General features: G+C 39.1%; 10 protein-coding genes and 1 pseudogene across 20 annotated transcripts; 5 read left to right on the forward strand and 6 right to left on the reverse strand.

Annotated features, from left to right (window-relative positions):
* Positions 1–12,768: 12,768 nt before the first annotated feature.
* On the reverse strand, positions 12,769–13,337 carry LOC115629835 (annotated as a pseudogene).
* Positions 13,338–19,672: 6,335 nt separating this feature from the next.
* On the forward strand, positions 19,673–20,824 carry LOC115629834. Its single transcript, XM_030526411.1, has one exon. The coding sequence runs from the start codon at positions 19,673–19,675 to the stop codon at positions 20,810–20,812; it is 1,140 nt and encodes a 379-aa protein (XP_030382271.1). The 3' UTR covers positions 20,813–20,824.
* Positions 20,825–22,111: 1,287 nt separating this feature from the next.
* On the forward strand, positions 22,112–24,121 carry LOC115629795 (serine/threonine-protein phosphatase 6 catalytic subunit). Of its 2 annotated transcripts, XM_030526354.1 has the most exons (5): positions 22,112–22,128; positions 22,211–22,402; positions 22,506–22,793; positions 22,866–23,020; positions 23,078–23,381. In XM_030526354.1, exons 2-5 carry the CDS (start codon positions 22,238–22,240, stop codon positions 23,379–23,381), a joined length of 912 nt encoding a protein of 303 aa, XP_030382214.1. In that variant the 5' UTR covers positions 22,112–22,128; positions 22,211–22,237. The 2 variants fall into 2 exon arrangements, with proteins under 2 accessions (XP_030382214.1, XP_030382215.1); XM_030526355.1 differs by lacking the exon at positions 22,112–22,128 and having other exon boundaries at positions 22,238–22,402; positions 23,078–24,121.
* Positions 24,122–25,452: 1,331 nt separating this feature from the next.
* On the reverse strand, positions 25,453–31,733 carry LOC115629790 (transmembrane GTPase Marf). Of its 4 annotated transcripts, none has more exons than XM_030526346.1 (9): positions 31,483–31,733; positions 30,326–31,029; positions 29,970–30,259; positions 29,572–29,910; positions 29,353–29,367; positions 27,592–28,521; positions 26,486–26,662; positions 26,191–26,387; positions 25,453–26,119 (listed from the first exon to the last, which is right to left on the reverse strand). In XM_030526346.1, the coding sequence occupies exons 2-9, from the start codon at positions 30,639–30,641 to the stop codon at positions 25,918–25,920; spliced, it is 2,466 nt and encodes an 821-aa protein (XP_030382206.1). In that variant the 5' UTR covers positions 30,642–31,029; positions 31,483–31,733; the 3' UTR covers positions 25,453–25,917. The 4 variants fall into 4 exon arrangements, with proteins under 4 accessions (XP_030382206.1, XP_030382209.1, XP_030382205.1 ...); XM_030526349.1 differs by having other exon boundaries at positions 30,326–30,410; positions 31,441–31,733; XM_030526345.1 differs by having other exon boundaries at positions 31,441–31,733.
* A 1,163-nt stretch (positions 31,734–32,896) lies between these two features.
* On the reverse strand, positions 32,897–44,411 carry LOC115629792 (probable citrate synthase, mitochondrial). The gene is made up of 3 exons (XM_030526351.1): positions 44,174–44,411; positions 33,793–34,770; positions 32,897–33,654 (listed from the first exon to the last, which is right to left on the reverse strand). The coding sequence occupies exons 1-3, from the start codon at positions 44,216–44,218 to the stop codon at positions 33,283–33,285; spliced, it is 1,395 nt and encodes a 464-aa protein (XP_030382211.1). The 5' UTR covers positions 44,219–44,411; the 3' UTR covers positions 32,897–33,282.
* A 1,228-nt stretch (positions 44,412–45,639) lies between these two features.
* LOC115629817 (NADH dehydrogenase [ubiquinone] 1 alpha subcomplex subunit 13) lies at positions 45,640–46,560 on the forward strand. 4 transcript variants are annotated; one of them, XM_030526385.1, is made up of 4 exons: positions 45,640–45,752; positions 45,819–45,929; positions 45,995–46,215; positions 46,276–46,560. In XM_030526385.1, exons 2-4 carry the CDS (start codon positions 45,824–45,826, stop codon positions 46,411–46,413), a joined length of 465 nt encoding a protein of 154 aa, XP_030382245.1. In that variant the 5' UTR covers positions 45,640–45,752; positions 45,819–45,823; the 3' UTR covers positions 46,414–46,560. The 4 variants fall into 4 exon arrangements, with proteins under 4 accessions (XP_030382245.1, XP_030382246.1, XP_030382248.1 ...); XM_030526386.1 differs by having other exon boundaries at positions 45,643–45,752; positions 45,816–45,929; XM_030526388.1 differs by having other exon boundaries at positions 45,738–45,756.
* A 590-nt stretch (positions 46,561–47,150) lies between these two features.
* On the reverse strand, positions 47,151–49,552 carry LOC115629791 (zinc finger protein 771). Its single transcript, XM_030526350.1, has 2 exons — positions 49,476–49,552; positions 47,151–49,420 (listed from the first exon to the last, which is right to left on the reverse strand). The coding sequence occupies exon 2, from the start codon at positions 49,191–49,193 to the stop codon at positions 48,090–48,092; it is 1,104 nt and encodes a 367-aa protein (XP_030382210.1). The 5' UTR covers positions 49,194–49,420; positions 49,476–49,552; the 3' UTR covers positions 47,151–48,089.
* Positions 49,553–51,033: 1,481 nt separating this feature from the next.
* On the forward strand, positions 51,034–51,913 carry LOC115629826. Of its 2 annotated transcripts, XM_030526401.1 has the most exons (4): positions 51,042–51,141; positions 51,193–51,254; positions 51,336–51,453; positions 51,508–51,913. In XM_030526401.1, exons 1-4 carry the CDS (start codon positions 51,107–51,109, stop codon positions 51,581–51,583), a joined length of 291 nt encoding a protein of 96 aa, XP_030382261.1. In that variant the 5' UTR covers positions 51,042–51,106; the 3' UTR covers positions 51,584–51,913. The 2 variants fall into 2 exon arrangements, with proteins under 2 accessions (XP_030382262.1, XP_030382261.1); XM_030526402.1 differs by lacking the exon at positions 51,508–51,913 and having other exon boundaries at positions 51,034–51,141; positions 51,302–51,429.
* Positions 51,914–52,230: 317 nt separating this feature from the next.
* Positions 52,231–56,940, reverse strand: LOC115629801 (tripartite motif-containing protein 45). Its single transcript, XM_030526363.1, has 8 exons — positions 56,034–56,940; positions 55,069–55,462; positions 54,780–55,010; positions 53,813–54,368; positions 53,609–53,757; positions 53,425–53,554; positions 53,215–53,360; positions 52,231–53,149 (listed from the first exon to the last, which is right to left on the reverse strand). Exons 1-8 carry the CDS (start codon positions 56,855–56,857, stop codon positions 52,808–52,810), a joined length of 2,772 nt encoding a protein of 923 aa, XP_030382223.1. The 5' UTR covers positions 56,858–56,940; the 3' UTR covers positions 52,231–52,807.
* Positions 56,941–62,643: 5,703 nt separating this feature from the next.
* Positions 62,644–96,564, reverse strand: LOC115629802 (putative uncharacterized protein DDB_G0282133). 2 transcript variants are annotated; one of them, XM_030526364.1, is made up of 3 exons: positions 96,400–96,564; positions 76,771–77,172; positions 62,644–66,189 (listed from the first exon to the last, which is right to left on the reverse strand). In XM_030526364.1, exons 1-3 carry the CDS (start codon positions 96,524–96,526, stop codon positions 64,028–64,030), a joined length of 2,691 nt encoding a protein of 896 aa, XP_030382224.1. In that variant the 5' UTR covers positions 96,527–96,564; the 3' UTR covers positions 62,644–64,027. The 2 variants fall into 2 exon arrangements, with proteins under 2 accessions (XP_030382224.1, XP_030382225.1); XM_030526365.1 differs by lacking the exon at positions 96,400–96,564 and adding an exon at positions 77,284–77,354.
* Positions 96,565–118,151: 21,587 nt separating this feature from the next.
* LOC115629807 lies at positions 118,152–119,872 on the forward strand. Of its 2 annotated transcripts, none has more exons than XM_030526374.1 (3): positions 118,152–118,865; positions 118,916–119,251; positions 119,328–119,872. In XM_030526374.1, exons 1-3 carry the CDS (start codon positions 118,338–118,340, stop codon positions 119,736–119,738), a joined length of 1,275 nt encoding a protein of 424 aa, XP_030382234.1. In that variant the 5' UTR covers positions 118,152–118,337; the 3' UTR covers positions 119,739–119,872. The 2 variants fall into 2 exon arrangements, with proteins under 2 accessions (XP_030382234.1, XP_030382235.1); XM_030526375.1 differs by having other exon boundaries at positions 118,153–118,865; positions 118,940–119,251.
* Positions 119,873–127,690: the final 7,818 nt, after the last annotated feature.

The following is a 127,690-nucleotide window of genomic DNA, read 5'->3' on the forward strand; positions in this document are numbered from 1 at the left end:
ATTTTTTGCGACGATAATCTTACATCGATATTTAAATGAATGCACACCTCTAGATCAAATATTGTATCGCCGATTGTGGGGGGGCATGTGTGTGAGATTTCCTTTGCACACAAACTGGCGACGCTGACGCACAAAAGTATCCAGTAAAAATCTCAATTACTATTGTAATTGTAAAAAGCAATAATTTGGCTGAACACAACAAAGAGAGGAGGACGACGCCGATTCCAATGCCGATGCCATTGTCATCGAACTGCAGCAACAATATTCAAAGAAACATCAATGCCAGCAACAATAATATTGCCAGCATACATATATACATACATACATAAATACATATATACATACATACATCGTACTCGTACTGCAACCAATTCAAACGCATGGAATATCATTCCCACCACGTTGCCTTGTCATTCTTCTGCACTCTTTGTTATTGTTTCTGTTGGCTTGTGTTTCTGACAAACAGGTGGGTAGACCGACTCCACTCCACACCCACCTGTCTGCCTGCCCTCCTGCCTGCCTGCCTACCTGATTTGTTGGAAGCCACAGACTCATGAGAGTCGCGACAAGGCCAATGGCATGCCAAAGGCTGTGTGCAAAGGAGCAACGCCAATACAATCAAACATATAGGTCTATCACACAATGCCGTTGACTGTTTCTGACTCTTGGCTGCTGTTGTTGCCGCTGCTGCTTCTTCTCCTCTTCGCAGTTGTTGTGGCTGCTTGTTATTGAAATTTCTCGAGCGTATGTCGCTGATTGGGTTTCAGCTTGCTGCTTGCTGCCTCTATAAAGCTGATGGTGTCTGCTATACAGGCGACCGACCCACCGACCGACCGACCACCAGTGACGATGAAAATGGAGCTGAAACTGAAGCTGAGAATGACGTCGGCCAGATGAGTACTGAGCCTTGACCGTGAACAATTGTACGGCATTTGCATGGCACGTAATGCAGAAAAGGAGCAGCCACAACAAACAGGTTTCTACGGCGGGATTGTCGCCTAGAAGATGACACTTCTGATAAAGTGCTGCCTAATTTCGTTGCAAATCAACTTATCCGCTTAATGGTCGCTTAAATGACAAAAACACGATACGAACTTTATAATTAAGTTCATAACTAGTCTCAGAAGTAGGTTATGGGTATAAGGGTTGAATTATTTGTCGCTAAATTATCGCTCATGTGATAGCAATATGATGCCCACTCTTTTGACTTATCCTTAATGCCTTAATTGTCGCTTAATTGAGATCTGATTGACCAACTTTATGAGCAATATATCTGTTTTGTGGTAGCTCGAATGATTCAAATAATACTTTATAATTAGTTCTAGAAGTAACTTATATGCAGGGGTTGACTTATTTATCGCACACTATGCTTAATGGTCGCTTAATTTAGTTCTAATTGAGTCACAGAAGAATGGAGTAATTAAAATTAATTATATAATATTTATATATTTATTTGAAATATTACATATTATAAGACATAGCCACTGAATTTTTTGATACGATAGTTTCTTAAATAAATGGATTGAAGATAAATATAATTTTCCAAATAAGTAACTTGTGTTGGAGAAAACGCTGAATGGCAGTCAATTCTTTAAAGTTTCTGTTTCACAACTTCAAAAAAGGATTAATCTGGTAGCTCTTTATCTTACGCAATAATTTTGAAGTTAAAGATCTTGCAGCTTACCATGTGGGTTGACAAAAGACAACATCTGAATTAAATTTGAAATCTAAATATATGTATATATGTATATATGTATATATGTGTATGTGCTCGAGAAAGTTATTTGGAGATACACATATTTCAAATAGCGAAAGTGAAATTTAAGCCAACCAGTTGATGGCTAAAGTGTTGCCTGGCTTCTAGTCCGCATAACCTCAGAGTATAATCATAAAATCCAAGTAACAACTGCAAGGCACCTGCTCCCTTATCGCCTCCACATTCCTCACACTCCGTCGACACTCTAGCATCACGGCTCAGCGCTCTAATACACCTTTTCATATATCAAGCTCAACTAGCCAGGAGGAGGCCAACGAGCAGCTCTAGCTCCAGCTCGAGCTACAGCTCTCTGTGTGTATTTACGACGATAAACTTGACGGTGGGGAGTCGGTACTTCAATGCGCCGCAAAAGGCTACAAAATTCAATTTACTATGCGCGCTTTATGACCCGACCCAGCCCGGCACATGCTCAACGTTTGCTCAACGAATCAGACTTTATGGCTAAAAGCCTACACCTAGTCACCCCTACAATCCGGCTAACTCCCTATCCCCCCCTTCCTCTTCCATCAAACTAGTTTTTCTAAGTGGAAGTGTGGCGATTTCCATGGATTCCACACACACACGAAGACAAACACACACGCATCCAACGCCTCTGTCGCACACTCTGAAGGCCAAAGCACCGAAAAAAGTCATTACAAGTGCTTGCTTATTAAGTTCCATGGCTCATTAAGCGCCAACAATAAACGCTGCCGAAATACCAACAACATAAACAACAACACCAGCAACAGCAACAATGGCCAAACAACAAAATCCTGGGCACGTACATGCGGCAGGCCCCCATGAGCCGACGACGACGTCGACGTCGGCGCCAAATTAAAAGAGCAACAAGACAAGCTGCCTAATCCAAGCCGCATTATCTAATTGTCAGTCTTAACAAAAGATTACTGTACTAATTTCTCGCATAACCTGTGTGCGTAGGCCACGCCAGGGGAGCCTGTCTGCGCCGCCCCCCTTGCCCCAACTCGTCTGCCGCTCTCTTCATGTGGATATGCGTGGGTGTGTGTGTGTATGGCTGACTGACAAACAGACTAAGCTAGCGGCCAGTCGCCTGGCTTGCACCGCTGGCCATTGGCAATCAGCGAAATTGTAAAACCATAAACAACAACAACGGCAACAACAAAAGCAGCAAACGACGCAAACGACGCAACCGACCAACGTTAGAAGCCAACACCAGTGAGTTGTGTGCGCCGGCAGCGTTGGGAGTAGCGAAGAGTGGGTCAGCGATGAGTAAAGCACCCAGCGAAGGACGATCCGGGTAAAGGGTAAGGGTTGCAGTTTAAAACGGATGCTTTGCGCACATGTTGGTGTTGTGGTCACACAAAATGGCTGCGGCCAGCATACGGCCAATGTACGTAAAAACATTCGCCATGGATGGACGCAAGTCGTGATTCATGCAAGAACTCTCGGAATTTGTAATCAACAGGCATTTTTTACCAGACACTTACTACAACTCCCAAAAACTGGCATTATAGTCGTCGTGAAATTCAATTCCGTTTTGTAAAAAAAAAAAAAAATCATTTTTCTAAAGTATCAACAGCTGCCAAATAACACAATAACTCGCACGAAACACCTAATGAGGAATTACGTTATTTATGATTTTCAGAACAATCCAATTTTCCAACTTCCAAATTAGTATTCTTCTGCAATTATATAGACTAACAAAGCTCTCATTAGCTACGGCCTGGCTTCGATGTTCTAACAACATTCGTTTTCGAGCAGTAATTTTCCTGAACATGACCCTCTATTCAAATCAGGCAGTAAAACGATTTAATTTATGACTAAAGACTATTTTTGCTTATATTGCTTAACATTTGTATCAACAGCAATTTTGTTCAGATTGGTCGTGAAATCCATTTTCCATTTCCATATTTTTCCAAAGTAACAGCAGTAACAGCAAGATACATTTCTGTCAATAAGAATTACGTTAGACATGATTTTTTATAACAATTCAATTTTCCAACTTCCAATTAATTGTTCTCAACATTCTTTCCTCATATTTTTCCTCATATGTATTGCTTAACAGAATTTCTTGTGATTTCGTTTTTGTGATTGCGTATCACGTTCATCTCTAACTTGTTCATACAAAGTTGTCCATGTGTGCATTGGGTGAGCTTTTGAGTCTGATTGTTAATTGGGTTAAGGTTATGTGGCTGCCCAGTGCGCTTAGTCAACATTTTCGCTCGCTTCACTTTCGCTTTTTCCCCACAAATAAAGCATTAATTTCTCAATTAGGTTTCCCCTTACAGCATGCTCGTACATAACGGATTGCTTTGATTAGTGATGGTGTTTTGTTTCCTTTATTCTGCCAACTTATTTCTCTAATAAAGGCGTGCAGGTTGCGGCTTTCTCGACATCCACCTTTACTGCTTTGAGCTTTCAAATTTTATTTTGAATACATTCTTAGTTCTCGTAAATAATATATAATTATTTTCAATTGATTTTTAATTTGATTTACTGTCTCTTTGGTTTTTTTTATTTTAATTTTTTTTTGTGACTTTAATTCGCAACTTATGCTATTTCACTAATCGACTTTTGTCAATGGGTTCAATTACACTTTAATTATTCCAGATTTTCGCTTTGCTCATCGTTCTGAGCAATTTAAATTCTTCGTTCAACCTGTTCACACAGACGCTTTTTCTTTCGCTCTGCTTCCTTACATCTCTTTGCGACAATTACTTGAACTCTTGATTTCTACCCTTTGGTCATCCGGCTTCTCACATCTGTCAGTCGTCTAGTCGGCTTAGTCTAGCCTAGTCCAGTCCAGTCCAGTGCAGTCCACTCTATTCAGTGATTCAACCTGTCCATCCACACTATACCCCAATCGGCCGTGCCTGACAGCCGATTACCAATTAAGCTTCGCCTAACGCCCAATTAAGCCTCCACTCGGCGCCATCATCAATGCAATTATTGACAACAAAGCGAAGCAGCACTGCGCTAAAGGCCTATCAACAGCAGCAACAATAGCAACAACAACAACAACAACAACAACACCACCACAAAGGGCGGCAATGGCAACAACAATAAGAAGAACCGCTGAGCAAGTGCCTGCAAATATGTGCGAGTTAACTTTTGAAGTCATTCAGCTGGATCTGCGCCCCCAGCTCCCACACAATGGGACAGGACACTCACTAATACACACATACACACAAACACACAGAAACACACACACGCACACACACACATACGTATATTCAGTGATGGCGCCGCTGGGCACCTGACAAGGTGCGACAATTTTGCAGCTGTTGGGCGGGAAGTGAAAAATTGGTCACTGATTAAATTCAACACGTTGTGGGATTAACTAACTTGTATTTTATTTGAGCCAGCACACCCACACACACACCCACACACACACATATCGCAAGGAGGCGCGAGCAGGGGATGAAGGGGAAGGGGAAGGGGAAGAACAGACCACCAATTACTTTTGCCCGCTGCCAACCCTCGAGCATTTAAACAAAACACTTCGCGACGTCGCGCGTCGGCCCAACTTCCATTTTTTGTTTTCCGCATTTTCTGTTTTCACATTATTTCTTTTAGAACAACCAGCAACAACAACAACTGGTTCCAGTTCTAAACTCCGCGATGACGAGGGAGGCGACGACTCTGTTGCCTCATTAGCGACAACATAAAAAAGCAACGAGCAGCCGTCGGCGACGTGTGGAGTGTGGAGTGAAGAGTGTGGGAAGTCTTGCGTACGCTTTTCTCTACTCTTCTCAGCTCAGCTCAGCTCAGCCCAGCTCTTCAGCGGAGTTGTGTTCTTTTTTAAGTTTTCTCCCCGGGCGGGAATGGAGCATAAAACCCATAACGGTACTACTTGAGGCGACTTTTTGCACTCATTTCGCGAACGCAAACAAACAAGCCGTTCACACACACACACACACACACACACACACAGCTACGGAACATTGGCGAGCGTGATGAGCCACCCGACAAGGCCAGGCTAACGGCTAGTCTCTTTAAAATATTTGTGCGTAAATAAATTTTCATATCTAGTATACGTGTTTATGTGCGAGTATGATATGCGTATTTGCTTGAGTTTATCTTTTGTTTAATTTTTCTCCTTTTTCCCCTTCGTACGCCTACATTTGTTCAGTGTTTTTCATTATCCAAAGCCTCCCGCTCTCATTTATTCCATTCGGCTTATGTTTTCGTTGTTTGTTGTGGCACGTACTTCCTCAGTTTCGTCAGTCCGGTGTCTGTTTGTTTTATTCAATTTGTGTTTTCGTTTCTCTACTTGCGTATATTGATTCTTTTCTCACTTTATATACACTTATAAGTACCTTTACCGCCTCTCCATTGCATTTTCTCTTTCATTCCCTCTAGCTCTATTTTGTCTTTCTCTATCTTCATCTATGATTTTCTTTTCATAACTAAAGTTTTTATTACTGGAAATCTAAAACTGTTTACCTCTTCTTCAAAGTGCTTTAGCTTTCTATTCTTTTACTGTTGTACACACCCTTTTACTTACTATTATCCCTCTCAATCTCTTCTTCTCGTCTTAGTTCTTATTCTCCATATTTTACTTGGTCTATCCTGCTCCATTCAAATCATCTATTTCTTCCTTTTCGTTCTCTCAATTGTTCGTATTTCGTTTTCTTTCTATTATCTCTCTCTATCTCTTTTTCTTCTTTTGCCATTTGCATTCTTTTTACTCTCAGTATTTTATCTGGTCTATCCTGCTCCATTTAAATGCCTCCTTAGTCTCATCTATTTCTTCGCTCTCTCAATTTTTCGCAACGTGTATCTTCGGTGCTCTTCTTCGCTCTCCTTCTTCAGGCGATCCCTTCAATAATTTTACTAATTTCGTTTTCCTAAACCCATAAGTATATTTTCCCATATTTGGCACCTCATTTTGCCATTTGCCATTTTTCCTACGCAGTTACTACGCAGATGCCCATCTCATGCCCAATAGTACTCCACTTATCTCATTATCTAAGGCTGCTCCGCTCTCAAGCCCACAATATCAAGGACTTTTCTATCTCCCACTTGTGCCGCACTTACTTCCTTGGACCTTTGCTCTAACCACAGCCCGATTTCTGGCCATTAACTTTGTCGGGTGGATCGGAACCAAAACAGACAGCCGATGTCCCTACAGAGGGGGTGTAGGGCGTAGGGGGTAGGGTCTAGGGAGGATGGTGGCAGCACACGAAAATACAGTTAGCTTTAAGCATTTCCCGTATTTTACTGTCATGCCAGTCCACTGTCCATTGCTGTGCGTGCGAATGTATTTGTGTATGTGTGTGTGTTTGTGTGTAACTATACCAACTCAGATGTGTGGAGGAGGGACCGGTGGTAAGGATTTGCTGCCTGTCTGTCTGTCTGTCTGTCTGTCTGTCTGCCTGCCTGCCGGTGCTTTGGGGTTTTCTACTTGGTCGTTGTAAATTACTTGATTCGTTGTTAGAATTTAATTAACATTTTGCTAAGTTTTACTTTAGTCTTTTAGCAACTCTGTGTCTAGATCTGTGTGTGTGTGTATATGTAGGAGTAAGGAGGTGTGTGTTTTTCTGTGTCTCTCTATTTATGTGTGCGTGTGACTGTGGCTGAGTATGTGTTTAAGCAGGACCGTTTCTGGGCAGAAGTGTGCGCCCGGGGCAAACAAAAACTGCTCACTGTGGAAGTCCGCTAATTTATAATAACAAAATTGGCCACGTCAGGATGATGGTCGAACGGTAATATTTAATGAGAATGCAAGAAAGATAGAACGTTAGTGTCGCCTGCACTCGATAATGGAATTCATGCTGGAGTAGTTACAAAGATATATATATATTATATACTTTAATAGTATAAGCCCTTTCAAAGTCAGGGCTCTTTTTTTATCTAATTCAAATACTTGTACTTCAAGACAAGTGAGAAGCAGTTTTGTAAATATGTTTTGGATGTGCTGGGGCTTTATTCTGATATGCAAACATCTATGAATTTTATCTATACTCTATAAAAAGAATGTCTCTAAGATTTCTTTTTAGGCTTCCCTAAGAAATAGTTATCCCTCGGTCATCTCCTACAAGAGACTATGTAGGACTTGCAATCAAATTTTCTCCCACCGAGTTGGACATTTTCCTCTTCTGCTTTTTACTAATTAGCTTTTAAGTTGAATTAAGTTATCTACTCTATGTATTTTTTTTTTAGTATATTAGTTCTATAAATTGCAAATGAAATTCCCCCAACATATTGGAAGTATTTACATATATTTTTCTTATTTTTTAAACTGAAGTTATAACATAATATCTAACTATCTTTATTGTTATACTACAATATATTATAATATAATATCAAATATATTATAGTACCCCGAACCGACAGCACACTGTTGCATTGACGTACCCATCAGAAGTGAGCGCCCGGAACAGACGCTCCCCTGGCCACTGCCTTGGCTTGCCGCTGTGTGTTTGCTTGTATCTGTGCAGGTGGGCCTTTCCGAGCCTGCTTCGGGGAATTCATTTTACATGCATGCTCTGGCACAACCTCCAAAGTACAAATTAGCTCGAAAAGCCTACAAAGCATTTATTTACGCTCTGGCAAAAAAAAAATGTGTTCAAATTGAAATTGAAGTCAAAAAGCAACACAAATTCGGAGAAAATAACAGCTTCATAGTGGTAGACACTGAGAAATATGATCATGTTGGGATTCTTCCGTTTTGTACTTGCGGTCGTTTTATAAGAGGCTTGCGCCTATTATACAATGCACAAATTATAATATGTCCCTATAATTATGTACATGTGTTGATTCCTCTGCCAACGTACTAGCATCTGTGTACAGTATACATATGTCCTAATATGGGAGTCGGCCATTGCATTTCATGCGGCTTGGCTTTGTCTGTATAGTATATAAGTAGTATAGTAAATACTTTGGGGAACTCACAGGACTTACTAGGAATAAGAATTTTATTTTTTTGTTTCCCCCCAGTATAAACGACAACAGGATATTATAAAAAGCTTGACCTCATTATATGGATAAATATGTAAATAATTAGTTTTGATATTAGGATAACAAACTTTTAAAATACAGTGGAGTGTCGGTTACATTTAAGTCCTTACATTTAATATTTCTATATTTTGAAAACTTGTTTAACAATAATATTAACATAAAGCCGATTAGCTGTTAAATTAAGTATAGAACGTCATCTTTTAAGTACGTTTTTATCACCTGCACTCGAAAGTTCAAAGGTATACTGGAGTCTAATCGTTAACTGTATGTAACAGGCGGAACGAAGCGCGGACAGACCCCATTTTATAGGTATATGATTGCCTTGACGAAGGTAATAGATATAGACATATTTTGCATTTTTACAAGCTTTGTATCACAATTGGTACACAACAAAGTGCACTTTAGTTGAAAGGCTGTACGACTTTAGCATTAAATTAACAATTTAAATTTGTTAATAATTTCTTCTCTTTTTCTTCATCACACCTAGGCATAGAGCTATATAGTCCATACTGCGCACACAAATCAAGGGCTTACAGTTCGTATTATTAGAATCGTAATGTGAGAACTATAAGGCATGGCCTCGTCCTCAGTTGTTGCCTCTTTCGTTATTCAAGATCATAACTTTTATGTTAAAGTCTTGAGCTTCATTTTACTTCATGTTAAGTGCAATTGAAGAAATCAGAATGAAACTTTTGGTGATGTTCCATTACTTGAAATTGCAATTAAAATTGAAGACAGAGTTAGTTAGTACGGATTGAAGATTAAACCACAATTTTCTGTTGAGTGTAAGAATGCAAAATAATAAAAAAAAAAGAACTTTGAATGGCTTCTACTGACAACTACAACTGACTTATCAAGCAATGTTCATTTCAAAGTGAAGATAATTGCGCGTGTAGACAAAATGGGTTTTCAAATATTTATGTGTGTGTGTGTGTTAAAACAGTTTTACAATTTACACAGGCACACTCCCACACACACACAGACAAACACCCACACGCTTGTTCCTAGAAATGTGGAATGTTACTCAGGTTGTTGGAGCATATTAGATTTTGCCTTTCCAAATTAGAATTTTTCAGTTGCTGCCATTGTGCTTGGAGCTTGATAAAGTAACAAAGAAAGAAAAAAAAAGAAAAAAAAAGGATGAAACAATAATAAAATATGGCAGTTGTACTCGTACTGCCAAAAGAATATTAAATAAACCGAACCAATAACAAAAGAGCAACAATAATAATGTCAGCAAAATAATAATCATTTACACACACAAAACCGTGCAAATAAAATTAAATTAAACAAACATAAATAAATACACACACGCACACACACACACTACACACATACTCGTACATAGTTAAAAAACACGCATAATCAAATAAAATGCACAACAAAATTGCGGAACATTGAGAAATGCACAGCAATAACGGACAGAAAAAACAGCAATAAAGTTAAAAGCACAACAGCAACAACAACAAAAACTACCAAAAACGTATAAAATAAACTGCAATAAAACATTCCACGTACACAAACACAACACTGTTTGAACTGTTCCTGCCCACCACCCCCCCTCCCACCATCTAACCACAGTTTGCCTGCCTATGGTGCCAATAAAACCGAACCGAACCGAACCGAACCAAATCAAATCATATATAAAACTGAATGGTTGGCGAGCACAATGAGAATCGCCTTGATGCGTGGGTCAGGGGCACAATGGCAGCAAGGATAGCTGCGGGGGGTGGGGTGTGGTGTTCTCGTGGTCTGGTGGCATGATAATAGGCAACAAACTAATGAGTTAATTGAACAGCGCACGCTGAGAGCAGCTGCGCAAATAATGAATGGCCAATGCGAATGTGAATACGAATGTGAATGTGAATGCGAATGTGATTCTGAATTCGATTCTGAATGCGACTCCGATTGCGAATGAGAATACTCGTAAGAATGGCGGCGCTCGCCATGCCACAGCCATCACAGCAGCTCTTTTTTTCTCCCAATGGCATGCATGTATTTGTGTAGGTTAGCCCATACATACATACATACATACATACATACATACATACATACATATGTAGACGAGCTGAGCGACAGGTGGCAGGTGGCAGACGCTGCAACGAAACGGAAACAATATTAACGGGTGTTTTTTCACGAGGCATCTATACAGAACTTTAAGTTTAAACAAAACACGAACAAATAAAGAAATTGTGGAAAATTTGACAATTTTATGGCCATAAATATGGAAAATTGTGAAGAACTCTGCAAGCATGGAGATTCGATTTTTCAACACATTTTCAAACAATTAGGAATAGTGTGTTCCATATTGGCTTTTAGAGCTGAACTAGTTAGAGAATTTTGATTTTTATTTGTATTATTACAATTAAAGGCAACTTCGTTATACGCACTAGGAATTATAAAATATTTCTAACAATAAAAATTTAGTACAGAGGTACAAGCGAATATGCTTATTTGTTCTGAATATAAGAGTCTTTTGAAAAGCTGAATATTTTTGTAACTATTTACACTTGTGTTCAATGAAATAGTGGCGCCGCTTTCAAAACTCTTTTCGAGACACTTCCAGTCATTCAAATCGGGCAACTGATACCTTTTTAGAAATCCTAGAATGTAAGCAATATAAACTCGAAGAAATCTCTTTCATGTTTTTCACGTTGTTAGAAAATGTTATAGAGATATGTAGTAGTGCCTCTTTTAAATTTGAATAATTCCAACCAAACTTAAACTAACTTCATTATACATGTTTATTATGGCATACGTATTTCTAAGAATCGAAAAGGCACTGTTATTTATTGCAAAATATAAATGTGTACAGCTTCTAACAACTAGCGCCAATTCTGTGCAAAAACTATACATACGTATGTATGTATGTATGTATGTATATTTTGTCATTAACGAAACATTACTTATTGATTATTTTATTAATATTCTATATAGCCAGCGTTCAGGCAAAACATAACTTAAGCTCAAATGTTAACTAAAGAGAAAATACTTAACTAAATGGCCTTCTAATAGATAGATTATGGCTTTCTTATTTGCATAACTAATCTTTGTGCACTTCGTATGTCCATTTAATTTTATATACATAAGAACACAATTATATATAGTATGTATACCCTATACGAAGGGCTGTCTGCGTCAATAAATACAATTATGCGCCCGTTTAGGAATTTGTGCTTCTGTTTTTTTTACAATCGTGCCATTAAAATGTTCACTCAATGCGGCACAACACGTACGAATCTGAAGCGTTTTGCATTTGCATAGCTTTAAATATGTACATATGTAATACATACATACATACATACATACATACATACATACATACATACATACATATGCATGTATTTGCGTTCAAACAACGGTTAGAACGGCAACAATGCCATCGACTAAATGGCGTGACGCGGCAACGTTTTACATTTAACATAATAAATATTTACATTTTGCAGCCCAAATAAATAAACTTGATTTGGGCGTCACATACAAGAACGGCAAAGCCCCAAAGCACAAACTCCATTACCCACACGCCCACAAACATATATACATACAAGTATATATGTACACACTTGAATGCAATTGTACATTCATTCATACTTGACAATCTAAGCTCCAACAAATTCATTTGCACAGAGCAGCCCAAAATTTTCAAATTAGGCAAAAGTGCTAGAGATGTGTCGCTGCGGTTAGAACTAATCGGTAGAAACGATAGCTCTTTATTTTAAATGGGGATACATGTGGAACTCCCTAACTTGTGTCTCCCTGTGGATGACTTCCTCGTAGTCCTAGAAATATATATGTAGACACTTCTTTTCAAATTTCTTGCAATCATCTTTCGACGCATTCATTTTTCCTGCCCACCTCGATAATGCGTTAATGCAGAAATTAAAAATTCCTTGCATATTTTACAATAGCAAAAGGGGAGGGCGTAATTAGCCAAATCAGTGTTGCGAAACGTTCAAACATTGGGGCTCCTGACAGCATTACATTTTTTTTATTCGATGAAAAAACTGGAATTGCATATATGCAAATTTATAAATTAGCATGTATTTAAAAAAAAATTGTTGCTGGTTTGAAAACCCCACATTTTCAGCACAACAAATAACACTCCCATTTTTCAAAATTAAATATTAAAACGTTTCAATTACACTATATGTAGGCCCCTTAAGTGTGAGAGATCGTTTAAATTTCTAGATGACTTAGTTTCCACCTGCTCCGTCCAGCTATCATTTCCTACTAGATAGCTAGCTTGTTGCTAGCCCATCAAGCCTGGCAAGACACACAACTGGGCCTCCACATTGCCGAAGCTCAGCTTAATAATTCCATCAACCGCATCGCTATAGGTGAGGACCGCCATCTTTCCCACTTGCTGCCCATTGACGGATACGTCCCCATTCCGGCTCTCGTTCACCAAGTAGATGCAAATGGCCGAACAAGTTACATTTGCGTGCAGCTTGTCTACGGACTGCGGAATTAGTCGGCATTACATAGTAGTTCGGATTTTTGTCGCCGGATTTCGCCGCCAACTTACCGCATCCGTCAGGCAGCAGTCCAAGTGCTTGTCATTGACATCGCTCCCAATGCGAAAGACTTTTTACCTGTGAAGCACTTCAGTCGGACGTACTTCGAAAATGATCCAAGCCATGGTGGCAGTGCGTTGAACAGAAGGCCAAAGGAATAAAGTGGGGAGAAGAATTTCAAATTTGCTTACAACTCACAAATTTACTTCCAAGCGACTGGACTATACATTTTCTGGCTCGAGAAATGCTTGAATGTAAGCATTTCTCGTATGTATGTGAGTAATAAGGCAGATATTTCATAGCTTTTCTGGCAATGAAATAAAGCTCAGTCGACTGGGTTGAAATCATAGAAATTGTTGTTTCCTTATTGTCAAGTGTTGAGGAACTTCATTTCAACATTGTTTTCGTTCTAATGAAGTACATATTTGTGGTTATTACATGTGCCTAGCTATAAATACTATAAATACTATATCCACACCAAGTTGAATCAAACTTGAATTAATTGTAACTCAATAACATCACGATCTACAAGTATGTTTGATGAGTCCTTGCAGATTTTAAGCTATAAGCTGGCAGACTTTCTGGTGCTAGAGACAATTTCGATTTCCATGAACTAGCATTTTAACTGAAATTGGGAAATGGTGTAGTCACAGTTTGTTAATATATGTAGCTTCTATTCTATAGCGATTAAAATAAACCCAACTGAATTTATTTTAGAAAGTCCAATTGACCGCAAACAGCAATCGATGACAATTGACTATTCGATTCCAACATTTCCGCTAACTAAACCAATTGAAGATGCTCAAGGTTAAATCGCTTACGCCCTTATATATAAATAATGCTTTGCCTAAAGCCCCTGAAGACATCTTGGGGATGATTGCCCTTTAAATTATCCTATGCCTTTTAAGAACTACGCAGAACTATGTACAACACACAGAAGAACAGACAGCCAGATGGAGCGGTAGAATTGAAAAACCTACACACGGAACAGAAAGAAATATACAGAAATGTTGATCAATTTTCAGGATGCCAGGCATTCTTGATCTATAAATGAATTAGACGTATCCACAGATCTAGTCTGCTTGTGTTAAATCACTGCTGTATTTAAAGCAGCTAGAACTGCGGGCTGAAACCCCCTCTATGTGCCAAACTAGTACCCTAGAAAGGGGACAACAGGAGAGGCAGTAATACATTATATTCAAATAGACCAGACATATCCAGAGGCCAAATTTGGTTTTCCTAACTCTTATAACTTTCGAGATGTACGCGTTCATACCATCAGACTGGAGAGCAGGGAAACAGATAGAGATAGATAGAGCATTAGACATGGGATGGGATGGGGTGGGAGTGGGAGTAGAGCGTCAATTTACCGCCCCAGTAGCTACAGTAACTAGTTCCTTAATTTAAAGTAAATAGTTAAGTGGAAACACATACTACATACATAGTTCGGAAAATTGAAAACCAAGGGGTCGGAAAGGAGGGAGATGGAGAGAAACGCACACACGCGGACCCATAACGCTACATTAATTGATAATTGTTTTGTGCTCAAAAGAAATTAAACAAGTACGAACGCAACTCAGGCGCCCACACACACACAAACACACACACACACACACATACACATAGACATGGATGCACGCGTCATTACGCTGGCAATGTAAAACAACAACGACGAGAACGACAGCGACGACGACGACGACTACATCGACATTCAGCCAAGCATTCACCTCTAACCACAATCACAATCACACACATATACACCCATACCCATACCCACGAGCACACACGCACCCACACACTCATCCACTCACACACACACACACACACACACACATACATTTATACATAAATAGATGCCAAGCAGTGCGTCCGCCCTCTTTGCCACTCTATTTGTACGCTCATTTGCTACCGCTACTATTTACTCTTCTTTTTTTCTATTTTTTGGATACTTTTTTTCATTAACTTTTTGCTCTGCTTGTTTTGAACATGTTGTACACCGTACGCCCCATCTCCCAACCTCCGCGCACATTCCTAACTTAATTGAACGATTAGTTTTTGTACGTGGCCACGCCCCATACCCCCCACAACCCCTCTCCCAGCGTTCCTTCGTCCCTACCTTCCCCCGTCCCTCCATGCGTCCATAAGGCACCTGCCCGCCACGTCACTATTTAATTTTATCTCTGTTTCTATTTTCGTTTTCGTTAGTTACAAACTACAGCGATTTTCCACCGACGCTGGCGTCAATGTTGACGTCGACGTCGACGTCGGCATTGGCATTGCTATTTCCTTTCTTTTAAGCTCGCTTTTCGACTCGTTTGCTCGCTTCGAAGCGGCAACAACAACTAAAAGTCAAATGGCAGAGCCGTAAACAGTCAAAAGGCCACACACACCAACAACAACAACAAGTATTAGTAATGACGTCCAAAAAAGCAAAAACAAAAGAGCTGCTGGCTGTGTGGAAAGGGGCGTAATACTTCGAACGGGGCGTGGGCGAGTACGTATAGTTAAAAGCGCACAATAAATAAACAAAACAAGGCACAAAGGCATAAAACGACACACACACACACACACATACAGGAGGGAGTAGCGGTACTGCCACGCCCATGCCACGCCAGCCCACGTGGCCAAACAAAATGAAACGCCCATAAAGGACAAACAGCACACGCTCTGCCAAAGCGCACTCCTCCTCCTCCCCCTCCTGCAAGATGGCAGATGCCGGTGAGGGGGGAGGGGAGTGGAGGAGGCGTCAATTTGAAGTGTGTGACAGCGAGAAGGGAGGAGCGGGGAGCAGGCGGCGGCTAGTCAACAACCAGCATTAAACAGCATCAACATATAATTTGAAGCAACACCGTCATCGCTATCGTCGCATCTTCGCCCCCCCCCCCCCTCCCTCCTTCCCGCACTCCCTCTCGTTCTCCGTCTCTCCCTCTCTCTCTCTCTCTCTCTCTTGCCGCTCTACTCTCAGTAACAACAGAAAACAACAGCACATTCGAGACTGAGAAGGACATCGCCACTGCCTTTCCCAGCCGCGTGGTAACTGTTGATAATGATGATGAAGATGCTGCCGCAAAGCAAACACTAAGGCACAGTGACACACACTATGGGGCACAGTGGTTCAACAGCACGAATCGTGGCGCTCAATAAAAATTTAAAAAAAAGCAAGACAACTCTCCAGTAATGGGTATTCGTTTAACTATCCTTGAGAAGGGCTATTCTGTGCTTCTCTAAGGAAGCAGGTGGCGGATTGATTCGTGAAATCGGAGCCAGGCATGTTCAAAAACGTGCTCGGAAATCAGGCCTATCTAGGCATTTGAGGAATTGCCCACTCTGTTGTAAAAAAGAATTATTAATCAAAATCTTGCTGACTTAACCCAACTAGATTTCATTTTACATTTCTACAAAAACACTTTGAAAACATGAGCATCTCGCGTTCCCAAATTCAAATTTGACGAAATCGATTTAATAAAAAGTTCCCTATTTCACAAATTGCGTGAATTTATGGAAACAATTCCAGCTCCCATGTTGTACAAGTAAAATTCCACCATACCTAAGCACACTGGAGTGAAATGATTTCGAAACAATTTTTTGTATACAACCGACACGTATGCCAAATCGATGCCCAAGACGCAAACGGAAGCAGGCCTGATTATGTTTCTTTTTTTTCGCCGCACTTCGTGAAACTAGAAATTCTACATAAACAATAGACCCTCATAATTAAATCATCTAAATGCAAATCTACCTTTTAAGCTGCGACAGCTAAATTTAAACTTAATTTTTTTAGAAATACTGTACAAGTATAGGCTTAAAATGTAAGTATGTTAAGTATTCTTCTCGAAGATGAGCACGATTAGTTGAAACGAAAAATGGTAGCAATCTAAATCCTAACTTCATAACGAAGAAATGACCAATGGTTGATCAAGTTTAGGATCCAAGATTACGACAGAGGCTGATAATGGTGGGTAGATTGTTCACAAAAGCAGAAAGCAAATAAAGCTTGAATAAAAAGAACCATCAAGCAGCCATAACGAGTTGTCAAAAATATATTAAGATGTGCATTCGAAATATTAATTTGTATTCCAATCTTAGCTCAATATATTTATGTATATTTTTGCAATAACAAGCATTTAAGCGACATCTCAAATTTCTTAAAAACTTGGCTTGAGCTACAATTGAATTTTAAAAATAATTCACTTTAGTGCGCTCTTCCCGGTGTTTCTCAGGGGGGAGGCTCTTAAGAAAAATCTTTGAAAAAATAAAATTTTAAAATTCCTGCTGCATTTAGGATATCTGCTTTCAAAGGATGTGCCCTTTCCCTCTGCTGCTGGCTGAGGTCAAGCCAAAAGCCTCTTGGATGGAGTCGTGTTCCATTCTGCTGGATTTCATGCCACGGTTCCCCTGTTCCACATGTGCCATCGCTGTCGTGCCAGTCCCAATTCCCGTCGCCGTTTACGCACACGCGCGTGCCGTGGCTTCTCAGGAATGAGGACAGGATTGTGGAATGGCAGGAAGGCAGGAACAGCAGACAACGACAGACTGTGTTAATGTTGTCGCATGTGTGTTACTACTGTATGTGAGTGTGTGTGTGTGTGTGCGAGTAAGTGTGTGTATACAAACACACGCGGTAATTAATTTTATTTAATTTTCGACGACAATAAAAGCGACAACAACACAACAACAGCAACAACAAGGGCTGCCAAAGGCATCAGCATCAGCATCTAGGAAAGGTGGATGGAAGGGGGCGGAGGGGGGGCGACATGCCAAAGCCAAGTACAGAATGAAGGGAAACTAAAGCCAAAGTGCGCGTCAGTGTCACAGGAAAAAACAAGTTAACAAAACGACAACAATACAGCTGCGGCGGCAGCAACAAAAACAAAAAAGGCCAAAAACCAAAAAAGAAGATGGACGGAGGAAAAAGGCATGAGAAAGTGCGAGGAAGAAAAGTAGGCAGCTAAATGGCCGCGGTCAGTGGCAGGACAATGCAAGAGTGAACAGAAAAAAGTAAAAAGAGAATGACAAGGAATGGAAAGGCGAGTGAATGGTGGTCACATAATTATCAACCACATCACAGACAGACAAGGATGCAGACGCAGACGCTTTTGATAATCAGCACACGCATTCGAGCGCCAAAAGGAGCCACAGAAGGAGCTGGCGGGGCTGGCGGAAGAGCAATGGAGCTGTCATAAAGCCGCATAGAGTGGCAAAATTGGCGAAACGAAACGAAACGAAGTAAAAATAAAACAGTACGGTCATGAAATGAGCAAAAAAAAAAAAAGAAAAAAAAACAAGTTTAACTTAATTGTCAACATTGTGAGGCAGCGAACGGCGAACAGCGAGAATCGAGCATCGCGAGCGGAAGCGAAGCAGACAGTAAAAAGACGCATGAAAGTGGCGAAAAGAAGTTGGAAGCGACAACGGAAGCATAAAGTAACAGTACTAATGATGGAGCGCAAGAGACCATCAAAGCCAGACCCATGCCCAGAATTCACGGCAGGAACAAAACAAAAAGCTGAGAGTGCCAAATAAAATATATGTACAAGTATGTATATGTAATAAATAAATACATATGTACATTCATACACATATAAATATATATTTATGTACATATTACATTAAATCTTCAGTTCTCTTCAATCTAGTTCAAATCAATCTGAAATGCAGGAAAGAGAAAAAATGTAGTGCACCCACTGGATATAACCATGAGTATTACGTGGCTTCTTTACAAACGCGTTCATAGAGCCATGGACCTGACAAGTCTATCCTGTAAAAACTTTCGACTTTACATTTACAAAAAGCTTACCAAATCCGACACTATTGCGAAGGTGGGAAAACGAGAGTCTAATCTGCAACAGTTTGTCCTGACTGAGTGACTGGTGATTGGTGATCAACGCACAGCCCAAACGATTAAAGCTTGGAAGCTGAAATTTTTGAAAATTCGTGCTCCATAGGGGGGAAAACAGACTCCAAAGTTTGTATAAAAATTCTGTATTAGATTGTTTACTGTAAAAAATTCAAAAAAAAAAAACTGCATACTTGCGTTTTGAAATTTTTCTGGCCTGAACTATGGGGGATTTCTTGTAAACAAATTTTTGGGGCACACGCTCCAAAGTTTGTTTGAAAAATCTTCATTTTTCACAGATCTTTTTAAATTTGACTCGAGCATTGAATTAATTGCTTATTGCTGGTGTTTTCTTAAGTCACACACTCGTGAAATGTCATTTAAATACCTACGATAACAATACTGGGGGCGCGTTTCTTGAATTGGCATCCCCAAAGCTGTCGCTTAATAGCCGCTTAGCAACACTGGTCAGGCCAATAACCCGTTTTGCAACTCTCTTTTCTCTTGGAAAATCTGCTGAGTAAGTATGGTCATAAAACTTCTGTTCATAGAACATCTTCTTTCTAAACACATTTTCAACAGATTTTTGCTTTTTTACTGTCCTTTGCATTGACCGGACTAGAAATGTTCGCACTATTTGAGCGCCATCCATTATTGGCGGCGTTCACAATTGGGGTCTGCACGGTGCTCGCCTCAGAAATAATTTGGAGCGCCTTCCATCATGTGCGCAACCGTAAGCGGCGCGCTGATGAAGATGTGGTTGAGGACGACGACAAGTTCGAGGAGAACGATACGAATGCGGCTGCGCATGCGCTGAACTTTGAGTTTACGAATATGATTGACAACAATTTTGTTGCTGCGGCCGAAGACAAAGCAGATATTGAGAATGAAGATGAGAACGAGGCACAGGTTGAAGGTATTGTTGAAATTGGAGAAGCAAACAAATTCGAGATCGAGAATGTGGCCAGTTTCAAGATCGAAGATTTGTTTGAAGATGAGGACGACGACATGATTGAGTTTGAAAATGCAATCCCATTCAATATAGAGGACGAGTTTCGGGACAAAATAAAGCTCGACATAATCAAGATTGAAGACGAGTTCGGGGCTAAAGACGCTGACAAAATCAAGATCGAAGATGTGGAGGAGGACCAGTTCACGATTGAGGATGTTGGGGCGGACTATTCAGATAGTGATGATATGGTTGCCGGCGAGGCTGATGCCAATGCTGACGATTCCGTCGACGAATCACTGTCGCCTATTGGAGACCCCAACTCGATACTCCCCATACGCAGCATGAAATACATTACGATGCTATTGGATCTGGCCGTATATAGCATCGACATTACCATGTGTTCGATCTCGTCTCTGTTGCTGATGGAGGCCCTCAAGCGGGCGGTGGACCGTGGGGTGATTGTTCGCATCATCAGCAGCCACAACATGATTAATATCGTTAAAGCAAAGGCTTGGTATCCCGTTAACGTTCGCATACCCTTTCGCGGTCCGCTCTTGACATTCAAAACGAAGCACACATTCTGTATCGTTGATGGGGTGAAGCGCGTGGAGGAAATTATGGCCGCAAGCGGCTACCAATTGAAGTGGAAACCTTTTCGCAGCGTCTTCATTGTCGGCACCTTCAATTGGACCCGGGCCTGCAACTGCTCCATTACCTATGACAAGGTTCTAATAACGCCCCTCTATGACGAATACGAGCGCATGTGGAAGAATTGTAAGATGATTCGCAATTTATATAATAAAAGTAAATAATGGAAACGTGTACATATGTAGCAGCTATTGCTCCAATTCTTTTTAACGATTGCTCGGCTCAAGCCGACAATGGAACTTAATTGTGCACCACCTTGCTCTGGCTCTGGCCGTAGCCCCTTCTCTGAGCCACAGCAGTGGGTGCGAAGGTACAGTCGCAACTTGGCGCTTTAGCTGTCATATTTAAGCTGTCTAACTTTTCCAGAAGAAGTCGGGGAGGCGTTTACAGCAGCTGTCATGCAGTCTTAACCCTTTAAATGCTGCGCGTCCAACACAAGTCTGATAAATACAATTTTATGCCACACCATGCCACTTAAAACAAATAACTTGCAACGAATAAAAATAAAAAAATAAATATAAAAAAATAGCAGAAAAAAGGAGAGCAGAAAAGGAAGAAAAAAAACTGCGTGCACGCGCGCTCTTCACTAATGAGACTCTAAACAACACCCAACACAGTACACCCCCCCCCCCCTCCCTTCCTTTCCCACTCTTCACAGGCCACTTGTCGTCGCAGCGAGACACATGCCAACACGTTTTCAGGACCCACCGGCATACCAGCTTCCCCCCACCCCCTTGTCCTCTTTTAGCCACACCCTGTCCCAAAATGTGTAGTCACAGTGAAGGTGAAGGGGTAGTGGAGGGCTGGCTAAAAGGCATTGCTAGAGCTCAACAAGCGCGTCTGCTGTCGCGCATAACGGTAATAAAATTTAAAAGTGTGATTATTTCCATGCATAAAACACACACAAACGTACAAAAACAAACCAAACCAAACAGAACCAAATGCTCAAAAACGTTCAACAATAACAAAAGCTAGACGTGCACAAAGGCTTAAGGACTAAAGACAAACGCCCCAGCCAGAGTGTGCGCTTGATAATGGCCTGTTGTTCCTGTTGTTGTTGTTCTTGTTCTTGTTCTTGTTCTCATTGTAGTTAGCTGCCCTTTATCGCCTAGTTGTTGTTGTGGTTGCTGCTGTTGTCGTTGATGATGATGACAGTTTAGTTGGCCAAACAAAAGGTAATTGCAACATATTTAATATGGCATCAAAAGGCATCTAACACATTTTTGGCATTTCAAATGCCAATCTCGGTCTTACAAATTTGTGAGTGAGGCGCGCTTTTGGCCAAACGCAGGCGCCTCACTCATAGTTTGTAGACTGGAAGGCAGTGCGTGGGCGGTAAATTTAAATTGAAATCAACTTGCGCTCGGTGCTGCCACCTAGTCATTTTAAGTAAGCGAAATGGGCGCTCGCTATCGATAGCTTCCTTCCTTTTCTCACACTGCTAATATTTCACAGCAAACACGCTCTTCACGTTATCGAAGTGAGTTTTCGTTTATAAATACTGAACATCACGTTCAATATAACAATACACATACATTTAATTATTTATATTTACAACAAAGAAAGGAGTTTGAAAGCCAAACACTACAATGGGGGATGTTGATAAGTGGATTGAGATTGTGATGGAGTGCAAATATTTGCCAGAAAACGAATTGAAAAAACTCTGTGATATGGTCTGTGACATACTATTGGAGGAAACAAACATACAGCCAGTGAGCACGCCCGTCACCGTCTGTGGCGACATACACGGGCAGGTAAGCACCATTGCCTAATAACCCTCCTCTACATACACATGTGCATGTATGTATGTATGTACATTTATCTCAATATACATGTGAACGTGTCTGTTTTTTGCAGTTCTACGATCTGGAGCAACTGTTCCGAACTGGTGGTCAGGTGCCTGACACCAATTACATATTCATGGGCGACTTTGTGGATCGCGGCTACTACAGTCTGGAGACATTCACCCGTCTGCTGACCCTAAAGGCTCGCTACCCAAATCGAATCACGCTGCTGCGCGGCAACCACGAGTCTAGACAAATAACAAAGGTCTACGGCTTCTTCGATGAGTGCTTCAGCAAGTATGGCAATGCGAATGGTTGGAAATACTGCTGTAAAGTTTTCGATCTGCTGACAATTGCTGCAGTAAGAGCCTTGCACTTTCATATAGCTATATATATATATGTATGTATATACATACTACCTTGCTCCTAATAGATCATTGATGAGGAGGTGCTATGCGTGCACGGCGGCCTCAGCCCTGAGATTATTACTTTAGATCAAATACGCACAATCGAACGCAATGGCGAGATACCCTACAAGGGTGCCTTCTGTGATCTAGTCTGGTCCGATCCCGAGGATATGGAATACTGGTGAGCGAAGAAATAAAACAAATGTTTGACAACGTACATTAAAACAATATATTGCAGGGGACAGAGTCCACGTGGAGCTGGCTGGCTATTCGGCCATAATGTGACCAAAGATTTTATGACCATCAATAATCTGGATCTGATATGTCGTGCCCACCAGCTGGTTAACGAAGGCATGAAATACATGTTCGATGGCAAACTGGTGACGGTTTGGTCAGCGCCCAACTATTGCTATCGGTGCGGAAATGTGGCGGCTATACTCAGCTTCGACACTGCGAAACAAAGGCAGACTAAAACGTTTCTGGCTGTGCCCGATTCGGAGCGCGTTATACCCAAACAGAATACGACACCGTATTTTCTGTAATTTGCCATCCAACTCCATCCATCGTTCAGATCAGCCAGCCAGCCAACCAGCCAGCGAGCCAGGCAGGCAGCACGTTAGCTAGCCAGCCAGTAAGCCAGCAAACACGTTAAGTTTGTAGTATTCTTCAGGTATTTGGTAGGTTTTGGATTTGGCTGCCTGTGCCTGTACTGCGCCGAGAAACCAATTGGAACTCATACTGAAGAGCCCCAATCGACTGAGCAACAACCGTTCCAACCAAGCCATCACCCTCCTCAATAGATGCTTACACTTTAAACAACATTTATGCGAGGCTCAAGAGGGCAATCCTCAAACTTAAGTATTCCAAGCTATGAGGACTCACAATGCTCAGGAGCTTCGCCTATAAATGTAAACACACACACAGATTGTTAAACTTTAACTTACAGTCCGACAGACAGACAGAGACAGATACATATCTATAAATAAGCTTCTTTTGTAATTTGCTCAAAAAAAAACAAGAAAAAAGATTTGTTCAACTTTGTTGTTTGTGCTCGGTAAAAAAATGAAGAAACGAACCTTGTATTTACTATAGACATTATTACTATTATGCATGCCTTAATTATTCAATATCAGTACTATTATTTATTTGTGAGAATCGATGAGATGATAGTTTGTACATTTTGTAATTAAATCAATGATGTGTGGCACAAAACGAAACAAAGTTTCCCGATCAAACAAACAGAAACTAAAAACAATAATAATAAGAAACGACATCTGTAAAATGTTATTTGTTATTCATTTAGTTTTATTGCGTGTAGCTTGTACCTGTTGGCGCTTTACTTATTGTTTAGTATCTGTGCTGCATTTAATCAAAGAAACAAATCTGCATTTGTCCACAACCGCCTATACCTTGCAAATATATTATATACTTATGTATGTGTATGTATATAGTACGTTTATTCGGCAGAGAGTAATGCCTTCTCGCTTGCACTCGCACATCCATATGTGGCTGTCATAAGCGTTAATTATTCTTTTCTGTTTAATTTAATTTACAAAGATAGCAAATGCGTCATGCTTTGGAAATTGCCCCTAAAATGATAACAACTGTTATAATAATGCGTAGGGTGAAGGATGAAGTATTTATTACTGAATGATACATTTTTCCGACTCGAAGGAAGCATCTTAATTATATTATAATAGATGCGATGAAATCATAGTGTAAATAGTTTTGAACTATAGAATGCTCAAGCTTAAAGCTTTTGATTTGAGGGAATCTTCTCAGACTCGAAGTATTTTACATAATTTTTTTGAAATCGTTTTCGTGGTCTTCATGTCCGTCATTGCAAAACCTTAGGCAACTCCCCATACCTGTATCCAGCCGGAAAATTTGTAATATCCGTTGTTTTGAAGGACGTATTAGTTTTATTGTCCAATTTGTTTCAAATCGGATCACCAAATCAAATGCTAACCCAAGAAGCATTGAAAGGTCTCCATCTTTGTTGCCATGCTGCCAAATATCGAAATGCAGCGATAAGCAGCGCTCTTTCAGCTTGTGAGTCATGACCCAATCATTTAGATAGGAAAAAAACAATTCGCCAAATTCCGAGATAAAATTGAAACCAAATGGAACTTCCCGGAGTATCAAACGTTACAATCTTCGCTTAAATACTTTTTATTTTACAATTTTCTTTCAATTAGTCGTTACACATTTTACGCTTCCAGTATTCACTCGTAAATACACGTCTAACCTCGCCATGCGACAATCATTGTTGAAACTTTTATTTGGTACAACGAATCGATATAACTGCCAGACTCTTCTGCCTTAACATTTCTTCAATATATTACAAATATCCTATCGCGGGAATAAAAAGTAATAATATATCGTGTTTATTGCTAAACGAAAACAACATAACGGGATTTTTTTGTGGGGGGAGGTTGTGTGCATTAATTTTAAAAATAATATTTTGTATACGTATTATTATTAATTTCATGGCACCCGGCCATTTAAAAAAAACGCAACAATTTTTCAAAAAAAAATCAATAGTCATAACATTTTATATATGTATGTATATATGTGTGTAGAAAACAACAACAACAAGAAAGGAAAACAAAATGTTTAACAATTATTTAATGCAAATTAAAAGTTGGTAAAAATTGCACGTATTGTGAAAAGAATTTGTCAAATTTGTAAATCTAATTTAGGAAATAAATACGGAAATAATCATATGTAAAGTCTATCAAAAAAATTGAAAATTTGTGTTACCACAGCAAAAATGATTTCGTATTATTTCGCTTGTTGTTGTTGTCATTGACGTCATGCCCTTAAGGTGTTTTTTGTTTTGTTTTTGTTTTCTTGTTGTTGGCTTGTTTGGTTTCTCATTTCATTTCAATCAGGTTACAGCTTTGTGGTAGTCGTGTTCGCTGCCGCCTTTAACCTCCTCCCCGGTGTAGCTTTCTTCGTGCTTGAGCCTGAGCTTCATTCTCTTCTCTTCAGTTCCATTCATTCGTCGTGTCATTTAAACTATACACCTTAATTAAAGCTTCCTAGTTCTCTTCCTAATCATTGCTCCAGCTCCGACTACTGAGGCGCTATGTAATTATGCTCAAAGATGTCCAGTTCGTTCTGAATATAGTTGGCCTTGTTGCGGAGGAGCTTCAGTTGCTTCTGATTGGACTCGAGCACCATCAGCTGGGCCGCGATTGTCTTCAGTTCCTCGTTCATGTCGGTGGTCGCGGTGTCCACTGTGCGGCACAGGCGGGCGAAAGTGCTGGAGAGCTCCCTGTGAATGAACGACGGTTCAAATATGGGAAAGTCTATCCAAATTTTAGTATGGGGAAGGTCTCTACTTACTGCTGCACCTGGTGGCTGCAGTTGGCCGACGTAAGATCGACAATCATCTTCAGTTTCTTGGTGGCATGATGCACATACTGCCGCTTGAAGGTGCGCTCCTTGGCCGAATTGGTCCACGAGAGACGCTCGTACAGATAGATACAGCCGTAGAGGGCCCCAATGCCGACCAGTACCCGCCAACCAATGGTTTTCAGCATCTGCAAGTGTTTGGTTTTCAGCACATAGCGATTCAATAGCACCTACTTGAGTAAGGATCAGAGACAGCGTCGCGTGTCAGCGATCTTCGACTACTTACAATGCCTGCAACGACTAGACCTCCCACCGTTCCCTGCGAGCCAATCGAGGACATCGCGAATCGGGAAATCAGCGACAAGTGCTCGGGAGTGATGCCTGCAACCACCGGTGTGGACAGCAAACAAACAGGAGTCGCCTCATTATTCACAGGCGTCGATGCGGGCGTAACGCTCTGTTGCTGCAAAGGGAAATAGTATTGGAAGAATAAGTATGTCTTGCACATCGATGGAAGTATACATATATAGAGATGGCCAAAGGGCCGGGACAATAAAGATACGCAGCCTCCTTCTTCTACAAAATTCCGCTGTAAAGTGAACTATGAAGGTATTAGTTTCCAAGTAAGAAATGCGCCATTGATTGATCCAAGGAACATATATTCGTATTTCATAGATATTTCATTTCCTCCTCCATGCGTTATATATTTTATTGAATTGGTTCACTATTTCTGTAGATAACCCCTAAGTCTATAATGCTTAAGTGCTATCTAAACCATCCTCCCATATGAATATATAGGTCTTATAAACAATAAATAAACATTTTTCTAGGATATTTCAATAAGCAAATCAGCTTCACTAAATGTGAGTTCAGCACCGATTGTTCCTATGGCAAGCAATATAACAGACTGGGATAATAAATGGTTTTAAATAAACTTGATCTGCATATAGATAAGACGAGTCTTTGTGGCCAATTTGGCGCCTATTACTGGTTACGCTTCAAAAGAGTTAAGGGATCATACAGACGGACAAATGGGTGTAATTCACGATACATGCTATTATATTTGTAGGAGAATATACTAAAGTTGACCAAAATAAACATGGATGGTCCTCTGATGTGAGCAGAAAATTGAGAACAAAAAACATCTGTAGTTTATACTTCTTACGCTGACCAGCAAATTAATAATGCAAACAGAATACCTATAAAGTGTGTCCTAAATATTTGACTTTGAGCCATTGGGGGAATAGTTTAGGAGATCTTTAAGCCCTAAAGCTATGTTTTAATTCAGGTGCAGATCCTAGCTCTTCTTGATGGAAAATTAAAATATTATAATGACATTTTTTAATGCTAAAAGGAAACTTAATCTCATTTAGAGCTGGATGTGCTACTCACCCCAATACTGCTCTGGCGATTGAGCAAAGCGGCCGGCGCATGCTTTTTGCTGCGCTCGCGCACTTTGCCCGTGAACCGCTGAATCATGGCCGCAATGCCCCAACTGAACTTGAACTCCAGGTCCTCCTGGAAGTCGGCACACAAGTTCTGACAGTTCAGGGAGTAGAGCATTTCGAAGGGTTGGGTGCGAACGGCCAGTTTTGTGCTGCTCGCGAGCAACTGTTCGTTGGGAACCAACGCATGCATGCGATCGGTCATCTCGTTCTGGGCCGATTCAACGTTCATAGCCAGGGCCATGGAGAGGCGGGCACGCAAATTGCTGCCGAGACCGCTCTCGACATGGGCGTTCAATTCCTTTTTGTAGATGTTGAGCACCAGACGTTCGGGATGGAAGGGCATGTTGAACTCATCGATAAGCACGCCCAGACGCCATATTTCCTCGTTGAGGGCCTTGGAGACCTTCTCCTCAACCTCCTCGACCATGTTGTGTATCTTCATTTTCATTTCACGGGTCACCTGCATCATTTGGGTCTCAGTGCCTTGGATGCGTTCAGTGAGCAAATTCTTTTGATCCTGCTTTAGATTGCGAAAGATGGTGATGCGCTCATAGATGTTGTCTAGCATGGAGCGCATGTCGCCGGAAACGCTCTTACCACGCGAGCTGTGCTGTTGGAACTTGGTCTTAACGGCGCTCTGTGAGATGCATTCCTCAAACTTGCGCTCGAAGTCCTGAAACTCGAAGTATCGTATTTGGAAGCCGTCGGCTATAGCCCCCAAATGCGGTGGATTTCCCTTAGCCTCCTCTAGGCGAGCCTGTAGGGTCTCGCGTGCCGAAACGAAGAATACACGCTCCGCAGCCTCCTTCTCATTGCTCACCTTTAGCTCCTTGGTGAGGAAATCGATGCAGCGCTCAGTGTGTTGTGATTTTACCTGCGAGTGTCCCAATGTCAGTGTGAGAGTGAGAGGGATTTCCGATTAAGTAGGGATAATAAATTAGGCAAAAAATGCAATTGTTTTAGCATTTCTATTGGGTATTGCATGGTAACAATAAAGCTCGATGGAAAGGCCAAATCAAAAGGGATTAAAACAGAGCTGGGACAACATAAAAATGCTCGGTGGTTTGGCAACTGTTGTGGGTTTCTATTTCATAGCCTTGCAGCTGCAATTCATACGTTTTCAATCGGGGTCATTAATATATTTCTACTATTTTGTTATTTTGAATTTATAAAATCTGTTTTCTCTGTGCCCTTTTCTCGCAATACTATACGAGGCAGCTAATTAAAGCTGAAAGGCTGAAGCATCTGTTGCTAGCCCTTAGAGCTTAACACTTTCTAAAACGAGAAAGTAAACTCTTCCAATGGTTTTCTGCATTTGACAGCCCTTCAGCAACAGGAGAAATAGTAATACCTTGTTCTTAAATAAGGCTTTGCGATTCATTTTAAATTATTATCTTTGAAGTGTTTGCAGATTTAGCCAATAATTCGAAACAATTTCATATAATCTCAGATAGTTACTTATGAGCACTACTTTCCATGGAAATCATTTGAGTATAATCGAACTTGAATACGTAGGGCCACCCTCTATAAAGTTCTAGATTTAGTTTCTTCAATATACAAGTATAGTATGTGTTATGAATATTATTGTAGAGAGTAGCTCATTAAATTCTATGCAGCTAATAGCCACCAAGCTAAGTTGCAAGGATATGAATGGTTCGGCATGCCGAAGTTTTTGGACTATTTGGCGTTGTTTTCTGGATTTTACCTTTGCCAGCAGCTCCTGGCGTTGTAGGGAGAATTGTTGAAAGTTGTCGAGCAACGATTAAACAAAGTTGTGAAATATACAGAGATAATTATACACAGGCACATACACGCGCGCACAAATATTGACTAACCGCCTTACGTTAGGTTGTAATAAAATGACGCAATTAGCGCTCTATGGGGAGACACAGGGCGGATAGAGGAATGTTATTGTACTACTTACCGACTCTTGAAACTCTGGCTCATTGGCCGATGCATCCCAGCGATTGTTCAGTATGAAAATGTTGGGCTTGGACAGCTTTTGGGACACAGTGTGAAAGAATTGCTTCTCAGCGCGCGTCATGGTGGACTCCGCATTGAGAACCAGCACAAAGACATCCGCATTCAAGCAATGATTGTCAATCCAATCATCCAGATTGGCGGACACATCGACACCCGGAGAGTCCACAAAGACGACATCGTCACGTAGCAGGCTGCAACGCTCGCGTGGCCAAAATATGCGCACCAGACTGCTCTCTGACAGCTTCTCCTGACACAATGCATTGGCCAGCTGCTTGATGTTCTACAGGAGGCAAGATATAGATATAGTAGTCGATCTGATTGCTTAATTGGTTTGCTTACCACAACGTTGAGCTTCTCATCGGAGCCCTCCTTCATCAAATATGCCTCACCGCCGTCGTTGCCCTCCACTTGGCAGAAACAATTGGTCGTATGGCCAATGCCACTGGGTAGGATTTTCTCACGCAACATCGCGTTGATCACCGAACTCTTGCCATTGGAGGTGCGTCCAAAAAAGGCCACCTTCATGTGATCCCGCTGCAGGACTTCGCGTATGGCCGCCACCTTATACACATAGCTCTCGAAGAGCTCACGCTCTGCCTTGTCCACAATTTCGGCATCGGAATGCAGGGCTGCGAGAAATGCAATTTCAATCAGTTAAGAGATAAATACTTGTATGGAATGGGAGCGACACTCACCATTTATGAACTGCGTCGTCTCGTGGACATATTCCTCGATCTCGCCGTAAATATCGTTGATCTTCTTTTTGGCCCGCACGAATACCTGCAGTGGCGATTTTTCGTTTTGTTGGTACATGCGGTTTTCAGTTAGCAATGCATTCGAATTGTAGTTGGTCGATGACGACGATGACGGCGTTAACGATGTGGCCGATGATTGCGTTTGGAGCGACAAATTGTGGCGCGCATCGTCAACGGTGTCCGTGTTATTGTCGTTGTTGCCGCCGCCGGCGTTGCCCGTAACCAGCGATATGGTGCGATTCAAATAGGCCGCCATTACGATTGCAAGCGCAGGTTGGATTCGTTATTGGTTTTTGTTATTGTCGTTGTTATTGAAGAGAAGAGAATTTTGATACAAAACAAAAAGTATGCAGCTAAAAGACAACGCAAGTTGTTTTTGAATTTGTTGCTAGCAATTGCATTTGCAGCACTGCCTTTTTGCTGATGGTATTATTATTGTTGTTGTGGTGGCTGTTGTTGTTGATGTTGTTCTGGTAGCTGTTGTTATAGTTGTGCTTTAAACCAAAAGGAACTATCAAATTATAAAGCTTGAAGGTGGTGCGCACTGGTTAGGGATTTAGGATTTGTTGAATTTTGGTTTATTGCTTGGTTTTTCTTGTTCAATTGCTTTGCCGAATAGAGTCTCAAAAATCAATGGCACAAAACTGAAAAGAAACGCAACACAACGAAATAAAAGATGACTTTAAAGGCGAAGTAAAATTAAATCATAATACCAATATTGTTAAACAAATTGTTACACACACTCGTCACCCATACACACACACACACACACTCTTGCAATCGACCGACATACTACATACTGAAATAAACTGCGCCGTTGCAGTCACACAAATACAAGCAGACAAGTCGGCCTGAATGAAAATATTATTTAGCAAATACCGAAAATTTTATAACAAATATCCTACATGTGTGTATGTATGTATTTGCGTGTGTGTTAATCGCAATCACACTCTGGGAATCTTTTATTGATAATATTCGCGTAGCCCCGCCTCACCCCCCACCGTTACAATAACAATATACATATGTATATACATACATATGTGTGTTAAACTAACCTGATTATTGCTTTCGCTCATTGTCCACTGTTTGTTTTATACCTTTTTCTGTGTGTGTTTGTGTTTTTATATTTCGTCTTCGTGCCAAGGCAGCAGAAAACACACACGGCGGATGCTGCTTCTGCTGTTAATTGTTTAACTGCTTATGAAACGCGTTCTAAATGCCAATCGCATGCACATCACCAACACCGGCTACCCAATAAATTGTCCTATTCTAAAACGTTCCGTTTAAATCTAATTTATTTTGACTATAAATGATGTAACAACGCGTTTAGAAAACTACTCGTCGTCTCCTCAGCATTGCAAACACAAACACAGGCAATGAAGCGGCTCGGCGATGCCACCTGGCATGCGCGCGTAATGTTGTGTAATCTTTTACCGCTAATATATTTGCAGTCCTGAGTCCCAAGCAACAATTACCTGTTAATCAGGTAAATTTATGCGATTTATACTTACTTGCAGTACTTGTCATCAGTTTGGAGCTATAAAAAACATGTACCTAGTTGAGTCTGACCAATGTGGCAACTTTAAATCGGCTGGCAACCATGTGTTCAGCTCTTTGACACTTGACAGATCAATCTGGCAAGCAGTGCACTGCTTGTTACTTAGTGCTACCCATCAAATATGAATGCGCTTTTAAATTCAAATACTTGACAGTTTTATTTGCTTTTCAATACACTTGCATTTAATCTTGCTTATAGAACATATATTTTGTATCAATGTTACGCTGCAGCCAAATTCAAACGAATCGCCGCTGATATTTGTCGTAGTCACATCGTAGCGTGGAGTGGGTGGGGTGTGGGCGGAGGACATACAAAAAACTAGTCTGTGTATTTTTATTGTTCTCTTTTTTTATTAATTTTTTTAAAGGTTTTTCGTTACACTTGTTTTGTATTGTAGTTTTTGTTTTTATCTTTACTTGTTTGCAATAAATTATATAAAATAACACAATATGTTTCCATTGTTTAAAGTAAAAAGAAAAAATTATAAAGGTAAACTAAACATAAAATGTAATCAAGTTACTATTTAGGCGGGGTGTTGTTTAGGATTTTGGTTAGTGTCGGCCTTTCAACGCACTCTCAACATAATTTTGGCTTAATGTGTAGTTAAGTAACAAAACAATATAGCAATTAGAGGTGGCAGTTGAGGAAAAAATGCTGTCGAACATAAAGATATAGAAATAGGCGCAAACAGTTTTTTGCATTTCACAAATTGAAATTTTCAACTGCTACATATACATATATATATTCTCATAGTGTATATATACATATATATATATAGGCTCTTATACAATTAATTAAGTGATTTTGTTAATTATTTCCTTCATTCGTTAATTACGTTTTATTTTACTACTAAAAATAAGTTTTCCCTTATTTCAACTTATTGTTTTGCTGTTGCAGTTGTTGGTTGTTTCTTGTTTGTTGCTGTTGTTGTTAATTATTGTGTGTTCTTTCCCTTTTTGGTTGTTCTACTCAATCAACGTCCCATCAACTCTCAACTCCAAACGTCCAACTTCAAAACTCCAAACTCCCTCTCAACTCTCAATATCATAAATAAAGTCATTTATTCGTATTTCATTTATCAAACATCTCCTCTTTCCTTCCTTCTTTCTTCCTCCTCCTCTGTTCACGATGTCGTCGTCATTTTCCTCATTTATTAAGTGCTACTGCTACATTGTTGCTTGTGGTTTTGCTTTGCTACATTTTTGTTGAACTTCCCTTTCACGCGCCCCCTCCCCTCTACTTCCACTTCCACATGCTCATGAAACCAGCGTCCTCGCACTGACTCCATCCATCCATCCATCCATCCATCGAACCATCCAGCCAGCCATAGAAGTCCCGCTTACTTCTGCACCATCTTCATGAGCATGTCGGTGGACAGGGACTTGGGACGCTCGATGGGCAGACCCAGGGCACGATCCCAGACAAGCGATGCCAAAACACCGAGCGCACGCGACACACCGAAGAGCACCGTGTAGTAATTCATCTCCTTCATTCCATAGTACTGGAGGAGCACACCAGAGTGGGCATCTACATTGGGCCAGGGGTTCTTCACCTTGCCGGTCTCAGTTAGAATTGGTGGCACCACCTTGTAGATCTTGGATACCAGCTGGAAGAGCTCGTCATCGGGCAGATGCTTGAGGGCGAACTCACGTTGGCAGGTGTAGCGTGGATCGGTCTTGCGAAGCACAGCATGACCATAGCCGGGCACCACCTAGATTGAGAGAATGGAGAAGATGAAAATATGCAAGTCGTTAGCAATACTGTTCTGAGCTTGTTTGTGAAAAAGAAGTTCTCATTGTTGGCAATTGAATTAAGTTAAATTAAATAAGAGAATCAAATTGTTGCTTACCTGTCCGGACTTCAGAGTCTTCCAGATGTAGTCCTTCAGCTGCTCCTCCGATGGGTTGTTGCCGGCCTCCTTCTGCAGTTTGCGCAGCCAGACCAACACCTCCTGATTGGCCAGACCGTGCAAAGGACCAGCCAAGCCATTCATACCGGCGGCAAACGAGAGGTAGGGATCGCTCAAGGCAGAGCCCACCAAATGCACGGTGTGGGCGGACACGTTGCCACCCTCGTGATCACTGTGGATGGTCAGATAGAGACGCATCAGCTCGGTGAACTGTGCATTGTCGTATCCCAGCATCTTGACGAAGTTGGCCGACCAATCCAGACTCGAGTCAATGGCACGCGATCCCTTGCCACCGCGGTAGGTATTGCAGTAGATGGTGGCCGCGACCACTGGCAGCTTGGCAATCAGATCCATGCTGTCCTCATAGACATACTCCCAGTATTTGGACTTGTGGACACCATCCGAGTACGCCTTTGCGAACTTGCTGTCGTGATTGAGAGCGGTGATTGCGGCAGCGAATTGGGACATGGGATGGAGGGTGGTGGGCATGTTGTTCAGCATTGTAACCACATGCTGGGGCAGGGCGGCGCGCTCAGCCCACTCGCGGGATAGCTGCTGGACTTGGGACTTGGTGGGGACCTCGCCGGTCAGAAGCAACCAGAAGAGGCCCTCGGGCAGTGGCTCGGCACCGCCATCGGCAGCGGGCAGCACCTTCTGGCATTCGGGAATGGAGAGGCCGCGGAAACGGATACCCTCATCAGCATCCAGCACAGAGGTCTCCGTGACGAGAGCCTTAATGCCACGCATGCCACCATACATCATGTCGATGGTGGTCTCACCCATTTTGGTGGATCCATGCTGTTTCCTAAAGTTCTTCACGCGCTCCTGCTCCTGAGGCACCTTGGCGGCCAGGACGTCGCGCAGGCTGCGACCATCGGCGGCAATCAGGCGTACATAGGAGCCAACATTGGGCAGTTTCTACAAAGACAACCAAATTGAAAGATATTGAATGCAAGCTTGTTGGAATTCATCAAATTCTTTTGAATCGTCTTTAGTTTCTCAAGATCTACACAAACAATGGCCCTTAATAATAATAATAAGAAGCAGAAGAAATTGAAATGAAGAGAGATGTTTCGAGATTCACTTTTATTTTCCACGGTTCCACACTTTCATAATCTCTGAATAAAATTTGTTGTAATTAAATGCAATGATTAGTTTTCGCAAAATTCGCAAAACTATTCGCCCAATTCCACTCATAAATGAAACAGTTTCTGAACATCAGGAACAGCTTTTTAGGAGTTCCTTTTAGGCAGTCTCTACTGCCAAACAACCACGGCTAATCTACTGATTGGCGGCCTTGTCTCACAACCACCTGCTCTATTTTTGGCTTTACTCGCATTTAGTATTGTTGCCATAACCGGCCTGCCAAATTCATCAATGAACTGTTTTGAGGCTCGTTCGAGTGGTTGGAGAACTCGAACCGAACCGGTTTGCACATAAATCGATATGCCAAGTCGCCGAAAAATATAAGTTAGTTAACCAAACAGAAAAACACTTGCAATTCAATTTAGAAACAACATCGCACCACGTTGCCTGCTCCAATATGCAGAAATCCAACGGCGCCACAAGTTCAGTTGGTTAATTGAATTTGCTGACCCACTAACAAGCCAACAGAAACAACAACAACAACAACAGCGGCCTCCACCACTGAGCAGAAATGACTGTACTGTCAATCAAATCAACGTCATACATAGTCCATGCCCGACGTTCCCCCCAACGGTTTATGTTTCTTATAGAGATAGGAAAGCTTCGCATATGACGAACTTGCACTAAAAATGCGATCTCATAATTGGATCAGATACGTCAGAACGAAATATTTACGTATTGTATCAAAAAAGAGCGGCTGTTGTATTAGGAAGTAATCTAAAATAAATAATTCTGGAATAGAATAGGGCATCTGAATTCCATTAAGAATCAATAAGCTGTCAAACAGTGAAGAGCTAGGTACGTACCTTGAAAACCTGGAGATAAAATGTATGTATGTGGTAGCTTTTTTTATCACATAAACCTTAACTCTGTAATGCATACTTGGAAGACGGAAAGCCGTAGTTACTATTAATTAATTTCCAAATCTGCAGCCATCAAATATTTCTATGTAATATTAAGTAGTATTTACTAGAATGACCATAAATTAACATACACACATATCTAAATGTGTACATATGTATGTATGTATATGTATACGGTGCCCGCCTCTATATACATACTTTACAGTATGTTATCAGCAGATGGATTGACTGCGTTGTTGTTACTGCTGCTACCGCCGTCTGGTCAGCTGCGTGCAATGTCAGGCCTTAGTGCCCCACAGACATACACATATGTACGTAGTTACATATACATATATGTATGTACATATATGTATGCACATATCAATGAACGTAATTTTACGCGTTTTGCGCTTTGAAGTACAGCTCAATGACAATGGCAGCCGTGAGTCGAAAGTCGCTGATAGCAGCGACAGTCCGATAGTAGCTCTGCCGCCGGCGCTACAGAGCCTTCACCTTGGCTTTGTCCACTGCTTCCTGCAGTTCAGGCTGTGCATGTCTGTGTTTGTGTGTTTGGGTTCGAACGTTTAGCGATTAACATTGACACGAATAACAGAGCTCAGATTACGCAAGGGAGAGGGCAGGGCTTCAGATAGAGAGTGGGCGTGAAATGTTCCGCGAACAACACGCAAGACGGCCGCGGCGTATTTAATTGTTCTGACATGGCATGGTCATAAAGTTGGCCAACCGTCTGAGGGTTAACATTGTTTTTCTTTCTCTAATTCTGAGCGATGAATGTTGCAAAAATATTTCCTGAATTGCTTGCTTGGGATTGCACGAAAAAAATTTGTTAACCATTTATTTATTTAAAAAAATAAGTGATTAAAATCAAAAACATACACATCAAATTCTCAGCACGACTGTTTAGCAATTTACATTGGGTAGTTAAGTACATAATGTAAACATTAGTACTGCCATTGGTAATATGTATGTATGTATCTGCATATGTACATATGTATATCATATGGCTCTTCAATATTTCTGTTGAACAATTCTCCAACAGACACTGACTAAGCTAATGGACATTCATAAAAGAGCAAAAGCAAAAAGTGGCACAAGTGAAAGAAATAACTAAAGTAGAAAATTGTGTATAAATGTATGTTCATATGTATGCACTGTGCGCATAAATTTGCACAAAATGCACATAAATAATCATTAGCAACAACTAAGAATGGGGCATAAGCGAAAAAAAAGTCTACACGTATTTACAACTACAACAACAAGACCAACTGTCCTTTTGTTGCCGCCGTCGTCTTTTCTTTGCTACTTTTTCTTCATCTACTCTGTAATATGAGTCGATAACCGCAAACATACAAACGACGTTTTGTCAATAACAACAATAACAACAACAGACGCAAACAGCAGGTGCACAAACCGCAACGGTAACTGTAGCAGGTGTCGACCGATCTTCCTCCTCCTCACCGCCCCATTTTAACAGACTACTGTTAATTAAGCTATCACTGCTTGGTTTGCGTCTTGGCTAATCATGTGCAAAATTTTGTACACAAATACAAATAACGAAAGACTTTGGCAAGAGCTTCGTCACATTTACGTAATGTATGGAAACGACGACACCAAGAGAGAGGCACGCACATTGCAACAACAACAATATCTGCTTGCTCTTATCTTATATATTGTGCCCCACTAACTACATACATATGTATGTACTTGTATGTATGTACATAATTGAAAATGTACATAAATACGTTTTGTATTTTTTATGTACTTTTATATGATCATGCGAATAAAATAATCACATTAATTGCGGTCTGTCTATATTTATATATTGTAATTGTTGTTGTTGTTGTTGTTATATTTGAAAGTGTGAAGCTCTTCAGTGTTTCTCAAGGTCCCCAAAAACTAAACTAATTAGACAGAGCATTCAACTGTCTCGCTCGCACTATCTCACGCGCTACTACTTATATAGACTGCGCATTTGGATTTTCTGCTTGTTGTCGTATTTTTTTCACTGAATATTCAAGGAAGCGTGTGTGCTTCATGCATAGGTCAAAAACATTCCACACATCCATTCACATTAACATATGTATTTATGTCTGATATGTACATATTCGTGTACATACATATATAGTACATATGTTCATATATTTGTATTGATCTATTGATGGAGTCTACAAGCTCGCTGATGTCAGAATATGAATTGTTGCGACCATATAGATAGACTTATTTATGTAACAATTTGTATTTTAAGTTCACAAGTTTTAACGGATGTTTCCAATATTGTTATTGAAAATATATATCTCTCTTGAATACCGTATAAGCAAGCCTGTTCACGATGACTTATTCGGTTTTATTTGTGAGACAAAATTGAAACAACTTTTGAAACCGAAGATCACAATCCGTTCCGAATTGAATGCATTTTGATTCCACCTAAGCTGCTCGAATTTAAAAACGGCTACAGAACAGTCCTATCTAAATCTCTACTGAATGACTTTATGGACTAGAATGTTTTTAGATCAAGTTTCCACCACTCCAAAGTATAGTCTGTTTTCAAAGAGTTGCTAGTATAGACATGCATCAATAATGATAGCTAAAGTGAACTTTTCATTTCTTATCAATTATCGCACAGAAAAGAAAACAATGAGTCCAGTGCTTGGCAACAGTCCCGATATCCCATACATACTAAGTATATATACGAGTACCATACAAATGTTTTCAATTATCAACCAGTCTACTCCACACGTGTTGAAAAAAGCGATGTTAAAACATCAGCCATTAATTCTCAAATGGTTAGCCTCTCCATATACTTAATAAGTCTGTTTTAACTCGAAATCCATTGTCAATTGCCAGTTGGCAATTGCATGACAGCAAAATTACAGACACTGCCATAAACTAGACGTTTTTACAACTGCAATGCATTAATAAAATATTTTATTTTTTTAAAGCAAATATAGTAAACACTCAAGCTCAAGCACAAATGCGAAATAAAGTCACAATGCGAGTGCGATTCCAAGTGCAGGCAACCTTAGACAGTTATATATATTTACTTTTTAATCGTTGCCAACACGCAGCCACAGCTTTTTGAAAAACTTCAGCAATAACGGAGCCTCGTCTGTATCTAAATGACACCAAAACATGTACAGCAATAATAAAAAAAAAACAGCAATTTGAAAACGCGTTTCGTGAGATGCCACAGCTAGGAAATGAATCGTACAAATGACCCGCCACAGTTACAAAAGCAACAGCAACAAGGTGAACGAGAATTGAGGCTCGTGGCTGGAAAGATATTTTATTTACCTTAGGAATTTCTTCAGAACATTACAAGATCCAGTTAAGCTTTACATCATTTAGAATACGATCCGAAAACAGTTCTACTGGTATATTTAAAATGCAATCGAATCAATCGAGTCAAAAACTGCATAAACGGTCAAATCTTTTCAGACTTTCATATGTAAGTTGGAAATTGGAAGTGAGTCCCTGAACCGCATAAAGCTTTGGAGAGTTTTAAGCACAGCTAATGTATATTGTCACACCTTAAATATAAATTATTTGAAAAACTGTGACACATCATCAACAGATGTATAATGAACTCACTGCAATAAACTACACTGCAATACAAAATGTATAACTGGAAGCACTTTGAAAATTGTATAATTTGGCAAATCTTTTAAGAAAATTTAATCAATTTTAATGTCGTACATTGAGATCAATAGTAATAGTAATAATGCAATATGTATGTATGTAGTAATATGTATCTTTTGTTGTTCGAAATCGGCCACAATATTAAACAGTTGTCAGCTGGGTTTTATTGTCTTAACATCCAATTTATCTAACTAAGCCTTTGTGCTTAATTCTAACTTGTATTTTTTGATGCATTGGAATAACATTAACATTGCAGCGCCAGCTTCGACTTCACTGTTAATTTTTATCTCACAACTCTCGCATTTTAGCTTAGTTTTGTAATCTCTCTTGTCGTTCTCTGCTGCCATTTGTCATTTGTCGCTTTCTTGTTGTTGTTGCTGTTACTACTGCTGATACGGACTTTTGCTTTGCGTGATGTTCTCAATTGTAACGTTAATTTTCTATTATTAAAAAACTTTCGTAATTGCTAAATAAGCCGTTGGCTACCAGACTAATGCACACACACACACACTCACACATACATTCATACGTAAAGATTAGGTGTGCGTGTGTGTATGTAATTAGCTTTCAATCTACACAACTATTTGCCGCGCTTTGTTCATTTTTTTTTTTTCAAGTTCACTTTTTGACATAAAAATGTACATTCTCTGTTGCTGTTTTTATATGCAATTTTTTTAAAAGTTCAATAAATGCCTTTAATTAACAGTTGCTTTGCATTTTTCTCTTTCATTGTAATAATAATGTTGTTCTGTTGGGGGCTTTTTTTCTTGATATAAAACAAATGCGCTGTTGGCCAAATGTAAACAGTCCTGTTGTCTGTGCCTGCATCTTGGCGTCATCAGTAATGCCAAAAGTATTTCAAGTGGCTGGCTGCTGTTGTCAAGCGTTGACAAGTTAAAGAGAACTACAGTAAGTGGAAATGCCGACGAAAAGGGGAGAAACACTGAAACAATATCTAATCCCAAGCTTACTCAGCAAAAGTCCACAGTCTACCGCCGCCATTTCTCTCATTCCCCTGTTCGCATCAGTGTTACAAACAAAATGGAATGTTAATTAACATCTGAATGCGTGCACTCATTGATGTTGACAGTGATTTCTGTTTGCATTTGCCAAATTCCAAATGTTAACAACCGAAGAGAGGTAAATCGTACTTAACAATCAATAAAATAAAAGAAGAAGAGAGCAAACGTCTTTCAGTGCGCGTGATCAGGGAACAATTTGTTTATCTGTTAGAAAAGATACGTTATTTGAATAGCTTTTACGTCAATGCTGACAAAGCTGCCGAATTCCGTGGCAAGGTTCGGAATCCCCCAAATGTGTTTGTACACATATACATACATATGTATTTCTGTATGTACATATGTACATACATACATATCTTTGAAGAGAGTGCATATTACGAGGCAATACTTGGAAGCGATACTACTGCAAAATGAGTTAAAGATTATAGCTTAGAGTGGGCACAATAAATATAATGAATGCAAGGGAGACATCTAACAATAATTGATTTTAAGGTAAAAGTTTTAGCAAATTGCAGCCATTACTCCCAATTTTAGAGAAACCTAAATTAGTAACTCTACTCTTTCTACTTTTCGTTTCATCGCACACAGAAAAACTACAGCTTGAACGGAGCTGCTAATTAGTTTGTTATTCGCATTTATTGCCAATCGTGGTGTCCCAATTGGCGACAAATCTGGGACATTTCTTTATGAATTTGTTTCGATTTTATGCCAACAGAAGGCGTTTTTGTAGTATACGTTTATTCAGATGTATGTAGCTAGAGTTCTGCTTTTACGATGTAATTAACACCTTCTACTACTCTACCTCTCCCTCCCCCTTTATAGGCAATGCATGCGCTCCCTGTTGATCATGTGTTTCAACGATTTAACAGAACGCGCTCGGTTTGTTATCAGCAATGGCTCTGGAAAATGTGTTGACGACATTGTTGGTTTCAGCATTTTTAAATGTGTGTATGTGTTTGTGTATGTGTGTGAGTGTGCGCGCGCGTTATGTCAACTTTTCTGGCGTCGTTGTCTTAAACAAATTAGTACGTGCTGCCTTAATGCTTTTGCCTAAAATCACATGATGTGCTGCAGCGATAAGAAAAAAGCGTGCTGTGCGAAAAAAAAGGAAAAGTTTGTCTTGATACGTTTTAGCTTTCACTCTGTCTCTCTCTCACACAATCTCTTTCTTGTTGCGTCTATCATTTTTGGTCTTATCAAAACTTATCAGCTCGACCTTAAAATCGCTACGAAATTTTTCATTACCAAGCATGTGTCGGTGTTGTTGTTGTTGTTGTCATTATTGTTTTAGCTATCAGGTGGCTTGGCTTCTTTGTGTTTGAATGTGGTCTATGATGGGATTTTTAAATAACAACCATAAAAATGGCAACTGACTCCAAAGTGGCGAGCACTTGAGCTTTGCACTTTTCAACGCATGCGCTCAGCGATTAGCAGGCAAATGAGTGGAATGTGTCGGGCAGGCGGCCGGACGAAGGCGATTTAGCGTGTTGGCCATAAATTCTATGGTGGGAATCGACAACAACAGCAAAACAAAAATGTAGCAAATTTTTCACTTATGTAACGCTCAATTGTAGTTTGTTTGTGTGTGTCTTGCCCAAAAAACAAAATCAACTGCTGTTAGCTGTCAAAGGCCTGTTAACGCTTCCTCTGTCTCTGCCGCTCTCCTCTGCTTCTGTCTTTTCACACACACGGAAAAAAGGCGCCCCATTATGTTCTGCCTGATGTTACGTAAGCATCAGATATCGTGACGTATTAGCGGACTGATGATAAAATATTTCGCGTTTACCAGCAAATTACGTCAAAGGTTGTTGCTTTTGTTTTCTCTCTTCCTCTCACTCTTTTGAGAGTCGTTAGTTAGCAGTGTTTAAATTGTTGTTGTTCTTGCATGAATATTTTTAGTTGGCATTTTGACTGGCCCATAAAACTTTCAGCAAAAACTCTGCTTTGGCGAAAAACTAGAAAACAACCGAATGATTACATCCTAATATAGTATATACACATTTATTTTTAGAATTAAAGATTTAAAAAAAAAACGCAAAAAACATACAAAAACAAAATGTAGCAACAACAGAAACAACCCCCAAAGCCGCCCCACACGTCAGAGCGTGTTTTGGCGCGCAGCCAAAAAGCAGCAACAACAGTGACAAATGTGTAACAGTCAAAAACAAAATATTGGCAACAGCTAGCTAGCAAAAGAATTATTCAATTATTATGCACAGAGAAAAATATGTACATGTTACACATAGTTTTTGTTTTTTACGCTAAGTAAAAACACACACGTAAGCCGGCGGTCATGCATACAAAACACACCCTAAAAAAGAACACACATCCATCTATCCACACACACACACACACACAGCAAAGCTTTCAAAAGGAGGCTCGTCCTGCTTTGCCGTTGTTGTAGTCGTTATGGTTGCTGCTGTGACTGCGAGTGCGAATGTGGATACAGAGGTAGCCCAGCATTATTGATTTTTCAATTGAAAACTTTTGTCGTGCAGATTTTAACCGTTACATAAGCACCCCCACTCTCACTCTCTCATGCACACATACATATGTATATTCACTTGCATACAGAGATACATTCACTTATACGTGGCAAATATTTTGTAATAAGTAAGACGTTTTTCGCCTTCTTTAAGGTCATTCGACGGACGGCAGATGAGATGGCACCTCACACACATATTCACATATAAACACTTTTTGTTTTTGGCAACGCTAACCACCCACTCACTCTCAATGGCCAAAGAAAAATAACAACACTAATAACACGTGACACGATTTGGAAATGGAACAAGTGTCGAAAGGCAAAAAGGAGCGCGAGAGAGCAAGAGCACGAAAAATATTTTGCTACCTGCACTGCTGCCGGCGGTCTTCTCTGTTACGAACAGAGTGCCAGCTTCATTACTGTTGTAAATATTACAAGAACCTTGGTTATGGAAATTTCCTAAACATTAAAAAACACGTGCTATTAAAAAACTGCCGAAATACCAGTTAGTTCATTAAACCTTTTTCTCTCATTCTGTTCGCCTCCTCTGAGTTGTTCATGCTGCTACTGCTGCAGTGGTGATCTGCTTCTGAAACTGTTGGTTGGGGCGTTTATTTTTAAAAATTTGCTTGGCCAAAATAGCATCGCAAAAATTTGCTGCGATTATGTAATGTACATTGGTTTGGTTAGCCGGAAAATTGGCACGTAGCACTATTAGATAAAAGGATTACAGCAAAGTGCGGCAAAAAAAAAAAAGAATTGAATCAAAAATACCGTTCACTTATCAGTTAGCAATGCGTAATGAAATAAAGTCGGTACATACATACATACATACTCATAATCATGTATGTATGTGTATATGTAGAATGAAATGTGCTGAGTATGTTTTAATCGCAAAGCACATGCTTGTCATAATTCGGGTGTGGGTTTTTAGCCCTGCCTTACCCACACTCTTTTACACTCATATACATATATACATACATCTATACAAATACGCACAGTTAAGACGACACGTTTGGGCAACGTGTTAAGTTTGCAAGCTAAGCTTAAGTCGTACCGCCACGCTGTGCCCTTACATTCAAACCAATAATCGTAGTGAGTGAAATTTTGGGCGCCTTTTTTTATTTTGTTGCTAAGGCGACCTAAACTGTTTGAATGCTAAAACTCACCTGTGCCTCGACCAATTTACGTGCGGAAATGCGATAGATCGACATGGTTTATGTTAAATTATTGTTATGGAAAAGATATTTCACACTATGAACACACACACGCACAGAAAAAAATTGGTTTCCCCCCTCTGAAGTGAAGAAGAATTTGGAAATGTTCTTTTTTCTTAGTAGAGTAGCGTTGATGAGCGAAAAACAAAATTTTCCTCTCCTACAGCACTTCTTTCACGACAGCAGCTGCGCGGCAACTGAATGGCTTGCAATACGAGTACGTTGGATTCAGCCTCTGGCTGGGCCAGGCCAGGCAACATCGTAAAAAGAGAAAAGGTATCGCATTAATGGCCGCAGCTGGTTTATTCTCACCGAGCAGGTGACGTCATAATGCCATGTAAGAATGAGTGCGATAAATTAACCTGCTCTGGCTGATTTTGATTTTCAATCAAAAAATGAAGTCGAACTCTTGTTTATAGATGCTCCATAAAAATGATGCAGTGTGACCAAACCTACTTCGCAAAATACGCTTAAACTATTTAAAATTTGAAAAAAAAGTCAACCCAAAAGGTTGATTTATTTGCGGAAAATAGTTCGGATACCTTACTAGATATCCCGGCCAATTTGCCAAATCAGTTGTAGGAAAACAGCTGTATTGTGAATTAACACCAACGCGTATTATGACGTCATATGAAGAGAATGCCATAAGTTGTAGCTTCTCTGTACCATTCCAAGCCAGACAGCGGCAAAGCAGAAGGGGGGACTATATTATTTGTTGGTGGAGCAGCATTGCGCGTTCAAGTGCTGCCAATATGGCTCAAATATTTGGGTTAGCGGATGCGATCTTTGTGATCCAAAGATTTGTCTTCGTTATCTAGCATTTATGAAAATATATGCATGTTTGTTATTTTCATGTATACATAAATAAATTCAACATGGCTTATGGATGTTGCTTAAAATGGGAGTGAACAGAAATGAGGGACGATATGTTGTATAGCAGCGACCTTTTTAATGCGCACACGTCCATGGCAACAGTTTTTTTAAAAGCACCTTCCCACAAAATTTGCGATTTATACTTTCCCATTGTATGTACAACATTTATAATTGGTTGATAAAATAATCTCACCGGCTCCACTGATATTTGTTCTTTTGTTGACTGTTGCTGTGGTTCGACAGCTGCGGCCGTCTCTGGAGACTTTTTGGAACGCAAATGCTGGAAAAAGAATGGCGGTGTCTTGCCTTTGGTGCAGTACTTTTTTATGTTTGAGCACAAAAAATTTATTTGGTATTGCTTATTAGTGCGCAAAAGACGCGAAAAGGACATTTTCAAAAATGTACAACTCACAAAAAAATTAAAATCAAAAACGAACGCCGGAAAAATTCACTTGTGCGAGCAAAAGACAGAACGGAAAGAGGCGGAACTACAAGTGACAGCTGGGATACTGCTTTGCACTGCTTTAATGCGACAGAAGCAAGTGGGCAGTCAAAGTATTTCCAGTCGGTTGGCCGGCCTTTGTGTGTTATGCAAAACGCGTCGTAAATTTTTTGACAGACAAATTTATCTATTTTCGACGACGATTTTCAGCTGAGCGTATGTAAATAACATTAAGTTCAGGTGGGGCAGCATTCCCTATTGATATCACATTTGTTTCAGCAGCCAAAATGGCAACGGCCTTGCCTCATGTGCCCCCAAAGCAGGACATGCCACCACCAGGTGGCTATAAGAAGATTCCCTATCTGCGTGTGCCGCCCAAGAGTTACTTTACCGGTGAGTGGGTGTGCGCCAGCATTTTTGTGTAATCCACATTCGAGACTAATGAAGGTAATCTGCAGGCTTCCAAATGATCGCCGGCTACGTAGTCGTCACCACTGTCGGCCTAGGCATCTACTACCTGACGGCCAAGAAGGTCAAGCGGGACGAGATCGAAATGCGCTCGGCCCAGAATGTCATCTTTCCGATACTCATTGCTGAGCGCGATCGTGAGTTCCTGCGCCAATTGCGTCGCAATCGTGACGAGGAAGCTGAGCTCATGAAGAACGTGCCCGGATGGGAGGTGAGAATTTCACGTGAACTCTCAATAATTACGTGGAATCAATTTTTGATTTCGCCTTAGGTTGGCACCTGGTACGGCGAGCCCGTCTTCAAAACCCTGCCGGAGGACACGCTGGTCACGCCTATTTTCAAGGAGTTCTACGCCCATACCGATTGGAAATCTTACGCCAAGCGCGCACACTTGAAGCTCTGGTCATAAGCCTCCGGGTCCATAGACCAAACATCTTATACGCTATCTAGATAATACACATTGTGAGCCTTTTTTTGTTTTTTGTTTATAGATTCGATTGATTATTGAATTACATAAAATGCAACACGCATTGGCCGAGAAGGAAAACAACTTCAATTTATGTTTACTTTAATTATCAGGCACATGAATTTGGTTTTATTCTGCTATCTATTGCTGTAAAGAGAGCTTTACGAAAAATTGAGATAGTACTTGCATGATACTCAAGGGAAGCATCGAGTTTAATATTAAACGTTCGTTGCCTTCGTTCTAAAAATGAAATGTTAATCTACTTAAAATCGAAATTCCTATCATGGCATCAAGATACTGAGAGTTTAAGCGGAATCGGCCGTCTATACACGTATATAGAAACTTGCCTTACCCCAAAATGAGTTTTGTTTTTCAAGAAATTCCATCTCTCTACATCTCTTTGTATTAATTGTTGTTGTTTTTTTATAATGAACTTTAATTTTCAAATATTTTTCATTTTAAAAGCTACTTATATATTAATATATATGTTCAAACTGTTTTTTTGAATATGTCGTATTCAATTTTTGTCTTAAGAAATACTAATATAATGCAAAGTTGAAACTTGTAACTGATTGCTCCGATGTCAGTTACCAACATTTTCCAAACATATAGTATGTTAAAAACTGAACCGTCATTGTTACAAAATTTCACGACCCACCAATATGAATGAAAGACAAAAATTGTTGAGCCTGGAGGGCATTACATTTTGGCTTTTATTTTAATTTTAACATCATTTTAATTCCGAGCTTAATTAACCTCATCATTATTGTGATAGAAATTATGGTTATGTGTTATATTTATTACATCGCTATTAGTTAATATACATTGACCGCCCTGCCATCAATTGACATTTGTATACACTACAAATGTTTCTCTATCCTATCACTTCTTCTCTCCTTCTCCTACCACAATGATCATCGTTCGTAACAAAATTCCTAACATATTCCTACAGCGCAGGGATTTCAAAAAAAAAAGAAAGAATAATAGCAGCAAGAGCAGTTTTCATAATTTTTTATACGTACAATGTATAGATCTCCTTCGGTGTACAATGTGTTTGAATATAAAGATTTTTCTAAGCATTGCTTCGTCGCAATGTTTAATATTTCCAAAATTATCTGTCGTAGAATTGGAATTGTCGTTTTCTTTTTTTTGTAAGCGTCTTGCGAATTGTTCTACAAGGTATTACGTGAGTGCGATACATTTGTGTGAGGGTGTTTGTGTGGACGTCTGTCTGTTCGTGTGTATTGTTACTTCCATTCTATAGCTTTCCTTTTATACATAAATGTTTGTTGGCGTGTGTGTGTGTGTGGTGTGAACATTAAGTGTTCATTTAGAGATTAATAAAAAAAAGGGGCTTAGTGGTTTTCTTGGTGTTCATAAACATCCTCCTCCACAACTTCGACCTCATCACTCTGCTCCTCCTTGATGACAACGCAACGAAACGGCATCGTTTGCAACGTCAGGAATTCGTTAGAAGCATCTGGTGCGCTGGCCTGTTCGTCTTCCTCCAGGTGCTCCACCAAGTCCTCGTCATAGCACTCGACGTAGGACTCTTCGGCCAGTTCCCGCCTCTCGTATTTCTTTCGTCGCCGCCAGTTGCCGTCACGTTGCAGTCGCCTCTACTTCATGTCACGACGACGCTTGATACTGCCATCGCAGGTGGGGAGATGGCGCTGTAGAAATCCCTCAAAGACGAATTTGCGGCCGCAGCGTTCGCAGCTGAACTCGCGCTTCTCCTCAATCTGCTGCTTGTGGCGGCGCAGAGCCTCTGCATTCGAATACTTGTCGCGACAGGCGTCGCAGGCATAGCGGCGCTTTACTTGGCCGACGTCAAAAACGACAGTAAAGTTCTGGGAGCAGAAGGAGCAGTTGAACTCTTTAACTACGACCTTCTTGCCGCCGTGCTGTGCGGCCAAAGCTTCTGCCTCGGCCTCGAGCTTGTCCTGGTGCTTGTGCGCGTCCATATGGGCGTTGTACTTGCTCTCGTCAACAAACTTGCGGTAGCAGCGGGTGCAACGGAAGGGCTGTTCCCCAGTGTGGCGCATCATGTGCTCCTTAAGGTAGGCGACTGAGTTGAATACCTTGCTACACACCTTACATTTTCGATCCTCGGTGGGCACTTCGCTGCGTTGGCGCATGCAAGCGCGCATATGGAGCTTGAGGGAGCCAGCGGCACTGTAGCAATTGCCGCAGTTGGGGCAATAGAAGGTCTTGCTGCGGGACTGGGCATCGTGTTCGGGGCTGTTGTCGAGGTTGTGCTCATATGTGGTCGAATTCACATCATCCTCGTCCACTTCGCCTTCGACGGCTATTATTTCGTCGTCATCTTGCTCGATTTCCTCCTCATCCACCACCTCCTCATCCTCGTCGTCCTGCAAACTGGGTACAATATGCAATATTGTGTGTGTGCCATCGCCCTGCTCAATGGTCTCGACTTCTTCGACGGTGCTGTTCTCGACCAGCTGCTGCAGTGTAACCGGATGCCCGTTCTCATCAATAATAACCTCTTGCGAGTTGACCAGCGCTTCGTGCTCGCGATCGGTTAGTGTAACCACAGCAGTCTCGGTATCATCGTCCTCAGTGGTGTAAGTGTAGCTATATTGTGTCTCGCCACCACCGTCGACCTCTTCCGGATCGTGTTGTATGATAACGGGCACAATCTCTTCCTTGACGACGGCAGGGCTCGAGCTCGATACCGTGTACTTAATGCGTTTGGAATTCATTGCACTTTACTCGGTTTGCCACAATTATGCTTAACTGTTGGAATAGGCGCGCGCGCGACCAAAACTTTACACAGATTTTTCTTCTCCGAATTCTTTGTCGTTTTTTGCTTGCCAGTGGCGTGGCGTCAGCGCCTCCTCCAAACAGCACTGTACGTGTGCGTGTGTCAGTCGTCTGTCTGTGTTAGTGCAGTTTTTTCTTAAATTCGGTTAAACTGATTGCGCTTTTACTATAAACATAAAGACTTGAAGAATAATATTATTGGCGCATTTGAATATTCTTACAATAGTCAACACTCTTTCATCGGCTTCTTTGCCACCAAGTTAGGATTTTTTCCTCTTCAATACGTGCTTCTTCTTCTCTTCTGACTTTAAGAGTTGCCACGTGCGAGGAAACGTTCAATGGCGCTGCCACTCCATTTTATTGTGAATGGCGAGCCACAATATCTCCTGTTATAATAAGGAGGTGCCGAACTTTAATATGGCGCTCTCACAAGAGATATTAATGTGACGTCGATAAGAGTTAAATTGCTTTTTATTTAGTATGAGCTGAAAATAAATTTTTTTATTGTTTCCAGAATAATAAAATTTACTTACTGTAAATTTGGTATAAATAAAATTGTATATTACAATCAAATTATTTACATGAAGTAAACAGTTTAAAAATACACTACTTTTCATATCACAACTGTCGGATAACTAAATTTCGGTCGAAAATGAACAAAGTAATATGTACTACTCGTAAGAAATAAACCCAAATTGTTATAAATTATGCCATTTTAATTGAAATTGCAATCCATCTCATAGTAAAAGAATAGAAATTAAGTTGGTATGACGTATATATTCAGAGAGAGTTAAACATTTTTGCCAAAGTAATTGCGTCACATTTTATTATGCAAAATGATGACTCAAATTTTATACATTTTGTAGTGTTGAAAAATGCCGGAATGGAAATGTCGCCACTGTGGGATAGAAATGCCGCGCTCTGATGCTAGCAAAGCGAAGCCGCCAAACGCCAATTACATGATGAATTTATTTACATATGTTGGCCGAGACCAAAATTACTTTCCAATAAAAATAAATTGTTGTATCTTCTTAATTTAAAAATTCATTTCCTTCCGTTCATATGTATATATATGAAGTTTGCGTTCTGGGACGTTATTCAAAATATGTATTAAATGTGTATGTACTACAATACACATTAATAAAAATTAATGAATACATACATTAATATAGAAATTATAAAGGGTGTGGGGCAATTTTTGGCAACAGCAGATCTTCCAAAGACATGGCAAAGATAATAATTTGAATTTACCACTAGTATGAGCATTATATATATAGTTTCGGTATATGATGTATGTAAACATCTAATTGTGATTGCATTTCAATAAAACAGTAGTAACCGCCTTATCAAACACACTAAATCCTAATTAAAATATAGTAACAGCGCGGGCAACTAGAAGCTGATATTTTTCAGCACTGGCTAAGGTTAGTCGTGGCAACTTCCTTTAAAAATGCGGCTGCCGTAGTTATGCATCAATATAATTTTTGTAATATTTTGCAGCACTGCAAAATGCAATGAAAAGTTAAAATATATGTACTATACGAAAATAATCAAGAAATAAAACAATGGAGTACAAGATGTCAGAATAAATTACCACAGAATATAAACTATCTGTCTTGGCATGTTCGAAACGCATTAAGCCTAAATTATTTCCATTTCAAACGGACGCGCCAATTTAAATAGGGACGAGCTGCAATTCAGCGCCTGATTTATTCCCAATTATCGATAACATGCAGATATTAATCGATTATTGAACTTCACTGTTTCTCATCGTCTATCATCCAACCATCTGTGAGCAGACGTCACATCTGCTAAGCCAATAAAGAAGATACACAGTGATTTAACACTAATAATGGAAACGCAATTGGATAAGGTGTTGACCGAATGGTGAGTAGGGGCAGAGTCATGGTCTGCACCTCCACTAAATGTTTCTTCCAGTCTAGTACAGCAGGACACGGTGGGAGCACTAGTTGCCAATCCTCAGGGCCTGTGCTTGGGCGGTGAGTGCAAGGCCGCTTTGTAGAAAATGCAGATTCATTTACAACAGAGATACTCTTTGTTTGTTTTTATCGGCTCCTCAGCAAAAGGCATCATCAACCCCAATGTATCCGGAATAGGCATGGCAATATCTGAGCAAGTTGCTAAGTTGGAGCCGGAGAATAATGCACCTGCGACCATTTGCCTGTACAGTGGTAATAAGTAAGTAGAAAGTTACAGAGCTTAAGGCAATAAGTGTAATAATTTAATCATCAGGCGATGCATCATTCAGAAGGATGGTGAGATAACGGGCATTATTTACAAGCATGCTACCGAGTCATCCAATAATTAATAGTGGTGGTAGGAGAGGAGCAGGAGTCACAGTCGTAGCCACAAGTCTTCCATTTGAGCTCGTTGCACTGCTGTGGACAGACACCATCTCCATGCTGGCTGTTAAAATTGCGCTGCTTTTAGCGCTATCTGTGTATTGTTACAGTTTATTTGTTTTCAATTTGCTTTTTCTCTCTGTTCATTTTTTTTGTATTTGTTAGGATCGTAAGAACAAACAATATTATTATACGCCATGTACTACAGTTAAGCCTATATACATACACTTATATTATTAAGCCTAAAAGTGATCAAACAAGATGAATTATAATAGCATAGAAAAAACACAAAACAATGAGTCTTCTGAAACATGAATGTGTGAGTGAGATGGAGATATTTCATAATCCGAATGCATTATCTATAAACCCAGTCAACTAAGTGGCAACAAAGGTCTTCTGAACTTATTTTTCTGTATTTTTGCAGCTCCGTTGCCTTCCTGGCTAATCAATTTTGGTTGCCGTGCATAGGATATTGAAATTGAAGTCAGTTATAGGCATGTTCAGTGTTGAATGTTTTTCCATTATCTCTAACTTTGAATTTTTTTCTTTGTTGTCAGACGGTACCGAAGCAATATTATATTTACTTAAGTGCAAAAGTATTGCTCTATTTATTTATAAGTTTATTTATAAATTTCTTTATTGAGAAAGTGCACATTTTCTCATTTCTCTGCTAGTTTGGTAGCACTAGTAGTACATTCTTTGACAACAATTTAATATTAATTTTGTGATTTGAAGGTGTTTTTTCGACCCCTTGATTTCACCTCTACAATAGATGTTCTATATCTACATATTCTGAAAACTTATGATCATATTTGGGGCAATATATGTATGTATAAGTATTATATTAAATGTTTCCTCTACAAGTCAATCAAGTTACTTTATTAATTGTTGTAAAGAGCATTAGAACGTGACATGACCGAAAAGTACATATGTATATATTTTCTACATACATATGTACATAGTCTTATTCATGAAACGAACTACGTTTGAATCTGTTAGTAAAGCTAGGTCGCTCGAAATAGCACCGATTTATTGTTGTTATTGATTTATTATTTGACTACGAGGTTACAATACGTAACCCCCAAGCACCGCAGCTTCTCATGCAGTTGCAAGTTCAATTTCCAAAATCTAAGGTTTTATACATATAGTATTTTAAAATGGACTCATTAAATGGATGTGGGCAGCTTTGTTCATGTATTCAGCAACTTATTTGCGACATTGCACTCTGAGTTTTCCAGAACATTGCCGCAGCAGGACCAGTGCCGACGACCCGGATGTCCTGCATGTCCATGTCCACAACCGCTGTAGCCCGGCATGCGGCCCTCGCAAGAGCATTTGACGATTTTGTTCCCTTTACCCGAGCAGAAGGCACAGCAGTGATAAATTCCGCTATGGGGCCTTACCTGGCGTGCCTGAAATGTGAAAGGACTGCCCTTGATGGGCTTCTCGTTGATGGTTACGGTCAATATAAGGGTTCCTTGAGCGTCAGGCGTGAACGATATGCTATATGTGCCATCGCGATGGTCAGAAACCTGCAAAATGTTGAGGGCTTAACTTCACAACCGATCATTAATCTTGTATACACGTGTACCCCTACCTCAATGGGTAAAAATTTTGTACTCGCATCCTTGTACTTAATCATGCATTGAATCTGAAGGCCACCATGGCATAGGGAGACGCCATCTCCGTCCCGCGAGAGCATCAGTAGGTCCACCTTCTTGTGAAGTCGTAGCTGCGAGAAGCCTGTGAAAAGCAAAAAGTTTAAGTAATGTGAAGTATCGTCACAAAATAAAAAGGCGCTACAAACCCTCCCATTGCAATGTGCAGAGTGACGGTTCGACTGTCTGCATCGTGATAATGCCGTAAAGGGGTATATCGTTCTGATCCTTTGTAGATGGCGCCCGTATTTTTGACAAGAAGTGTAGCGAATCTGAGATCTGTAATGGCTTGGTCAGAATCTAAGTCCTTCCCAGCTAATCTTGGATACAAACCTTGGAATCGACTGGCGTTTTAAATTGCTGGCAATACTCGAAACGCTTCAGCAATATGCTTAGGAAACTCAGTATCTCAACATCTGCGCCTATATCGCATAGCTCCTGACTAAAGCGCACGGCATCCAGGGCCTCCTGTGTGCGTTTCTCTGGAAAGAGCTACAGTTAAACCTCTGAAGCGAATAGAGCGTTCTCCTGACTTGCCCAAATCTATCTGCTGCTCCAGTATCATCTCTACCTTGGATTCTCTAGCACGCTGCACCTGCGCCAACAATGTTCGCCGGTGGGCATCAACCGCATCAAAGTATTTCTGCATATAGGTCTCCACCTGCCCTTGGATCTCGTCACATCGCCGATTGACGCTCCTGGCTATCTCGTTGAGCCGCTCAATAGAATGCTCCGCGTAGTTGCATAGTGGACGCGTCTGCTCGGCCGCATCCCGCAACATCTTGCCGTGCTGACCAATAGCTTTGGCGACCGTCTCGTGCTTATGACCCTTGTGGAGCAGTACCAGACAGTCCGGACAGGCCAGCTGGCGGCATGTGATGCAGAAGGACTTCAAAATACTCTGGTGCAGACCGCACTTCAGCACCATCTTGCTGTTGTCGCCCAGCCCCAGCTGCTGTTGCTTCTGCTTGCGTGCCCGACGCAGCTCCATGATGTTCTTCATCCGGTGGCTGGCCGTGCTCCGCTGCCGCTCGTGTGCCTCTTTGCACAACGTGCACAGATTTAGCGTGCAGGTGATGCAGTGGTAAATAGCCTGGAATTATTACAAGTATATATTAATCAGTCAGTCTTAACATTTGATTGGAGAGTTGGAGGTAAAAGAGAGGAAGGCCCTATCTGATCCCAAACTCATGACATCTACTCTCTACTTAATTAACATGACGGACAAAGCTGTTCCAAACCCTAACACGTTTGAGAAGCCCATAAAGGGGTATTCTATTCGTCATAAGTTTCGGACAGAATCTTTTAATCTATCTCAAACGTTAAAGCTGTTATTGGATTAGGTAGCTAGAAAAGCCCTTTCCATTAGCGTTAGCACAACTCATCTTGACTCTTTGAAATGGTATAGGGGTGGTCTAAAAAAGGTTTTGATGCAAGGCTAACGTCTTTGCAAAAGGGTTACGAGTTCGGCAAATACGGGTATTCATTTGGGGATGGCACCTACGCTGGTTTCCTCGCTGCATAGGGAGCACCACACACGTGATATCACATCCTCACCGGCCTGGAGACGCAGCACTTCAATCTTGCGAATCAACATATAGTTCTGGGGCAGCTGCCTCACCCCACCCACAGGCAGCTCTGTGGTGAACTTGCAACTGTGGCAGTTAATGAAGCGTCGATCACAAATAAAACTGGCATTCAGGCGTGTATTGGAGGAGCACACGGAGCTCTTCGACTGTGAATGATAGCAGATTAGATGTGGAACTTAGTTGAATGGCATTATGGCAGCACACCTTGACTTGTATGCGGTCCATAGACTTTTTGCGCCGCAGGCTAAAACTGGCACCTCGTTGTCGTGCGGGCGAGACTGTGGCTAGCTCGTTGTTGGAGCCAGCGGGCAGGGACATTTCCGGTGTAGAGCAGCGCAGACTGTAGGTCGATCGATTGGTGCCATTCCAGTCATCGGTGGCGTCCAAAGAGGGCGCCGCTGCGGCGTCCTGCTTAAAGTTTTCATCGGCGAGGCATTGAAAGCAAAACGAGTGCAAGCAGTTAAGCGTGCGTGGATCTGTGAACACGTCAAGGCATATGCCACACTTAAGGTCCTCGGGGAAGCTGAGCACTGTCTCGGGCGTGGGTGTGGCGCGTAACGTAATGCTAGGCGATGGTGAAGGCGAGGGCGAGCGACTTCTGTAAATTATTTCAAACTGTTAATTATGCTAAGGCTAGCTAAAGATTTATGCGACTAAGAGTGCTCTAAGGCCTAAGGTCTGTGGTCTAAGGAAGCATATATAGTATTGTAAAGAGGGTTCACTTAGCTTTCTTGGTTAAATTATTTGTTCGCATTCACCGATCAAAATTATTAAAAACAAAATCGTCCAAATATTGGCACTACTCGTATCTCTTAAGTCTAGCCTTTTATTGTAGATTAGAGACGTGTCTTGTCTTAAAGGATATGATGTTTCGGTAAACCTGTTGTGCTGCCTGGGTATTTTTAAGCTATACCAACCAGTGGCTAGAATTTGTAAATTATGTTGTTCAAGCAGAAATTGTCCCAATTACGAATGTTTTGGGAAGATGTAAGTGCTAGTAGCTTCTTCGTTTTAGTTGTTTACAGTTTTTCTGGCTTCACTCAAACCACTGCTGAACAGTTTTTTTGCTCTGAGGGCCAAATGTATAATCGAGACTACCCCCTAGAGGGTTGAGAGCCTAACCGCTATTACCTTCTCAGGCATACAGACAAGAGTGAGATGAAGCTTACCTATCATAGATGTCATGGAGAGATGTCGTTGGATTTGTGTTCTCTTCGACACCACGCGATTGCAACGTCTCCTCCACGTTCGTCTGACAGTCTGGTGTTGGCGGGGAGACACGCACCTCGGGCGATGATTTTAGGGTCAACAGGCGATTAGTGTACATTTGCAGGTGGTTCGTGTTCGTGTTCGTAGTCGCAGCTAGGGCGATGGTTGCGTCGCTGTTGCTTCCGTTGCTGCTGCTCTGCACCGAAACCGAGGAGGCCGCACTCAGTACGTTGTCCAGAAGTGATTCCGGAGAGGTTGAGCCTCCTACAGTGCTGCTGGGCTGTGAGTTTGATTCGCTATTGCTATCGGCAATGAACGCATGCTGGCCGTCTTCCAACTTGTTGTAAACTTCCGCCAACACCACTGTGTTGGTGGGAAGCGGGGGAGCTGGTGGGGGCAGGTCGATGCAAACGCTGCTCTTCGGCTTACCGATGAGCCGTGATGTTGTCGATGAAAGTACAATTGGCGCTGATTTTCGACGCGTGACCTCAACTCTGGACTCGATGGGTTCGAGTCGGCTTCGTTGGCTTTTCTTCAGCGTGATTTTGTCGGCAGTCAGCTTGAGCACCAACTTACCTTTGCCGTTACCATTGATCCCATTCAGCGGAAGTCGTGGAGACGGTATTCCTGGCCTTAACTCAGTGTTGGTCTGACTCTTGATAAGCTCATAATCGATTTGGTAGCACTTCGAGGCAGGTTGGGGCTGCACAGCTTTGGAGAAGGTGGACAAGTTGGACTTGCAATTGAAATTTGTTTTGCCCCCAATGTTGTTGCTTTTGCTCATTGTATGACGTATTTAATAGGCTCGTTTAAAACTAGGTTTCGCATTTGTCCAGTGAGATTTTTGTGATGTTTGTTTCTCCGTGCCACTCGACTGTTGCGGGTTCGGCTCGCAACTGCCAGGTGTTGTGCATTTGCTGGCACCAGACGCCACTTGCCACATGCCATATGCCGCATGCCGCATGCTTAATCTAATTAAATGCGAAAGGTGGACAATGCCGAATGTGCAATTGTTATGCCATTTGTGGCAGCCTTTTCGCCACCCTCCTTATTCCATATGTAATGTTGCTTGGCAATACATTGACATTTTTCCACAGAACTATCAATCTCAGGGCATACATGAAGTGTGCTTCACTCATTCGTCATTGCCAATTGAAAGCAGCAAGAATGCTACAGTCGGGTTAAGGCGCATTCGGTATACCCTGCTCCCACCCACACTCAGAAGAATTGTCTAGAAATTCGCGTTTAATTTTAGAAATATGTTATTTGAGGAAATAGCCCTACTTTTTTATGATTCAGGAATCGCCAAAAACCTTTCACAAATTATAGCGAATTAAAACGACTCGTCTTATCATGCTGATCAAGAATATATATACTTTGTAGCCCCACAAACACTTCGCCTCCATCCTTTCACCAATTGTTTATAAGGTATACAAATAATATTTGTTTTTGGGTGGAAACTTTCTCAATTGCCCTAAGTTGTATCTAAAGGGCGATTCTTTTCTATTTCGATTTTCTAAATAAAATTGTCTGTATAAAAACATTATTTTTAGAATCGATTGAAGCAGCAACAAAAATTGGGCAGCTTAGCTAATCTTTCAATGGCACAGAGTCTAAGAATAGTTCACATTCCTCTTTTCAAAGGAATGACTGCAAGTTGCTTAAATATAAGTCCCCAAGTGGATAGTTTTGTGAATCATGCGCATCATTTAAATGTACTTCTTAATCTTATTACAAGTAGTATCTTCTCTTCGAAGTATTTTCTTTAGTAGATAATTCGGCCCGAGGGCTTAGTTCAAAGGCTGATGGTCTTGCTGGCTGCCATTCATTCACTCTCACAGTGAGTATTTAATCGAGTTGAATACATTTAATTGTGCACATTCGTATTTTATTTTGTTTACCCCCACGTGAATGACAGCAACCATAATAATAAAAATATCAATAACCTTGAACTTTTTACAGCTGCAAGTGTGGTGGGCCCACGTGTGGGTGTAAAAAAGCCAGTCAACTGTCGCCTTGCCCGCAAAAACATATTGAAATTCGGAGCTGATAAAGCACTGAACATACTCGTGGATAAATAAATACATGCGAGTATGTACATATATACGATTATACTTGTGTGTGCAATTCAGGGCCTTCAACTCTTATTTGGGCAATGACTTCTGCCTGGTAAGGGCTATATCTGTCATAAGCGAGTGGTAATACTTATACTGCAGGAGCTTCCAAGATACGAAGGAACTGAAGACGATCTCACATCTACCTGCTTCCATATCCCCACAGTTGTGATTACCGATTAACCTACCTAGCTACATAAAATTGAAACCAAAAAATAACTTATCTCTTAACTTGAGTAAAAGTTTGCACCCCCAAAAAAAGATTACCAATTACTACATATAATGGAACGACAGATCGACATATATTTGATATATATAGTTGTAATTTTCATAGTGACTCAATGCGAAGGATCCTGTTCTTAAAAGAGCTGCCTCTTTTAGTTCCAGATGATTTTATCGTAATATATAGACCCAAATGAAGTTGATTGTAGGGTACTATCAAAGGGTATGCTACATATATTTTCCATCAACCTGATGAGATGAGCTGATTCCTCAAAGCGTATGTCGGTTTTAGTTTAGAATATATTTATTAAACAATGTTGAAATTTGGATTTAGCTGAGAAAGGTGCACAATTTTCTAGGCTCATACGGACAGATAGATAGACAAGGCTAGATCTTGTCATGCTGATCAAGAATATTTACACTTTTTGGAGTCTACTACGCCTCCTTCTATATATTATATTTTTCACTTCCCGTAAATCTTATTTATATCATGTGCCTTTTAGGTAAGAATTAATAAAAGTTAATAAACGAAGAACAATTAAAAAAAGTTGAAACGGAGAATTTTCGATTGGTGGGGGAACATGTATTAACAAGTCCGTAAAGCTCTGCGTCGACTCAAATGTTCTTGAAATGAACGGACATATCAAGTTTATTAATTAAATCAATTAAAATTAAATTAATGTTTATTAAACTGAAATTCGAATGCATATCAATCATTTGCCATGCAAAGAAAGAGTTTCTTCAAAATTTCCTTAAGCAAAAAGCATTAACTGATTTAAGATCGTAGCTTGTTTCGTATATGCATACTATCGATACTATGTAAATATATTTATGCGACAGAGAAGATATGTAATAACTGAAAGAAACCAGCTAGATATGCTAAATAGAAGAGAAGCCGCGAGCGGCCAATTAATGTAATATTATGTTGTAATATTGGGTTATCATGTGAATCATCCATCGCATCGACCCACATACAACAGCATGGTGGAGAGGCAAATCAAACCGCCAAGATCCAGTCCAGTGTGGGCTTATGTCGCGAATCAGGTTTTCAGCTTCGGTGCCTTTCCCTTTCGGCGACAAGAAAAGCGAAAGTGAACCACGAAGCGACATAAAGCGCTGGTGATAGCGCCTATGATGCCAAGTGGCGATTCGTTGCTTCCTCAACATTAACAGAGTTTAATCTGTATACGACACATTTCCGGTTGGGACTTAATCGCATTCTTCGAATTCTTTTTTTTTTCTTGGACATGAGTGACTCATTCAGCGACAGAGTTGAACTAACTTAAGAAAGAATTTATGAATCACATGTCGTTTCAGATTTAAGCTCTGTTCCTATCGGTCTTTCCCGCATGGTATATACTTGTATGTACATACGAGTATACGAGTAGTATGGTTATACCAGTCTACAATTGTAGACATGGGCATTCGCTTCTCAATGAAACAACTGGCATGTGACCGCACGATCTGAGAAGCCAATCGAAAATGAAACTTTTGATGGCCTGTGATTTCTAACACGAATGTGCCAGGCACGAGCTTCTAATGTAAAAGCAGCCAACCCTAATGATGAGCTCAGGCAGGCAGACAGACAAACAGACAGACAGACAGACAGACAGACAGACAGATGGACAGATGGACGGACGGAGGTGTTGTCACCTCTGCTGGCTGTCTCTTTTTGTGATCACGATGCTATAATGTTAGCGATTTTGTAATTTAGCAAAGTGTTGGTAGTAGTCGGCTGCTTGCCTTCGCTTTTGTTTTTGGCCAAAGAAAGCCGTGTGGGACGCACTCGTATAGCCAAAAGATTTTTTCACTTGTGTGTAGATTCGTATTTACGTCACCGTCGCACGGCCAGCAGCATCTTTTACATGCTGTAGGAAATCACTTTCTACTTTCACTACAAAAATAAACAAACAAACGCGCACACACACTCATACTTGTATATACTATGTATATAGTCGAGTGCATTAAGTCTGAATTAGCTGCGGCCTGCTGCAAAAAGTATACATACACACGCGTATATAGAGCACTCTGGCATTTCGGGCCACTTTCGTGCCAAAAAAGAAGGAAGGAAAAAATCTCACTTCAACGTAAAGTAGCAATCATTACTTTCTATATATAGTACACACTCGTATGTATATATATGTATGTATGTATTTGCTTAAGAGGTAAACACATTAAAAAACTCTTAACAATTTTATTGGTCTATTGAGTTTAAGAGCAGGGATTTCCATCGAGCCCCACTGGATTATCAAATGCGGGCTAATGCCCTTTTCTAAGACTTAGTTTTGTGCTTTCGATATACTATACTTTTATTGTAAGTGTATTAAGAAACTGTTCAAATAGAAATAATTTTCCCTTCTCTACTTCCTATATATGATGGGTTTATTCAGCTTACAGATCATCCGTTTCACATTGGATTACAAATGTACTATATGTATGTTTATTATTTTACAGATGTCGAATGAAAAAAACGTATTCAAATAAATATAATCTATGAATCATGTTCCCTTTTAAGCAATAATTGTTTACTTTTAATATAGCTTTTGTATTTGTTTTTAATTTCATTTCGTTTATAAAGCAAATACTTTTTTCGTTGAAGAAATAAATAAATTTGCACTTTCGATCATATTTCGTATGTTTTTAAGGATTACTTAAATGTTTATTTTTATTTATTACTCATAGCAATAATAATTAACAATGAGACTCATTCCTACTTGTACAAATACTGATGTATAATTATTAACCAATGATTATGGTTGTCTGCATCTTTGGAAGCAAATTTTAGATTCCCTGGCATGGTTTGAGAGGAAAAATACTAAAAATTCTTTCTGAACATTAGTGATAGTTATAAACAAATTTTTGTTATCTAAATGAATGTCACTGTGTCAAAGAAGTTCCAATTACAACATAACTAAAGGCCTTTAATCTTTATCATACACATTTTGAATATAAAAGACTTCATCTGAAATATTCGATTTTATAATAAGATTATAAAGAAGTCCTGTAACGCAAGGGTACATTAGGTACTACTTGTATAATATAAATTGGTTGAATATATAAATGAGAAAAAACCCTTTTTTTTACTATATGAAATTGGAGCTTTGAAAATGAAGCCCCTATGTTTTGGAGTCTGGAACGATTAAATCAGTTATCTTCTTCAGTTTCAAAAACTTCATTTTATTTAGTTTCTGGTCAAAATAATTAACTTATTAAGACCCATTATTAAGTTGAAGTTGTTCGAGTTATGGTTCCAGTCACGTTGTCTGGTAATACGCCGTCTATAAGTCTGTTAGCTTTACGTTTGACATTTTTTGTTTGTTGTCTCAGTCTCTGTTTGTCTGAGTATCTGTGCGGACGGTCCAATTGCTTCCTGGTTGGTAAAGATTACGACACCTTTGGGGCTCAAATGTGAAGCAGACCCTCAGCTGTGCACACACACGTACCTCTGAGAAGACATTACAACAGATGTTTTGGAGCTTTAGAGGCGACGCGACGGGTGTACGAGAAGTTACATGCGCACAGGTGGCTGCCGGTGGAGATGCTTTTATTTCTAAATACTTGTATATCTCAATGCCATGGCCATAACTTTGACGGAAATTTGAAGAGTTTCGAGGGTAAAGAAAGAAAATTTGTTGTTAACATAATTGCTAGACGCAAATAAGCGTTGAATTTATTAGCTTGAAAACTTACTTCGACGATATAACGAAATAAATAAAATGTTTGATGTACGATCTATCAAGAGTGAAATGGGAAGGTCCTAAGATACTTTTGTCTGATGGAAGATATCAGGGCTAGATTTTACCAAAACACTCGGCTATGTGCAGAAAAAAACTCCAGTTTTGTTTCAGTGTAATAACACAAAAGATTCGAGGGACTTCTTGCTTCAAATAATGGTATTTCAATTCGGTTGTTGGGCGGAGCCGGAATTTACATCTTGGGAAAACTCTCCCTGTGCCTTTGGTTGAAAATATAATTTGTATTAATAATCTGCAGAAAGTGTTGAGATCAGAATTTGCCATCATCTGTAAGAATCCACTCGTCTTTTGCAAATCAAATCAATCTGTATGGAGATGGAAAAACCTTAAGGACAGGGTTGCCTTCCTCTATTATTTTTGAGGTTTTCCACTCAAGTTTCGTTTATGTCATGATCCCATATACCATTTGTTTCCCCCGGTAAATAATGCCAGTAGTCCGATATTTAAAAGTTTCGACAAATCAATGTTTTATTCTTCGTTTGTATGTTTGTTTCTTTTGAATTTTCTTCAACATTCGCATGACCATCTTCATCAGCATCATCATCATCATCATCATCATCATTTTACTCTCATATGTATGTATGTATATATTGTAAAATTTATATATATGCATGAATATGTATAGTTAACGTGTCACAACAGTGTTAACAGCTAATTACTGCGTCATCTTCAACTAAATCTTGATAGTATAATTGTCGCTTGCTTTAGCTGCTAGGAACATAAGTAAATATTTAAAGTTGTGTTGTGTATTGAATAGCGATAATAATAAGACTACATGGTATGCAAGGTATTATTATTAACGATGCAAATTTGAAAGATATGCAATGCCAACATTATATGTTTCAGAATGCCTTAAGTTGTTATATACATATACTATATAGTACATACATTCATGCCATATCGTATAAACTTATTCTTGCCTAGGCTGCTGGTAGAATGCGCGATGGAGTTCAAGGTAAAAAATTATGCACTTGAAGAAATTTTCAATGAACTTTTTCTGCCAGCTATGCAAAAAAAAGAAGAAGAAAACAATCAAAAATTAACGCAAATTGTTCATTTCAACAATTTGTCTTCTCTATTTTCTATTCTTTTCTCCCTTTGCATTGCATGAATCGCCAAATAAATAATAAAAATAATAATAGCTAAGAAAAAAAAAAACAAATTAAATAAACTAAGTATTTTGCAAAAAAAAAACAAATCTTATATAGTATTACGTGTGTTGTAAAATAGAAATTATGAGATGCTTCATTCGTACTTTTTATCGTGTGCAAAATAAAAATAAAAAAAAAACAGGAAAAGAAAAAACAAAATCATGTTGTGAACGTGCTTTTCAATTTTGAATTCACATTTCGCATTTCTACATATATATTTACGTTTTATGTATTCTTTTGTAAGCTATTTGTATAATATTTTTTTGTTTGTTTGTTGTTTTTGTTGTTGTCGTCGTTGATTAAGTGCTTCCATCTTATACAGTTCATTTTCGGTTGTATATGTGAGAAAGTGAAAAAACATCACAGTTAAAACTTCAGTACATTTTTTTTTGTGGTTGCTCGAAAACAAAAAGGAAAACTAATAAAACAAATATATTAATGGTGTGTACCTCCTAGCTAGCATACCATCTATAAATAATTCCGCTTATGAACTACATAAAAATTTTGACTTACAAAAAAAAAAAAAAATAGACACAAAAACGACTTTTGCCATTTCGCTTGCCACTCACGCGTGTTGAGATTAAATACAAAAGCGCAGCACTGGCCACGCCCATAGCTAACAACTACTCGTATGTACTATTGACGGCTACAGTTAGGGATACGTATGAGCTATAATTAGTAACTAGAACGTACGCTTCCTAATCATCTAATCCTAATCCTCCCAGTAGTCGGCATTGAGATCGCGACGCACACGCCATAACATCAGCTCCATGCAGGCTCGTGAGTCCTCGAAGCTGCTGTGCCCCGTTGTCCCGTCGCCGCACTGGATCTCCCGCTTCAGATGCATTTTGGTGAGATGGCGCAGGGCGCGCCGATAGGGGAATCCACTTGAGTGTGGGAACGCTATTGAGGTGTCAATCAGCGTATTGTGTACAATGCGCAACGCCCTCAAATCGTTGTCCAGCCCATGACCAATCAGTATGGTGTCAGCATCGATTAGCTGCAACAGATCGCGTTGCACCTCCGCCAGTGTCTTGACACCCTCCGTGGCCATGTGCTTGGCTGTGATGCCGGAGAAGCGTGTATTATAATCGACAATGTCTGCAACGGGACGCACGAAATGCTCGTACACCAGCTGTCCATTGAGTGCGACCAGAGAGACTTTGGTCACATCCAAGCCACGTCCTGTATACGACATCTCGCAGTCCAATGCATAGACGTTGGTGCCACTGCCACTGCCACTGCTGCCGACACTTCCGTTGCGATGACGCGTATGGACAAAGTCATGATAGGGCCCATTGACACCCACAACTGAGCCCGTCCATACGTGCAGCTCGTGCTTGGAGCAGCCGCCCGCCTCCTCGGTGGCATTGCAACAGGTCCAGCGAGTCAGCCAGCTGCCACCATCGAAATAGCGCTGATACTTGCCCCAATGATAGGTGCACTGCTCCGTGGTTAAATACTGGCCGGTGTGCTCGTCGACGAGAAAGTCACGCTTGCAGCGTGCACACTGTTTGGCCAGAGTCTGTGACTCCGTATACTGGCAATACAGCTCCAGGCTGCCATTGGCCACAATGTTGAATGTGGTGGTCGCATCGTTCATTGTTTGGGCCGATTCGCATTCGCTCCACTCACTGCCCGATTCAGAGTCCAGAGAGCGTGGTGATATGTTGCCCGAGTCCGTGGACGGTTGACTGCTGCCATGCGCTGCTGACTGGCATTCGCCGTCCCCGGCACCGCCCAACAGCAAACCACCGCCCATCTCCTGACTGCTGTACTGAAAGGTGCTCGTATTAAGTCCATCATTGCAATTAATTACGGTGAGTGCCGATTCGGCGACAGCCATGCCGTTGGCGGCCGCAAATGTCATGTGTGGCAGACACTTGAAGATCTCGATGGCGCCCTCATGCACCACGCTCGCGACGGGAAAGCCGTACACGCGCAACAAATGATGGTCGATCAGGTGGCGACGCAATTGATCCACCAATGTCGCATCGTCCATGTTAATGCGCTCGTATTCCCGCAATGGTGCCACCAGAAAATTCGCATTGTGGCACTGGCGATGACGTTGGAGCAGCTGCTCGTTACGACGAAGCTTTCGCGACTGGTGTGCTTGCCAGTCGCCCGAGCAGCTGAGATGTTGCTGCTGCTGCTGCTGGTGGTGGTGATGGTGATGGTGGTGGTGGTGGTGGTGCTGGCCTCCTCCTCTCATTCCTCCGCCGACTCCATGATGGCCGCTTGTGGGTGAACTGTTCGGTGTGGTGTTTGTCGAGCTTATTGCCGATGATGAATTGGCCGAGTCTGAGTTGGCCGAATCGCATTGCTTAACAGCCGTTTGTTTCTTAATGCTGATGCTGTTGTTGTTGTTGTTGCTATTATTGTGTCCATTGCCGCTGCTGTTGTTATTGCTGCTGTTGCTGTTATTGTTGTTATTATTTTGGCGTCTATTGTTGCCGTGCATCTTTGAATCATTGTTGTTGTTGCTATTGCCGTTGCTGTTGCACTGACGCTTCCCATGTTGCTGATGGTTTGTCGATCTAGAAGAGTGTTTTTTGTCATTGCTGTTGCTGCCGCTGCTGCTGCTGTTGTTGTTGCTGTTATTGTTGCTATCTAATTCCTGCTGAGTTTTTAGCTTTGTACCTAACTGCTGATGTTGCTGTTTGCTTGTCTGTTGCTGTTGCTGTTGCTGTTGTTTGTTTGTCGATTGCTGGTGTTGCTGCTGTTGTTGTTGATGGTGTTGTGGGCGCTTGGAGCGTGACCTGTTGCCCTTGGACTTGGGCTTGTTGAGCTGCTCGTTGCTGGAGTTGATATCATCAGTCGCCTCGCTGGAGGTGCTGTTGCGATGCCCACAATTGAGTTGGCCCAGAAATTTGTCTAACATATCAAAGAGAGAGTGAGAGAGAGAGATAGATTTTAGATTAGTTGTTGCTGCGTGTGAATGCTAAATGGCGCTAAATAGTATTTATAACTGACGTCAATTTACGCTACAAATTTGCGCTGATAACCAAAGCACACACACACACACACACACGCTCTAATACCCAGGCACATGCCAAATAATATTCATAATGTATGTATGTATGTATGTATGTATGTATGTATGTATGGCTTATCATTTGAGCGCCATCAGGGCCACGTGCGTTTATACTACGATTCACACACACATACTCGTACATATTGTATACTATATACTTGTATGTATGTGTGCGAGTAATTTATATCAGTAGTTGTATGCCTTGGCAATATGTTTTTAAGCCCGGCCAGTTCTATTCAGTTTAAATCATTTGTATGTATGTGTGTAATACCAACTAATTACCTTTAAACAAAATTTTTGAAGCCACATGCGCTTGTTTGTTTGAAGAATAATAATTAAAAAATAAAAAACAAAAAACAAAGTAAAGAACCTCGCAAGTGACTCAACACCAAATCGTTGCCAATTTATAAACAAATGTTTGGCTAACTATAATTTAAATTGTTCAAGTAAAGACAATGTTCTTATTCCCGTACCTTGTATTATGATTACTAATATTTTATTAAAACAATTTCAATTAAAACCTTAAAGTTTTTATGACTATATTTGTTAAAATTTTAAAAGTGAAAACTATGTTCATTCATTTATTTATCGTTTTGTACTACTAGTATTTTATGGTAAAGTTGAGCCTTGGAATGAGGCCTATTTTTAAATATAGTATGATTTAAATTTAAAAAATTTTATTTCAATGTTTACGTGTTTCCTCTTTCATTTGATTTTATGGAATAGATAATGCGCTAAGCGTTTTAATAAATTTGTCAAACCTGCTTATTCAGTTTTATTTGCTAATTCAATTGACATGTTTATCAGGATATGGCGTGAAATTTGTGTGTAGCTTGTGTAACAATAAGTTCGCACACAAAATACCTTTTTTTTGTGTCTTTTTGGGGCACACCCGCCCTACACTGCCCCTCTACCACCTACCCCCCACCACCATAGCAACAAACACTTGACATGTTTTCCTGATTTCGTTTTCATTTTCGCTTACACGCGCCGCTGTCATTATTTTGCATTTATTAATACTTTTATTAACACTATTATATATTTTCGGTACCGTCGTCGACTTCCGCTCTGTGTCATCAGCTCCATGGCTCATTCGCATAAATTTTCAAAAGCAAGCGAATTACGAGATGCCGCTCAAGTTATTGAAGTAGTATGTTGCCGCCTAGCAAGCAGCTGTGAGCAAGGGGCGTGGTCGTACCGGACCGGACCAGACCGGACCGAGTCGAGTCGAGTCAAGTCGCGCCGAGCCGACTGATAGTCACAACGGCTGCCAAATGCTATTCGTTGCGCAACTCACAATGTTGTGGCTGTGAGTTCGCATAACTATCATCATACTTAGGCTGTTTTCAATACAGTTGCCAGGTAGAGCTGTGAAGACAACTTTGGAGCAGTGCCTCAGACATGCCTACCCATGTCGTTGCCATCTTAAAAACCGGCACGTGACAAATTATACATATTTTGAATAGTTTTGCCAATTCATCGCATCTACTTGTATGTTATGAGATAAGAGACTTGTTTCACAAATTTGTAAACACAGGCTAGGCTAAGTAGTCAAATTATTTTGTACATACTCATATTATCATCAATACAGTTTTCTTTAAATTTACAGCCCGAGACTGATATGCTGCTCTCTTACTTTTCCAATTTATTTTTGAGCATTATAGTATTTCATTTGATTGTTTTATTGGCTTGGTCGACATCAGAAAGAAAACAAACTATACTTTGTAGTTAAGATATGGAAATTCTTAAATGTCGGGCAGCATACGTTTTTTTCCATAATAGTTGGCATTTTTGCGTGGAATTATACTTTAGCGATGATGATAAGGCAATGTACATACTCGAGTCAATGTACTTGAGTTTGTAAGCATGTTGTTGCCAAGTGGAGCGCCTCTGAAAGCGCTTGTCAAATCAAATCGAATCATATTAAATCGATTCAAATCAGCGCATTTCAATTCATTAATATGAAGCCGGCAAAAAAAAAAAAAAAAAATGGCATATAATTATGTAAATATGCATAAGCAGCTAAAGTTTGTTGCCACTTTTGGTGGCTTCTGAAGGACATTTGTGTGTATTCAGAAATTATAATTTTCTATTGTGTACAGAGCGTGGTGGAGCAGCACGTGAGTAGAAACGCTAATAAGTTGCCGGTCAGCTTACAACCAACCAACGAATTAACAATTAAAATACAAAATAAAGTATCCGCATATCAGCATATTACGCATACGCAGTGTATGGCGCGCACAAGCCTTAGAATAATCGGCAATGGTTACGGCTCGTGTTGTCCAATCGGGAAGCGGGCTTACGCTTTCAAATTCTGTTCACACATGTCAAACACGTATCATTACAATAACATATGTATGTACTCGTATATACATACATATGTACATACAAGTGCTTTATTGGAAATCTTCGCTGATAAGATTAACAGCACGCATGATGCTTTTTTGTTTTCAGCAACAACACCAACTACTTGTAGTATGCTGAATACGAATACGAGTACACATGGAGAATATACGCACATTTTCTGAAATCACGCACAGCCTTGAAAATAGTACTAAGTGTACGAATATGTGTGTGTATGTGTGTGTGTGTGCATGTGATTAAGCATTGGCAGCAACATACGAGGTGCGTTTAAAAAGTAAAGTGCAAAACGTATAAAAGGAGAACAAAGTGAAAAACAGCTGATAAGAGCAATATAGAAAGGTAGCCGATGTTTACGATGCTGTTGACAATTATCAATGCGCACATAATTTGGCACAAGCATACAAAAATACTTGTAGATGTACGTTTGTGTGTGTCTCGCCTATACCCGTCTAGTCGTCTACAATAAATAATTGGCAACTAGTGCAAAGTTCTAGATTTCAATTCAAACTAGATCAGCACTAATCAGTCCCCGGAGAAAGAAAGAGGGCACGACAAATCCAGCACAGCTCTTTATCGTAAACATCAACAATGAAATTAGACTCAAAACAGACACTGCGTGAGATCGTAACAAAGATGCTATAGAAATGGCATTTCATTTGCCAGAAAAAGAAACGGAACCCCTGTCACGTAAGAAACACAAAAATGAGTAGAACGTTAAATAAATACTACTACTAGAACCAGCAGCTTAAGATAGCTATCTAAATAAACAAAAAAATGTGACTTTCGCACCCATTAGTGCTATATAAAATGATGAGGTATATGGTTGGTAATAAAGAAGCTTTGCATCTGGATTAGACAGGTCTACTACATACTCGCACAAATTAAGCGTCAAAAGTTCAAAGGTGATTTGTCTTGTCATTATGTATGTGCCCCTATAACAGGAGATCTGCCACGCCTTCTTCTTCCTGTTATATACATTTGACATTCTACGAGACTTCCAATCATTAGCGTATAACGATTCTACATCGTAAATCAGGAAAGGTTCCTCACACTATAATTATTTCTTATGCAGATAGTATTCACAATTTTAAAGTTTCAGAAATAAACTATTAAACCCACCCACAAATGCGCCCCAGCCTTAAAGCACTACACTTACAGCTCAGTTCTTACATGGCTTACATGATTTTGAGTTCGTCTAAGTATTTGGAATAAGAAACATTTTCTGCTTGAGTGCACGCTGTGTGGGTCACTGAAAACCGCAGAGAAAAACAAACGTAGAACAACAACAAAAGCAAAAGCTAGACGTGTCATCAAGGTCGCTCTCGACGGCACAGTCAGTTGGGTGGGGGTGGGGGTGGGGGTGGGGGTTGGGTGTTAGGTACTGGTGGGTAGGTGGGCGGGTAGTAGACAGGCATTGATTACACGGTGACATTGTGTGCACTTCGATGCCTCTTTGCATATTGTTATGAAGCATTTAAAGATCCAAAATATATATACTCGTTCATTTTTTATTTGCTGTCACATTTCGCCCAAAAATTTCGTTTCATCATATTTCCAGTTGAAACTAGCTAACGAAAACCAGTTAATATCTTGAAAGAATCATTTCGAAAGATGAGCCTTTTGTTTCAAACAGTCAGTTTTTTAATTCGAAAATGCATTCTTCCAACCAGGCTGGAAGGGTAATATAACTAAGATATAAGCCGGGAAGGATTGTACAAGTAGATGATTGGCAATTCTTACAGACGAGTATACTCAAGAAGAAGAGCGCTGGCCTCGACATTACCTAATATTTATAATTATGTATTATGTCTATGGATGTTTTCTTTGAGTTTTTTTATTTGGTTCGTGATAATTAAGACAGAGCAGACAGAGAGACATACGCGCATTTAGACGTAGCAACTGGCCTAGATAATAAATGTACGAGTATGTAAAAATATGTACGCAATTTTTTGTTGTTGTCGCCTTTTTTGTATTTTGAGGAAGGCCATGACGACGCTCTATTATTAATAACTGATAACTTCATTTAGTTTTGTTGCCAACTTAGCGTTTGATTATCGGCAATCAGAAACTGGCCGCCAACTCTGTGACGCAATCGCAAAAAATGTGCTATTTTGCAGTGACACGTGCTAAGATCTATTCGTACTTTAAATAAAAAGATACCAAGTGCTCCGAAAGAGACTGACGTGCTCCAAGACTTCCTGTAGTACTCTTCTTAATCGCCCATACTATTTGTAAGTGTAAAATTTGTTGTTGCAATTGTTTCTTTTTTGGGGGGGGGGGGGAAGCTAAAGCCAACATTGCGACAAAAGAAGGTAAAGCAGCCGCCAAGTACTTACTACGTATTAGCACTTATGATGAGCACAGTGTGGACTCAAAGTAAATAATAATAAAAGCAGTAATACAAATTTAAACACCACGGCGACTACGACGAGAGTTAATTGTACTTTGGGTACGTACTCACGTACAGCACTTCCCATACCACTTCCACTTCCCCCGTCCTCGGAAGTGTTTGGGCCGTTCGTTTCCACATCGCGCTGTTTCGAGTGTTTTGCCATGTGATGCGTTCCCATTTGTTTACCCTACGTGACAAAAGCTACCGCGTCGAGGCGTTTCTTTATTTGTCTGACTCTGAACATGGAACTACACTCTCGACAATTGACTAAAAGCTGGGTCAACTGCATTTGGCTGTAGATGCAACATGTGATGTGTTGGGAAACATTTGAAATCTATTTGAAAATTCGAAGCTATGGCAGCCAATTGGATGTTTGATGAACATGAACATATGAAGTGATACAATCTTTCGATCAGAATGCTGTCAAAATGTATAAGAACCATCCCTTGTTGCGATAATAATTTAAAAACAGAAATTCAATGTGGAATAAATGGAATTGTAATTAAATGGCAATGGAACATGTTTCAGATGAATTCTCTATCGTTCGTTAATATATTTTTCCCCTATTATGAATAAATGCTCGCTTATCGGACTTGTCGCTCAATCAGAGCTACATTCAACATCATGAATTATAGTACCTTCAGGAAATGCTGTACATATGTACATATATAAATACCTATACAAAACAAACATTAAGGAAATATATAAGAACAATCCTTTGTTGCGATAATAACTTAAAAACAGAAATTCAATGTGGAATAAATGGAATTGTAATTAAATGGCAATGGAACATGTTTCAGATGAATTCTCTATCGTTCGTTAATATATTTTTCCCCTATTATGAATAAATGCTCGCTTATCGGACTTGTCGCTCAATCAGAGCTACATTCAACATCATGAATTATAGTACCTTCAGGAAATGCTGTACATATGTACACATATAAATACCTATACAAAACAAACATTAAGGAAATATATAAGAACAATCCTTTGTTGCGATAATAACTTAAAAACAGAAATTCAATGTGGAATAAGTGGAATTTCAATTAAATGAGAATGGAACATGTTTCATTTGAATTTTCTATCGTTCGTTTATATATTTTTTCCCGTATATGAATAAATGCTCGCTTATCGGACTTGTCGCTCAGTCAGAGCTACATTCAGCATCTCTATATAGTACTTACAAGTAACTCTATATATATATCTGGCTACCCAAAATAAACATTAAGAACTGGAATGTTTTGTTGTTATTTTGTGGGGGACAGAGCTGCTTTTTGAAACATATATTTCTTCCCTAAATATAAATGCTTGCTTATCGGACTTGGACAAAGGTTGTCGCTCAATCAGAGCTACATTCAACATCTCTAAATAGTAACTACAAGTAATACTATATATATGCATATATATCTTCCTACACATAATAAACATTCATCAGCAAAGTCTTTCGACATCAGACCGTGATGTCAGTGCTAAGACGCGCAGAAATCAACGGAATCGGAATGAACCTGAATTGTGTGGCTGCGGCTGTGACTGTGGCTGTGTCTCATTTAATGGATGGAAAGACGGATATGTACGAGTATGTATATATGTACTGGTATATGTATATATATGTCAGTGTTTAATGGCTGCAGTCGTCTGGTGGCGGCGCTCTTTAAGTGGCGACTCGCCATGTCGTCGACACCTTTTGCGCAACTTAATTGGAGCAAAGAGTGCGAAATTATTGTGGCGTGGCCCGGCACCGCGGCATCGCTTTCTACAACAGCCGTTTTCAAAAGACAATGATATTGAGTTTGTGTTGATTTTTTTCTGGTTGTTTGTTGTTTGCTGTGGGTTGTTGATGTTGATGGTTTTTGCGCCTCTGGGATTTCAAAGGCAGAGCGCTTGGCATATTAGATGGCCTAGACGCCGTAACCTTAATGCCATTGCCTAGTCGGTTAGTCGGGTTGGAGCCTAAGTAGGCGTTAAGCGGCAGTTACCGCAAATGGGTGACACGGTCCCATTTCGTAAATAGTGCACTCGAATAAAAAACAAAACAAAAAAAGAAAGAGAAAGAGTTGACCCCGTCAAGTTAATAAATAGTAGTAGCTTAGTACTTGTAATTACTTACTGATCAATAATAAACAATTCGTTCCAACAAAATCCTCATACTCTTCGTGCCAGGCACATTCTGCAATTCTGGGCCCGTTAAGTGGCCTTTCTAGCTTTCTCTTTTTGACAACTTGGAATTTGATCCTCAGAAACTTCCACATGTTCCTACCTTCGCGTTACTTGTATTTCAACAACCTGTTTTTTTTTTTTTTTTTTTTTGTTCAGATAATTCTCTGATTTTTAAAATTTTTGCTTACATTGCCAGACAGACTCCTTATCACGCCTACTATGATAATAATGTCCTGTTAAAATGCCTTTCACAATTGGATTAATTGATTAAGGAAGTTTTTCAACAATAAAAAATAGATGGGTTACTTTTGTGGTGGATACTTGGTAGATACTTCGATAACTGACAGTTCCAATATTTAGCTGTAAGTCAATTATTGCTTACAGCCGTTATTCAAAATTATGGTTCCAGTTCTATGTTGAGATAAGCTTGTCATATTTGGGTCAGCAATTAATGCCATCATCAGCAACTCGTTTTCCTTAACCCAAACACAAATGTGATATACTTGTACAAGTACGTAGAATGGCAGTGAGTCAGTCACAATCTGCTCCTTCAAAATAACTCGTGATTTTGAATACTACTCAATAGTGACAACGTTTTGAATTATGCAATGCTGGAATCGCTGACACTTGTCGTGTTTGGGGTGAAAGCTATTAGCTGATTGGAAATCTGTTGCTGCCATCTGTCTGGTATTCAGTCGGCCGTCGTATTGATACAGCTGCTACGTACGCTACAGAGAATCTAATGCTAATCAGTTGGGCAAATTGCGTTCTAAAGTTCCGCAAGATTGAATTGATTGGGACCACAAGAGCATTGGAGCTGCTGTGGGGGGACGAGGCAGCGGGGCAGCGATTAATGATGATCATTCTGGAGTATCTTTTTGTTCGTCCAGTACCGCCCACCCCCCCCGCCCGCCAGCACCCTCCTACTCTGTTGTGTATGGATGCTATTTTTATGAGTCTTCTATATTATAGTAGAGCTGATCTCGTGGTCTTGCTGCTTTCTTGTCCAATCAGCAAATTAACATGCATAATGAATTGCGTTCATGCTGAAACGAAAAGTTGTTGCCGCAGTTTCAACAGCTCGTTTCGAATCTCCATCTGAATCCAATCCGATCCGAGCATGCATATGTATATATTTTAATGTATATATATCTGTGTCTGTGCTTTAGTGGATATTTGCGTAGCTATGGAGTCTTGAGCAACGCAATATTTTTTGGGGTGTGCTTTTGTTTATTTGTTTATTTAATTAGTTTTTTTATTTTCTAACATTTGTGTTGTTCTTCTCTGCGTCAATGATCCTTTGCGGTTTTTCATTTTATCTCTTTTCTATTTGTGGCATATACTTGTATTATACGAAACAAGTATATTTCTGAATATAAATGAAACGAGATACTCGAACTTAATTATTGTTATGCTGCAAGTATAACTGCAATTTGGAATCTCAGAGAGAGCATGCGAGCTTCGACTTTTGCAAAGCCATTTCTATTTATGGGTTTTTAATAGACGGCAGCGCGCAATATGTGAACATTTTTTTTTAAAAACAAACCAAAATAAATTCAAAAAAGAAAAGAAATCATGCTGACATATTCGTTGACCCGAGATTTCGTAATTATCTTGTCATGCAGCTGTTTGTGTGAGCGTGGGATTGAATGTTTGCATAATTATCATTTTTATTGGGGGCCATGTGTATATAATTTGAGAAAAGTCTTCCTGCAATTTTCTCATTTATGGGTCTAATTTAAAAGAATTAGGAATGGTGCAGCTCCATTGGAACTGGGACCCCTCCATCACCTCCACTCATACATATGTACTTAACTATAATTGAACAAAAGTTTTTTCCAAACAGATACAGAGCGCGTCTTTATCTTTCTCGGTTAGTTGAGTGACAATATTTGAGATAAGTTTGTTATACAAGCACTAATAGGTAGCAATAACACTAGTATTTGCGTTACATTTTCAAAAACCTCAATTCATTGCTCTATTGATTTTGATAAGGTTTAGGGCCCTACTCGATTATCAACTAAAAGATTCCTCAACAAGTTAACAAAATTGATGAGCAGAAATTGCGTTGTACACGTATAGCTGTAACTGACTAGGGGTTCTTCATTTATTTATTCCCATACTTGTATATATATTTTTTGTTTTCTCAAGTGATGTGCAGAGCGTTGACAACAATGCACAGATATATAGACCGGTATATTAGTGCCTATTTTTCCACCTTGATAAAGATTAGTTGTTCTGAGTATAAAATTAAAATCACTTTTTGTTTGTCACAAAAATGCTAACACTTCCTTAAACTAAAGTGCTGATTACTTTCTGGGTGTTGACGGGGTGTGAAACCCCCATTACCAGCTAACTTTATCGGCCACAAAATGTTGACTTAAATTGTAGTTCTATATTTAATGTGTGTGTATAAAGTTTACTTTTGCGTGCTAATTGGTTATACATATACTTATAGTGAGCACTGTTGCCTCATTTCCCCTAAGTAGAGTACATATTGTGCTTCAAGTGATGCCAAATTTGTTTTAGTAAACATTTTGTTGTTTTTTTTTTGATTGTTTCTAAAAACGTTAAATTAAGATCGTCCTGCAGAGTATATAATATTTGGTATATGAAAAAGTAATCAATACAGCTTTAGTATATATTCTTTTTATACAGATAGGAATGAGTAGGAAAATTTCTGGTTGTTTTGATTTTCTATTTGCTGATGCAATAAATAAATAAAATAATAATACCTAGATGTACCTACATAGATGATGCAATAAGTGCTGAACAATTTATTTGACTAAATTAAGATCCGAATTTGAAATATGCTTTGTGTTAAATATATGTATATGTGGTGAGTGCCAGTGTGACTAAAAGGGAAGGAAACTGTAGACCACGACGAGGTAAAATATGTCCGAAATGGGTACGGCAGCAATTTATTTCGAGACACTGTGATTCATTGAGATACACATTGCATTTGGAAGGTGTTTTACTCGATATATTTTACGGCTGAGCTCACCACACCCACAAAAGGCGACCAGTCTAATATAATACAAGCTATACAAGTATATAGTACATGCTAGTAAGTATTATACAAAACCATATTGTTGAAACAACTCGAGAAATTTTAAAACTTTTGAATTCCTACGCAGAAAATACTATAGATCCATAAATGGATATATATTATTATTATTATTATTATTATTATTATTGTGTATTATCAAGAATCGTAGCATCGTGTGTGCGTGTCTGTGTGTGTGGGCCATATTTTTCAGATATAAGCCCACAATTGGATCGCACGCTGATGACGACGATCTGATGATTCATGTGCGCGCGCAACTTCTGCGGAATTTTATACGACGCCGACCATTCATATTGAAAGCAAATCAAAATGAATCAGCAACAGCACTTTTGGGGGCTACCGGCACACTTACGAAAGCATTTACAAATACACAAAGGGTATACACACTTATAGTGTATGTGTGTGTGTGTGTGTGTGTGTGTGTGTGTGTGTAACACTCACCTTCGTCGGATGAAGACACAAAACGACGTCCATAACTGCGCTCCAGCCAGGCATCGCCCGCACCGCCTCCAGCGGCTTTGGCGCCATTTGGTCCACTGTTGCGTTTCTGACCATTTGACGCATTAAAGGCGGCAGCGTCACGCTTGTTGTTGCTGTTGTTGTAACGCGTCTTGCGAGTCACTTGTTTGTTGTGCAGCTGTTGTTGCTGTTGTTGGTGTTGTTGCTGGTATGTGGAACTGGTCGTTGCTAAAGTGGCCAAATGACCATTGCCACCATATTTTTGTGCGCAGCGTTTGTTGCTGTTGTTGTTGGTATTGTTGCTGTTGTTGCTGTTGTTGCTACCAACAACGACTCCATCGGTGTCGCTGTTGTTGTTGCTGTTAAAGCGTTGCATGTTGTCAGCTGTGAACGAACAGAGCAGCAATTACACACACAATTAGTCTCGAGTTGATTGGCTGGTTAGTTAGTTATTTGGTTTGGTTTTGTTCGTTTATTAAAAGACACTCGACTTACAAGTCTTAAATAATTGCAAGAAAGCCTCCAATAGTAAATGCATGATGCTCTCATAGAAAATATATCAATCACAATACAAGTAACAATAAAATAAATAATAATAACAAAATATGCTATTCACGAGCACTCAACAAAAATTGTCTTAAAACTGAATGAACCGCCTGCACTTGCTGTTGAAAACGAACTAAGGCCCGCCATCAAATGTTTACGCTCTTTGTACGACACCCGGCGCTATAGACAACGTACGAAAGTTGCTTGGAACAAAAAAAAAAAAAAAAACCCAGTCATATATTGCTTTATTGTGCGATTAATATAGCCCCGCTATTGATGACGACAGAAAGCACTCTCTGAAAAAGCCACGACTCGACAACCCAGGAGACATATCGGTTGGTTGGTGAATCACCATCGCTCGAACCGCTCGAACTGCACGGATTGCTGATAAGTGCTGGCGATTTTGTCGTTATATTGAACCTACGCCAATCCGTCGTCGCACAACGACAAAAATTGGCAACCAGGCTTAAATATATATGTATGTATGTATGTATGCATATGCCCCCCACACACGTATGTATGTGGTGGCTTATCAGGTTGGCGGTCTTCCTATTTCGATTAGATTGTGGCCCATTATGGGACTCTTGATACACATTCAACAATCGCCCAATTGGCCGGAAGCTCTCGGGTTAGTGGGCGCGCACAAAGAAAAAAAACCTCACTCCAGTCTAGTCTTTCGCAGACCAGAATTTATTTTAATTAAACCCTGTCCCGAGTCAACACAAATTGCTTTTTAAAAATTCTATGATTAATGATTATTATTATTCTAAGAGAATTTTTATGGGTTACATTTTGGCAAAAAGTGGCTATCATTAAACAACAATTGCTTAGATTCTTCTACAATGCTTTCGACTGTTGGGGGAGTTCACATCTTATCGTCTTAAAGTCTTAGCGGTTTTAAATTTAGAAAGCAAAATAACGAATTTCGAGAAAGAAAAGAAACAAATTAGAATTGTTTATAAAGCAGCTCTGATGCTGATTATTTGAATTGTGCATTATTTATTTTTCTACTACTCTACTATTTAAATATTCGAAGAATGAAAATTATTTAAATGTGACATAACATTTATGGATTCTTATGAATATTTATAAATTCTTAAATAAATTTGCATCTCTAGTTACTTTAAAATTCTTCCCAGCTAGAGCTACCAAGAACAATCGCGCATCAATGAATAAGAAAAAACACTACAACAAATGCTTAAAACGTGTTAAATTTTGTTGCTTAAGTTGATAGCCAATTTAAAAAAAATTACACCTGTTAACTGGGGCTTAATACGAGTATTCAAAATATTTGCTTAATGAAAAGAAAAGACGAATCATTCCCAAGCGCATGATTTAAAAAACCTTAAATAAAATTTAATTATTATAACAAAGAAGCAGTAGTGTTGGTGGCGGCTGTGAAGCCACACCGAAAAACAGGTACCAGTTCGTGCCTAGCGCTAATCATACACACACACACACACACACACACACACATACAAATATATATATACATAGGTATATGTATATACATACATAGGTATATATATGTGTGCGCATTCTCCAGCCCGCTGTCAGCCACCGCCCAACGCATCCGAAAAAAACAAAAAAAAACAAAAACAAAATAACGATTCGGCGTATGCAAAAATCAAAATCAAATCCGAAAACAAATGCTTGCGGCCGGCCAATTACCGACGCGACTGACTGTTAAGGTGTGATTAATGGCCAGAAAGGCGGTGACCGCTTTACGCCTTAAGCTGTGCTTAGATAGCTAAATGACTTGCAGCAATTGCAGAAAATGTTTGTCGAAAAAGTTTGCTCTCCCAATCGCCGAGGATGGATAGCAAACAAAAAAATTAGCATAAGATACTACTACTATTCGCTTGCTTGGTTAAACAGTAAGCGCCACCAGGTAGTTAACCCAAGTTAACCCAACCGATCAGTTATATTGAAAACCTGCTCTGTTGAAATAAACTCTTGAATAATTTGGCTTCGATTCGCCTTAGAGCGCACGCAAATAACTGAAGAAAAGGTTGTGACACGACTCCGCTCGATTGCTCAACACCAATATATAGTATACTTGGCTGATCTACTATATTATGGTCAATAAATACCATGAAGGTAGCGGCGCCCCATGTGGTGACCCTGCTTCATTTTTGATTCGTCTAACTGACCTACGACTACACAGTGATGGCGAAGCAAAACATGTGATGACCCCGCCTCAAAAGCTGCACCATGCATCGATGGGGTCACATTTTTCGGATCAGTAATTAATTAAATGGTGGGGAAGTCGAGGTGATTCTGTTTAATTGCGCTGCTTAGATGTTTTAGTTTAAATGTTGCATCAGTCATGCGGTTGTCTGATCACACCCTTAATAAAATAAGTTGAAAGCGATTTCTGACAGCAGCAGCCTGTTTGAAAAATGCGCACAAATCGCACGATTGCCGTACAAATTGGCATAATTTGTAAAGTGTGATTTGTCGATTGCACTCGGCTCGCCATCACCGATGTCGCCACATCTCGACAGTGCAGTTGAAGATGATTCTGTTGCCGACTTGCGACTTGCGACACGTGTGCAAACCCGTCAGGTCGCTGCCAAAACGGAAATGCATCGGAAAAAGAGAAAAGGCAAAAACTGTAGCGCGTGTGCGGCTATTTTTGTGGCAACAACCTCATCATCATCATTATCATCAATACCATTAGTAGGCATGCTGATGATGATGATGACGACGACGCTAATCATCAGAGCAGTGCGCCACCGCTTTAATAATGAATGAACACACGAGTACTCGCACACATACATATATGTACATACATATATACATATATGTATATATATATGTAGTATTTATATTTTGGTGTAAGCCCCCAATTGTATTGATTGGCTTGGACATGGCAAAGCGAACGAACGCTCAAGAAAAACTGAGCGAAACAAACGAACCAAAAATACTCATTAAATTACGAAAGGGAAAAAAATAAAACTTTAAAGGAAGAGAGTGAAACCGATTTAGCGCTTGGCAACATAAAACTCTTAATGGGGCATGACGGGCTAGCCAGGGATCGTACGAAAGTGGAAACATCTGCGCATGCGCAGATGCTTCACACTCAGAAAAATAACGACAGCAAGCACAAGAACAACAACAACAACAAAAATTGGGCCCCTAATAAACCTTGTCACGGACGAGAGTCTGTTGAACCCTTACGTTTTTTTTTCTTTTTTGCCTCTTAGTCTGTTCTATGGAATTCCTTTGCTCTTTTCCGTTTAAAAACTTATGGTTTATGAACATTTGAACACAATGGCTGGAGCTTATAATTTAAGAGACGTTCACAAAAACTGGCTTAGGCTTAGAATTAAAGCCTGAGAAAAACTAGGGAGTTGTAAATAAATACACATTTCTGAATAAATTCAGTATTAAATTTTGATGTCAGCAAAAATAAAGCCATTGGAGCGATTACAAGTATATCCATATTGGAATCTTGTACTAGGTCTGGCTAATCGCTGAATATACTATAAGTATTGATTTCGCTGACTGATAAAACCAAAGCAATATTATTTCACATTGAACTTAAATGCTCACTAAAGTAACCATTTTGTAGAAACCATAATATAAACGAATTCTTGGAATATAGTATATACGGGCACATACTTAATTATGAGAACTAATCTTTCTCTAATCAGAAATCGATTTTGGTTACTGGGAGGCGGCTTCCGCTTTTTTTTACCAACGCACATATTTATGAGTCTTACAATCTGTAGATGTTGCACATCAATGTTGTAATGCGGTTTATGAACCGGAAATGTTAATGCGCCGTTAATTGTTATCGTATAATTGTGGTGGCCAGGCAATAAAAATAATCCCTTGAAAATTGAGCCATTCGTATTCAATTACGTGTCCCACACGCACACAGACGTATACGAATAATACGTATAAGTAGTATATAAGTAGTATTGTAAGCTTATATGCACATGTCGTCATAAAACTGAATAGGAAACTTGGGGCTGGTGTTGGGGTTGGGGTTGGTTAAACGACGCGTTGTCTCAATTCTTAAAAATATGACGTTCGTATTGAATTGAATTGTTTGTAGTAGTATGTGCTATGTGGAAAATTCAATGGCAGACACGCCAATAAAAGTTATAAAAAAAAAAACAAAATAAAGGAAGAAGCACGCGCAACTTGGCGCTATGACGTTAGCTAAGCAATTATTTATTTTATGCTTGACTGCTAATGGCGATGCCAAGAGTCAGTCGCAAGAGAGAGGGAGATGGTGAGAAACAGAGGGCAGTGGGGGGGGGGGGGGGGGGTATACATATAAGCCAATTTCACGTAATACTTTTCGATTACAATAAGCACACTGCGTGCGAATGGCTGATTGGTCATTTGACGGGTGAGAACGGTGCCGGGTGGTTGTGGGTTGGGGTTAGGGTTAGGTTTGGGGTTGGGGGAGTACAGTAGGTCGCGTCAATCAAGCGCGCCTCAATGCTTACGTTTATGTCGCTGCCATTGGACTTATAAATTGGTCTACATACTTATACTATGAATACGTATACATCGAATCGATAAACAATTCACTTCCTATGATGGCATTACACACATGGCGTATGTGTAATGCGCGTTCATTTTGAATTGCTTGACATGGCGCCAACTCGATCAATAGGCCCCATCAGCCCTTTAGCGTTATGTGAATGCTCAAGACCATATATAGCTTCTAAAAATATTTCATTTTAAATAAAAAAAAAACAAACATATGCAAATAATTTGTCCAATTTCAATTTGAATAAAGTGTTACTTCAATTAAAATCAATCAGTATTCCTCGAAACTTCTTTTAGCTTCAGTTTTTGCAAAACACAATTACTTTCTTCATTTCAATATATATTTTGCGAAAACACACAGAATTCATAGAAATATTCACTAAAAGACCTAAAGAGAAAAATCAGGGAAAAAGATTTAAGAAGGACATATGTATTCAAAGAAATTAAATTAGCCGCTGACATTAATGATTTAAATAAATTGATAAACTAATCATCTTAAGCCTACAATTGAAAGATATAGCACTTTTCCTCAACCTGACCTCAAAAATTCAAATCATTTCAGTTTGTTTAGCCGCCGGCTGCTTGCTGACTAAAAAAATGTCGCTGAATACGAAATAGAAAAACGCTGCGTCTTCTTTGAATAGTGTATGTGTATATACTCGTATATATTTTTTATTTTATTAATTTGAAACATTATTTAGCGCTACTTTTACATGAAAGACGACAGCGACAACAATAAAAACAACAATAATGTGTGCAGAAAAAAATAAGAGAAAGATGTATTATAATAATATTTCAGCTTCCGTGCTAACCTTTGGTTTGACAATCTGCGTACTTGCTGTCAAAATTTTACGAGCCAGACATTTTTTTGGCATTTGTTTTGTCATCACATCACCCACGAATGCGACGACCAAGACCACCACCACGTCCACCACCAGCACCACCACCACTAGCACCACCACCAACAACAACAGTTGTCAAAACAAATATCTCAACTTTCTCGGTAAATCTAAAAATTTGACAGAATTAAATGAAAAGTTATATATGTAAATACGATATACAAGTATGTACTATATATCTATAGTAAATGTCCAGTATTAAAGAAGTCAGCTGACCCAAATTGTTATTTTTAAACATTTTTATAGACCTGTTCCGGGTTTCAAGCATTTTTCATGAATAAAAACCTCAAATAAAGAACGATAAAAGCTAAATTTAAAAAGTTCTTAAATCTACAAGCTATAACTCTTAAATTCTTCGCAAGTATATACTTATGCTATAAAATTTTTTTTTTATTTATACTAATGGATCTATTTGTATTCAAATATCTGCTCTGTTCTCACCCTATGCTTCAACTATGAGCCATGCTGAATGTTAAGCCATAGATTTCCAATGTTAAGGAACAAATTGAATTGTTTGTATTGAAAGGATGATGATGCTCCAAGAAAAAGTTGATTTTTAAAATACATCTAGAGCCTTGCTTGTGTTAACAAGTGTACGAATCTTTTGCTATGGAGCCATCAACACACAAAATTGAAATGAATTAAAGGCATGTGAAGTTATTTAATTGATTAAAAAATAAAAGATCTTAATGTTCAAAGCTTCGAATGCTGAAACAATCTGTACTGAAATGGACGGAGGACTGTCTGCAGCTATAAATATATAATAAAATTTAAATATGAATGATATGTCAAAAATAAAAATATGGTCACTAATTCTGAACTTAAACAAGCTAATCGAAATGAATACATATATGCCATAAGATAAATCATTTGAAAACTCTTGGCTAGGATGTACAGTATTCGGTGTATCTTCTTGTTATTTGTTTGTTATTCGACAAAGTTGTGACAGCATGTTTTTATCTAGGAATAGTACATATACATACATACATACATATGTATATATACAAACATACATATGCACGTATGGGTATATTATATATTTTGGCTGTGTCGTTTATTATGCTTTCTTTCGATTAGCGTGGTTTGTTTTGGTTCGCTTTCATTCTCTACTGCGCAAACACTAAAAAAAGAAAATCGCATTCATTCATTGCAAATTTTTGAAATTATGTGTAGTTTTATTTAATTTTTTTTCTATTTTTTTATTATAATAATAATTTTAATGGCTGAATATGGCTGACGTGTGCTACATTTGTGGACTTTTGTTGTTATTGTTGTTGTTATGGTTGTTGCTGTTCCTGTTGTCGTTGCCACCGCCACCGCCACCGCCACCGCCACTGTTTGCGGGCTTGCGCCACTTTGGTTCAGCGCTGGCGCATTCAAATTGCTTGCATGTGTACAGACTTACAAACAAACGGACAAACAGGCAGACGGACGGGCAGACAAACATATTTCTTAACAACACGCTGGCATATTTTTATCTTCTCTATATACACATGTATACTTGAATTTACACTCCAAAAACCCGCGAGCCTTATTAAGATGTTCAATTCCATTCAAATCAAAATTTACGCTTGAAAATTAAAAAAAAATATGTATTAAGCAGAATTCAGTTCAAATAGATAATATTATTATTTATATACGTACATATGTGGTACAGCACAGCTTCAAAAGATAGAACTAGCTAGATAGGAATTGACGTTTTATAAGCCACTAAAATATTGAGATGTTCAGTTATCAGATATCGGAACTAGAGCTCAACAGTATATTTAAATATTTCAAAAATGCATCACTTTTCTTCGAGTGTAAATACTCTTGTTCATATAACCTAGCTTGTACTATACATAGAAAAGTATAAACATACATACTCGTATATAACACCACTCCAAATGCTATGATTTATAGCGAGAGCCCGAGAAAAAAGCTCTGGCATGCCACCACCACAAAGTAGGTAATCAAAGTAAAGACTTTTTCGTATTTGAATTTATTTATTTTTCTCAATAAGTCCAACAACAAACAGTGCTGCGGCGTGCGCAATTAGTTAAAGAGGCGTGCGTAGCAAACAATAACACAATATATAGTATAAAATATATATTTTATATATGTATATGCACTATACATACAAATTTTGAGAAAAATGATGGCAAATTTTGATGCACACCAGCAGCTGTATTTAAAATAAATAATAATAGTAATAGTAATGCCAATAAATACTATAAATCGCCAAAACAAATTCGCCATATATATATATATATATATATATATATATATATATATATATATATATATATATATATATTTATTTAATTTTATATAGAAAGTAACCTCAATTGCAGTCGGCGTACCTATAAGTACGCACACCACTACTTATAGGTATGTAGAAAATAATAAAATGGTAAAATGGAGGTTTGGTGACGAAGTAAGCTTGTTGGCTGGCTCGCTTGAGTTTCGAAGTCTGAAGTCTGAGTGAAAGGCTGAGCTGAGCTGCAAAACGTAAATTACGTAGTTTCCGTTACACACACACACACACACACAACCACACACATACACACACCATCACATACTCTCTGAGCTCTGCAAAGAGCTGAAGAGTGGATAACAAAACAAATCGGATGATGCATTGTGATGAGCGTATTTACATCACATATGGGCATGATGTACAAAGCAAATAAGCAAAGCAATGGCAGAAATAAATTGCAAGTGTGTGTGTGTGTGTGTGTGCGAACATTGGCATGTTTGTTTGTTTGTTTGCCTGCCTGCCTGCCTGCCTGCTTGCTGGCTTGTGTGCAATTAATTCATTGCGGAAGCAATGGGACACGCGATTAGGCGAATTAGCCACTTCAGCGCTGAGACTCTTGAGTGATATATGTATGTACATATATATGTACATACTTACTCGTACATGTATATAAAATAACAACAAAAAATGATATAGACCGAGAGATTAATTGCAGTCATTATAATGGATTGCATGAAAGAAGCTTTGTATACAGCATACAAGTATTATGAGTATTATAGGCACGCATGATAGCCACTCACTCACTTCGATCTTGGAAACTGTGGGAGTTATGTATACACGTATAAAGTAAGCAAATTTTGCAGTTGAATTGCTCGGGTTTCTTCTAAGCAGATCTCCACTTCCATTTTAATACATTCTCAACTGTTTCAATCAGAAGAGCAAGACTAAAACAAATGACGTGTGAGGATTTTGTAGGAGAATTCCTCAGGTGTCTTCTAAGCAGATCAAGCTTGCTTCAGTTACTTTAACGTCTTTCAACCTCCATTTTAATAAATTTTAATACATTCCCAACTGTTTGCACCTCTGTCTGTTTATATCTGAAGAGCACGAGTAAAAAGAATTTCATGTGAGGATTCTTCAGGTGTCTAGACAGATCAACTGTTTCTTACTCAGGTGCTAGGTACATTCAATCGAATGTGTGAATGTTTGTCCGCTTATATCGTAGACACTGCGCATGCTTAAAGAAAGTAATGTGTGTTTTTTTTTGATTTATTTATTTGCATTTTAAAGAATGTTCAGCATTTTGACTGTACATCCAATAGACATGCACCTATTCTTGATGTGCATAATATCTATTTGTTTTTAGAATATAATTATTTAAAAATGCTTTTTTTGTTTTGTTTATCATGCAACGTATTTGAGTTAATTAGTATTAAAAATGTATTTAAGTTGTTTATATCGAAATACATATATAAAATAAACATACATGTGTGCTATATACACATAAAATGTAGACGCATTTCATTCTTAATCATGAATTCACAAATCAACAAGTTGGCGCACAAGAGCACAGAATTAGAGAACAAAACAAAAACGACAAATAATGGCAATAAAATGCATTGTTGGCATCAAGAATTTCAAAAGAAATAAATAAAAAAACATTGTTTAAAAATGTGTTTGTGCTTTTCAATTGAAATGCCTATGCAAAAATATTTATACTCGCATATAGTATATATTTAAATCAATATTTATTAAAAATGTTGAAACTAAATGCTGATAGTTAAAACGCGAATTTATGTATTTTTTTAAAAAATGTGAGCAATAAACAAATATAAAATGGAATGTAAATTAAATTATTAACCAATTTTGCCTTTTTCGCTTACTTCTTTTTGGTAAAACCAAAAAACGTTGCTCGAAAAATATTAAGCTTCGGAAGTGCAACCCAAATATAGTTAGACACTCCGTCATATGAGACAGACAGATAAAATAATTAAGTGATTATCAGGTGTTTTTTATTAAGGCATGTATTAATCGTTCTATTGAAGGGAAACATTTCCCACGCCATTTGTGGCTGTTAGTCTGCAGTCGCAGCTTATGGAAGACAATGTGTATTTCAACAAAAGCTAAAACAATGGCAAGTAATTGACGCCTTTTAAATTGGGCATGGCTTATGACAATTTAATTGCGCAAACACACACACACATACATATTGATACAGGCACCCCTACATGGAAGTGATAATGGCGGCGAGTGCGAAATCAGGCTTCCATTGTTATTTTGTTGTTGCTTAAGGTGGTGAGGAGAGTAAAAGTGTTGCTGCAACATTCTGACGTGTTGCGAATAGTTTCAAAGCAAATGTTGCTCAACGAGCACTGAACATTATACGTATTTGGAAATCTTGCCTGTAGGCTAAAAGGGTATACTAAAGACTCAGAGTAAAAGTGTTGATGCAACATTCTGAAAGTGTTCATAACGACATGCTGCGAATAGTTTAAAAGCAAATGTTGATCAACGAGCACTGTGTATTTGGAAATCTTGCCCGTAGGCTAAAAGGCTATACTAAAGACTACGAAGTGGAAAGGCTCAGTGTATGTAACATGCAGAAGGAGGCGTGACAGATCCTTGATCAGTATGAGGATCGTTCGTATGAACACCAACATTTGATGAATCATTAAATCTAGGGACACCGAACTTGGTATCTAAATGCAGTTTATTCCCAGTAATATATATATAATATTACTTAATAATTTGTCACTATTAGTAGAATAACTTTTTTTTTGTTTTTACAGATATCTTAACCAAATAATATTATTATTTATGATTTTCTTATAGTGCCTTATCTGAAGATATCATCATTTAAATCGGTTCATGATATCATATGGTTGTCATATTTACGTACGGTGCGAAAATCACTCTTAGTTCTAAAAACTTTGCTATTCATTAAATATTTTTGTTATTTTTGTGGTGCTTCATCATAATCTTAAGTTTGTGATCAAAATTGGTATACAATACTATGTCATATAGCTGTCAAGGAAATGATTGATGACAAGACACTCAAGAGTCAGGCTGACAAGACTGTTTGAGCAAGTATAAGTAAGTAAGTGACTTTCATTGATAATCAAATTTAATTGGGAAAATATCTGTAAGATTTGCGTTGACCATTGAAAGAGTACAGAAATGTGTGCGAATTTTAAAACTTGAAGGCGAGTACTTGTCTTCAGCAATATTTCTCATTCTATACATATTTGTACACATATATATAGCATATAGTATGTATGTATTTTATGCCTTTATCTGCAGATTTAAGTTACAATGTGAATTTTAGCGCGCTAACTGCTCGTACAAATACGTACATATATGTATTTCTAGACAGCTTTTTGCATTTGTACATGTGGTGTCTGACAAAATGGGATAAAAATAAAAGTAAAAAATGCAAGAAAAAACACAAAAATTTTACAAAAGTGTTAACTACTGAATATAACACAGTGGCGCACTATTTCAGACTATTTTATTTCAGTTATTGTTTTGCGGTAGCGCTTGCTGTCGTACGGATTGGGGGAAGACGGGGAAGTTGTGTTGCTTGCCGGCCCCTTGACAAATGTCTGTGTCTAAATCTTATTTTGCTTGCATCACCTGCCCAACAACAATATGCACACACAAGCAAACATACATACATACATATATGAGTACACATAAATAAATGCTTAATTTGTTGTTGGTCACAGTTATTTACAAAATGCTGTTTATATAACACTTGCAGCTACTTTATGTTGTTGTTGTTGTTGTTGTCGCTCGCTGCTGTTGTTATCAAAGCTGTTTTGCAAGTTCATTTTTAGGGCTCCTTCTTTAGTTGTCTTATTTTTTAAACATTTTTTTGAGGCTTTATTTTTTACATACTCGTACATACAAGTATTATTATTATGATTTCGTGGCAGTCAGGAAGCGGAAATGAAATACATACTACTGTGCATTGTTGATTTTATTTTTATACGCAAAATAAATCAGAAATCTACCCACACAGACACTCACACACACACACACATTGACGAATTTTATATTTAAGTAAGTTTCCTGATGCGCTTCGTCAAGTCAAGCAACGAAGCGGCGAGGCAGCGAAGCAAAAATCGCACACATCATGCACTTTTACTTTGAAAACCCAAAAAACAAGTTCATTTGAATTTCCCCACAACATGTTTAGGTATTAAATACCCTAATTAAAAACGGATCTTATGCACTTCCTCAAGCAAGCGGGCAGTAAGGGAATTCAGCTAAAAAAATGCATTTTTTTCAGCCAATTTTCTCAAGCATTTTTTTGAGAAAAAATATATGTACATAAATGTCATAAATAAATTGTTAATGCAATTAAAACCAATACAAATTAGAGTTTTCTGCTACAGCAAAGCACTTTGAGATTTACATGTAAGAAGCTACTCCTAAATTAGCATGAGTTTGTGTGCAAATTATTTGCATGTCTGGCCGTAACCTTAGGGTATGTTGTACTAAGGTATTATGGTTTCGCAAGCATTGCCTGTTTTTGTATTATTTCTTTATTGCTTTCTGTGTGTGTGTTTTTTTCTCATTTCATTTCGTTTTCGTTTTGAAAGTATGACACGCTGCAGCTACAAGAACAGCAACAACAACAACAATAGCAACAACAATGGCAACAACAATAACAAGAAAAGCTGCCTGAGGTCACATGGCGTGCCGATCTCGAGGTTGTTGCTGCCGTTGCTGCTGATGCCCAAGTAACTGTAGAGCAGAAGAAGAAAGCGCTGCCAATGTCAGACGGACCGAAAGCAAGTGAAAGACAAAAACAACAAAATAAAAAAAAAATAAAAAAGCAATGTATAAACGAACGTGCAAAGCTGCTAAACAATTTCACTGCGATCGCCTAGCCAGCATTTTTATTTGTTTTTTTTTTGTTTCGACTGCAGAAAGTATCCCACTTTTTTATGTTTCTGTTACTTTTCGTTTCTTCAATGCCCAAATTCAAACAGCACTGCCAAAAAAGAAAACTAAAAAAAAAGTCCAACCAATGCTGCAGATATATGTAAATAATGAATGTGCTTGAAGTCTCTTTTTATAATACAAACCCCAACAGAAAAGTGAAACGTCATCTGCAAGCGATACAAGTACAGAATTATAGTAAATACTGCTATATCAAATGAAAGAAATGTTCCTAGAGCCACACTTAGTTGGTAAAAATAAATGAAACTAACTGCTTTTAGGGATCTTCATAACATCGTACCTAGCAGCAAAATCCAATATAGATCGAAGAATATGAAGAAAAGGCTTTATAGAAAGTGTTAGTCTGGATATCCCTAAAAGTATTAACGAAGCTTTTTTCTTAACCATAATCAAGTGTGTTATATTAAAGATGTTCTAATCGTAGTCGAGTTTTTAAACATGAGTGTTGTCATGTTTTGAGATCTGTTCCAAAGGAATTGCAATAAAAATATGAAGAGCATTAAAGAAAGTAGCTCGGTTTGTTTAAAAAAAAATAAATTCAAATAAACTGTTGATTCAATAATTTTATGAATTAAAAAGTCAAGTGTTTACCTCTGCATTTGTTAATGAAAACAATTCAATTTATGTATGAGTCACGCACTTAATCATTAAGCTGATCGAATGTATTTGGAAAACTCAAAACAGAATCTGTTTCAAAATATTGCATATATACTAGTACTTGTATAAGAAGTAGTCATTAGTCAAATATAACTGGCATTGATTTGGAGACAATAAAAACCCTTGAGGGAGTGGATTCGATTCACTTTCTTTTGAAAGTTAATTCAACGAATGATTCATTTGATATAGATACATCTGTATGAATCATAGAACTAATGGAATTCTAACTTCCTGCAGAGCTCTAGTATACACCTACCTATAATAATTGCTTATTAATATATGCATATGATTGTCCAAATGTTTACATTACTTATGCTCTGCTATAACTATTTTTTATGTACATATGTATGTGTATCTATGTATTTGAGAGCTTATTGTTGTACCTAGCACGTACAAGTAAATCGACCATAATAATGAGAACGGCAGAGAGAAGGACAGAGACAGATCGACAGTCACAATGCAAAGTGAAAACCAACAAGCGTTGTTAATAATAAAAAAATATATATAAAAACTTAAATAAAAAATAAAAAAGACCTGTTAAATAAGTGGCCCAATAAAGCGTCAAAAGTAAAACTTTCGCTGCCGCTGTTGCCGCTGTTGTGGTCTTTCATATGTTTGCATGGCTTGGACGTGGCCATCGACAACAAAGAGGCAGCAACAACAATAACAATAACAACGTGACAAAGCGGCCCAAACTGAATTTGCTGCGAAAACGAAAAGCGAACTCGACTGGCTGTGGAAGAGCGAACTGAATGGATGATCGTGTTTGAGTTATGCTTGAGGCTAGAAGTCAGCCAATGAGCCAGCTAGTGAGGTACCGATGAGGTGATGAGGTGGTGAGGTGATGGCGAAATGGTCGACCTTTCTTATGTCACGTACAAGTTGTATTGTATGTATGTATTTATGCATGCATGTATGTGTATGTATGTGCGAGTATATTCTCATTTTGGCTTTTGCTCATTAAGCATAAATACAATGTGAACTCGGAGCCATTCCATTCCATTGGCATTTCACTTTTGGCATTTTCATGCTAATTTATTGAATCAGATTATGTCATGACACACGACCTACCCCTACCCTTGAACATGGCTGTTTTTCAATTTCAAGTCGTTTATTTTTTGTGTGTGTTTTTGTTTTCGGCGTGTTTTTTATTTTATTTTATTTATGTAATATATAGATGGTAAATAAAACAGGCGAGCATGCCAGGCGTGATTTGAAAATTATATACATACATACATACATACATACATACATACGAGTAGTAGATGCTTGTGTTCTCATTCTGTTGCTTTTCTTCTTTTTTTTCTGCTGGCCCACGCGTTGGAGGGGAAAGCAACAGCAACAAAAAATCGAGAAAAAAATGTATAAATTGTGTTCTAATATCAAAACTAAACGCCAACAAATTAGCATTAAAGCTCAAATAAATTGAATAAACAAATGCGCAAAATATGAGCCAAAATAAAAACAACAACAGCAAAAGCCTCAGAAGATGAAGAAGAAGAAGAAGAGGGAGAGAGTGAAAAACAACAAGTAGGCGAAATAATGCTGCTATCGCTAATCAAAATCATATGACAATGATGTGCGCCTGCAATTGTGTAATAGAATTATAAAAGTAGTATCAAAATAAAACCCACAAACAATATAAGTAGCTACCACTACTACTACTACTACTACTATATCTATAAATAAACTACATGCTCTGTTACTTTTTAGGATAAATGCTCCTTAGCAAGTAGGTGGGTCTGGTTCTCCTATTGTTAACCAACAACCCTCATCTCTTTTTATAAGAAATCGCATATGAATCATTATTTGAAATTCCGGAACACCCTTTAGTGGCACAGTCATTTTCTCTTTTTTTTTTTGTTTAAAGAATTACTGTATAAAAGCAACAATAGATTAGTTTGCTTAGACGAGCTCATTTACGTATGTATGTACATACATTTGCACCGACTTGTCCCATCAGAGCAGTTTGTTGCTCATTGAATCGAATCGGGCCTTGCATGTGTGAGCGTGTGAGGAAGAAAAATAAAAAAGTAAATAAATAAATATTTGAATATGGCGCGTGCCATTCAGATTAAACAGTTTAATAGACATACACAATCTGGCAGCTGACCCATTTCGAATGTACTGAATAAAATTCCAGCCAAAAAAAAAAACATATGCCAAATTAGTTGATTATCAGCTGGAAAAGAAGAAGAGCTTATTCATAATTTGCATCTGGTAGTGCTAACTACATACACTTTTCCTTCAAGACTTCACTACTCACTTCCAGAAAATCTCTTCCTTTCTTTATTATTTGATAGCTGAATGGGCATGTCCGTCTGTATGAACTCGTCGAGCTCGAAAACTACAGGCGCTATAGCCAGTTAACTTATTGGGAATTATGCTTTGATGTTAAATGCAGTTTAATTGTTTTTTTTTTTTTTTTTTTTGAAAACGAATAGCTAAGCAATAAGTTTTATTATTAGAAGATATTTTTAGATATTCTTATCAAACATTTTGGCAACCCATTCGAAGGAACAATAAAGTTGTCCGTCGTACCTGTTCAGTCGATGAAAGGCATATTCTGTTGAAACTTTGTTGCTGTTATAAAAATAATGCGCACTTTATTTTTATATTCTTTGTAAACAACAAATGTATGTACATATAGTATATTACTTCTTTACTATTGCCAACGAGCTGCATACCTTTTCATACATTTTTTGTAGTATATATACTATATATGTAAATACAGGCCAACCAGAAGGCAATAGTTAAGCATTCATGTTTATCAGCTGTCTGGCACGACACAAAATAAGATACATAAGCAAATGCAAATAGAAAAAACCTCGACAAACTTGACAAAATGTGTATATTTAGCTTTGCGGTTTTTTTTTATCTTAATGCAGAGTCGTTCATACTTAGACTTATGTATGCAAATCCAATCCGATTGCGCCCCCCACCAGGCCTTACTGGATGTGTAATGCGTGCCAAAGTATATTGAAAGAATGGTGAACCTATGGATTGAAATGAAATCTACAGACAACGTAATATGTCGTGCGCATAAAGCACACTCCGTACACTGATACCGACAGATAAGACGTCCCACAAAGTTGACGATGTTGGGCAACCGAATTGAATTGCGCTTCAGTGGGGATTGATAAAAATATACACAATATTCTTCAAAATAGGAACAGACAGATATGGGGCGTAAATTATAATGATTTTTAATAACACTCTTCGCTTTTCATGGTTGCAATGGTAGCTACATGTTTGGAGAATTGCTTCAAATCGGTGGTAAGTTGTGGGTAAATAATCTGTCGATATGCATCATTTTTTCAATTCATTTATTTTCCTATCCTCTTTGGGATACAATTTGAAGAAGAAAGTTTGTATAAAAATACAAATGTTCTGGCACACGTTAAGAAAGTATTATGTTGCTAGCCCAAAAAATAAAATGAAAATGAAGAAGATTCACATTTCAGGTCGTCCCTTTAGTGATAAACTTCATCATCGTAATGTCCCATTATTTAATTGTTGTTTTGCAAAATTTACACATTAACGTTTATGGAGTTTCTTTTTTGAGTTTGCAACTCTGCATCGGACTACACTTAAAGTTTGGTTTAGTTGCCGGCCTCAGAATGCAGTCAAGATCTCATTATACTTGTAGAAATATGTCAGCATGGGCCATCATTATCTTCAACTACTGACTACTATTACTCGAAACTATAAGTTAGTCTCTCTCATTGTTTTCTTTGTTTTGTTTTATTTACGCCACCCGCCGTGTACACATTTCTATCTTATTTATTTAAATTAATTTATTGCCTACAGTTTGTGGCACACATAAAAATAAATGAACTCAATTTTGTGGCTGGCACACACACACACACACACACACACATAGATATAGATATAGAGAAAGAAACAAAAACCAAATACTGCAACTAACTACAACTACAACTGCAAATACGAGCAAATAAAAATAAAACAGTGACAAAAACAAAACGCGAAATGTATGGCAAAAATGTTTAGTTTAGTGCGCAGTGTTTGCACTTCGCTATTTGCCATGTGCCTGCCTGTTCGACTCTTGAAGTGTTTGTGCAGCTCCAACTGTTATTGGTATTATTCATATCGGCGATAGACGGCGGACGGCTGACGGCTGACGGCAGCAGCAGCAGACCTCGGGCCTGAGACCTTTCTCAACAAAAAAGAAAGTAAGTCATCGAAGCGCTGTGGCTGTAGCGCCAACTTTTGCTAAGTTGATTTGTTTTTATTTTTGTTTTAAGATGTAAATTAATTGAAATATCGCTGTGATCAGCGACAATTGGGAAAGTTGTTGGCTGAGTTATGTAAGGTCCCCCCCCCCCGTTTGTCCATGTGTGGTGTTACCGAAAATGCTAAAACGCTTGCGGCACAACAACATTTGAGGCCAACACAAACACACACACACACACACTCAGATACGAGCCATGTGCGATTGCAGGCCCGGTTTTCTTAGATACATATCTTGAAGTCGATTTGGAAAAACCCACTACTAGCTGGCAGTCGCTTAGAGGGCTCGTCAGAGTCGTATCTATACCTACTGTGTGGGTCAATACCCAAACAACGCACTGGAAATGTTTCTTATTTTTTGGGGAATTTCATTTAAAGTGGACACCACAATTGGCTGAGTGGTTAAACGCGAAGCAGATCTGTTTAACTTAAATGGAGATCAAAGTACTAGTTGAAAGCGTATTAATCTGATTTGAAGCTACATTTCTATTTATATATTAATATTTAACTCAAGCTACTAGGCCTTTTTAATAGAAATGTAGTTAATGAGGTTAACAGACTGACTCTGTTCTTGGTCTTTTTTTTCCGACACATTAATATTTGCACATGTCTGTTTCTGTTCTCTAGGCGTTTGAGCGATAAATTGAGAATACTGGGCCAGCAGCTGCTTTCTGGCTGGCTCGCTGGCTGTCTGTCTAAATGTTTGTCTGACTGTCTGTCTGACTGTCTGTCTGGCTGGCTATGCCAGTTACACTTGAAGCGGTGGCGTAGAAATTTGGCACACCGAGAGGTAGGTCAGGCATGGAGGAGCGAGCGTACAATATCATAGTTTTGGTTCTAGTTTCCCCCAATTGAAATACTTTCTAGATAAGATCTGTTGACTCTAATTTCAAGTGCGGGCGAGAGCAGAGCCAAGTATTTGCTCGTCTAAGCTAATGCTTGTGGTATGTGGGTAAGTCCCAAAAGTCTTTCAACGCCAGCAGCTGTTAAAACTTGACGTAATTGTTTATCTATATATTAGCAATTTTGTTGAAGGCGCCGACAACAATATAATCTTGAGATTGCCAAACGACTGCAATTAAATGTACTTGTATTGCGGACCAAGCACCTCAATACCATTTCAAGTGGTTAGTTTGCATAAACAATCCAAAAAAAAGTTTCAGCGCCCTCCTCAGCGCTTCTCATGCTTAGCATGGATATACTTCTTGGTACATAGTTGGTGGTATTATTCTTAAATGCTAATGCCCCCGATGGTATGGTAAGGGTGTGCTTTTTGGCAAATGTTGTGGTAGCATTTCGCAATTGTCGACTCATACGATGGAAATGCCCGATAAGCTATAAGGTGAGGTCATTACACAGTCATATATCTACATACGTGTATTTACACAGATACATATATACTTGTATATATTCGTGTGTATATGTATATATGTATATAGAAATGTGCACAATGGCAATTTGAGACAGTTTGTCGTCGGCTTGTGTGTCTCTGTGGCTGTCATTAAACTTTTGTCATTGAACGAGGGTTTGTGCAGCACTTACTTTTGCTTTTGGCCAAGCCGCTGGCCACCTGTAAAAATCCATAGACGGCTATGACCAGACAGGGCAGCGCAATGACGCCAAAGGACACGTAATCCATATGCTCAAAATATTGTGTGATTTGCTCCATTTTTGATTCGTTTTTTTTTTTCTTCTCCTTTTCGACGCGACTTGAGTAACTTGAGTCAACAAACAAAATTTGCCAAACAAAAAAAATATAAAAAAATAAACTAAAAAGTGGAAAACCACTCTGGCACGAAGGACACGCAAAGAAAAAAAATACACAGGCACTATTCAATATTATACGAGTGGACTCAAGTATTGCATATGATTTGGATGGATTGGATTTAGATTTTGTATTCCCTTTGAATTTTTGTGTGAATTATTGAGAAATATTAGGTTGGAAATTTTGATACTTTTTTCAAGGCACACACACGCGCAGGCGCGTCGACGCGAACCGAAAAGATATGTTTTTGTTGGTTTTTGGTTTTCTATCTTATTTTTTAATTCTCGTCCTATTATATGGAAATTTCGTCAGCCATAGACGACGGCGACGACGGCGTTGTTGCGTTTCGTAAGAGTTTCGTTGTGGGTTCTTTTTTCTGTTGTATTTTATTTTGTTGTTGTTGTTGTTGTTATTTATTTTTATTTTTTTGTTTTTGTTTTTGTTAAACTTGGTTAAGCGTTTTTCGTTCTGCTCATTTAGTTGCAGCAGCTGCTGCGATGCCTTAACATTTTCCGCTGCTCGTCGTCTGGTTGTTGTCTTGTTGTTGCTGTTGTTGTTGCTGTTGTTTTGGCGGCTTTATTGCTGACAAATGTCTTGAGCACAATATCCTTTTTGTGCGCCAGTTGTCGCCTTTGTTGTGCTGTTGTTGTCAATTTTGTTTTTGTTGTTGTTGTTGTTGTGGTCTGTTGTGGCAAATTCAACGCCATGTTTTGCAGTGCAAATCTGGCAAATCAAGAGCTCTGCAATTGCCAAGATCGAACAGCGAAAGTTTTTGTATACAAAATATAACGTTGATAATGATGATTGGCTGGTTGGCTGGTTGCACTAAACAGTCAGATCAGACAATGGTTGCTGCTGTTAACTAAGAGTCCATATATGTATGCCGCATATATGTTGAAGTTAAGAAACAAGAAACAGACACTGCAATTCATCTAAAATGCATTTTGCTCAACGATTTTTGCGCATTTCAGTTCTCGGATTCGATAGTACGAGTACATATATTTCTTACTCGACGGCTAACTTTCAAGTTTAAATTGCAACGATGACGATCGACCGATCGACCGACCGACAGACAGACCGACAAAGACGGCGCGTGGTATTTTGTAAAGCAAATGGATGACGACGCGTCGGCTGCGGTATACTCGTACGATGCGACTGAAACTGAATTCGAATAAATACAAAAATATAGTAAAGAAAACGCAGCGTTGGCGAAAGCGCACGAATAAAACGAGTGTTTCGTCGAGTGCTGGCTGAGTGTTTTTCGAGTGGTGGTGCTGTGCTGTGCTGCAAACGAGCTTCGCTTTGGCTTTGGCAATGGCAATTCGTCGTACAACACACACGTTAGTCGCGCCTCAGTTGCAAACATGAACTGAACCGATGGCGGCCAACGTGCTTGCTGTATATGCCGGCCAGCAGCGCAGTCAACGACAACGTCAACGGCGGCATCGGCAGCACCGTCGCCGTCGACGTTCGCATCGCCAGTCGGCAGTCGGCAGTCGAAGCTACTCGTCAGCGGTAGTCAGCGGTTGCGGGAAAGACATGAAATTGAATTTCAATTTCGCTCACGTCGCACAGTGGTGCAGATATTAAAATTAGTGGTCGCTTCCCATTCATCACATAGTACTATTCTGTCTGACAGACAGTTACGAATTTATAGCTACCAATAAGAGGAGTCAGCTTTGAAATACTCTCTTTTTTATCTAGATACAAAAAATGTTCGCACAGACAGTACTCCTTGTCTTATGGATGTTTACTTGAAATATAATATTGTATATATGAAATGCTTCACAGCCCATAATATGTTATTATCCAGTATTTAAAAAAATTATTATATGTATTGGAATATAATAGATAAGAAATAGACAGCAAATTCCGAATACCCTGAAATCATAATTTAAACATTATTCATCATTCTTTAACGCCATTGTCTAAAAATATTGCTAGCGCATTATATTTTAATTTTGTGTTAAGTACATATTATTTCCCTCCTTGTTTTATTGATGATTTTACAAACTATCCACAAGGAAATGAAAATATAATTTATGAGAAACAAACCGGACACTACCAACACTTCAAAGTCAACATTGTTTTCATTTTTTTTTAAATTCTTGAAATATATTTCATTCGTTGTAAAATATAGTTTGCTGATTTTTAGTACTTAATACATTTCTCTCGTCGAATTGGACTTTTCATTATAGGGCCGCTTTATTAAATTTAAGTTAGGCCTACTTCTGTAAAAGGTTATGAACTAATGGACAGTTAGAAACACATTTAGAAGATCGTTTAGTGGTATTTAAAGTTTCAGGTAGTTATCGCTAACATAAATCTGAATTGAAAAAAGAAATATCTAGCTTCACAGGCAATCTTATATCGAATAGGTACTGTAAAAAGTGAAGAAATATCAGCCTCAGCTAACTTCGACTTTAATTATTGCTATTCGTGTTCTATCTATTGCAGTATTATGAAATAAAAATTGCAAATAATTTTATTTGCCCAAATTCCTAATACAAGCCATAGTGCATTGAGGCTTTTTTCGTTTTGCTGCATTTACCTCACCATTTATTTCGAAATGTTTGGCTCTTCGACGGCGCTCTTCGTGCCGATCCCCCGTGCCGACTGTCGGTCGCTTGGCCATTGTTTATAAGCGTATAACTCAAAGCACATTGTCGGCATCAGCGTCGGCAGAAAATCAAGTTTATGGCATCGGCACGTTTTTCGAAAACAAGAAAGCGCCTAAACTTTTTCAAAAGAGCGCCCGATCGAGGGCTCTACCCTCTCCGGCTCTCTTTGCCGGATGATCGTTACTGTAGCGGCAAAAATGCACGTGAGCGAACAGTTTTCAAAAAGTTGCAGTTATTTAATTCACTAAATGTATATTTCGAATTATACAGAGTGTGTGGAGGCGGTTGTGTGTGCTGGCTAATGTTGAATGAAAACGCCAACGCATTTCGTTTTAGTCTAGATTGCGCATGGGATCGGATGGGATGGGATGGGCTGTGGAAAATTCTATCAATGAATAATATGAATAGTGTGACGTCGATGAAAGTTTATGCACATGACGCGTTGCCATAAACTTGAGGCGCCCCATCTGGATTGCATGCTATTGTGGGCGATACACAAAAACAAATAAAATACGTATGCAGATATCGAAAATGTGTGCAGTGCAATCATGATTTGCGATTTCCATAAGTTATTTATAATTAATCATAAAATTTTAGAGAACACTAAGTCTATGGAGATTATAAGCCTATGTGTATTGCACGACTCACGCTAGAATACTTGTATTAATTAACCCATAGTTCTTGATACTTTTTCGAACTAAATGAAGTGGTCTTCCTCAAGATGTGGAATTTGAGCGACTTAAACTAAGTGGTTATTGATCGCGCTTACATAATAGTATAGGGGAAGATTTCGCTATAAACGGGTCCCTTGCACTATTCGAAAGGCGTTTTTGACTTGAAAGCGGCATAAAAAAGGAACAATCAAAAAATTATACTAATAATTCTGTCACACTTCTCGTATTTTGCAGAATATCCAAATTTGGCAATACTTCTTGCTTCTTACAAGTTCCTATGGCACTTATACTTGTATATGATAGTCTGGTCTACCAGATTTTGAAATAACAAGTCTCTGCGAAATATTCAAGACGGTAGAACATATAAGCATACAGATTATATCGGCTTTAGTATTACAATTATCAGGCCAGTTTTTGATAGCATTCCAAGAAATTGCTGGAAATGAATTACCATGATAAATAAATGTTCGAATTCAAATTGGAATACTTTTTCCCTATAATATATAGGTACTGAAAAGGAAATAGCTGAAGCCACTTATTTTGTGAACATCTATATAACAGATTATTCGATCGGATGGCAGACCAGCATTATTAAAAATTTTTTGATTTGATTGAAATAAGATCTAGAACAGATCTATGTTCTTTGTATGACATATTTTTTGCTCCTCAGAAATATTTTTTTTAGAAATTCTCAAAATTCGAGTATGATTCTAGTATAATCACTTCGACTTCACTGTGCGTAGACATTTTTAAGAGCGCGCCGACAAATTTAAGAGTAAGTGGGGAGAAAGCTTACCATAGAGCTCCCAAAAGTTCAAGCGTTTTGATCGAGCAGCGGATCAGGGGCAGCGTGCAGTAAGCTTAGTGGCCGTAAAGTCTTGGGGGACGGACAGCGACACAGACATCGACACGGGCTGGCAAAGCAATTGCGTTGTTGCAGCGAATTTGGATTTTTCTATATACCGAAGGCACCACCAGTGTTATTCTGTTCTTCAGTTCATAATTTATTTATTTCTGATATGGCCTCTGTGTATGGATGGATGTTTAGCGAAAAGACACGTATCACATATATTCGTGAGCTCGTGTCAGTTGTTGTTGGTGCTCTTCTTGTTCTTCTTCTTATACTTGTTGTTGTTGTTGTTGTTGTTGTGGTTGTTATTACTGACATTGGTGCCAAAAAGGCAATGTATATATATACCATATGTGTGTGTGTGCTGCTAAATGGCACGCATCCCCAAGCGCACACAGACTGGGAATGGGACTGGGACTTGGACACTGAGACATATGTACAGACATGCCTCTAAGTCATGCACATTTCCTATAGACGTGGTGTCGTCCGTTGAAATGGAAACTTCTTGACGTCACTGAGCCTGAACTTTTTCCAGCATTGTACGTCAGCAATAAGTGGTACGACATGGCGACAGTAGCAACAACAGTAACAACACAACTACTTAAATAATTCATACCAATATAACTAGATATTAATGTCTATATGTACATAGATAGTTTGTAGATATCTGGCTTTCGTTGCTAGCAATTAGGAAATGAGCCACGTCAGCGCTGGAATATTTAATTATACAAATATGTGTGTATTGCTTTTCCTGCTGCGCCGCCAACAAATCATTTATGCACGGACCTCACGTATAGTACAAGTATGTACGGGTATAGATTAAAAACGGCTCTACTTGACGAATACATGAGCTGGTGTGGGAAATAGGCACGATATGTGCATTAGTCGTTAATGCTTGTTCTTTGCCCTGGATTGCTTATCTACAACAATACAATTCTAATCATTTAATTGACAATGTGTTAATGTTCTTTATATGGCCATCAGGATCAGAGGACATTCAAATAAGCACTCAATAAATTCAAGGAAGACATTTCAATACAATGGCTCAGTATCAACATATAGCTTAGTATCAACAACTTATCTGTTTGTTTCGGTATTGTAACCAAATTGGATATTTATATGTTTTTTTTTTTTTTGCCTCCCAACATATTCTGAAGTTTTATTCAAATCGGTGCTCCGCATAATGGACGATAAGCATCATACATTGATAAATACATATTTCCAGAGATCAAACAAATGAGCTTTCTTCTGAGAAGCCCTTAATAAATGTAGATGTCTCATAAAATGATGATTCACTATAAAAGATAATGATGACTTACTACTTAATACTTACTATAAAGCATAAAAAATGGTTGGGAAAGCTTTGCTATATTTAAAGATGCAAGCAATTGATATTCATTATTAGAAGAAGTTACTTTTAAAAACAAAAAAGGCTTTATAAACATTAGCCATAAATGTTTGCATTCCAAATTGTTCGCCAATACTGGCTCACAAATACATATGTACATAAATGATACATGTTTTATTCCAGACACTTTGGATGGAAATAAATCAAATTCGTGGTAAAACTTTCGTAAGATTTGTATACTGAAATTCTCCTCTGAATGCAAAGTAACAAACTAAATTTTAAATTAAATGCGACGTGCAAAATCTGCAAAATATTTAACTAAATATATATTTATTATTGCCAACATACAGTCTCATCTTATACCTGATTAGCAATTAAAACTCTTAATTAAGATCACTTTCAAGTGTAATTATACAATTTTAGTTCTTTTTTTCCATTTCCGCAGCAGTCACATAATAATCGAAAAATGCCGTCTGCCAAAAGTCTAAGTAAGATAAAAACCACATATTACGTTTTCAATTTTTTGCCATGACCTAGACCCCAACAAATATCCTTGAACGCTTATCTGTGCGACAAGTGTCACGGCTAATCGGTCAAAAAACGTGTTTAGGAAAAAGAAAAAATCAGAGAGCAAGTCTAGCAAGTAATTAGAAACAATTCAACGTTTGTGTTGCAACCGGTGCTTTAACTTTTGGCCTGATAAGTCCCATAACCTACAGCGGTTCTGATGAGCGTGCTGCTGCGAGGCAATAAGAGAGCACGCGTCTGTGTGTGTGTGTGTTTGTGAGTGTTTGTGTGCTGCACTTGATATCTGTCACCCTTTGCCAGTTCACTAACCTGCCATTCAACTGAATCGTGGCGAACGAGCGCCGACAATTGCCAAATACGTATTAGGCAGCCGGCACAAAGCGCGTCAACGCTGCGTATGCGTAATGCGCACCCTTTCCACCATCGAACATCCCGCTTGCGCTAAAACAAAACATCTCAACCACATGACTTGACCCATGGCCATCATAATTATTGGGGTAGGCGACTCTCGCGCCCCTACTCTCACACTCTCTTCTCTCGTCTTCTTTGTTGAAATTGCGTTTCTGATTTGTATCAGAGATGGGCAACGTCCCGTGATTGTCAAGCACGTACAAGCTAACCGCCTAGATCACGCGAAAAACAAACCCAAAGAACGGTTTGGAAAGATAAGACCGAGTACTTAGAGCGAGCTCAGAATGCAAGTCAATAGGGATTTGGACTAGGCTGGTTTACAGTACTCTGCGAACACGAAAAATTTAAAAAATCCCACTCTACTATTCGTGAGCTGTCAGCAATTGGGTCACTCGCCCATCTCTAAAGCGCATTGATGCTGATAAATTTACAAATATGTTAATTTTTGCATTAAGCTGCTTTCCATTTACCCATGAAATGATTTCATTTCGATATTAATGAATATGCATGAATTTTATTTTATTTGTTTCGATTGCTTTCTGTTTCTCTAAATATCACGCATACGCCCCATTTGGTCGCTGCTGATTAGGCAACAACAATGTCATTCAACTGTCAAATGTGCATAAAAAACCAGAAGATTTTATCGCGATTTGGTAGGAGAATAATGGCGTTGAAATATTTGCATTTTGGTGGCGCACTGAACTTCTCTCTGAAACCTGTGTAACAAAACAAAACAACAAAAAAATAAAATAATTCAACAGTTTATTTAAGGCTCGCAAAATAACGGATATAGACACCAAAACTTATGATGCACAATTGATACGTGAGCCTTGCCCAAATAGATTACAATATTGTCAAACATCGAGTAGCCTGGAGCCACGTGGCGTATGAGTAATGCTCTTTAATAATACATATATATATATATATATATATATGTATATTATATATATATATATATATATATATGTACGTGTATTTGTGTGCAAAAGTGTACTACTCGAGCATGCTTTCATAAATCTAAATTTATCACCAACTCTTGGGTTTTCTGCGCCGTTATTGTTGTTGTTGTTAAGTTTGCATTGCAACGCATTTTCCATGGTCAGTGAAAAAACATTTTGGAAAAAAAATGCGAATCAGCAATTGAACACAAGTATTCGGCGCCTTGCATATGGACGTGTGATTTTTCATTATTTTCTGATATATGGTATTTATATATAAACATATTTGTATGTTTCAGTGTATCAGCGCTCGTTTGTGTACGCGGCGAGATCGAGAAATACGAAATATATAGACACGACTGATCACAAGAAAAAAAAGCTCGCAAAAGTTATGCAAGTAACCATTATTATAAATCAAGTCTCGCTCCATTTCTATATCTCTCTCTCTCTCTCTCTCTCTCTTGTGTAGTTAGCCAAGCCTAAGCCAGTCCATATCCCGACTCTGTCTTATCTATTTAAAAAACATTCGGCTTGCCATGAACTTATTCGTGCTATTGCTGTTTAGGCAAGATTTAGACCGACTCTCACCTATTCTAAAAAGGACAATAATAACATAGGATAGATAGGCTCTTATGGATCCGGCTATCAATTTTTTTTTGACTAAAATGAACTTCTTGGAATAGCAAAAAAATGTGCATTCCCTGATCTTATTATTGGAGACGCAATTGAAAAAGAAACCATTTTAAAGCCAAAATCTAGGATCTGGAAATATCATAAACATCAGCTCTCTCAGGATAAACATACAGACATAGTGCAGATGCATTTACAGGTCGAATACTCTTGGCAACAATTAATATATAAATCAACACCAATGTAGAAATGTTTTGTGGTATGTTGCATTTATTTTTGAAGCTGCCCTCGCATGTTCCTGCTTAATACGCACAATGACGGCATGTCTTTTTGTTTTTGGTTCTGGCACAGGAAGTGGTTTGCATATATACTTAAAATTTTGTATACGAACAAAAGACGACTCTACATACACATACACATACGCGTATGTATGTAAGTATTTATAAATACAATCATCTTGTTACTCTTGCTTAAATGGCGCCACTTGTTTCACCCACCTGTCCACCTGCCCACCTGACCAGATGTCCAGAACTCGAGATAAGCGGCAATCTTATAAATGGGATTGCAGTGCTCTTTTTCCCCATAACCTGAAAACTTGTAACGGAAGCATTTCTGATGCACATCGACCGCCTGTCAATCAAGACAGATCGGACTGACGTCCGCGAAACGTGCACGGAAGCATTTTATTTTTAATAATAACGCACAATTCGCTCTTGTTTACTTATTTAGCTAAATTTATAATATATTTTTGAATAATTTTAATGCGTAATAATTTGTATACACTTGTACGAGTATATATATGACTACATCAGATTATTTGCATTCATTCAAATTGATAATAAGAACATACGAGTACACATACGTACTTACATATATGCAGTACAGTAATAAACTGATCTTTTCAAAGTGAAAAGTTAAAACTATTATAAACGTAAACAATTGCTAGAAATAGGGCTATTTTCTTGCAGACTGTGTTAATACGGGATGGAATTGACTTTCTGAGAGCACAAAAATACAAAGACACTTTTCTTCTTGTCTTCCTGTGTTTCTATTCTTTGTTAATAAAAAAACTAGTAGTATATATTATAAGTATTCCTTATAAAACATGCTCCTCTACACATAACTAAAAATTTTATGATCTGTTTGATCTTCTCAGCAATCCTTTAATTTTAACTACACATTTATTTCACAATTTCCATTTTAATTTAATATTATTCTTCATAGATATGGAAATAACAAAGTAAATAAATAAATAAAATAAATGGCCAAAATGTTTCAAAAAACCCAACATGCTTTTCTTTCAAATACGGCTATTTCGAAAGCAATCAGTCAATAGTCAAGCGCTGCGAAACTAGAGCCGTAAAGCCAAGTCCAGCATTAACTTCCTCATAGCCTCAGAAGCTCTCCCCAATAGAGTAGCTCGACTACTTGTTGGTTGCAGAAGAAATGAGGAGATGCTTTTGTTCTTAATCAAGTGCTACCAATATGTTTATAAATGTTTACACTAATGGTCTTCTTCTTCTTCAAAAAAAAATTAAAATGTGCAAACGGAGCGAGTTAGGTGACTGTTTGTTGGCTTCAATCGCTATTGAAGAAAAACGCCGACAGGGAATGAAATAAAAAGAAAAGAAAAAGCTTGTCAGTCAGTGCGAGGGGCGAAGCTTTTAGAAATTGCTCTCACGTTATTTATTTCATTTTTTTTTGGCTTGGCTTGGCTTGGCTTGTGTTAGTGTTTTGTTTAGTATTTGCTGGGGACGCTTTCTTCGATGCGATAATTGATGTATGGTGTGTGTTTTGTGCGAAGGTGTTTGTGGGTTTGCGCTTGTGTTTGTGCATGTTTCGTGCTTTCGCAAATTAAATTCTACTGCGTTTTAAGTGCATTGAACCGAGTGTTTATTTTATTTCGCTCATTTCGTGTTATATTGCTTGTACGATATTTGGGCGGAGTGGTGGCTGTGGCGATGAACAGAATGTTGGCGGCAGCACACACACACACACACATACATATATACATATACTAGACACAGACAGGCAGACACAGAGAGTTGCACAGATTGTTGTTTTGATGCCTGTGAGCTGCTGAGCCAAAGCAAAGTAGTTCAGACATCAGCCACCACCGCCGCCACCACCAGCACCAGCACCAGCACCACCACCAGCACCACCACCAGCACAGCCGGTCCCAACGAAAATAAAAGGGACCATAGAATAGCCGCAGGAGGGATTGGGGGCTGGGAGGTAGGCGCAAGCACGCAGTTAACCTCGAAAACAAACTTTTGCGCGTTGAAGTTCATTGCCGTGCTTTAACCTCAGACAATGCCGTATGCCGGCAGCTGCGTCGGCAGCGCTGCTGCAGCGTCATCGACTGTTTGTTGTTGTTGCTGTTATTGTTCCCAGTTCGTTAACAGCCCCACTTGGCCTGCTTGCCTGCCTGCCTATACATTTGCTCACATTATTATTGTTTAATACGCATATGCATAACATACATATGTAAATATATAAATACTACTATATTTGTATTTGCATTTCGAAAATAAATTTTCGCATTGGCTAGTTTTATTGAACTCCAATGAAAAGTCGCTCATCTTTGCCTCCCGTGCATTGTAATTTTTAAGTTTATTGTTTTTATTGTTGATCTTTTTTTTGCGCCGCAAAACGTGCAACGTTCGCCCTTCACAAACAATGCATATGAACTATGGCATACCCTTCCTCTAAGAAAACACACAGATTCGTATTTGCGTTTCTTTCCTATAATTTAAATATTCTAGCATTCTAGAATTCGAATACCTGAATTCTGATTCGAAGCGACCAATTTGCAATTAAACAATTAAATAATAAATAAAAATCAATCTATAAATATATAATAAATATTTAATACTCATTCAGAATATGAAGATATAGCCACGCCAACTTGAAACTAACTTTAGACCATACATACTATGGAAACATAACCTAAAACATTGTAGTTCCCATAGGAAAGTTCGATCTGTTTTACAGTTGAAATACACTAAAAAATAACATAAACTAGATCTCAGTTGATTATACCAGGTTTGGCGACTATATGCCTTTGAATTTATGTGATTTAGACATGGCACAATAATAGTATATATTGTGGGTAAATAATTAAATAATGACAATGGAAAAAACATATAGAGAGTTCATTAACTTTTGTAGAGATGGTCCTCAAAATATGCAAATTAGCATATCTTTAAGAAACAAACAGGTACTACAAGTATTAGTAGCGAAGTGAAAAAATCTCTATTCAGATTGTATGAAGGTAGAGAACAAATATATGTGTGCACAACAAGTAAGTTTATCATTAAGAGGTATCATTGTATAGAGAATAAAAAGAGACTCACATGTTGGTGTTGGCAATTGCAAATCGTGACTGCTGCCGCTTATTGTTGCATTTGTTGCAATCGACGCAGTGTTTCTGTTTTTGTTGCTTGTATTCTGGTTATAGCTCAAAGCATTTAGTGTTGTCTCAAAGTGGTTGGACCTGGCAAGAATTGGGCGTGCCTTGGAATTGTAATACATTTTGACCTGTTGCTTGTGCGAGTCAGAGGTCAGATGTGACGATTTATAATGCTTGCGCTTCAGCCCTTGCGGTTCCTGCTCAGGCTTGCGCTTGTAGGCAGCTGTAGTTGGTGTTGGTGTTGTTGCTGCGGCTGTTGTTGTTGTTGTTGGTGCCTTTGCAGAAGCAGCTTTCACAACATTTACCTCAACTGTTATTGGAGTAGGGGGTGACGATATTGCTTCTGCCAATTTAACCTGAAGTGTTGCTGGCGTTGTTGTTGTTGTAGTTGCTAAAGTTACACTTTGCTGCGGCAGCATGTTGCTAACTCTTATCGCTGTTATCGTCTGGGGTTGCTATGGTTGTCTGTGGTCACCAATAAATGTTATGTTATTGCGCTCCTCTCTCCCTCTCTCCCTCTCTGCTGACCACCACGGTTACGGTAAGTGTTTGTAATATTTCTGCTCCTCAAACTGTGAATTGTATTTCATCACGGCATACGTTTGTGAGCATCATACTACGAGCATATTCCAAAAGTCTCAAAAATCACGAAATACATACATACAAGTATGTCACTCATTTGCTATTAGCGCCTTTTTGTTTTGTGTTTTTGCTTCTGTTGCCTGTATTATTGAGAAGCTGAGTTGCTGTACTCTTGTTGTTTTCGCTTGTTATCGTTGTTTTTGGAAAGACTACGGCGCGAAGAAAGGGATCTCGTAGAAAATTTTAATGCGGAGCTCGTAATTTATTTCAAATTCGTTACAAAAACCCACACAGAAACTATTTGGAAAGTAATAATAATGATGTACTGAGTTTTTCATATCTGGTATCATCTGATGTTTTCAACTTTTGACAATCTTGCTTGGAGTGTTTCTGTCAGTGTTGTTTGTTTTTGTCTCTTTGCCCAACACACAGACACACACACACACACACACACAAAAACTGCACTTTACACTCGAAAAAAATATTTATATGTACATATACATATACTATATACTTGTAAATGTCGTTGATGTTCGTTTAAATTGTTGTTCTTCTTGCATGAAAAGTCGTTTTAACACAAACGCAATAAACACTTTGTTATTGTTGTTAAAATTGCAAATAGTCTAGCTGGCTGAAGAAGACCAGCAACAACAAATATTTGCTAGTTGCTTGGCTGACTGGCGTTTTCGGTATGATTGAAGCTCCAAATCACGGGTGACTACGACGCCAGCGTCAACGTCAGCGTTAACATAGACGACGACGACGACGATGCTTTGTAGCAGTAGCAGAAGCAGCAGCAGCGGCGGCGGCGAACGAGCGTAAGTTGTGTATGTGTGAGAGCCTGTGCGTGAGCAAATGAACCTGACAGCCCCCCCGAAAAGCTAAAGAGCTGGCAAATTGCGTTGCATTTGTGTTGCTTGTGCATGCGTGTGTGTGTGTGTGTGAGTGAGCAAAAAGTGCACTTGTTGTTATTGCTGTTGTTGTTGTGTTCGCTGCTGCTGCTGCTGCTGCTCTGATGATATTCTTTGCAAAAAGCGCGCGCATATTGTTCCGCCAGACAATATCACCTAAATTGAACTGCGCAGCGAAAGAGTTTCGTCCGAGTTGTGCGATATGAAAATTGTATAGTCGAGAGTGGCGAGAGTATTTCGAATACAAAATACAAACCTACATACATACAAGTATGTAAGTATGTATCTACATGTGTACAAACATATAGACATACTTACATACAAAATAACACAAATGTGTGTATGTATGTATGTATTTCATGAGAATTCAACCGCAAGAGCCAATTCTCTGTCCCCATCAGTTCGGCCTGTTTGCCACAAGACAAAGAAAAGTGGCGCGCAAAAAGAAAAGAAATGAAAAAAGTAGTCGAAGAAGAAGAAGACGAAAGAAAGAAAAAGTGACGACATTTTATAGTTCTGCGCATTCGACTGCGGCATGTCCTGCACTCATTCAACATATTGGGATATTTGCGAACTGATCGATGCAGCCTTAGTACTATTCCTAAATATCAAATGTGATAGATACTAAAAGAAGATAATGCTCTTCATAAATTTGTATCGCGGGTTAATTGAAACAAATTTATAATTTACTTCATTAAAATTGTTTTCGCTAATTAGTCATTTGATTAACAAATTTGGCAATCGTTCAAATAAGCTGCAGCGGCGCTGACAAAAAAATCCAATGCCTTTATTACGAATGTTTTCAATTCCATTCCAATATTTAAAATTGTTTATTAAGTACTTCCAGTATTTTACAAGTCACATTGCCATTTGATTGCTTCTTGTGCTCTAAAAATAGACTCTCATACTCCTGAAGAACCAGCATATTGATACATAAATGTATTTTTTTTCCTTGCCATAGTCTTGTTACAGGAGTATGTATACCTTATGCCTTTCTACGTAGGGAGTTATGCTCTCCGAAATCTCGCTTATTTCTTATTTCTTCTCTATTTAACTTACATGAGCGAGAATTCAAATACTTTCTCCTTAACTCCTTAACACTGACACATGGCCTGAATCGCATAAAAATGATTGCTGATTCGCTGTGTTCCCTAGAAGCTTGACAACACTGGCAGCACAATGCTGTAAACCACCTACAACAGTAGCAACTTTATATTAATTGTTCCAGTAAAGAATTTATAAATCGGAGTGGTTTTTCGTTAGCACTATTATAGCACTACTATGTTCATATGTACATACAACATATTCATTAAAAATATGCACAAATATTTCATCAATGCCATCACATAATTACGTAATTTTCATTGAAGTAAAAAATGTTAAATGCAATAGGATTCCAATGCATTTAAAGTGACTTCACTGTTCACATTTACCCGTCCTAGCAATATTTGTTGGTATATAGTATGTTTGTTTTGGATTTCAAACTGTTTTGGAACAATTAACCACTTTTCCAAGAGCAGCCGAAAATGGTTTGATATGGCTTTTAATATCTTCACTTATATATCCATATAACTGGCTTATAATATAATGAGCTTATCCATGGCTGACTTTTCAAATAAATATATCACTAAAAACACTTATGGACAAATAAATAACTAATATATAATAGTATTAATATGCAAACAAACTCACCCTTAATTTTCCTTCCCATTTTATTGTTTTGTTATTATTACGATTTAAAATATTTTCACTTATGTTTTGACGTATTCGAAAACTATCACGGCAGCTCCTGGGTGCCTAGAACCTCTTTCCATCGGCTTATGATGTCAACTGTGGTCAACACAGGTCGACGCGTCTCCGACGAAGGCAATCTGCAGGCTAATAAGGGTCATAAATAACAGATTAAAAAGATATTGTGGCCAGTCTACAGGTAGTTAGCCATAGAGACCGGACCAATGGTTGACAAGAAATATCTCGTCGCCTTTATTTTGGTAATTCGTACCTGCGAACTTTTCACGTACGCGTCGCATGCATTAGTCCCACTGTGCGGAGCCGTCGAAGCTCGCAACGTAAAGCTTTTGGGAGAGCTTTTTGCACGTTCTTTTGAAAATTTTGTGAGTGATTGGCTGGGTTGGTTGGCTGGGTCGATGCGGTCCGGTCCGTTTCGGTTTGGTCGCTTGATAAGCGCACATTACTGTCATTTTTTGCAGCTTTTTGTTTTGTGCTCGAAATTCTAAACAAAATGATGGTTGATTTGCATTCCACATGCGGCGGACCTGTGCGCTTCTTCTGCTTTATTTGATTGTAAAAGCGAAGTGCGGCGCTTAGTGCGGGAAAGGCACGTAAAAATAATTGTTGGCCAGCTGTGTCCGCCGCATGATCACGAACGTTTTTTTTACCGTTTGTTCCATTGTTCCGAACACACTCACAGCAGTAAGCTCTTAGTTTCCTTAGTTTTTATTTATTTATTATAAAACACATAATAATGCATATATGGAAACGATCAGTAGAAGTCCTGTCCAAAGCTAAACTCTGATATCTTTATACATTAAGACAACTTAAATGGATATTCATTGAAATGTATTTGATTTCAACTCAACCTCTTATACGGCAAATAAAAAGTTCAAAATTGTTTGTTAAATACACTTAAATTGCTTATTTGGATTCAGAAAACATAAAATACGATTTATTGTTAATAAAAATATATATTAAAAAGCAAGGCCTTACAATTTATGACTTTTGATGATGGCACAAAAACGAAAGTTGAAAACATTGTCTACTCAGCGCTGGCATTTGATGATTCATTATGAGTAGGGCGGTCAGTTCTGGGTTGAACTATGGCGCATGTTAATCATGAAATTAAATTATGATCGACATAAAAAAGAAAGAAAAAGCCTGCACCAACGAATTAGTAGATTTTTATACCCTGTACTCGTATGTAACATGCGGAAGGATACATGCGAGTATATAGTATTCATAATTTCTTAATTTCAAAAACGGCTGAGCACAAATTACCAAGCTTGGTATTTAGATCCTACCCTAGGCAACACGAGCTTTTTTCCTTTTTGATTTACATAAAAGTTATTTTAGTATAATGTCCCTAAACTACAGAACCGTGCTCGTCCTTCTCTTTCCTGTGCTGCTTGACTGCAAAATTCACTCTTGCTGTTTGTAGTTTTAGAGATGTTCTGGCTCTTAATCGGGGGCTTAATCGTTCGCCAACAGGTCTAAGGTATTGACAAAAAATAATGTAATTCAAATAATATAAATTGTAATATAAATAAATGTCAATATAATCAATCAAAGTCGCGCCTTGAGCTTACTTAACTAGTAAATTAAAAATAAATGTGTATAAAAATAACGCCTACGTAGAGTTATATGCTTATGTACAGTTGCCATAGCATGAAATTATGTCGGTATTGCGTGTTTGTGCGTGTCTATTTCTGCATATTTCTTAAGAGTTAAGCCAATGCAGCAACAGAGAATGGAAGAGATAACATTTATGGCTAGAAATATCCTTTCCATTGAGCATGGAGGCACTAACACTATGCAGCAGACAAAATAATTTGAATATGGAAAAACCTTTATTGGAGAGTGGGTGTTAATCGAAACAAAAAAAAAAAAAAAAACAGAATTGACTTTTCTTGGATTAGGGATGAAGGGATTAATCATATATGTACTCTGGGAGGTCTGCCACGCCTACTTCTGTGTATTACACTAAGCAGGAATACCCTTTTACGCTTTAAATAAAGGTTATAAAAACGTTAAGATCTATCCGGACATAATCTATTATGGCTTAAGCTAGAGATGAAATAGGAAATAATAAATAGCGGTTGCATATATTGAATAATTTGTTATACATAGCTCTGTCAGTTGTTAACTGTTAAATATGAAATTACGAAAAAAACAAAAAAAAAAATGACACCAAACTGTAGTTCTTTGGTTAAACAATATCTTCAGAGAATATACTCGTATGCCAATGTTTGGTTAGTGCTAGTGTTTTAAGGGCCCCGTACACTGTGTCCAGTTGAATGTTATTAAATGAAATGAAATTTTCTTCTTTGTAGCTTTTAGTTTTATTGGCGGTTTTATTGCCGGGCCCCGTCGATATCTGTAAGTTTAAGGCATTATAATGGATTTAAATTATTGCGCAGAATTCAGTTCAAGTTTAATGCACTTTTTTGCGTGACACGTCGATGTGTTTTGTTTTTGCGATTCGCAATCTGTCGGCATGCCGTCCATGCCACTCACACACACACCATAAATACCACACACACGCACACACGTACACACAACACACCCAATCTTACACACACACTCGCCTCGTACTGAGACGCGTCAGGCAGAGGCCGATACCGTGGACTTTGAAAATCAAAGTAAATATGGCGTTGCTACTTGAGTTTTGACACAGTTCGAAATGCTTTCGAACTTACTGGAAAATGAAATCAATGCTTGGCTTCTGTTGGCCGATTCGCAGTTCGTCAATGTTACTATATGTCCCGTCCCGTCCAGTCCAGTCCAGTCTAGTTCAATCGTATTGGGACGGATGGGGAAAGGGTCGGGGTCCCAGCTGGTACCCGAAGTGTAAACAGTCGTAAAGCAATTATATCGATAGGAGGCTTGGGTTTTTATATAATGAGTCTGTAAGACTATATAGTATAGGCATGTACTATATGTGTGTCTGTCTGTGTCCGATATCATGTGTGTGAATAAAAGCTAAACGCTTATCTAGGCTTATCAAATAGCATTCGAGAGCTGTTCGCTGCTCGCCTCGCTGTCCAGTCTTCTATTCAGGCCAGCTTCGAGACTCTATTATGGGCGCACGCCGGGCAGACGGAGCATAGATTCGACGTCATCGCCATCAAACACTCATTATTATATTATATATATATAAATATATAAATAGATCACAGCATCTCAGATTAGCAACTGGCGGGCTCAGAATTAATTAATTTTCCGTAGATCAAGTTGAATGAGATATTCAAGCTGGCGTCGGACGATAGAGTGGGAGAATGGCCGAGCGCCCGACACGTCGGTCCAAAGTAGTTTTATTTTTGGCAACTAGACAATATTCAGACGATGACATAGTAAGCTGATAGCGAAGAATCTGATCATGTGCAAACGTAATGGCAGCTCAATCGTTAATTTTAGCCAGCTACTTATCATCAGCTTGCCGAGGAGGTTCGACGATTTACTCGGAGGGTACTTGTTTGCACGTTTCTTGAAGGGAATGGAAGAGACATTGCACCGTCTCGTATTTCCAAAAATGTAAAGTATCAATTTTATGGCTAGCTAATGAGACAAAAGGTAGGCTTATTGTTAAACCAACTAACCGGCCAAGTCGTTCTACTTGTTTATCATAAAAGAAGTCTGCGACATTCGCAAGTTGCGACAGTTTCCCTCGTGAAATGTCCTTCACATAAAAAGAAAGATATTTGGTCACTGATATACTATATAACTAAAAGCACTGTTTAAGTAAATATTTGATTGATTGATTGTGCATTTTCCCCATTTGCGTGCTGAATTTTCCAATATACTCTTTCGCAGAAAGCCTTAATTAACAAAACAAAACTTCAACAAAACTGCAAAAAACTCTTCGTGAAATATAGTACTTCTATAAGTCAAACATTTTGTTTTTATCCCCAATTAAGCTGGCTCTAATATCGGGGAATAGTCCTCTAACTAATAATCTATAACTGTTTATCCTTGGTTGAGCCTTTTTCAAAATGTCCATTTTGTTTCGTCGCTTATGGATTTATGTTCACAAGCACCAAGCCACGTAGAAGGTGTGAGAAGCGAAGAGTAGGGCTCAGACGCACCTATAAACATACTCGCGTGTATTTGAATATATACTATGGAGCATGTATGGGAACGAGCATATCTGATATGCATAGCGGCACGGACCCGAATCACAGCTTGCATGAGCTTTTGAGTTAAACAGTATGACGCAATTGCCTGTCACATTTTTTGTATATACTCGTATACCTACATACTAAATACATATAAATATACCTATACTTGTATAGCGATTTCATTGGCCAATTAACGAAGACAGCAACGTACAGCAAATCGTAAAATTCCCATTAGAAATATCATCCTCAGAAATCACATGCACTCATCCAGAATCAAAACAAAGGAATTTTGTAAAAAAAAACACACATTCATCCAAACACTAATATACATATGCATACATATATGTATATTCGAATACAGACATTAAAATGCACATTAAAATGTGTCTCTTAGTGCTTTACAGAAACCCAAAGACAAAAACAACATCAAGGTCATGTTCAAATTAATCTTTGCTTCCAGCGATGCAGGTTATCAAAAATGTGTGGTCAGATTGCAGCTTCAGCCAGCATATTCTCAAAAATACAAATATATACATATATAGTATACACATACCATATATACTACAAATATACCTATACCTATGTAGAGTATATAGCAATGGCAGAACGTATCGTCTAGATGCGGACTGCCTGAAAAGGAAATACTTTAGCAGTTCCGTCGCAATAACGACCTATCGAGTACACACGAGACATGGATCGAATTTCTTTTTATGTCTGTCTGTCTCTCTGTCTGTCTGTCTATCTGTCTCTTTCTTGTAATTACAAATACTAACCCAAGTTGAAATTTTGACTGCAGTCCCCGTCTATGGCAACAAACTGCAATAACTTTACTGTTATGTGGCCATTAGGGTTTGTGGCCCAGATAAGGTTGAGGTCATTAACTGAATAAATTGCGTCACAGGGCCCATGCCACGTGCCTTTTTATTTCACATTATACTTGTAGTGCCCATAGAGGTAGTGTTCGTCTAGAATCTCCGCATTTATGTACGAGTACTTGTATGTGTCTGTGCACTTAAAGAAAAATTGTATCAATATAAATAAGCCATAATGAAATTATTAAAGCGGATGGCAACAAATTCAACGTACAGCCATGCTATAGCAACTTAATTTGAATTTATTCATCATTGAAGGGTATTATCCTGTTAAATGTAATCTCAAGAGGTTGAAGTTACCATCAGTTGGTCTTTATTATGGTAAATCTGTTTACAATTCTTTTATTATTTGGCATCTTCTTAAGATTTTTCCAGCTGTGCATCGATATTTATCAGTTCTCCTATAAGAGGTAAAAATAACTTTGAAGTGCTTATACCTCTGAAAGTAGAGGGTATGAGTATGTTGATAATTCTCGAATTTGATTTAGATTGAGAAACATATTATATCCCAATTAATACCCATTATTTATATTAGTGTTAATGTCTTCTTTTATTGAAAAACAGTTATATTTATACAGTTAATTCAATCTATTGGGAATGCTTATGATGATGATTACTATTGCAGGTGGAAAATAAATCTTACTTTACTCGAATTCTTAAGATTTAAAAATTAATCGGACAGTCTTCTCAGACAGTCTTCTCAGACAGTCTTCTCAGACAGTCTTCCCAGACAGTCTTCTCAGACAGTCTTCTCAGGCAGTCTTCTCAGACAGTCTTCTCAGACAGTCTTCTCAGACAGTCTTCTCAGACAGTCTTCTCAGACAGTCTTCTCAGGCAGTCTTCTCATACCGTCTTCTCAGACAGTCTTCCCAGGCAGTCTTCTCAGACAGTCTTCTCAGACAGTCTTCTCAGACCGTCTTCTGAGGCAGACTTCTCAGGCAGTCTTCTCATTGAAGCGAAATATCTCACTTACTGATACCTTTCTTTCTTTAATTTTATATTCATTATTATTGTTGGTGCTCATTAACGGCTGACATAAAGGATGGATTATAGATATAGAATGCTAAAAATATAAAAATGGAACATTTGAAAGCATTTGTTGTACTGGAGATTCTCAACGAGATATGAAATTTGTATTGCTTTGTAAAAGTCCCCCTTTTAATTCTTAGTCTGGTTACCTTTGAATGTACTATAAATAGGATTGTACGGTTTTAATTATTGATATCCTTTATAGGCAATCCTGCCTTCGTAGTGTCCTTTTCTTTCGGTGTATAGAAAATTTCAAGCCATATCGTTACCGAAAAGTGTCGGCTACAAGCAATCACCAGCCCGTAAGATCCGCATGTGTTTTAAATTTCTGGCTATGTAGATTACTCCCCCCGCATAGTATGCTGTTGTCTGTGAGCTACGATCTATAAAATTTGAGTGATGTATATAAATATATAAGTATGTGTATATATATGTATGGCATATGGGAAGCGTGTGTGTCCGCTTTGTGCGCGCTACGAGTCGGACACTCGACCACTTATTAGCTAGATTATTAACAATAATTGAAGACAAGAACTACAACAGCAACATGAATAGAGACAATATAGAGAACCTATCGGTAAGTCAAGTGCTCGCTCTACTAAATAAGTAACAAGTGCTATATACTACTACCTCGATCTATGTACAACTGAAGACGTTTTGACCGTGCCAGGCGCATTAGACGTATGCGGATCAGCGAAGTCGGCGCCACTGAATACAGTATGCGACCCACCTACCTCTGATATATATATATATAAATTTGTATATATGTATATACATATATTCCATACATACATCAGCTTTATGTATGTTTCTATGTATGTATGGATCGGCAGTGGCTTTAATCGTACTTATATTTAGCAGACTCGTCAAACACGGTCACAGTTCCCTACGAGACCGAGACGCGTTCAGTGCCGCCAGCTCAGACAGAGTACCACATCGCACAACACCCCAACAAGGATATAGAGGAGCACCCACAGAGAAGGCAAGAACAAGCAAAAGAGCAAGAGAGAAAGAGGGCGTGCGAGAGAGAGTGAGTAAACGTTAGATCAGTCACAGCATGAAGCTTGAGAGACAAGCCACCGATCCGCCGAAATATCTCAATGAGGACTTCTTCAAGGCGGCACTCGAGGATGGGCTCCGCGATATGCGCGTGGACATCAAAAAGATCATATTTGCCGAATCGAGTGGTGGCGGTGAGAATTACTGCAGCAAAATCTATCGGGCCAAGGCTCTATATAGGAGCAGCAAACGTCAGTTGGATGAAGAGTTGGCGCTAATTGTAAAGAGCATTGCAATCACACCTGCTACGCAATTCCTGGAGGAATTGGCCGTCTATTTACGTGAGAAAATCTTCTATTTCGATGTGCTTGGAAAGCTGGAGGTGCTCATTGGCGATGGCTCCAAGTTTGGCGCCAAGTGTCTCTACACAACCCGCGAGCCCATACAGACAATTGTCTTCGACGATCTGACACAGTACGGCTACAAACTGGCGAGTCGCCAGAGCGGCCTCAACGAGGAGCACTGTGTTGTGATATTAAAAAAATTGGGCAAGTTCCATGCCAGCTCAATGGTGCTGGCCGAGAAGGTGAGTGAATGTGAGCTTATCGATTAGTTCTATCAGCGAGCCAGAAAAAGACTATTTCGACTTCGACCCTACAGGAGCCGACGGTGCGGGAGCATTTTACGAGTGGCATGCTCGACGAGAACTATATACGCACCAATGAGCGTTTCATCAACTTTATGACCCTACAGTTAAGCACATTGGCCAGCGTTGTGGCCAAGTGGCCGGGCTATGAGCAGCTGGCCGAGAAACTCTATCGTCACTGCGACAATATCAAAGAGAATCTGGTGATGACGGGTCGTCCCATTCCGGGCGAGATCACCGTCCTCAACCATGGCGACCTCTGGGTCAACAATTTTATGTACAAATACGATGACGCGCAGCCAACTAGGCCCATTGATGCCATTTTTGTAAGTATTCATTTCCTTTTCTTTTTCGTTTTTTTTTTTTTTGTTTAATAATAATTTGACGACCAACACTTCGCAGGTGGACTTCCAAAACAGTTTCTTCGGCAGTCCCGGCTGCGACATCAACTTCTTTTTGAACAGCAGCGTCCAGCTGGATGTGCTGATCAATCGACGCGAGTACCTTATACAGACATATTATGAATCGCTGCGCGACAGTCTGGAGCGCATGCACTCCGAGTTCATACCCACATATGAGGATATACAGCACGAGATACGGGCACGTGAGCTGTACGGCTTCTTCTCTTCGTATGCCTTTCTGCCCATGGTCACCATGAAGAAGGAGGACTCCTACGACATTAGCATAGAGGCACTCACCAATCAGGACTTTGCCAAGAAGAAGGTGCAGCTTATGTTCTCCTCCAATCCACGAACCACAGATACATTGCGCTATGCGCTTCGGCGATTCGATGAGCTGGGCATCTTCGATTGACCGCTCATTACTGAAGCAGTTGCAGAAATATATTTATATGTACTGTTTTTTTTTTCCTTACTTTTACGATTTTTTGTAATTAACTTAAGCGCACATTTTTTACTAATACATGCCAATTTTTTTTTCTAAGTGTACCTCAGTTTTCGCATACTTATTCCATTCGAAAATCCCTCTACCCGAAGCGTAGAAAGGGTATATTGGGTTTGTGCAAAGTATGGAATAGGGAAAGGGAAGCATTTTCGATTCCATTAAGTGTATTTATTCTTAATCAGCATGACGAGAGAAATTGTTACAGCCATAAGTTTCTGGAAATCATCGAACAAATGCCTATTATTCTAGTAGACAGGTTTTGAAATCCTTGTGAGTTGACTTATTTATTTTTTTCTCTCGTATTTTAAGATTTCTTTTTACTCCAGGTCGCTCACTTTAGCTTTCAAGGCGAATTGCATTTGATTTGAAAAATAACAAACATTACATTTTTTTTTTTTTTTTTTTTTTTTACATATATACAATTTATTAAACTAGTTTTCTACTACCAATATGGCAGCTTAAGCTAGTTGAAAGTTAGGGAATACAAAAGTTGTCTATAGTAAGCATCTATAGGACGCACTTATATCTATGTACATATATACAATATTTACAATGTTTTACATGAAAAATGATTATATTTTATGATATATACTATGTATTTTATACAAGGGCTCTTGTGGGGAGATCCTTTGGATGGCACTTCTTCAGTCTTCTCTTCTTAGGTTTGGACAGGAGCCGCCTCGCTAGTGCGTTGGGGTGACTGCCGAGTCGCTTCTCGTAATTGCTTGCGTGCATTTGAATGACATCGCCAACCTTGGGGACACATAAGTCTCTTTCGATGTCCCTAGTGCGCATATACCAGGGAGCGTTGCATATTTTTCTCAGTATTTTAGCTTGCGCAACTCTTATTTTGTTTAGGTTCGATGCAGCGGCAATGCCATAAATTGGTAGCGCATACTTCCATATTGGACTTAATATGGACTTATATACTGTCACCTTACTGTGCAGGGACAGCTTGTTGCATGGTGCAAGCAGCCATGCCATCTTTCCGGCTTTCGCCATGACCGATCGCTTGACCATTGTTGTATGCTTGCTGAAGTTGAGTCTTCTGTCCAGAATGACACCAAGATATTTGTGCGAATTTGTATGACTGAGCGTGGACCCCAACATTGTGATATCTCTGCATGACGACGGCCTTGTTGTAAATGTGACATTCGCACACTTGCTGGCGTTGATACCAATGTTCCAATTCAGAGCCCAATTCTTGAAACTACTTACATACTGCTGTAAGGCTTCCGAGGCTACATCGATATCTCTGCTTCTGGTAAGCACCGCAGTGTCGTCTGCGTAAGTAGCTATTAGTGCATCATCCTCGTCTACTCCAAGGATCTCTTGCGGTGCAGGCATATCAGCCGTAAATAATGTATACAGGGTAGGACCGAGAACACTACCTTGGGGCACCCCTGCACAAATTGAGCGCCTCGTGGATTTCACTCCATCAACAGCAACTCTGAAGCTTCTGTCCCTTAGAAAGCTTTCGATGAGTTGAAACAATTGAGGAGTTAGCATGCCTTTCAATTTGCAGAGGAGACCATCATGCCACACTCTATCAAAAGCTTGTTTAATATCCATAAATACAGCCACTGAGTACATCTTTTGCTCCATGGCTTCCAGGGCGAAGTTGACCACACGGTGGAGCTGTTCCGGTGTTCCGTGACTTCTTCGAAATCCAAATTGCCATTTTGGAATTCTGCACGTCACGGCTTCGAGCTGGAGAATCCGGTCCAGAATCACGCGTTCCATCATCTTCCCGAGGGCAGGTAGCAGACTAATCGGCCTATATCCATCTACTTCAGTATGCTGTTTCTCTGGCTTTGGAATCATCGTAATTAGCGCCATTTTCCAGCAGTTTGGAAAGTGCCTCAGCCTGAGTATGTTATTCATGAGCAAGACAATATACAGCAGAGCCCTTGTGGGGAGCAGTTTCAGCGTCCTGTTGTCTAAAAGGTCTTCTCCAGGCGCTTTTTTTACCTTTAGATTTTTTATCTGCTGTACCACTTCTTGAAGTGTAACTGGGCTTGCAGGCAAGGCCATTTGGAATGGCATCTCCAGCCTAAGCTCGACTACCCTTCGCCTATCTGCTGTTGTAAAGTCAAAAGGCTTAAATCTTTCCTCTAGGCTGTTTGCAAAGATTTCAGCTTTCTGCTGACTGGAGTAGCTCCATCCACCTGTAGGATCCTTAATTGGAGTCTTAGGGATGACCAGCCTCTTAAATCGCCTCGTAAGCTTCCAGAGCGAGTAATTAAATGATGCATCTGGACCAGCACTTTCCAATATGTCATCAATTCTGCCTTGTCTGATTTTAGCAAGCTCTTTTTGCAGTCGATTGGACAGTCTTTTGTAGATTTGATGAATGCGAGTATCTCCAGTTCTTGCATATTCTTTCCTGACTCTTCTTTTCAGGCTTAAGAGCGCAGCAGCCGTTGGTGGTAGACTAGCTTGACTATGTTGGGTTGGCAAGCGTAAAGTTTTCGGTGCAGCAGAAGACGCAGCCAGTGAAATGTTCTTCATGAGGATTGATATCGCGTCTTCGATATCCTCTGGGCTGTTAATTTCGACGTTCAGGTTAATTCTTCTTTCGAGATCGGCTTTAAAAACATCAATACGGGAGCCAGGTGGTAGAATATATTCCCTCTTGGGATTATATTGCGGTGCATGATGTAGCGTCGCTACTACTGGAAGGTGATCCGATGCGAGCTCATATTTTGTTTCAACGGTGAGTCTGTTTAGGGCAATCCTGTTGACAATAAAGAAGTCTAGTGCAGAGGGGTTAAGCCGTGTGTTGTAAGAGTAGAAAGTTGGCTCTCCAGTAGCAAGAACTTGGCAAGTAGTACTAGCTATGGCCTCTTGCAAACACCTTCCTCGCCTGCAAGATCTGGAATTACCCCACCATTGGTGTTTTGCATTAAAATCACCGCCTACAATAAACTTATCTCCTAAGGTTGCCAGCAATAGATCAAAGTCGGCCCTGCACCAAGCTTCATTGGGAGGAAGATACAGGGAGGAGACTTTGATGCTTCCACCATTCGTCGGTATAGTTACGCTGGCCGCTTGGATGCTTGTTTTTAGAATTGGCTCATTCTGTGAATGAGCGATACTTGATCTAATGATGACTGCAGAACCACTTTTAGCGGTGCCACTAGGATGATTAGCGTAGTACTGGTCGTATCCTGGCAAATATGCGTTCAAGCCAGGACGCATATGCGTTTCGGTTATTAACATGATATCGATCGAGTTTGAACTTAGGAAAAGCCTGAGTTCATCATTGTTTTTGACCAGGCCCCGTGCGTTCCATAATCCGATTTTTAACAGCGGATTTAACATTTGGATATTAGTTTTTGTACCAATTCACGGAAGGCTCTATTGGAATCCATATTTTCCTGTATGAGCTTATACATTTGATCCATTCTTGCGTTTAGATCTAAAATCGCCTTTTCCAGCATACTAAATTTGTTGTTTAGATGCCAATCTTCGGCGGAACTGTGTGATCGGGGCGAGTTTTGGTTTGTTGGCGCGCTGGTACGTTTTTCTCCAATTGGCCTAGCTGCATCAGCATAAGAGAAGCCACTCTTAACAGTAGAGTTTGAGATAAACTGTACTTTAGTGCCTTGGTTATTTGGGTAACTCCTATTGCTACCGATAACTAGTCCATCTTTCGGCAACCTCACAGCTGGCTTAAGTTTTTTGGCTAGATCAATTCTTACCTTGCAGCCTCTGAAGCTCGACATGTGGTCTTCGCCGCAATTAGCGCATATAAATTCCCCATTATCATTCAGGTTACATGATTTTGAGCCAGTATCATGGTCCCCCGAGCATTTACCGCAAACCGGCTTTTTAAGGCAATAGTTCCTCGTGTGCCCGAAATCTTGGCATCTGAAGCATTGTACCAGCTCTTTACTCTGTTTGGCCTTTGATATTGTAACCCTGTGTCTACCAATTTGAGTTATTTTTAGTGCCTCAGCAACGTTGGGTGCGTTCTGGAGGTTAACGTAAAACATATTTTGTCTTGTTTTAACATTATTTATGTCCTCACCATCCTCCTCATTAATTTGAATGTTACGCCAGTCCGGTTTTCTGGGGCAATATATATTCAAAACTGTAAAGCCCTTGTCGGTAAAGGTGCGCTCTATTAATTGCCTGGGTACATTGGGATGAATATCTCTGAGCACCAATCTGCAGGGTTTGTTCTCCTTCAACTGGTGGTGCCAGAATTGACAATTTTGATTGGACAATAATTTGATTATTGCACGAAACGCATTCGAATTCTTCGTATAAATACGCGAGATCCCAGATTTCGATGTGCGTATGTCGTAATCGTTAGGGGAGACAGCAGAATTGAGCGCCACCTCCAGCTTATCCAATTTGTTGACTTGTGGCACACATATAGCAGGAGGCTTAGGAATACTACTTCCCTGCTGGAAACGGCTGGCTTCATTTTGCTGGCTCGATGGATCTTCGGAATCTGGCTCTTCCATTTCCATAATGGAATCAGCTTCTTCCGAAAGGGCTGCAAATCTATTATTTTGAAGCGCTGGCGGAGAGGAGGACGCAGTTCGTTGTCCCTGGGTTGTATTGACAGGAGTTGGCTTATTTTTTTGAGCCGATTTTAGTGACTCGACGGCTCCTTTCCGCTTCCTATTAATACCGGGTACTGGCATTTGAAACGAGCAAAATTTGTCCAGAGTTGGATTTGCAACTAAGTTTGTGATTGAAGCCGGTGTACTCGCAACGGCGGGTGTGGAGCACAAACTGCCATTTGATGTCGCTACTGTAGTATACATTGATTGAGAGTTCACCACAGAAAATGTTAGGGTACTTGTAGTCGATGTACAAGTGGTTGAGGCAATCCAGTTACTGGTTGAGATTGACGGCTTTAAGTATGGTTTTCCCATTGACATATGCAAGTCCTTGGTTATTTTTGCTCTCAGCTCCGAAGGTGATTTACCAGAAATTTTTCTCATCTCCACGTACTTCGGCAGCTTATTGACTACTTCCTCAGCTGCTCCGAGAGCGGCCGAGTCTTCATCAGCATTCATTTACGTGAGATAAGATGACTTGCAAAACAAGCAAAGAAGAAAAATTCTGGGCTGTCTCTGCTCCGATGACGTGTATACGTCAGCAGAGCAGCCCCATACAGCAGATTAATTGTTGATTGGAATCCAAGAAAATAAGGATACTAAACGATTGCCAAAAAGCCAAGGTGAAACTAGGTTTCCGGGTGGTTTTTTTTAACGCACTATACGCGAAATAATTGAAAAAGAGGAATTTATTACAATTTTTCACGGAGCGCACAATAAAAAGTCGACTAGTCACTTTGACAGCTACCAGGGTATGAAGTTATATTAAGGAGGTAGTGCTTTCGTCTCATACACGAGGGATATATTGTGTAGCATACTTTTGGGTTGCGAGAGAAACTAAATTGAAAATATAGCCTGCTTTTGGGGGGCAATAGTTTGTTGTTCCCTTTTCATTTACATTTAATTGCCTTGTTTCGGTTCCCTTATAATATTTTAAGCAAATGTGTAAGGACCTTAAGTTACTCAGGAGCAGCTTTTAAACTATCATTTTGTCGTCAAATGTGTAATATCGATTCATTGTTGACATTGAGACATTCCTCTCGTTCTCTGTATATTGTATGTCGATCCTGCATTATACATTTATGCACAGCAGTTTTTGCTTGTACACCTAATTCTTTTTTTACACGGTAGATTGGTTCCACAAAATGTCGTGTAGATTTCTCCTTCTGAGGCTATTCTAGCTTATAAGATGCTTCTTATAACTTTTATGTACTATTTCCTATGTCGACAGTCAATGTTTGTTGACATAAAAAAAAAAATAAATAAAGAAATATGCAAAAATAGGTGATTGGTTCCCAAAGCCTATTAAAATCAGTGAAAAAACAAGGATTTATGTCTTTTTTTTATTAAATCATATATGTTGAAAAGAATGTTGAAATTTTTCAATGGAATTTGGTATTATCAGGACGCACAATATATAAGGCAACCGAGACGTAAGAAGACACATTTGTGTGTTTAAGCATTTTCCCCAATTCATCTTCTGAATATTGTAATGGTACCTTCTTAGCGAAAAGATCTGCCTCGAATGGATCGATGTTGGTGCCCTGCTGGTACTCCGCCAACTAGTGCTTAACCAAAAGACTGAATCCCCATACATATTGAATACATCGTTCAAGTACATTTTGTTAGATTACAAGCTTAAGCCTATTCTAAATGTGTATGTTAATACAAATACTAACAAAGCGCGCCCGCAACTCAATTAACTAAACAGAGGTCGAGAAATCCACACCGGCATTCTTAGAAGTTGAAAGCAAAATAAGTGATAAATGAGATTAGTTAACTCTATGATTATAATGTCTGCTGAAATTTGATTTCAAGCTAATGGCTTAATTAAGTTACTTACCAGTTTCCAGTCAGCGTAAATAAATATTTAATTTGAAGCACCACTGACTACGTTCATGTATATTTCCAGACATTAACTAAGGTACTGTGAAGTTTTTATTCCCATAATCGAACACTACGAATGACCTGAATTCGAGACACATCTGGGAAAGGCAACAGAAATGTGCCGTTGCGGCCATTTGTGTGGCAAACTATTATGCACACTTAGCACTTGTAATTGTTCAAGACCATCGTTTTAATGTGCACAGGCGTTTCCAGATCAAAGTCATGGACGTCTGTCCCATTTGCAGCACGCTCTGCATTTTGCTTTTTTGTTTTTGTTTCTTTTTTGCCAACAAACACAGCTTAAACGCCGACTCCGACTCCGACGAAGAAAAAGACCAAGACGATGAGGATGACGATAAAGCGTCGACGACTGTACCGCTTGGTTTGGCCTGCTAGGGGCCAAAAACCGGCCACGGCGGTGTCGGCGCGGCTTTAATCGCTTTGATCTTGGCGCGCAAGAGTTAATTGCATGCTTGCTGCACAGATGCCTGTTGCCGTTGTTGTTGTTATTATTAAAGTTGTTGTTGCCGTTGTTGCTGTTGTTGTCGGGTTCTAGCTTGCAACAAGAGATGTGTGCGTGATGGACTCACGAGTGCAATCGAGCCCGATACTTCATTGCGCAGAGCAGTGCAGACTATACCAAATATAGTATTTCCATTTAAAGGGTCGGTTCACAGAAATATACTTGTATTGCCAGATGTACTCTTACAGTCTTAGTATTAGTCAGAATTTGACTTAGAGTTATAAACTCCATGGCTTCACCACATTACAACTTTAATTATATTTTCAGATTTTAAGTAGAAAGCAGCATAATATTAAAACAAAACACATTTCTGGAAGGAAAAATAATACAAATCAGTTTGAAAAATTGGCAAAACAACCAGTTTAGATTTCTAGATATTAAGAAAAAATATATATCTTTATATGTATACATTCAAAATATATAATTTTCCAAACTTAACGAATTAAGAACAAGCTACAAAAAGACGAAAAAGTCTTGGAAAACAAATTTTCAAAATTTCAATTAACTTCGATTAACGATAATACGTTGGGATTTGAGGAGGATGATTGATGAGAGTATTATTTTGTACAAAGTTCAGAAAAGATAAATTAATGAAAATTTGTTTGGATTATCTTCGTTAATAGTGTCAATCTTTTTCATATTTTTGGTATAAGCAATATTTGTATACTCTATTAAAAAATTCAAGTCAAAAAACAGATTGAAAGTCAAAAAAATGCTCAAGTAAAGACGATTTTTATTTTTATATTAGCTTTATGATACGAAGAGATTATTTTTCTGTTGGTCCCGTTAATCTTTATGGTGCAATACTCCAGGCTTAGAAATGCTTACACCTCTGATTGATTATATCAACAATTTGTTTTCCCATATTTATCATT

The sequence above is a fragment of the Scaptodrosophila lebanonensis genome, unplaced genomic scaffold, assembly GCF_003285725.1.
Source record: "Scaptodrosophila lebanonensis strain 11010-0011.00,11010-0021.00 unplaced genomic scaffold, SlebRS2 tig00000165-arrow-arrow-pilon, whole genome shotgun sequence".
NCBI classification, from domain to species: domain Eukaryota; kingdom Metazoa; phylum Arthropoda; class Insecta; order Diptera; family Drosophilidae; genus Scaptodrosophila; species Scaptodrosophila lebanonensis.

Excerpts from the sequence above, each read along its gene's own strand:
- LOC115629790 (XM_030526346.1), bottom strand. The coding sequence starts at position 30,641 with ATGGCGGCCTATTTGAATCGCACCATATCGCTGGTTACGGGCAACGCC. Across the intron at positions 26,388-26,485 it reads GTCTAGTCGTTGCAGGCATT|ATGCTGAAAACCATTGGTTG; the intron begins GTAAGTAGTCGA and ends AAACACTTGCAG. Across the intron at positions 26,120-26,190 it reads TGCAGCCACCAGGTGCAGCA|GGAGCTCTCCAGCACTTTCG; the intron begins GTAAGTAGAGAC and ends GTTCATTCACAG.
- LOC115629791 (XM_030526350.1), bottom strand. The coding sequence starts at position 49,193 with ATGAATTCCAAACGCATTAAGTACACGGTATCGAGCTCGAGCCCTGCC.
- LOC115629802 (XM_030526364.1), bottom strand. The coding sequence starts at position 96,526 with ATGGAGCAAATCACACAATATTTTGAGCATATGGATTACGTGTCCTTT. Across the intron at positions 77,173-96,399 it reads CGGCTTGGCCAAAAGCAAAA|CTGACAACATGCAACGCTTT; the intron begins GTAAGTGCTGCA and ends GTTCGTTCACAG. Across the intron at positions 66,190-76,770 it reads TGTGTCTTCATCCGACGAAG|ACAAATTTCTGGGCCAACTC; the intron begins GTGAGTGTTACA and ends TTGATATGTTAG.
- LOC115629795 (XM_030526354.1), top strand. The coding sequence starts at position 22,238 with ATGGGGGATGTTGATAAGTGGATTGAGATTGTGATGGAGTGCAAATAT. Across the intron at positions 22,403-22,505 it reads GTGGCGACATACACGGGCAG|TTCTACGATCTGGAGCAACT; the intron begins GTAAGCACCATT and ends TGTTTTTTGCAG. Across the intron at positions 22,794-22,865 it reads ATCTGCTGACAATTGCTGCA|ATCATTGATGAGGAGGTGCT; the intron begins GTAAGAGCCTTG and ends TGCTCCTAATAG.
- LOC115629801 (XM_030526363.1), bottom strand. The coding sequence starts at position 56,857 with ATGAGCAAAAGCAACAACATTGGGGGCAAAACAAATTTCAATTGCAAG. Across the intron at positions 54,369-54,779 it reads TATGCAGCGAGGAAACCAGC|GCTATTTACCACTGCATCAC; the intron begins GTAGGTGCCATC and ends TAATAATTCCAG. Across the intron at positions 53,758-53,812 it reads GGAGCAGCAGATAGATTTGG|AGAAACGCACACAGGAGGCC; the intron begins GCAAGTCAGGAG and ends AGCTCTTTCCAG.
- LOC115629817 (XM_030526385.1), top strand. The coding sequence starts at position 45,824 with ATGGCAACGGCCTTGCCTCATGTGCCCCCAAAGCAGGACATGCCACCA. Across the intron at positions 45,930-45,994 it reads GCCCAAGAGTTACTTTACCG|GCTTCCAAATGATCGCCGGC; the intron begins GTGAGTGGGTGT and ends GGTAATCTGCAG. Across the intron at positions 46,216-46,275 it reads AGAACGTGCCCGGATGGGAG|GTTGGCACCTGGTACGGCGA; the intron begins GTGAGAATTTCA and ends ATTTCGCCTTAG.
- LOC115629834 (XM_030526411.1), top strand. The coding sequence starts at position 19,673 with ATGTTCGCACTATTTGAGCGCCATCCATTATTGGCGGCGTTCACAATT.
- LOC115629826 (XM_030526401.1), top strand. The coding sequence starts at position 51,107 with ATGGAAACGCAATTGGATAAGGTGTTGACCGAATG. Across the intron at positions 51,142-51,192 it reads GATAAGGTGTTGACCGAATG|TCTAGTACAGCAGGACACGG; the intron begins GTGAGTAGGGGC and ends TGTTTCTTCCAG. Across the intron at positions 51,255-51,335 it reads TCAGGGCCTGTGCTTGGGCG|CAAAAGGCATCATCAACCCC; the intron begins GTGAGTGCAAGG and ends TCGGCTCCTCAG.
- LOC115629807 (XM_030526374.1), top strand. The coding sequence starts at position 118,338 with ATGAAGCTTGAGAGACAAGCCACCGATCCGCCGAAATATCTCAATGAG. Across the intron at positions 118,866-118,915 it reads CAATGGTGCTGGCCGAGAAG|ACTATTTCGACTTCGACCCT; the intron begins GTGAGTGAATGT and ends AGCCAGAAAAAG. Across the intron at positions 119,252-119,327 it reads GGCCCATTGATGCCATTTTT|GTGGACTTCCAAAACAGTTT; the intron begins GTAAGTATTCAT and ends AACACTTCGCAG.
- LOC115629792 (XM_030526351.1), bottom strand. The coding sequence starts at position 44,218 with ATGTCGATCTATCGCATTTCCGCACGTAAATTGGTCGAGGCACAG. Across the intron at positions 34,771-44,173 it reads GTAAATTGGTCGAGGCACAG|AAACTGCCCAATGTTGGCTC; the intron begins GTGAGTTTTAGC and ends TTGTCTTTGTAG. Across the intron at positions 33,655-33,792 it reads AGACTCTGAAGTCCGGACAG|GTGGTGCCCGGCTATGGTCA; the intron begins GTAAGCAACAAT and ends CTCTCAATCTAG.